This window comes from Mytilus galloprovincialis, chromosome 13, assembly GCF_965363235.1.
Source record: "Mytilus galloprovincialis chromosome 13, xbMytGall1.hap1.1, whole genome shotgun sequence".
NCBI lineage: Eukaryota > Metazoa > Mollusca > Bivalvia > Mytilida > Mytilidae > Mytilus > Mytilus galloprovincialis.
This window is the reverse complement of record NC_134850.1, coordinates 19,632,331-19,776,509: the sequence shown is the minus strand read 5'-3', so window position 1 is coordinate 19,776,509 and position 144,179 is coordinate 19,632,331. Positions and strand designations below refer to the sequence as shown.

General features: G+C 31.9%; 2 protein-coding genes across 6 annotated transcripts; one reads left to right on the top strand and one right to left on the bottom strand.

The window, feature by feature from the left end:
• Positions 1-71,363: 71,363 nt before the first annotated feature.
• LOC143057633 (uncharacterized) lies at positions 71,364-125,313 on the bottom strand. 5 transcript variants are annotated; one of them, XM_076230980.1, is made up of 5 exons: positions 125,211-125,313; positions 77,930-78,023; positions 75,070-75,263; positions 73,368-73,478; positions 71,364-72,371 (listed from the first exon to the last, which is right to left on the bottom strand). In XM_076230980.1, exons 2-5 carry the CDS (start codon positions 78,000-78,002, stop codon positions 71,721-71,723), a joined length of 1,029 nt encoding a protein of 342 aa, XP_076087095.1. In that variant the 5' UTR covers positions 78,003-78,023; positions 125,211-125,313; the 3' UTR covers positions 71,364-71,720. The 5 variants fall into 5 exon arrangements, with proteins under 5 accessions (XP_076087095.1, XP_076087097.1, XP_076087096.1 ...); XM_076230982.1 differs by having other exon boundaries at positions 125,256-125,304; XM_076230981.1 differs by lacking the exon at positions 125,211-125,313 and adding an exon at positions 101,609-101,654.
• A 7,637-nt stretch (positions 125,314-132,950) lies between these two features.
• Positions 132,951-135,573, top strand: LOC143056607 (uncharacterized). The gene is made up of 3 exons (XM_076229721.1): positions 132,951-133,004; positions 133,479-135,045; positions 135,428-135,573. Exons 2-3 carry the CDS (start codon positions 133,625-133,627, stop codon positions 135,432-135,434), a joined length of 1,428 nt encoding a protein of 475 aa, XP_076085836.1. The 5' UTR covers positions 132,951-133,004; positions 133,479-133,624; the 3' UTR covers positions 135,435-135,573.
• The last annotated feature ends 8,606 nt before the right edge of the window (positions 135,574-144,179 follow it).

Sequence of the window (144,179 nt, the reverse complement as noted above, 5' to 3'; positions counted from 1 at the left end):
TTAGCTTCATAAGACTCGGTATCACGAGTTAAACAAGTCTCACTTGCTCTTTTTGTGACAAATTTGTCATTAATTGGAAATTGTAATAAGTCAGTAAAATGATTCGAAGTCTGTTCTTCCGCAGCAGGTGTTGATGTTTCAAACCTGACTAAAGATCTCGGTCTGGCTCCTAAACCGCCTCCATTTACACTACTACTTTTTTTTTCATAAATCGGGGAGTTTGTTCCGGAACGCCTGACTGAAACTATCCCCGAATCACTATGTCTAAACAATGTTCGGAAATTGATCTGTCTTTAACATGGCGATATTTTTCTAATTCGGCAGTTAAAATATCTATTTCCTGACTTAACTGTTCCTCAGTTAAACTTATGTCAGGATCATATAAAACACTATCTTTCCTATGTGAATTCATGATAAAATACAATTTATATGTACAAAATACGCTTGAGAAATGCTAGACAAATCCCACCGCTAAGCCACCATTTGGGCGGGGACGTTTAGATATTTTTATTCTCTGGTTCATACTAGTTTCCTGGGATTTGAAAAGCAATTCAAAAGTTCCAAAATCAATAAAAAGTTTACACTATCACTATCATTATGAAACAAATACTATACTACATAAAACGAATTTCAACACCTTTCAACCTAACCCGAACCTGTTGAATTAAAACTATTTAACCCCCTTTCAGTCCGATACTGTTTAAACCAACTGTTTGAAACTATAGTGTGCAACCTAAATGTATGGAACTGGTTTGAAACCTAAATGTATGAAACTGGTCTGAAACATAAATGTATTGAACGGGTCTGAATCCTAAATGTATGAAACTGGTCAGACGGTTTTGAACTAAATGTTTGGGACTGGTCTGAAACCTAAATGTTTGAAACTGGTCAGACGGTTTGGAACTATTGTCTGAAACGTAAATGTTTTGAACTGGTCTGAAACCTAAATGTTTCGAACTGGTCTGAAACCTAAATGTTTGGAACTGGTCTGAAACCAAAATGTTTAGAACTAGTCTGAAACCTAAATGTTTGGAACTTGTCTGAAACCTAAATGTTTGGAACTGGTCTGAATCCTAAATGTATGGAACGGGTCTGAAACCTAAATGTATAAAACGGTGCTAAACATTAATGTATCAAACGGGCTGAAACCTAAATGTATAAAACGGGGCTGAACCGAAATGTATCAAACGGGCTGAAACCTGAATGTATAAAAAGGAGCTGAACCGAAATGTATCAATCGGGCTGAAACCTGAATGTATAGCAACTATTCAAACTATTGTAAACTTTCGACGTATAAAACTTTATTAAAATATATTTATAAAACTTGTTGCAACAGGGTAAGGTAAGGTTTGGTTTAACAGCAAACACTCACTGCAATAGTGAGAGATGTGGAACGCAAAACCTTAGTACTAACCCTTTTTATACAACTTCTACGGAACCGAAACAATCTATCTTCTCAGCAGGTTTCAAACACTCCACTTTGTTTGACTAATCCTGCTACTCGTCTTTAAATATTAACGGTCCTACCTTTCTATTCTTCTTTTTACAACATCTCCGATAAGAATGACAACTTGAACTGAATAGCTACCCACTATTTATACTTCGAACGCGGAACTCGAAGAGAGCACCCTAGCAACAATTGAACAGGTAAAACATCTGATAGCAACCAAGGATAAAGGGGTGATTTTAGATACAGTTTTCAACGATTAAAAGATTAAACGGGAAACTCATAGAGATATCGGAAAATATATAACTGTAGAAATATTATAACCTTCTTAAACTGTAAATTCGTAACAGCTTGATTGAAATAATCACTACATCTCAATTATCTAAGGTGAATACTACAAAGACTTCTCCTGGTTACAAGATAACGTGTTATTAGTCTTAAAGATACTAATTTGAGCTAAGTACATTTGCCTGTAGGGGAAATCTGTCGTCAACATTTTGAATAATTCCAAGAAAAGATCCCGAGGTAAGAATTTCAACAAAAGGATTTATTGACTGTTTGATAAACGCCGAATATTATATTATGCAGATGCAACGTTCAATAAGTAAGATACAATGTTCTACAAATCAGGAAGGTGTGTGGTATTTTTTTGTAACGACCAAAAGTCTTTCATTGTATCTTTTATTTAAGATAATGTTGAAAAGTGTTCTCAAAATTACATTTCTTGTATTGAATACTAGTACACCAGTCATTCAAAGTATAAAACCACTAATTGCCAAAACCTAACAAAATAAAACCGGAATTTTTCTTGCTATACCAAGCTTTTATCTAAAAATAAAACATTTCAACATAACAACAATATAAAACAAGAAGATGTGGTATGGTTGCCAACGAGACAACTCTCCACAAGAGACCAAATAATACAGAAATTAACAACTATAGGTCACCGTATAGCCTTCAACAATGATCAAAACCCATACCAAATAATGTCTGATGTTAAAGTTGGACACCGGAAAAGGACATATGACTCTATAGTGGAATTTGAAAAAGACTAAATCAACATGTCACGTTTTCTTTTTGTTGAGACGTTGAGAGTGTTGACAATACCAGAAATAGGTTGAACAACTTGTGAAGATTTGATATCAACTCTCGTTATTTAATCTAAATAATGAAGATAAACTCGCCGAATATTCGTTTGTCGTTATATTGAAATTAAATAACACGAGTTAATATCAAACGATATCAGATTCTCATTCGTTATGATGAAACATATAAACGTCTCATTATGTCTTCAAGATAACAATTATAGCAGGTTTCAACAAACCACGTTCACCTTACATATGTGAGGGAAAATAACCAAAAAAATAAAACAACATTAATAGGCAAATCATTTTATCAACAATGCAATTGTTCAGTCGTAAATCACGAAACTATTCATTCGACACATTGAAATGTTCTTCTAGTCAAATATGTTTTCATTTTTGTTAAACTTAAAAACTATAACACTTTGTATGAGCTGTATACAGTAGAGACCTAACGCTTACTTGTGAAATTGATTCATTGCTTAAGTTTTGCTTACATGAATACTCGGCACGAAACTGTTGAAGGACTCAGTAAAATTCGTACATTGCGATTTTCTCAGACTTGTACAAAACAGGATATTTTTCAGACATTGACCTAATAAAATATATTTATGGAAATCATATCTAGATATTGAATGCCTGTCCTCTTTATTAACCAGACAATACGTAAAGTATCAAGAAACGTGTTTCACACTCCTTATAATGTTGAAAAGATGTTACTGTATCTGATGGTTGTTTTTTTTTTATTTCGAGTCTCTCGCTAAACAATGGGTAGCGTGTTTAAAATAACAACAACAGTTTAATTATCTGAGGTGAATAACACGAAGAATAATTCTCACGGCGATAGTTGAAATAAAAACGTCGTATATCTATGATCGTCTATAAAATACATATTCATAGAGTTTCATTAGATTAAACATTCTTTTGAGTGGTTTTGGAAACAAGTTATTGCAACTTATATTAATCCCTTTCCACTTTGTTGGTGCGCGTATTGCCTTGTACAGCATTAGCCTGCTATTTTTCGAAATCTACAAGGGTGTCCTTTACGTGCAAGAGATATGGCTCTCCCTTAACACGGATCAACCATTTATCGTCCCCTTCCGATGGACTATGATCGTTTCCTGAAGACCATACTAGCAAATGGTGTCAAGGGAGAGCCGAAAATTCTGTCCCTGAAATTTTCTCCCCGGAGCGGGGATCGAACCAGGAACCTTTGTGTTAGTAGTCCGATACACTAACCACTACACCACGACTCTCTAGAGTTTCATTGTCCATGATTATACAACAAATCTCGTTAACAATACTTATAACTATATGCATATTGATTTGTAGTTTAAGTCGTCGAATATGAATGTACAGTTTTGGTTTCGTACTGCTCATACGAAGGGTTTCATTGTTGGGCACTTAGTAGTCTTTTTCTATTGTTTTTTTCACTAGCGTTATAAGTAAAAATATCCCCTTTGTATCCCTTTTAAGCTCACCTGGCCCAAGTGCCAAGTGAGCTTTTCTCATCAATTGGCGTCCGTCGTCGTCCGTCGTCGTCCGTTAATTTTTACAAAAATCTTTTCCTCTGAAACAACTGGGCCAAATTTAATAAAACTTGGCCACAATGAACATTGGAGTATCTAGTTTAAAAAATATGTCCGATCAACCGGCAAACCAACTAAAATAGCCACCATGGCTACAAATAGAACATGGGGGAAACATGTATATTTTTGCTGATATCTCTGAAACCAAAGTATTTAGAGCAAATCTGACAGGTATAAATTGTTTGTAAGGTCAGGAGCTATCTGCCCTTACATTTTCAGACAGTCGGACAACCCGTTGTTGAATCGGTAATTTTAATGAAATTTTGCAGTTTAACACTGAAACTACTGGGAAAAATTTAACCAAATTTGGTCACAATGATAACTAGGGTATATTATTTTAAAAATGTGTCCAATGACTCCTCCTGCGAACCGACATTGTGGACATGGATTAAAATAGAACAAAGGAGTAAAATGCATTTTGGCTTATATCTCTGAAACTTAAGCATTAAGAGCAAATTTGACACCGGTAAAAATGTTCATCAGGTTAAGATATATCTGTCTTAATATTTGAAAACGAATCAGACATGCCTTTGTTTGGTACATGTAGCTGCCCCTAAATCAGTATTTTAATGAAGTTTTACAGTTTTTAGTTGTTATCTCGAATATTATTACGGATAGAGGTAAACTGTAAACGGCAATAATGTTCAGCAAAAAAAAAAAAGAATCTACAAATAATTTAATATGACCAAAATGGTCAACTGACCCCATAAGGAGTTGTTGCCATTTGAAGTCAAATTTAACAATTTTTCGTAAATTTTTGTAAACTTTTACAAAATAGTTCTTCTTAAACAACTGAGACAATTTAACCAAACTGGACCAAACTCAGCATTAGGGTATTTAGTTTACAAAATGTGTCTGATTAATTTGCCGACAACATTAATCAATTAATTAATCAACCAACATGGCAGACATGGCTAAAAATAGAACAAAGGGGAAACATGCAGTTTTTGACTTATATCTCTGAAATTAAAGCAAAAGTATAACGGTTCATTATTTCATGCATCAATTGTAAATAAAAATATGCAAGTGAGCGACACAGGCTCCTTGGAGCCTCTCGTTTTATTTTATTGTCTGTATAATGTCTCTGGTATAAGCGGCCAAGTTAACAAACAAATAATCTTGCAAATACACATGTATTGTGTTGCAATATTTTAGTACATGTATTATTACTTGTGCTTAAATATTTTTGTAGAACCCATATCCATGTTTTAACTAGTTTAAATGAAACAAATTCGGACGTCGCCAATAAATCATCATATTTGTTTTGAAATAATCATTCATATCTTTCGTGACTTTATTTGCAATAGGCTATGCAACATGTGTAATGACCTGGCTCATGATTGTAAAAACACAAGCCGTAAATTACAAAACGGTATGAAATGTGACAATTGGTAAATACAAAAACCTTGGTTGTGTTTTTATCATTCACTTTTAAGAAAATAAATCGTTCATAAGTCTATTCATCTGCCGTTTATTGCCTATTACAAATATTTTAAATCAAGTAAAAAGTCAAGTTCAAATTGGTTCAAGAATCTTAGTTAGGAGAGATCTAAGACACATTGTAATCAATTTGACTGGTAAGACATTATTCCCATTCGCAAATGACAACAACTCATTGTCGCTTAGCCTGGAATATCATTGAACGCTGTATAACAGTAGGGTTCCATTTCCCGTCTTGTAAACATAATATAAGAGTTAAATAACTTCAAAGATATTAACCTGATTCGTTACTTGGAAATATTTTCTTGATTGCGTACGACAACTTTAAATAAAGATCTTTGTTTCTATAATAATGATATGTTGGCGTTTCTTTGATATTTTTAGTTATTACACGACAGCTTAATATCACGTTTATTGTTAATTTTTCTGTGTAGGCATATAGCTATTGGAAGGAAAAGATTTAGCATAACAATTATCTATATATTATTCAGAAGACTATAAACATCAAAGATATAAAGTAAAACTTACAAAATTTAAAATGGATGAGAGCATGGGATTGTATAACATTAACACAAGGGTTATTTTTCTGATTGTTGGATTATTTTTATATGTGATTGGTGTCGGTGGGAATTCACTCATTATTTGGACTTTATTTCGAATAAAGCGTTTGAGAATCGTCCAGAATGTGTTTGTAGTTATGCTTGCTGGTGTCGATCTTCTAATCATCGGCTACCTTCTTCCTCAAGCCATGCTATCATTAATTTTAAACCAGGAACCATTTTCAAAGGGATTTTGTATCTTCAATGCAATTTTTGGTCACTTGTTGTTTACTTCATGTTTACAGCTGATCATGTGTATTGCTATCTGCAGATATGTAAGAATATGTCACTCAGCCATGTTTGATCGAATTTATACACACCGAAACGCTTTAGTCATATGTGGAATTTGCTTTGGATATTGGCTTCTGTCAGTTTTTCCTACTTTCGCTTTGACGAATCCGTTTATTTTCGAAGAACAAATGCATTTGTGTATATTTAATCGCTTTGAAAATAAAATATATACGTTTATGTATATCGTATTTTGTTTACTTTTACCCGTTTCTGTTGCATCGTTTTGTTATTTAAACATTTACATCTATGTACGTACAGCAAGACTTAAACTATATAGAAAATGGAATAATGGCCTGGCAAGACAACGAGTGATGCATGAATTAACGGTAACTAGAACTCAGTTTGCAATCTTTGTTGCATATTTGATATTTTATGTCCCTTTCGGAATATCAACCATTATAGACTCGAGATCAAACAATTTTTCCTGGATAAACACCATGGGAATATATATGGGATTTGCAAATAGTTGTATAAACAGTCTGCTATACGGTGTCATGAATAGTAATATAAGGAAAGCATACTCCGAGGCAATACCTTGTATTCACCATCGTAAACAGATTCAAGTGTGTGCAACGCCATTAAATTTGTCTATAAATGGTCACATTTCCAGTTTGCAGACATCGTATGTATAAACTTGACATTTGACAATCTGTTGTAGAGTTGTCACTAACTCAGACGTACTTATAAATATAATTATTTTCTGTGACTGTATCTTGCATTAATTTGTAGAATCCTTTACTATAGATAATTGAGCTGATCTGTAACAATAACATCTCCATGCCTTATATATCATGTACTGTAGTACGACGCTAGATTAAAACTGACGAGGAAAGGTAACACACGGCCACCGAAAGCTTTATTTTTGTGAAGCCCAGGTGGTCGTGTGGTCTAGCGGGACGGCTACAGTGCAGGCGATTTGGTGTCACGATATCTCAGTAGCATGGGTTCGAATCCCGGCGAGGGAAGAACAAAAAATTTGCGAAAGCAAATTTACAGATCGAACATTGTTGGGTTGATGTTTAGACGAGTTGTATAAACTTGACATTTGTATATTTATGTGCCTTGATTGCTTTGTGTTATATCAATACATATTAAAATTTATCATTCCATATCTTGATAGTCTCTATATTTCAACTGCTGTTGATCAACCTATTCTAATATTGTTTTATTGTGTAGTGCTGTGTTTGATGGGAATCTGAAGGAAAAAACATAATTGGTTTCATCATATGAACAATAGTGACAAAGTTTTGATCACGAATTTCAAAGATTCTTTTCAATTTTATCTATATGGCACTCATTCAAGGGGTGAATAATCATGCAACGTTTCATTACACAAATCTAAGGGGTTGACAAATTAAATAGAGAGTGTAAGTGATTGCTTTGTGCATACTCAAAGGGTTGACTAAGTTGAAGTAATTTTTGACCAGAACTTTCACTGAGCATTTTTCCGTCTTGTACGCGACACATCTACTAGTAGTGCTGAAAATCATTCAAAGTTGCATAATTTAAATTCAAGAGGTGTGAACGCAAAAAAAAAAAAAAATCGGAAAATGCGTTGAAAAATAAATAGACTCATCATATATACCAGAATTGTAATTTTATATTTACGCCAGACGCGTGTTTCGACTTGAAAAGTGACGCGAGAATTAAAAAATGGCCAGATACAGTATGAAGTTGAAGAGAATTGTGGACCAAAAATTCCTACAAGTTTTGCCAAATATCAATATCGAAGATTTGAAAATGATGTTGATTCATTCCGTATTCTTAAAAATGAAGTTAACAAGAGAGCCTCTTCAGGCAACAATCAGTTAAGATTATAGATAACTATCGCCTACATTTTGATTAATAAAAGTTGGTTAACAAGTGTCTTATAATATATACCTGGATTAAAATTTGGATTTACGCCAGACACACTTTTCATCTAAAAAAGACTCATCAGTGACGCTCGAATAATAAAAGGTTTAAAAAAAAAGTTTTTTTAAAGTACGACGTTGAAGAGCATTTAACACCAATAACTTCTCAATATTTTGCCAAATATAGGAGCATGTAAGTATCAAGTACACTGTTGTTCTTCCTATCAAAGTTGTATCAGGATTCATAGTACCAGTAATATGTAATGAGAACACGATTATTGTTTGTTTTTCTACTAAGACGTTAGTAGACAAACATGTTTGATTTACATTAAAGATGAAAGAAGCAATTACAAAATGATAGAATATTACCCTTTTTTAAAGCTAGGTTCACACTGCCGATCAGATCAACTCGATTAAAACCGACCAAGACAGATTACGTGATCGGGTGACTGGTCTGACACACTCGACAAAAATGTTCGGGGTTGTCTATCTTACTCGTCATCGATCTGACTTTCCACCTGATAATTTTTGACATGTCAAAAACATTCGAGTAAGGATCGAGAAGCCAGTCTCTCGAAAATGATTCGGGAATTCCTCGAGTAGCGGTTGGATTGATCGGGAAAAGGTCGTGTAGAGACCGAGTTTGATCGGAATACAAATATTTTACCGATCAGTACTCCATCATATCGACCTGTGCTCGACTAATATCTGATAATATCCCTTAAACGCCAACCAGTTTGGTCTATGGTACAGATTAACTCGATACATGTCCGATCGTTTCCAGATCACTGCAACTTTTATTATTTTTTATCACAGGCCAACTCGACAAATACCCGATCATACGTGACCACTCTTCGATCTTTACTCGGTCATGTACGAGAACACATGACTGCTATACGATTCTCTAAAAAGTAAAATCACAAAAATACTGAACTCTGAGGAAACTTCAATCGTATAGTCCCTCAATCAATGGAAAAATCAAATGACAAAACATATCAAACGAATGGACAACAACCACCGGTAGTAAGGTCGCCATATCGAGGGGCGTTTCGTACAGTGATTTTGTCATAGTTTGGTTAAGTTAGACATGGTTGTGTTAAGAGTTTTTATTGACAATCAATGACAAAATATAAACATTCGGATTTTGCACTAAAGGAACCTCTGAATATAAATTCAAGCTGGTAAGTATCTTTGTTTATTGCTAATATGTTAGTACATTAAAGTTTTCATCATATAGTTATGATTTGACACAGACTAATGCTTGCGTATGTCAAAATTTATAAGTTGTTGTTCGTTTCTAATGCATAAAGTACAGGTATTTCTCTACTGTCTGTTACATCCCAAATTTCGTTATGGTTTAAATCTGCCATCAATTATTCTTTAAAAAAACTACATTTGCACACAATTTAAGATTACAGAAAATTCAGTGTCATGGTTTGGTTCATTGGTGTCATGGTTTAGTTTATGTTCGACGTGGTTCAGTTATGTAATCCCTGTCGCAAATGATGGAAGTGTTACGATCAAAATAAACAGACATTATGTACAACTATTAAAATACTGTCAAACAATATTTTCGCTGATACTTTTTTTCGTGTTAAACACTATTTTGAGTCAATATAGTGTCGCTATTTTCTTATGTTGTTGTTTTGTTCCCAGACGAGTAGATCTGAGTTTTACATATTAACGATGATCTTCTACTCGAAAAAATACACCGCTCGAGAAAATAAGTCGTCTACAGTAAAGCTCAGATATTATCATTATAATTATCATAATTATAGAACAAGCACGTATAAAGAAAGGAGCGGATCCAGCCATTTTAAAAAGGGGGTTCCTAACCAAGGACAAAAAAGGGGGCAACTACATATCCCCATTCAAATGCATTGATCGGAACCCCCTCCCTGGAACCGAGACTAAAAGATATCACTAGAGTAATATATTAATGAATTTCAAATATAGCAATTTCTTTAAAAGTTGTGGTATTCAGAATACACTATGACAAAAGAAAGCACATATTAATATACAATTAGTAAATACAGTATGATTTCCAACGAGACAACTATCCACCCTAGACCATATGACGGAAATATGTAGGTCACTGTTCGGCATTCAACAGTTAACAAAACTCATACCGCTTAGCAAGTGATTAAAGGCTCCGACAAAATTAAAGATAAAGCATTCCAAAAACTTACAGCCTGACGTATGTTCAAAACAATCAGCAAAAAATAAATATGATATACAGGAAAACAACGACAGCCAGTGCATCACAGACTGTAGACTTGTAACGATGTCATACAGAATACTACGTGGTTTAAATGTTTTCGGACTCCCAACCAGCCCCTTGTCTTCATATGGGCATACAAGTTCCAGCACAACAAACTATAAAAAAATAGTTGAAAAGGATTTGACTGATCAGATCGATACCAAGCAAAGTAATAAAATAAAAAAAAAAAACACAAAAGAAAGAACTGATCTGTGAGTATATTCCAAGCGAAAAACAAATAATGAAAAAAACATAAATCTAAGACAAAAAGTTTCTTTCCTTTATTTCAGAATGGAATACTGCTACCAATATACATCTTATTGTCTGCGATTTCTCGCATTGTCGGGTCAGAAATGAGGCTGTACACAGTTTAAAATGTACTTGTACTAAGCACAACAGTACGTACGGGTGTATCATTGAATTTTTCAATTATGTTTTTTCAATCACATTTAATAATGTACATTTGTTCATACTAAATACTTAAAAGACAGAGCTTTTTCTGATATTATCGGAACTTTCTGGCATACAAGAAAAAATGTTTAACGAGTTAAGTGGTACTGCATTATACACTTATACAATATAAAAAAAAACATAATCATTTTTATTCGTTCGTAAAAATAGACATTATGGACCTATTTCTAATTCGAACTTGTGATCCTCTATACATTTAAATTCCACACTTTGAAATTAATTTCATATTAATTCTAACTTACAGTTTACCAAATAAATAAGTTTAAACTAATGTCCAGGTTAACATTTTGTTCCGTGAATGTTTGAAGACTGTCTGGTGTCCTCTCGATGTCGTTTGTTTAATTTTATAGTTGAGTTATTCTATCATGGACGGTATCATTTTTTAGGAGGGCTTCTCTGCAAGGGATAATTATCGTGAGAAATGATTAATGACGCCTACGTAGAGTTGCAAAACGTAAGTTAGATATTAAAAAAATAATCTTTCGGTACTAATTTTCAAATCAGTCCAAAAACATTGCTGATATCAACCTATGATTTAATTTTCATAAAATTCGGGTATGAATTGTACATATAAATGAGCTTAAAATGCAGTTATCCATATTATTGTATAGCAATATAATATTTCCCACAGAAAGTAACCAAAAGTTAGCGTGCAATAAATTCTAATATTGCACTAGTGCAATAAATCTTCAAAATTGATGACGTCATCAACGACAAAATCTTAGTTTAAACCAATTTTTACTTTTAAATATTATATTGCTATACAATAAAAGGGTTATTGCATGAATATTGGGGAATATTGTCCCTCGTAGAACATATATTGCACTCGCAAACTCGTGCAATATAAAATTCTACTCGGAACAATATTCCCCAATATTCATGCAATAACCCTATATTATTATATTTCTAAGGGACACAACTCTTTTAAAATTATTTGATCGGCACTAATTTTTGAATTCGTCCAAGACATTGCTAATATAAACCTTTGATGTAAGTTTCATTAAATTCTGGCAAAAATTGTACATTTGAGAGTGCTAACAATGCAACTTTTAATATAACTAATGTTTTCAAGGAGCATAACTCTTTTAACAATAAATGATCGGCACTGATTTTCGAACTAGCCAAAATTTTCTAAAAAACTAGGATATAAGTTTCATAGAAAATCTGGCAAGAATTGTAAACGTGAGAACGTACGGACGGACGCCCGATATTTCCATTGACACCGCAATGTGTTACACGGGGTACAAAAATATATATATAAATGTACGATTTGCTGTTAACGCCCACCAAATTTGGTCAAATGGCTATTTTTCCTCTTTAGTCAATTAGTTAATTGTGTTACTTTAATTTTTCACAATCGCCTTCAGACAAACTATCAATATTAAGGTGCCACAAATATATATTAATTTCGATCTAAACCATGACAAATGTAACCACAGCCATGACGAATTTCTAGACTCTTAACTGATCTATGACAATCTTTTAACCAAACCATTCCAATTTGGATATCTTGGTTATCCTGCGTTAATTTCTTGTAAACAACATTTTCAATTTAGATAGTTTGACTTACTATATAGATTCAAACATTTAATTTGCTTTTTATTTGCTCATTTGAAACGAACTGAGGCAATCGTCTTGGGAAGTAACATATTTTATCCATGACCAACTTAACCAAATTATGACAAAATCACTATACTAAACGATCCTCGATATGACGATCTTATTACCCTTGAACAACTGTCATATTCCTGACTTGGTACAGGCATTTTAAAATGTAGAAAATGGTGGACTGAACCTGGTTTTATAGCGCTTAACCTCTTATTTATATGACAGTCGCATCAAATTCTGTTATATATACAACGATGTGTGAACAAAACAGACATAAGTAAAAATATGGGTACAGTAGTCATCACTGTGTGACAATCTCAAAACAAACAATCATTTACAATACGACGGGTGCCACGTGTGGAGTAGGATCTGATTACCCTTCCGAAGCACATGAGATCACCCCTAGTTTTTGGTGGGTTCGTGTTGCTTATTCTTTAGTTTTCTATGTTGTGTCATGCGTTCTATTGTTTGTCTGTTTGTCTTTTCATTTTTAGCCAGGCGTTGTCAGATTATTTTCGATTTATGAGTTTGACTGTCCCTCTGGAATCTTTCGTCCCTCTTTTACAAAAAAGCACAAAAGCATCTATCAAATTAAAAAACACATTCATTGCTTCGCGTGTCTGACGTCACAAAGAAAGAAATTTTGTCGTTCCATGTTTATTCAAAACAATTATAATTTCACATTGGGAATGGTGGCCATGGTATACAGGGTTAAAAAATCAAAGTTTATTTAAGAATTCATTTCAAAAATAAATCGTGATTTAAAATTGTCCAGTTCTTTCAAATTTTTAAAAATCCACATATGGTTCATACCATTCCGCGAGTAAAATAATTTAGTCGTTTGTCGTTCAAAGTATTTAAAATAATTTTATAAAAACAACAAAAACAGTACGGATTGTTTGTGTTATTAAAATTTGCTGTTACAAAATGTTAGAAATTATTGTGAATTAAGGAATGTATCTCCCGCATGCAAAGATATGATTCCTTTCACGGATTTGGCAATACTTTTGGGACTTTTTTGATTATAGCTCTTCATCTTTTATATAAGCTTTGGATTTCAAATATATTGGCCACGAGCATCACTGAAGAGACATGTATTGTCGAAATGCGCATCTGGTGCAGGAAAATTATTACCGTTAATGTTATAATGACATATAATAGAAAAATAACATAATGAAGGGGTTGTGCAGATCTGATAAACTCTCATTACTACGCTTCCGCAAAAATATATTGTCACTGTTTATTCTTTACTGAACACAAGATTAACTTAAAACCATTTCCTCCATGTACAGTACTTGTGTGTACTTTTGCAGGAAAGGTTAAAATTCTAAAAGACAGGCAAACTAACAATCAAAGGCAGGTCGAAAACAAACCGACACAGCCATAACGAAAAACAAAAACCGACGAGAAGACCAATAGCACTCAACATAACACAACATAGAAAACTAAGCAACACAGAACCCAACAAAATCTGGGATCATCTCAGGTGCTCCGGAAGGGAAATAGATCCTTCATTTCGACCATGGAAGATTTTTCAAACATGAAAGTAATTGTGCAATGAAATGACTAATTTAGCCTCCAAGATTATTTTTCATCCGTTTTAAGGTCTATTTTCAGTTAGATTGTCCGTATTTTTCCTAGGTCAGAAATTATTGTAGTATAAAAAATAGGAGATGTAGTATAATTTCCAATTCTTTACAAAACACCAAAAATGGCACAGAAATTAAAAACTATACGGTACGGCCAAATGTTTACTGACTCTTTTTTTCGCACGAACTTTGTACGCAAATTGTCCACACAGTTGTTGGCGTTTCATCAGCAATTTCCTCACCTAAATTTCTCTGCGACGGTAACTGTTGACGCCTTCTTGTTTGTCTTCTGTGCTCTCTTCGTGCTCAGTGACCTGACTCTCTAGAGCTCTAGCCACCTTACCCACTAATCCAACTGCTTTATTTCCATGTAGATATCTTAAATGTATGATATTTCTCAGACCTTCTGTGAACTGCTTAATCAAATCAAATAAATGGAGAATGTATCCATAGGACACATATATAATGCCATCGCTTGCATATAACGTTATATATGGTCATTACTCAAGAACGGTAAATCTGGCACCACCCAAAATTGCACTTGATCTGTGTTCTTTGGTAACATTTGATTGAGGCAAAATTAAGTTAGAGAACGGAAACTAATTGTTGGGACAATCGTACGGACAGATAAGGGTAAATGTAATTGCTTCCATCGCTGCGGCGAGGTTTAAAAAAATTCAGACTTTTTCTAATACTGAAATTGTACATACCCGACCAATTCTCGACTATTCCTGCGACCCCTTTACGAACAGGTCGATCTGGTCTGATCTCGAGTGTAGTTATTTTGGTCTATCTAGTCGAGTAAAGATCGTGTAGAGATCGTGAACTAGTCGGAATATACAAACATGTTTTCACTTAATGGTTGGAAAACAGTCGGGATTGAGTCTTAAAGTCATGTACAGTCGAACAACGGTCAGGTAGAAGTTTTAAACAAGCCCGGTAACATATTTGGTTACTCTTGGTCATGAAAATTTGAGCATTCGGGCTCATCCAGTTGATCTGATCTGCAGTGTGAACCTAACATTATCAAGGATGCAGAATGCTTTACATTTTTGTATAAATTCAGGCAGTAAAATTTAAATCCCAAATAAGGTTTCATAAATCAATTGGTGGTTCTAACAAAGGTATTGAGAAGTATACAGGCTAGCATAAGTAGATTATGCATTCATTGACTTTAAACAATCTTGATAATAGACTGATGCATGCTTACTTATACAACCAACTTGGTACCAACGTTACAGAATGAACATCTTCCATTACGCAGACAGATGTCATTTACAGACTGTACCTGAAAATAATTAAACCAGGTTGCAATAAAGTTTGTTTAAGAACATTAATAACATAAGAGGTATCAATTTAACTGCACCATATGCGCATATCCACAACTCATGTTTATGTACTGATTATCGAAGCCAATATCTTTAAAATTTGAGAAAAAAATGTAAAAATGACGAAACTGATAAAACTAAAAAAAACCTTCATTTTAAAATTTGGACAATGAATCAGAGTTTAACCTGAGGACGACAAATTCCTATATCGCAATATAGTTTTCTTTAAAATAGATCAATTGAATCTTCCTTCGTAATGAAAACTTTGTTAGGCTTCCCAGTTGTAGTATGGAACCTTGGTTTCAAACAGCAAACAAACCTAATGCACTCACAAAGTTATTTCTGTTCGTCCCGACTAAAAATCAGTTTAATATGAAGTAGTATGTACATGTACATTCTATACGGAACTAAGTATATATATATAAATATTGTTACACGCAAATGCCTTTCACAATTCATAGAATTAGTAAACAATCATCTCAGTTAAAAATCATTTCTTAAACTTGATTTAAAAGTCCCTACACTATATGCTACCTAACCTTCACACCAATAAAATAGTTCGACCTCGTTTAGTTTTGGCTTCTAGATAATCTGTCTGTGCTAAAGCATCAGATAATAATGGAATGTATAATTATTTCATCTTAACTTATTTTCTCACTCATTGCAAGAACATAACCCTGTACAAGATAAAAAGATATAATAGATTGATTCTTTTCTAGACATCTACTTAGTAAAATGTCAGGATAATCTCATTTAAGGACAAGTTAAATTAGTCTGTATCATTTAAGCGACAGGAAGTAAATCTATCTGGGAAAGACGAATCTTATTATATTCTAAGAACCTAATATTAAATATAATCAGACTATATAGATATTTGACCATAAAAATAGTTCTGTGAATAAATAATATATTAACGTTGGTGTTCATAAAGAAACAACTGTCTTTGAGTTCATACAATGTACCAGAAGGAACTGTGCTTCGGTCATGAGCAGTTAAAATTCCAACAAAAACCGATTTATAATCCTATGATATCATTACACCCGCGACTATAAATTTTAGTAGTTTCTTTTTAAATACAAATTGATAAGAAAGGTCTATTATTTTTTCATTCAAGCGTCACTAATAAGTGTTTTGTAGACGAAATGCACGTCTGGCGCAAATATAAAATTTTAATCCTGGTATCTATGATGAGTTTATTAACAAGCACTTGGTCGATGCCACTGCGGATATAATTTTTACTCCCTGAGGCTATCAGCAGCCCAGTAGTCAACACACTAAGTTTTTTCTACCTCGGGAATAGATGACCGTAGCTGTATTTGGCAAAACATTTATGAAATGCTGGTCCTCAATGCTCTTCAACTTTGAACTAAAATTCGCCTTTTTTATTTTTTTCATTCGAGCGTCACTGATGAGTCTTTTGAAACGCGCGTCCGGCGCAAATATAAAATTGTAATCCTGGTATTTATGATGAGTTTATTTACATTCAATACATCGTTCCTTGTCGCTTAATCATTACTTCTAATGCAATTAGTTTGTAACGATCATGTTCAGTGGACGAGATAGTCACATTTTGAGCCTCAAAATCTTCTTTTTGCATATATTGAAACCATTCTGAAGCGTAAGAAAAGTAATAATACGTTAAGTTTTCATGTTTAACATCCAGAGTATACATATGATGTCACATTGTTTAGATGCTAAAGACGATGTAACAGTTGCTTCTATAAAAGACTCATTAGTGACGCTCAGATAAAAAAAATAACAGGACAAACAAGTATAAATTTGAAGAGTTGAAGAAGAAAGTTCCAATATGTTTGGTATATCGTTCTAAGTGAGAATTTAAGGTAAAATTGCAAAATTACTGAAATCCGAGGAAAATTCAAATCGGAAGGTTTCTACTCAAATGACAAAATCAAAGATCAATCATTTCAAACAACTTTCATGTTCATGATTTGGTACAGGCATTTTCGTAAGTCGAAAATTGTGAATTAAACCTGGTTGTACCGGTAGCGTAACCTCCGACTTGTATGCCAGTCGCATAACTTTCCATTATATTGACAACGATGTGTGAACAAAACAAACAAACATACAATGTAAATGATAACGTTCAATGTCAAATATGAAGGGTACATCAGTCAACATTGTGTTATCTTAACCACTATAAAACAGACAAATGAATTAACAAATATTTACCATAGCACATTAATGCGGGGTTCACACATTGCCGATTATTGCTCCCGTTTGAGATCAGACAGCGATACGACACGAAAAGTGAAAAAGTCGGATTAGTATCCTCAATTATCTGGAATGTCCTATTATTGTCCGAACGCAGTCGTTTTAGTTCGTAACAGATTCCTACTGGTCGGGAATGGTCCGAATAGTTCGGCAAACCACCCCGACAGTTAGGTGCGTTCCGTAACATTCGGGGAAACTCAGCCGATTTTTTCTAGTCGGATTACAATCGTGCCTATGTCGTGACAGATTCTGCTGTATCGGATCGAATTCCTAACAATGTTCTGTGTATTCGGGACGGTGTCCTGTGGAACGGGAATGATCTGGAGAAGTCCCGACAATAACAGAATACAATACGACTGAGATCAGACAAAGCCGTTTGCAATGCGATAGAGCGGACCGTGATAGGATTACGTTCCGACAGTACCTGATCATCCCGATTATGCCGACAGTTTTCGAACGGATAACTTCCGTCAGCGTCGGTTCACTGTCTTGTCACTATCTGATCTCTGTCGGATTACATTCGGTAGAATCGGGACGCAGTCGTGACAGACTCGGTCGAATTTTACCTGGCGAAAGATACAAATCGAATTTCCATCCACGATTCACAGGATCTTGATCAGACTTTTGACAAATTTTAATCGGGAATGGTCCTGTCAAGGACGGCAGTAAAAATCGTGAATGTGTGACCCCAGCTTAACACAATGCCCGGATGTATAGAGCCACGTCATTTGTAACAAAGAAAATAAAACTGACAACGCCATGGCGTAAAAATTAAAAGACAAACAGACAAACAATAGCACAAAAGACACAACATAGAAAACTAAAGACTGAGCAGCACGAATCCCACTAAAAACTGGGGGTGATCTCAGGTGCTCCGGAAGGGTAACGTTATTTCGTCCTCTTTTCCTCACATGTGACCTACCGAATTAGGCCAGTTGTCCGATTGTGTACTTTTTGAGCTACAGGACGAAAAATAAATGTAGAGCTGGATCATCTTTTTCTTTTGTAGAACCAGTAAACACCCAATCTCGGTTGTATTGGAAATACGTATTACTCTGTCATTGATCTATATGGTGTTTATGTTCTATCCGGCAATTGCCTACGCGACTTATAACACCTGCAGGACTTGCATGATCCTATGCTCTTTCGACAAATGACGATCCGATCGATTTTTGATATATTTAGCTCCGCTATATGCTTTTGTTTTAAATACCACATAAGGCTTTCCTTGTGCGAACGTGAGATTTCAATCTACCTTTTTAAAATATTGTCATCGTAACCATGCAGAAAGACTGCATTGTATCTCGTATAGTTACGCAATTGATGTGTAATAAATGTACATTCAATACTCTTAAATTCCAAATATGCAAATTATAAAGGGGGCTTGCAATTTTATCTTTTTCATTTCAGACGTATCATTCTTACAAGTAACAGATTTAAATTTGGGTATCAATTTCACTCATTAGACCTATTAATAAAATTTGAAAAAATGTGATATGATTGCAAATGCGACAACTATCCACGAAATGAGATTGATGTAAGGAATTTTAAACAACCACACGTCATTCAACAACAGTATTCTTGAAAATCGTTATCGAAACAATTATTTAATTCATATTATACTTTTTGACTCTGTGTTAGCAGTTGTATGCTGTATATTGGTTATTTCTACTGCAGCACACTCAATCCTTTATCGCCCACAATTAGCATCCCGTGAGTGTAAATTTTTAAAATTGTTTTTGTAGGTGATCATACATGTAATGTTCTCGTCAGGTACATGATATACTCATCATAGAGTTGATCTAAAAATGCCTGTCCTGTTTTTAACTGTATTTTAGGTATTGTATCTTATTGGTGTATTTCGCATACTCAATCTTATTCATCATGATGGTGGTGATGAATCTACTAATAAGATTTGTATACGAGAGACACTTTGACATTTATTTAGTATTTCCTTCAATTTTCCAATTTTTTGTAAGGACAATTCAAGGCCAGTACTGATTTAATGATATATAAATATGACAGCGTACAAATTTGCCTGCGTGCTGTATCTTAATAAGGTTTAATGACTTTGATATCATTATTTAAAAAAAGTTTCTTATTTCGTTCATTGTTACATTGTATGTCAGTGATTTTGATTTGTGAAGCTTCTCTGCTCATTTAATTACTTTCGAGTTAATGACCTTTTGGTTTGAACTTTAATAATAACGTTACTCTCAAAAACTAGAAAATAGGCCCCTTTAACAATAATCATAAATATATCAAATCATTTGCAAATATCGTACTGTGCGCAATACTATTTTCATTTAATTAAAAATTATTTCATTTTCAATCACTATAGTAGAATAGTTACAAAATATATACATCTTCGGAAAATATAATTTATATTTCAATGAGCTTTAGAAACAAGCCGAAAAGCGATGCTCGTCGAGCTTTTCTCCTGTTTCGTAACAAATACAGAAACATTTTTTTTCATGGACAATGTACATATATCTTTGTTTAGATCCTGTAATTCACACCCAGCGCCTGCAGTTTGTTCATATTCACATATTTGTATCTGGTTTCCTAAAACAATCGACATAGTTTAAAGACGGACCGCTAGGATGACTCCAATATGACAGTTTAAAGGTCGACCGCTATGAGGAACCCAATATGAAGTATTACGTAAAATGCAATATGTATATTACCTTTTGCTATACATTTGGCCGGGGTATGGAGAAACAAGTAAATACAAAGCAAAAATTAAGTACGTACCTATTATTTGATGAAAAGTTGTAAGGATAAAAACATTTGACTTTTGAATATTCGTTCCATCTGATTTTAAACATATTTAGCAATACCTAGAACTTTCAGTGATTGTTCGATATAAGAAACTGTTATTTTGCAAAACAAATTAGCTAGATTAATTTATTTATTACATTTTTATGTCTGTGATGCAAACAAACCGACATCAGTTTAGTTAATAACATGTAAACATATTGGCCAACTTTTCAAGGACAACACCTTCTGCATTTCAGGAGTTGCATTTGATTTTCTCATCGGCATACCATGCAAATTGGAAAACAATTCTTTCTCTCGCATATTGGCCTTTTCTGCTGTCTGTTTGTGTTGGGATTTATCTATTTATTGTGGTCCTGAAACGTGGACGGTTTGAATCAAAGTGAACAAATCAACCTAGTGCCCAATACACAGACTAAATTTCGCAGGTAAAACTAATTGGCATGGAGAAATAAAATTAAAACTAATTTATATTTTGAACGGAAAATCTTTTTCTATTCTGTTAAATTTGGATTTTCCCTGATCTAATTCTATCTTTACGAACTGTGGAACAAGTTTGTGGAACTAGTTTGTACAACTAGTTTGATTAGTATCAGATTTTTAGTCTTTGGTTAGAACTGCACGGGCATTTCTTTGGCGGTATTACGGGTGGGATTCTATAGAAATATGTATGTCTGATACTTGTATAGTATGCATCGAGGTTCTCACAGTAACTTAGTACAACACGTTCTGCAAAGTATATTATTTCCATATTTTATAATAATTTAGCGTAGTATAGCCAGATGTTTGTAATGTTTAATTATTCTAAATAAATCCTGCATCGCACTGAAAATAACAGGTACTACAAGAACACCAAGACTAAATTTTGACCTGCCATGTAGATACATTAGAAACGTTTTAGATTGATACCAACTTTTGAGGGAAAGTTAAGAACGTAAAAAACAAGGTATATCGTTATAATAACCGACATAAATATAATTATTGAAAACCAACTTATTTTCGCAGATACATGAGATACTTTATTTACGTAATACTATTGTGTCTGTTTGTTTTGTTCACGCATCGGGGACAATATAACGGAATTTGATGTGACTGTCATACAAGTGAGAGGTTTAGCTAGCTATAAAACCAGGTTCAATCCACCATTTTCTACATTTGAAAATGCCTGTACCAAGTCAGGAATATGACAGTTCTTGTCCATTCGTTTTTGATGCGTTTTGTTATTTGATTTTGCCATGTGATTATGGATTTTCCGAATTGATTTTCCTCTGAGTTCAGTATTTTTGTGATTTTACTTTTTATTTCTCGTTTCACCATTTCTTGTTTCTCGTTTCACCATTTCTTGTCCACTTTGCGTCAATTTAAATTCGCGACTTGGTTATTTACTTGATGTAGTTTAAAAATGAAAAGATCAAAGCTTCACATTTTTGCGTCAATTTATATTTGTGTTATTTTTCTACTTGTGAAAGTCGCGAAAATAAACTGGTTTACAGTATCGTTTAAAACATAAAATTATGTCATTTTCTTATTACTACATTGGATACAAGACCACATATGCATTTGTGATGACAGCATCTTTTCTTTTTGAACTGTATTCTCTATTTTCTATTCAAATCAACTTTAATTTCTTTTCTATTTCGATTCTCCAAAGGGCTGACAAGCATTTTTGTATGATTCATACGACAGCATTTGTAGATTTTTTTAGCATTTCCCTATCAGTATAATCTGCTGACAGAGCAGTTGTCTATGTCTATCAATTTTAATTAACCATGTCATTTAGCATAGTTAATAAGAGCAACCAAGTACTGGCATGTCATGTTTTCCTGGATAATGATGGTCATGTGGTTTACATTCAAATTTAATGACCTTTAAAACCAAATACCTAGAATTCCAACTAACTCATCCTTTACAAGAAGCTGTTTTATTTTATATTTCGTTCTTTTTTTGTAAATCAAATTTTCAATATAGGTGCAATAGTCCTAAACAATAATTCTTGTTTTTGTATTGTACCATTTAAAAATAATTGTCTTTGAAAAGTAACAGAGACATGTGAAGATAAATAGTCTGAATTACCAACTCAAAGCTGAATCTAAATGCAGACCTTTCAAACAACATGACATAATAGAAAACATGACATGTCAGTACTTGATAGCTCTTATTGTTATGCTATAATTGGCATGATTAATTCAAATTGACTGACATAGGCAACTTCACTGTCAGCAGATTATACTGATAGGGAAATGGTAAAACAATCTACAAATGCTGTCTACGGAATCATAAAAAAGATGTTTGTCAGCACTTTGAAGAATATTGATAGAAAAAAAATTATTTGAAATTTAAATCTGAACTACAGTTAAATGCGATTCGATCATGTCTTTAAAATGAATATGTGGTATTGTATCCAATGCAGTAATAGACCTTTTCAACAACTCTTGACACCGACTAATGACACCTACTATATACAGGTAAAATGGAGGGGTCCTCTCAAAGATGAAAACCATCATGATTATCATCACGTTTACATATTCGATTTGGCGTTGTCTTGACTCTATAGCTACAGAAGATATTTCAAACCAAAACTTAAATAAATATATTTCTCTGTCTTATAATTTTCTTATTACATCTACTTACACGAAATTTCACGTTGAATTGATAAAAAAAATACTGCAATCATTCCGCAACATGATCAGCTTTCTATGCAATTTGATGATTATAGTTGTTTTCCATCAAAGATCATTTGTACCGCATGTCAATAACGATTAAATTGTTTCTTTAAAAGTTTTTCGAAATTGATGAAACATAATTACTGGACTATCCGTCCGTCCGTTACACACAAACAAATCGTCCGTTTCAAGAAAACAGCATACCTTGTCCCTTTGACGTAGGGTCCTTCCCCCGTTCCAAAAATGACCTTTGGGTTTCTTACAAGAAGCGGGAACTGCTTAGCATTAGAGTTAAATGGGGTCCATGTTGATCATAAATCGTTGGTTTTATATGTTACATTGTCGTTGCTATACTTCATTTTGTTGTCACCGGGTCAGAATTTGTTTCTGTATTTCCATTTTCCTGGACATAGCTTTGGTTTTGTAATTTTTTCTTTTTTTTCGTATTTTTTCCTTTTTTTTTATTTCTTCTCTGACCATACAAAAGGCTTTTTCTATCAAATTAGACAAAAACTCCAAACGACAGCTATAAGCTCAACCTCTAAAAAGATGTAATAATATTTAAAGCTCATCTTTTTCTTCACACTAAATTTAAAATCTATGTCAATTGGACTCTATCATTGTCTATTGGAAACCAATCAAATTAATTTCACACAATTCAATCAATAGTGATCATTACTATTATTTTCAATTTTTTTTTTTTTTTTCGGATACTAACCAAAGACTTATAATTTGATAATAATCAAATTAGTTGGAATAACTAGTTCCTCGAAATTGTTCCACAGTTCGTAAAGACAGAAATAGATAAGGGAAAATCCAAATTTAACGGAATAGAAATAGATTGTCCGTCTAAAATATAAATTATATTTAGTTTTATTTCCCCATGCTTATTAGTTTTACCCACGAAAATTAATTCTGTGCATTTTGCATAAGGTTGATTTGTTTATTTAGGTTCAAACAGTTCACGTTTCAAGACCAAAAATCAAGTGCAACTCTTGAAATTCAAAAGGTGTTGTCCTGGAAAAGTTGGTAAAACTGTAAAACGTAGAGGTTTAACATTTCACTTAATACCAAACTGATGTCGATGTGTTTGCATCTCAAACATAATAAATGCATTACTCTATTTAATGTTTTGTGCAAAAGCAATGTTTTTGATATTGGCCAATGAAAGAAAGTTCTAGGTATTGATGAAGATGTTTAAAGTTAAACGAAACGAATATTCAAAAGTCGAATGGATTTAATCTGCAATCAGACAACATTTCATCAAATAATAGATACAGACTTAATTTTTTGATTTGATTTTACTTGTATCTCTTTACCCCCGCTACCTGTATAGAAAGAGATAATATACATATTACATTTTGCGTAATATTTCATATTGGGGTCCTCATCGAGGTCCAACCTTTAACTATGTCGATTTCTTTGATAAATCAGAGACAATAATGTGAATACGAAGAAACTTTAAGCGCTAGGTGTGAATTAAAGGATCTAAACAAAACATATATGTACATAGTCCGTGAAATAAAAATGTTTTGCACTTGCTACGAAACGTGAGAAAAGCTCGGCGATCATCGTCTTGTTTCTAAAGCTTATTAACAGAAATATTCTATTTAACCACGATGTACATATTTTGTAACTATTCTACCTCTAGTGACTGGGATGAAAGTTATGTTTTTAATTAAATAACAAAATTATTGCACAAAAATGTACGATATTTACAAATAATTTGATAATTTACATGACTATTACTAAAGGGGCTTATGTTTTAGTAATGTAGGATACCGCTTGTTATAAAATTTAAAAGACGAGATCGAAATAAAAGATATATTTGGAATAATGATATTAAAGTCATTAAACCTTATTTAGATACAGCACGCTAGCAAATTTTATGTCTGAGATATTTCTATATCATTAAATCAGTACTGGCCCTGAATTTTTCTTACAAAAAATAGGAAAATTGAAGGAAATATAAAATAAACCATCATGATGAATAAGAATAAGTATGCGAAATACATCAATAAGATAAAATACCTAAAATACAGTTATACTATGATACATAAATGAAGTAAATAAAATATCTGTGTCCCCGTTATTTGTACAATAGTTGGCTGATTAAGATTTTTCAGTTAATTTCACGAATAATTTATGTGTCACAACTCAGTAGTAACAGATCTGCATATAAACGCATCAATATTGTCGTTTGATGTGTGATTTTAATGATTGTTTTCTATTCCCGATAATTGTGACATTTTGAGTATTCATTAGACTAGGGAGACAAGTTTACAATGACGACGCATTTGTTCTCGTTTATTTTGGATAGCATACGATACAAAAATATTTAAAAACTGGTTTGTGCTGATGTTTTGATAAATATATTCGTAGTTAAAATCAAGCCACAAATAAATATAAAAAGTAAATATACTTACTATTTTGTTCAGAAAAAAATGGTTTCATTCAATCGAAACAGCAAAATCTTGAATATCAAGATGTCTTTATAAATATTTGATCTCGAGGTTGAAATTGTCTTTTCAAAAACATTAAGTTTAAACATTTACTTTTCTCCTAGTTGTAAAAACTTGATTAATGATGCATGTTTATCAGAAAGTAATTATATGAGATAAGAAGATTCACAAATCGGAAGCAATAAGAAAAATGAATTTAGAGACATACTCTAAATAATGGCAACACGATCACTAAATACAGCACCTAACCATATCTATTTTCATGTTTGTCATATTTATGCGAATCCAACTACCTTTGAATTTACATTAATACCACCGGGAAAGTTTAACAGAAAGCCCAATGAAAAGTTTATATACAAAACATATTATCAGATTACGACGACGAAAACAACTAAATGTGTCATATGCAACATTTCAATAATAAACAAAATGGCTACTAAATGTCAACCACGCAATCGCCTAAAGTCTTGAACAAGTATGGAGACCAGAGAACAGAGACCGCCATAGATAATTCAAACACATTATAAATGGCCGAATCTCACTAAAATAAATGGTGGTAGCTTTTGAAGAGTTGCACAATTTCGAACAGTCATTTCAATATGTGGAGCGGTTGTATGTAATCTTTTTAACCCCACGTTTTTAATTCCCCATTTACTTTAGTAAATCTATACCCAACCGTGTACGTGAAGATCATTGTGGGAACTATTTTGAATGATCTTAATCGTCCGATTTAGAAATTTGGCGTTTATACAATTTTTTATAGACGGTTTTACCTTCTAGTAGAGTTCGCTTGCCCACATATATAACAGGGCAGAAGAAGTTGATCTTGTTTCGTGCTTAAAGTTTTTGAAACGAAATTATGATGCAGAATAACAAAAGATTTAATACTTTACAATATTTGAAAATTCTGCATCAATTTTGACGCATGTATGTTAAATTTTAGATAAGTCCTCAACCAGCTAGTCCATTTATATCATTTTTTTTTTATTTTAAAGCAACTATGTGCGCAGGATTAATTTATTTTTACAAAATTTGATTTGAAGAAAATACAAATACTTACATCAATACGAACGCAAGTGTGTATTAATATTCTCATAATGGTAGGAAAATAGATAAATAACTCCATTACAAAATCTATCCCAATTTTAAGACCTGTGACGTCACTTTTTGTAGCGTTGACACTTTCGTGTGACGCACTGTTCAAATTTTATTTTTGTGTACTGATGTTTTGTCATAAATTAATTGGAGGTGTTCCTTGTTTTTCTGTTGTTTTCATGTTGTAATGTAATGTACTATATCTCGATGAATAATTATAAGTTTTTAGCGTGGTCTTTAATATGAACAGAATGCTAAAACATTATAGCGATCCAATGTATTGTTGTTTTTGTTTTTGACTTTATGTAATTTGGATTTACATTTGAGAATGTAATAAATAAATAATGAAAAATGAGTGAACATAAATTTGAAAACTAATGCCCCTTTACAAGATGAACGTACATATTTTATGATTTTTTGTATGTTCTGTTAAAAAAAAATTCGAATGACCGAGTGAAGTTATTGAAATTAATAATATTTTTCCCGCTAGTCTTTGTGTAAGTGCAACACAAGTTATTTAGTGTTGTCTAAGAGCTGCTGTACTAAAGTACACGTCGCTAGATAATTAGATTTATTGATCACTATATTAACGATCTGTTTAAATGTCATGTTGTTTGAAAGGTCTGCATTTAGATTCAGCTTTGAGTTGGTAATTCAGACTATTTATCTTCACATGTCTCTGTTACTTTTCAAAGACAATTATTTTTAAATGGTACAATACAAAAACAAGAATTATTGTTTAGGACTATTGCACCTATATTGAAAATTTGATTTACAAAAAAAGAACGAAATATAAAATAAAACAGCTTCTTGTAAAGGATGAGTTAGTTGGAATTCTGGGTATTTGGTTTTAAAGGTCATTAAATTTGAATGTAAACCACGTGACCATTATATATCAAGGATAACATGACATGTCAGTACTTGATAGCTCTTATTGTTATGCTATAATTGGCATGATTAATTCAAATTGACTGACATAGGCAACTTCACTGTCAGCAGATTATACTGATAGGGAAATGGTAAAACAATCTACAAATGCTGTCTACGGAATCATAAAAAGATGTTTGTCAGCACTTTGAAGAATATTGATAGAAAAAAAATTATTTGAAATTTAAATCTGAACTACAGTTAAATGCGATTCGATCATGTCTTTAAAATGAATATGTGGTATTGTATCCAATGCAGTAATAGACCTTTTCAACAACTCTTGACACCGACTAATGACACCTACTATATACAGGTAAAATGGAGGGGTCCTCTCAAAGATGAAAACCATCATGATTATCATCACGTTTACATATTCGATTTGGCGTTGTCTTGACTCTATAGCTACAGAAGATATTTCAAACCAAAACTTAAATAAATATATTTCTCTGTCTTATAATTTTCTTATTACATCTACTTACACGAAATTTCACGTTGAATTGATTAAAAAAAATACTGCAATCATTCCGCAACATGATCAGCTTTCTATGCAATTTGATGATTATAGTTGTTTCCCATCAAAGATCATTTGTACCGCATGTCAATAACGATTAAATTGTTTCTTTAAAAGTTTTTCGAAATTGATGAAACATAATTACTGGACTATCCGTCCGTCCGTTACACACAAACAAATCGTCCGTTTCAAGAAAACAGCATACCTTGTCCCTTTGACGTAGGGTCCTTCCCCCGTTCCAAAAATGACCTTTGGGTTTCTTACAAGAAGCGGGAACTGCTTAGCATTAGAGTTAAATGGGGTCCATGTTGATCATAAATCGTTGGTTTTATATGTTACATTGTCGTTGCTATACTTCATTTTGTTGTCACCGGGTCAGAATTTGTTTCTGTATTTCCATTTTCCTGGACATAGCTTTGGTTTTGTAATTTTTTCTTTTTTTTCGTATTTTTTCCTTTTTTTTTTATTTCTTCTCTGACCATACAAAAGGCTTTTTCTATCAAATTAGACAAAAACTCCAAACGACAGCTATAAGCTCAACCTCTAAAAAGATGTAATAATATTTAAAGCTCATCTTTTTCTTCACACTAAATTTAAAATCTATGTCAATTGGACTCTATCATTGTCTATTGGAAACCAATCAAATTAATTTCACACAATTCAATCAATAGTGATCATTACTATTATTTTCAATTTTTTTTTTTTTTTTTTTTTTCGGATACTAACCAAAGACTTATAATTTGATAATAATCAAATTAGTTGGAATAACTAGTTCCTCGAAATTGTTCCACAGTTCGTAAAGACAGAAATAGATAAGGGAAAATCCAAATTTAACGGAATAGAAATAGATTGTCCGTCTAAAATATAAATTATATTTAGTTTTATTTCCCCATGCTTATTAGTTTTACCCACGAAAATTAATTCTGTGCATTTTGCATAAGGTTGATTTGTTTATTTAGGTTCAAACAGTTCACGTTTCAAGACCAAAAATCAAGTGCAACTCTTGAAATTCAAAAGGTGTTGTCCTGGAAAAGTTGGTAAAACTGTAAAACGTAGAGGTTTAATATTTCACTTAATACCAAACTGATGTCGATGTGTTTGCATCTCAAACATAATAAATGCATTACTCTATTTAATGTTTTGTGCAAAAACAATGTTTTTGATATTGGCCAATGAAAGAAAGTTCTAGGTATTGATGAAGATGTTTAAAGTTAAACGAAACGAATATTCAAAAGTCGAATGGATTTAATCTGCAATCAGACAACATTTCATCAAATAATAGATACAGACTTAATTTTTTGATTTGATTTTACTTGTATCTCTTTACCCCCGCTACCTGTATAGAAAGAGATAATATACATATTACATTTTGCGTAATATTTCATATTGGGGTCCTCATCGAGGTCCAACCTTTAACTATGTCGATTTCTTTGATAAATCAGAGACAATAATGTGAATACGAAGAAACTTTAAGCGCTAGGTGTGAATTAAAGGATCTAAACAAAACATATATGTACATAGTCCGTGAAATAAAAATGTTTTGCACTTGCTACGAAACGTGAGAAAAGCTCGGCGATCATCGTCTTGTTTCTAAAGCTTATTAACAGAAATATTCTATTTAACCACGATGTACATATTTTGTAACTATTCTACCTCTAGTGACTGGGATGAAAGTTATGTTTTTAATTAAATAACAAAATTATTGCACAAAAATGTACGATATTTACAAATAATTTGATAATTTACATGACTATTACTAAAGGGGCTTATGTTTTAGTAATGTAGGATACCGCTTGTTATAAAATTTAAAAGACGAGATCGAAATAAAAGATATATTTGGAATAATGATATTAAAGTCATTAAACCTTATTTAGATACAGCACGCTAGCAAATTTTATGTCCGAGATATTTCTATATCATTAAATCAGTACTGGCCCTGAATTTTTCTTACAAAAAATAGGAAAATTGAAGGAAATATAAAATAAACCATCATGATGAATAAGAATAAGTATGCGAAATACATCAATAAGATAAAATACCTAAAATACAGTTAAAAACAGGACAAGCATTTTTATATCAACTCTATGATAAGTATATTATGTATCTAACGAGAAAATTACATGTATGATCATCCATTTTGGCTACAAAACGATTTGGATAATTTACGCTGACGGTATACTTATTTCGGATGATAAAGGCTGAAGTGTGCAGCAGTAGAAATAACGAATGTACAGCATACAACTGCTAACACACAAGTCAAAAATGACAATATGAATTAAATAATTGTTTCAATAACGATTTGCAAGAATGCTGTTGTTGAATGACGTGTGGTTGTTTAAAATATCATACATCCATCTCATTTCGTGGATAGTTGTCGCATTTGCAATCATATCACATTTTCTCAAATTTTATTTATAGGTCTAATGAGTTAATTTGAAACCCAGATTTAAATCTTTTACTTGTAAATACATTGGATCGCTATAATGTTTTAGCATTCTGTTCATATTAAAGACCACGCTAAAAACTTATAATTATTCATCTATTTTCTTAACCATTATGAGAATATTAATACACACTTGCGTTAGTATTGATGTAAGTATTTGTATTTTCTTCAAATCAAATTTTGTAACAATCAATTAATCCTGCGCACATAGTTGCTTTGAAAACAATGATATAAATGGACTAGCTGATTGAGGACTTATCTAAAATTTAACATACATGCGTCAAAATTGATGCAGAATTTTCAAATATTGTAAAGTATTAAATCTTTTGTTATTCTGCATCATAATTTCGTTTCAAAAACTTTAAGCACGAAACAAGATCAACTTCTTCTGCCCTGTTATATATGTGGGCAAGCGAACTCTACTAGAATGTAAAACCGTCTATAAAAAATTGTATAAACGCCAAATTTCTAAATCGGACGATTAAGATCATTCAAAATAGTTCCCACAATGATCTTCACGTACACGGTTGGGTATAGATTTACTAAAGTAAATGGGGAATTAAAAACGTGGGGTTAAAAAGAGTACATACAACCGCTCCACATATTGAAATGACTGTTCGAAATTGTGCAACTCTTCAAAAGCTACCACCATTTATTTTAGTGAGATTCGGCCATTTATAATGTGTTTGAATTATCTATGGCGGTCTCTGTTCTCTGGTCTCCATACTTGTTCAAGACTTTAGGCGATTGCGTGGTTGACATTTAGTAGCCATTTTGTTTATTATTGAAATGTTGCATATGACACATTTAGTTGTTTTCGTCGTCGTAATCTGATAATATGTTTTGTATATAAACTTTTCATTGGGCTTTCTGTTAAACTTTCCCGGTGGTATTAATGTAAATTCAAAGGTAGTTGGATTCGCATAAATATGACAAACATGAAAATAGATATGGTTAGGTGCTGTATTTAGTGATCGTGTTGCCATTATTTAGAGTATGTCTCTAAATTCATTTTTCTTATTGCTTCCGATTTGTGAATCTTCTTATCTCATATAATTACTTTCTGATAAACATGCATCATTAATCAAGTTTTTACAACTAGGAGAAAAGTAAATGTTTAAACTTAATGTTTTTGAAAAGACAATTTCAACCTCGAGATCAAATATTTATAAAGACATCTTGATATTCAAGATTTTGCTGTTTCGATTGAATGAAACCATTTTTTTCTGAACAAAATAGTAAGTATATTTACTTTTTATATTTATTTGTGGCTTGATTTTAACTACGAATATATTTATCAAAACATCAGCACAAACCAGTTTTTAAATATTTTTGTATCGTATGCTATCCAAAATAAACGAGAACAAATGCGTCGTCATTGTAAACTTGTCTCCCTATGCTAATGAATACTCAAAATGTCACAATTATCGGGAATAGAAAACAATCATTAAAATCACACATCAAACGACAATATTGATGCGTTTATATGCAGATCTGTTACTACTGAGTTGTGACACATAAATTATTCGTGAAATTAACTGAAAAATCTTAATCAGCCAACTATTGTACAAATAACGGGGACACAGATATTTTATTTACTTCATTTATGCAAAAAAAAAAGTCTTCAGTTACCCCGCTTTCTTCTTGAGCAAGCGGTAATGTGAATATTTTTTTTGCGTAACAGTTCATATTGGGGTATTCTTCGCGGTCCACGTTTATACTAATATGTCGATTTCTTCGAAAAATTAGAGACAGTGATTCAGGGTTTGACAACTAAAGTTTCAAGTGTAGGGTGTTAATTTCCGGATAAAACTATATATGTACATTGTCGGAATATATAAAATTCATGTGAACTCATTTCGAAACCAAGGAAAACCTCAGGGAGCCTCGGTTTTAGTCCTGTGTCTAAAGTTTATACAAACAAATTTTATATTTGACAACAATCAACAATGTCATGTGTTGTTTAAATGGAGTCCAGTCATTCTTCATAGTACATGTAACTATGCATCACCCTGCATATCTTCAAAGTGATGCCACATTAATGTGGTACCTAATACTATGGGAGATAACTCCGTAAAATTAGGTAAACGTTTTAATCACATTGTATTGTTAAGGAAATATAAAGCTTCTCAATGATCCCAAATTAGTGTTTGTAAAACTGCTATATACCCTATGAAAAATTTCTGAGAAAGTGATTGGTGAAAGTTTTTTGGAATTTTTATATTTTTTTCAAAGGGTGAAAGTTAATATTTTGTCTAAATTTTATGAAAATTAAAAGAGCCTAATTAATATTAGTCAAGGTGTTTGGTAGCACCTTAGATAGCGACACCGTCAATTTGCATCACCATGTTATATGTTTTACTTTTTGGACCCTCTGTTCCATCTGTAGATATGTGTCGGTGTTCGATAAAATTAGAACATTGAGCCTTCTGTACAAGTTTTCTTCGTTTCGTATATTCTTAATGTGGTCCAATCTTTTTCGAAATATAAATTTAAGAAAATTATTCTATTCTTGTTTCCGTTGTATATAATCCTATCAGTTTCATCAAAGAAATAAATTCACAATACATTAATTTGCTTGCAATCAAAGGGATTTAATTGAAAATACAGCCCTGAAGCTATATCATAGAAATTGAACCATTATCATTTATTGTCGATGAAATATGACTTGTTCTCACGATGAAAACATTATGTCGTAAATGAAAAAACTCTCGTATCGTTTATAAAACACCATCTGCTTTGTTAAAGTAATGTTGCATCACACTGTTTAAATACATAGAATAAAAATAAATCTCTCGTTTTTGCTGAAAATCGTTTGCATCTGATGTATTTATATACAAAAGAGGAAACTAATTGAATCTCAATTCAAAGTATCTTGTTCAAGTCATCTCTGTTGAGGTCAATGGACAGTAAATGGTCTATGTTACAGAATATAGCAAAATTTACAATTGGCAAACAACTATTCCTCGTAGCATTATAAATGAGAATCGAAACAATACATATATCTATTTTCTATTCTGAAATATAACTTATTTTGTTCTTTCAAAGGGTGTGAACATTTGAATAGAATGCACGGCTTAAGGTGGTTCCTAACACTTTCCCTAAAATTAAATTGGCTCGTTTAATTTTCATAAAATTTTGACAAAGTATTTACTTTGATCCTTTGACAAAAATATAAAAATTAAAAAAAATTTGAACCAACCATTTTATCAGAAAAATTACACTGGTTATATAGCAGTTTGACAAACACTAATTTTGATAATTGAGAAGCTTTATATTTCGGATCTTAACAACACAACGTAATTAAAACGTTTAGCTGATTTTACAGAGTTATCTCCCTGTAGTGTTAGGTACCACCTTAAAACGTTTATTAATTGATCTTTAAATTATCAAATTTCCATTTTTAATACATAGATTTTTTTTTTAATAAACTAAATATGTGTTGGAACTAAGATTTTCGTTTTAATGAAATGAAATAATATGGTCACCGACTTTGTTTTGAATCAACCCTTACAATTTCTTATATACCTATATGGAGTTATTTTTTTTAGAACCATATGTCATTTGTTTTTAGAATCAACCCGGACGATACCATGTTTCAATGAAATATGCTGCAGGTCAGGTCATTATTTTCCTTGATAAAAATGCAATCTATAATTCACTTACGAATTATATTCGTCTGATAGCTTTTGTTGCCGATTTGGGAATTTATTTTTTAAAGTTCAATCGATGATAGGTGTAAAAGAAATCGTCATTGCCCTCATTTAAATTTTAGGAACAAATAACGTGAAGTTTTGTTAATTTTTCGCTACAAAACAGAAACATTATCATATATATGAAATAAATTTTAATGTAGACTTTCATAAAATAAAGCCAGATTTAACATATTCGTGTGTAAGATCTTGAAAATCTTAATAGTCACACTGAATAGGTTGATTGAGTTTTGATTGATTGCTTAACGTCCAGTGGAAAATATTTCATGCATGTTCAGGACTATACACACTGAACAGGAAATCATACTGTGACGTACATGTATTTATATTTGTCTTCGTGTCAGTTCTTAACTTTGTTAAATTAATATATACCTTTTACTCTATCAGATGATCAACTAATAAGATAACATTGAATAACATTAACGAAACTCAAAAAAGGTTTGGGTGCGTAGGGTATATAATTATATCCTAATTATCTGTTAATAAAATGTATTGCTAATCAAAAGAAAATCTTTCTGAATTTTTCTTTCCATTCAATTAAAATTGTTTAAAAAATAACAACTTTTCCTCGATAGAAATGATATTACAAATAGAAAAAAAAACATACCCCCTCCCTCTTTTCCATAAACTAAGTGGTACAATAAATTACTTACAATGTGTCTTGTATTTTTCATACACCTTTATCTGATGGTAACAATACATTTGTGTCTTATTTCATGCAGTTACAGTAATATTTTTATTGTGTATGGATAATAATTTTTTAAAGGTTTATATCTAGATCAATCTTTTATTTAGCATTCAAAATGAGCCGTAGGGCGTATTAAAACCTGAACACATTAGACAGGGATATCCCACTTTAGTGTTGTCTGTAAAATATGTTACTAAATTTTGCAAATCTACGGTCGGTCTTTCATTTGATCAATCCTGACACCCCTCGGTGTGTTCTACGACAAGAAAAACCTTAAAATATGCATCATCTATAACTTAACTTATTACCTTTCTTGCAAGAACATAACCCTGTACAAGATATAAAAAAGATATAATAGATTTATTCTTATCCAGACATCTACTTAGTAAAATGTCAAGATAATCTCATTTAAGGACAGGTTTATTAGTCAGTATAATATAAGCGACAGGAAGTAATTCTAACTGGGAAAGACAAATCGTATTATATTTTAAGAACCTAGTATTATATATATAATCTGACTATATAGCTATATAGATATTTGACCATAAAAAGAGTTCTATGAATGAATACTATGTTAACGTTGGTGTTCATAAAGAATCAGTCATTGAGTTCATACAATGTACCAGAAGAAACTACTTCGGTAATAATCAGTTAAATTTTCAACAAAAACCGATTTATAATCCTATGATATCATTACACACGCGACTGTAAATTTCAATGTTTTTTTTTAAACAAATTGATAAGAGAGCTTTATTATTTTTTCATTCAAGCGTTACTGATGAGTCTTTTGTAGACGAAACGCGCGTCTGGCGCAATTATAAAATTTTGATACTTGTATCTATAATAAGTTTATTTACAACCGCTGGGTCGATGCCACTGCTGGTGGAATTTTAACTCCCGAGGGTATTAGCAGCCGATTAGACAGCTCACTAGGCTTTCCTACCTCAGGAATAGACAACCGCAGCTGTATTTGGCAAAATTTTTAGAAATTGCTGGTCTTCAATCCTCTTCAATTTTGTACTATATTTCGCCTTTTTTAAAATCATCTGATGAGTCTTTTGTAGATGGAACGTGCGTCTGGCGCAAAGATATAATTTTAATCCTGGTACTTATGATGAGTTTATTAACATTCAATACATCGTTCCCTGTCGCTTAATCATTAATTCTAATGCAATTAGTTTGTAACGATAATTTTTGCTGGACGTTGACAAATACTTCGAGGGGTTAGATTCCACGTTCTACCAGTCCATAACTAAGAAAACCACCATTTTTAATTCCAATTTTTGGGGCATGTAATTTCTCCAAAAAATAAACAAGTTCTATTTTGAGCCTCAAAATCTTCTGTTTTACTATATTGAAATCATTCTAAAAATACGTTTAGTATTCATGTTTAACATCCAGAGAATACATATGACGTCATATTGTTTAGATGCTAAAGACGATGCAACAGTTTCTTCTATATAAGACTTATTAGTGACGCTCAGATAAAAAAAATTAACAGGCCAAGCATGTATAAAGTTGAAGAGTTAAAGAAAAAAGTTCTAATATGTTTGGTATATCGTTCTAAGTGAAAATTAAAGGTAGAATCGCAAAAATACTGAAATCCGAGGAAAATTCAAAACGGAAAGTTCCTTATCAAATGAGTAAATCAAAGCTCAATCATTTCAAACATGAAAAACAACTTTCATGTTCATGACTTGGTACAGGCATTTTTGTAAGTAGAAAATTGTGAATAAAATCTGATTGTAAAGCTATCGTAACATCTTACTTGTATGACAGTCGCATAAATTTCCATTATATTGACAACGATGTGTGGTCGAAACAAACAAACATACAATGTAAATGGTAACAATGCCTAATATAAGGGTATATCAGTCAACATTGTGTTATTATCGTAAGCACTGTAAAACAGACAAATATGTTAACAAATATTTACCATAGCACATTAACATAATAACAGAATGTATAGAGCGACGTCATTTGTAACAAAGAAATACAAAAAGCATATAGATGAAGCATATTCCTTGTTAATAAATATTCCGTATCAACTTCACAAATAATACATTATAGTCTTGATGTATAGATTCTGCGTACTGACGTGGTTTATAATCTTAACTACGTGTTATTTGGGTCTTTTATTTGTCTTTGTTCAATTATTTATATTACTTTTACTGTTTGGTCTGTTTTGTGTGATATCCATTTTGCGTGAGTCGGTACTTATACATCCTGTCAATGTGTTTGTAATATCTTTCATTTTTGCTGGTGTGTTTTGTATATGCGACTTTTTGTGTTTCCTTGTTTCTTATAACTTGACTCTGTACTTTTAAAGATCCCGGCATTATGTTATTGTTCTATAATATGTCATTATGTTTTTTGTTTATTATAAATTTGATAATACTTTGAACGACAAACGACAAAATTATTTCATTTGCGTAGTAGTATTAACCATATATGGATTCTTAAAAATTCTAAAGAACTGCTGGATAATTTTTAATCTCAGTCTGTTTCTGTAATTAACAGTCTAACATAACTTTTGATTTTATAACCCTGCAAACCACCATCTCCATGTGAAATTATAATTGTCTTGTATAAATATTGAACGACAAAATTTCTTTTTTGTGACGTTTGTATTTCTGACGCCCAACACGCGAATCAAGGAATGTGTTTTTTAATTTGTTAGATGCTTTTTGTGTTTTTTTGTATATTTTTGTTTGTCTTGAGATTGTAACACACTGATGGCTGCTGTAACCATATTTTGACTATTTTACCGATTATATCTGTTTTGTTCACGCATCGTTGTAAAAATAACGGAATTTAATGCGACTGTCATCAAAGTGAGAGGTTAAGCACTATAAATCCAGGTTCAATCCACCATTTTCTACATTTGAAAATGCCTGTACCAAGTCAGGAATATGACAGTTGTTGTCCATTCGTTTTTTGTGTGTTTTTGATGTGTTTTGTCATTTGATTTTGCCATGTGATTAGGGACTTTCCGATTGAATTTCCTCGGAGTTCAGTATTTTTGTGTTTTTAGTTTTTAGTAAAAATGAAAGATAAGAACAAAAAACACAAACACGGGGAGTACAGAGCCACGTCATATATCACATGTGTATAAAAAGGATAAACGATAGATACTTGATTGGTATTGAAAAAGAAGGACGAACTATACCAGAGGAACAGTCAAACAAACAGATTGAAAATAAACTGACAACGCCATAAGGTGGTGATTTCAGGTGGTCTGGAATGGTAAGCAGATATTGCTCCACATATGGCACCCGTTGGGTTGCTCCTATCAAGTGGCATACATTTATGCCTATTCTAGATACGGCACATTTTGTGTAAGTTCCAATTAGTGAAGTTGAAATCGTCCCTTCAAAAACGAAACGGTCACCATCACGTTGATCGTTACATGTATAGAATATCTGTTTCACAGATGATCAGATTTATGTTCTTTTTGTCATTAAAAGAGGGGCGAAAGATACGAGAGGGACAGTCAAACTCATAAATCAAAAATAAGCTGACAAAACCATGGCTTAAAAATTAAAATAAATACAGACAAACAATAGTACAAAAGACGCAACATAGAAAACTAAAGACTAATCAGCACGAACCCCAACAAAAACTGGGGTAGATCTGATGTGCTCCGGAAGGGTAACGTTATCTCTTTCTCTTTTCCTCAAATGTGACCTACCGAATAAGACCAGTCTCCGAGTGTGTACTTATTTGAGCTACAGGACGAAATATAAATGTAGAGCAGGATCTTCTTAATCTACCGTAGAACCTGTGAACACCCCCTCTCGGTAGTTTTGGAAATTCTTGTTACTATGTCATTGATCTTTATGTTGTAGATGTTCTAATTCGCCAATTACGTACGCGATATTCAAGACTAATTACACCCGTAGGACTTGCATGATCCTATGCACTTTCGACAATTGAAGATCCGATTGATTTCTCGATATATGTAGCTCCGCTATATGCTTTTGCTTTAAATACCACATAAGATTTCCTTGTGCGAACGTGGGGTTTCAATCTACCTTTTTAAATTATTGTCATCGTAACCATGCAGAAAGATGCATTGTATCTCGTATACGCAATTGATGTGCATTACATGCAATACTCTTTAATTCCAAATATGCAAATTATAAAGGGGGCTCGCAATTTTATCTTTGTCACTTCAGACTTTTCTTTCTTACAAGTAAAAGATTTAAATCTGGGTTTCAAATTAATTCATTAGACCTATTAATAAAATTTGAGAAAATGTGATATGATTGCAAATGCGACAACTATCCACGAAATGAGATGTATGTATGATATTTTAAACAACCACACGTCATTCAACAACAGCATTCTTGAAAATCGTTATTGGAACAATTATTTAATTCATATTGTCATTTTTGACTTGTGTGTTAGCAGTTGTATGCTGTACATTCGTTATTTCTACTGCTGCACACTTCAGCCTTTATCATCCGAAATAAGTATACCGTCAGCGTAAATTATCCAAATCGTTTTGTAGCCAAAATGGATGATCATGCATGTAATTTTCTCGTCAGATACATAATATACTTATCATAGAGTTGATATAAAAATGCTTGTCCTGTTTTTAACTGTATTTTAGGTATTTTATCTTATTGATGTATTTCGCATACTTATTCTTATTCATCATGATGGTTTATTTTGTATTTCCTTCAATTTTCCTATTTTTTGTAAGAAAAATTCAGGGCCAGTACTGATTTAATGATATAGAAATATCTCAGACATAAAATTTGCTAGCGTGCTGTATCTAAATAAGGTTTAATGACTTTAATATCATTATTCCAAATATATCTTTTATTTCGTGTAATCATTGCTTTTGATTTGTATCGCTTCTTATCTCATATAATTACTTTCTTAAAACACGAATCAACGATCTCGTCTTTTAAATTTCATAACAAGCGGTATCCTACATTACTAAAACATAAGCCCCTTTAGTAATAGTCATGTAAATTATTAAATTATTTGCAAATATCGTACATTTTTGTGCAATAATTTTTTTATTTAATTAAAAACATAACTTTCATCCCAGTCACTAGAGGTAGAATAGTTACAAAATATGTACATCGTGGTTAAATAGAATATTTCTTTTAATAAGCTTTAGAAACAAGACGATGATCGCCGAGCTTTTCTCACGTTTCGTAGCAAGTGCAAAACATTTTTATTTCACGGACTATATACATATATGTTTTGTTTAGATCCTTTAATTCACACGTAGCGCTTAAAGTTTCTTCGTATTCACATTATTGTCTCTGATTTATCAAAGAAATCGACATAGTTAAAGGGTGGACCTCAATGAGGACCCCAATATGATGTATTAGGCAAAATGTAATATGTATATTATCTCTTGCTATACAGGTAGCGGGGGTAAAGAGATACAAGTAAAATCAAATCAAAACATTAAGTCTGTATATTATTTGGTGAAAAGTTGTCTGATTGCAGATTAAATCCATTCGACTTTCGAATATTCGTTTCGTTTAACTTTAAACATCTTCATCAATACCTAGAACTTTCTTTCATTGGCCAATATCAAAAACATTGTTTTTGCACAATACATTAAATAGAGTAATGCATTTATTATGTTTGAGATGCAAACACATCGACATCAGTTTGGTATTAAGTGAAATGTAAAACCTCTACGTTTTACAGTTTCACCAACTTTTCCAGGACAACACCTTTTGAATTTCAAGAGTTGCAGTTGATTTCCTCATTGACATACCATAAATTGGAAACTTTAACAGTTTCTTTTTTTTCGCAAATTGACCTTCTCTGCTGTATGTTTGTGTTTGGCCTTATCTATTTTTTTTTTGTCTTGAAACGTGTACTGGTTGAACCTAAATAAACAAATCAACCTTATGCAAAATGCACAGAATTAATTTTCGTGGGTAAAACTAATAAGCATGGGGAAATAAAACTAAATATAATTTATATTTTAGACGGACAATCTATTTTTATTCCGTTAAATTTGGATTTTCCATTATCTATTTCTGTCTTTACGAACTGTGGAACAATTTTGAAGAACTAGTTATTCCAACTAATTTGATTATTATCAAATTATAAGTCTTTGGTTAGTATCCGAAAAAAAAAAATTGAAAATAATAGTAATGATCACTATTGATTGAATTGTGTGAAATTAATTTGATTGGTTTCCAATAGACAATGATAGAGTCCAATTGACATAAATTTTAAATTTAGTGTGAAGAAAAAGATGAGCTTTAAATATTATTACATTTTTTAGAGGTTGAGCTGATAGCTGTCGTTTGGAGTTTTTGTCTAATTTGATAGAAAAAGCCTTTTGTATGGTCAGAGAAGAAATTAAAAAAAAAAGAAAAAATACGAACAAAAGAAAAAATTACAAAACCAAAGCTATGTCCAAGAAATACAGAAACAAATTCTGACCCGGTGACAACAAAATGAAGTATAGCAACGACAGTGTAACATATAAAACCAACGATATATGATCATCATGGACCCCATTTAACTCTAATGCTAAGCAGTTCCCGCTTCTTGTAAGAAACCCAAAGGTCATTTTTGGAACGGGGGAAGGACCCTACGTCAAAGGGACAAGGTATGCTGTTTTCTGGAAACGGACGATTTGTTTGTGTGTAACGGACGGACGGATAGTCCAGTAATTATGTTTCATCAATTTCGAAAAACTTTTAAAGAAACAATTTAATCGTTATTGACATGCGGTACAAATGATCTTTGATGGAAAACAACTATAATCATCAAATTGCATAGACAGCTGATCATGTTGCGGAATGATTGCAGTATTTTTTTTATCAATTCAACGTGAAATTTCGTGTAAGTAGATGTAATAAGAAAATTATTAGACAGAGAAATATATTTATTTAATTTTTGGTTTGAAATATCTTCTGTAGCTATAGAGTCAAGACAACGCCAATTTGAATATGTAAACGTGATGATAATCATGATGGTTTTCATCTTTGAGAGGACCCCTCCATTTTACCTGTCAATAGTAGGTGTCATTAGTCGGTGTAGAGAGTTGTTGAAAAGGTCTATTACAGCATTGGATACAGTACCACATATTCATTTTAATGACATGATCGAATCGCATTTAACTGTAGTTCAGATTTAAATTTCAAATATTTTTTTTTCTATCAATATTCTTCAAAGTGCTGACAAACATCTTTTTATGAATCCGTAGACAGCATTTGTAGATTGTTTTACCATTTCCCTATCAGTATAATCTGCTGACAGTGAAGTTGCCTATGTCAGTCAATTTGAATTAACCATACCAATTATAGCATAACAATAAGAGCTATCAAGTACTGACATGTCATGTTATCCTTGATATATATAATGGTCACGTGGTTTACATTCAAATTTAATGACCTTTAAAACCCAATACCTAGAATTCCAACTAACTCATCCTTTACAAGAAGCTGTTTTTTATATTTAGTTCTTTTTTTGTAAATCAAATTTTCAATATAGGTGCAATAGTCCTGAACAATAATTCTTGTTTTTGTATTGTACCATTTAAAAATTATTGTCTTTGAAAAATAACAGAGACATGTGAAGATAAACAGTCTGAATTACCAACTCAAACTGAATCTAACTGCAGACCTTTCAAACAACATGACATTTAAACAGATCGTAAACATAGTGATCAATAAATCTAATTATTTAGCCGCGTGCGCCTTAGTACAACAGCTCTTAGACAACACTAAATAACTTGTGTTGCACTTACACAAAGACTAGGGGGAAACTTATTACTTTAATAACTTTATTCGATCGGATTTTTTCGAACAGAACATTCAAAAACATCATGAAATATGTACCTGCATCTTGGAAAGGAACAAAAGGGCATTAGGTTTCAAATTTATGGTCACTCATTTTTCATAATTTATTGATTACATTCTCAAACGTAAATCTAAATTACATGAAGTCCAAAACAGAAACAACAATACATTGGATCGCTATAATGTTTTAGCATGCTGTTCATATTATAGACCACGCTAAAAACTTATAATTATTCATCGAGATATGGTACATTACATTACAACATGAAAACAACAGAAAAACAAGGGACACCTCCCATTAATTTATGACAATACATCAGTACACAAAAATAGAATTTTGAACTGTGCGTCACACGAAAGTGTCAACGCCACAAAAAATGACGTCACAGGTCTAAAAAATTGGGATTAAGTTTGTAATGGGGTTATTTATCTATTTTCTTACCATTATGAGAATATTAATACGCACTTGCGTTAGTATTGATGTAAGTATTTGTATTTTCTTCAAATCAAATTTTGTAACAATAAATTAATCCTGCGCACATAGTTGCTTTGAAAACAATGATATAAATGGACTAGCTGATTGAGGACTTATTTAAAATTTAACATATATGCGTCAAAATTGATGCAGAATTTTCAAATATTGTAAAATATTCAATTTTTGTTATTCTACATTGTAATTTCGTTTCAAAAACTCTAAGCACGAAACAAGATCAAGTTCTTCTGCACTGTTATATCTCTACTAGGAAGTAAAACCATCTATAAAATATTGTAAAAACGCAGAATGTCTACATCGGCAGATTAAGAGCTTTCAAAATAATTCCCACAATGATCTTCACGTACTTGGTTGGAAATAGATTCACTTGTATATATTTCCCAGTTAATTCTTTTTACATGACGGTCTTCATTATACATAAAATTAAGAATGGACAAGGGGTATTAAAAAGAGTACATATCACCGCTCCACATATTGAAACGACTGTTAAAAAATATACAAATGTTCAAAAGTTACTACCATTTATTTGTTTTAAATACCACATAAGGCTTTCCTTGTGCGAACGTGGGATTTCAATCTACCTTTTTAAATTATTGTCATCGTAACCATACAGAAATATGCTTTGTATCTCGTATACGCAATTGATGTGTATTACATTCAATACTCTTAAATTCCAAATATGCAAATTATAAAGGGGGCTCGCAATTTTATCTTTGTCACTTCAGACTTTTCTTTCTTAGAAGTAAAAGATTTAAATCTGGGTTTCAAATTAACTCATTAGACCTATTCATAAAATTTGAGAAAATGTGATATGATTGCAAATGCGACAACTATCCACGAAATGAGATGGATGTATGATATTTTAAACAACCACACGTCATTCAACAACAGCATTCTTGAAAATCGTTATTGGAACAATTATTTAATTCATATTGTCATTTTTGACTTGTGTGTAAGCAGTTGTATGCTGTACATTCGTTATTTCTACTGCAGTACACTTAAGCCTTTATCATCCGAAATAAGTATACCGTCAGCGTAAATTATCCAAATCGTTTTGTAGCGAAAATGGATGATCATACATGTAATTTTCTCGTCAGATACATAATATACTTATCATAGAGTTGATCTAAAAATGCTTGTCCTGTTTTTAACTGTATTTTAGGTATTTTATATTATTGATGTATTTCGAATACTTATTCTTATTCATCATGATGGTGGTGATGAATCTAATAATAAGATTTGTTTACGAGAGACACTTTGACATTTATTTAGTATTTCCTTCAATTTTCCATTTTTTTGTAAGAAAATTCAAGGCCAGTACTGATTTAATGATATAGAAATATCTCAGACATAAAATGTGCTTGCGTGCTGTATCTAAATAAGGTTTAATGACTTTGATATCATTTTCCAAATATATCTTTTATTTCGTGTAATCAATGCTTTTGATTTGTGTCGCTTCTTATCTCATCTAATTACTTTCTTAAAAACACGAGTCAACGATCTCGTCTTTTAAATTTTATAACAAGCGGTATCCTACATTACTAAAACATAAGCCCCTTTAGTAATAGTCATGTAAGTTATCAAATTATTTGCAAATATCGTATATTTTTGTGAAATACTTTTTTTATTTAATTAAAAACATAACTTTCATCCCAGTCACTAGAGGTAGAATAGTTACAAAATATGTACATCGTGGTTAAATAGAATATTTCTTTTAATAAGCTTTAGAAACAAGACGATGATCTCCGACCTTTTCTCACGTTTCGTAGCAAGTGCAGAACATTTTTATTTCACGGACTATGTACATATATGTTTTGTTTAGATCCTTTAATTCACACCTAGCGCTTAAAGTTTCTTCGTATTCACATCATTGTCTCTGATTTATCAAAGAAATCGACATAGTTAAAGGGTGGACCTCGATGAGGACCCCAATATGAAGTATTACGCAAAATGTAATATGTATATTATCTCTTGCTATACAGGTAGCGAGGGTAAAGAGATACAAGTAAAATCAAATCAAAAAATTAAGTCTGTAAATATTATTTGATGAAAAGTTGTCTGATTGCAGATTAAATCCATTCGACTTTTGAATATTCGTTTCGTTTAACTTTAAACATCTTCATCAATACCTAGAACTTTCTTTCATTGGCCAATATCAAAAACATTGTTTTTGCACAAAACATTAAATAGAGTAATGCATTTATTATGTTTGAGATGCAAACACATCGACATCAGTTTGGTATTAAGTGAAATGTTAAACCTCTACGTTTTACAGTTTTACCAACTTTTCCAGGACAACACCTTTTGAATTTCAAGAGTTGCACTTGATTTTTGGTCTTGAAACGTGAACTGTTTGAACCTAAATAAACAAATCAACCTTATGCAAAATGCACAGAATTAATTTTCGTGGGTAAAACTAATAAGCATGGGGAAATAAAACTAAATATAATTTATATTTTAGACGGACAATCTATTTCTATTCCGTTAAATTTGGATTTTCCATTATCTATTTCTGTCTTTACGAACTGTGGAACAATTTTGAAGAACTAGTTATTCCAACTAATTTGATTATTATCAAATTATAAGTCTTTGGTTAGTATCCGAAAAAAAAAATTGAAAATAATAGTAATGATCACTATTGATTGAATTGTGTGAAATTAATTTGATTGGTTTCCAATAGACAATGATAGAGTCCAATTGACATAGATTTTAAATTTAGTGTGAAGAAAAAGATGAGCTTTAAATATTATTACATTTTTTAGAGGTTGAGCTTATAGCTGTCGTTTGGAGTTTTTGTCTAATTTGATAGAAAAAGCCTTTTGTATGGTCAGAGAAGAAATTAAAAAAAAAGAAAAAATACGAAAAAAAGAAAAAATTGCAAAATCAAAGCTATGTCCAAGAAATACAGAAACAAATTCTGACCCGGTGACAACAAAATGAAGTATAGCAACGACAGTGTAACATATAAAACCAACGATATATGATCATCATGGACCCCATTTAACTCTAATGCTAAGCAGTTCCCGCTTCTTGTAAGAAACCCAAAGGTCATTTTTGGAACGGGGGAAGGACCCTACGTCAAAGGGACAAGGTATGCTGTTTTCTGGAAACGGACGATTTGTTTGTGTGTAACGGACGGACGGATAGTCCAGTAATTATGTTTCATCAATTTCGAAAAACTTTTAAAGAAACAATTTAATCGTTATTGACATGCGGTACAAATGATCTTTGATGGAAAACAACTATAATCATCAAATTGCATAGAAAGCTGATCATGTTGCGGAATGATTGCAGTATTTTTTTTTATCAATTCAACGTGAAATTTCGTGTAAGTAGATGTAATAAGAAAATTATAAGACAGAGAAATATATTTATTTAATTTTTGGTTTGAAATATCTTCTGTAGCTATAGAGTCAAGACAACGCCAAATCGAATATGTAAACGTGATGATAATCATGATGGTTTTCATCTTTGAGAGGACCCCTCCATTTTACCTGTCAATAGTAGGTGTCATTAGTCGGTGTCGAGAGTTGTTGAAAAGGTCTATTACAGCATTGGATACAATACCACATATTCATTTTAATGACATGATCGAATCGCATTTAACTGTAGTTCAGATTTAAATTTCAAATAATTTTTTTTTCTATCAATATTCTTCAAAGTGCTGACAAACATCTTTTTATGATTCCGTAGACAGCATTTGTAGATTGTTTTACCATTTCCCTATCAGTATAATCTGCTGACAGTGAAGTTGCCTATGTCAGTCAATTTGAATTAACCATGCCAATTATAGCATAAAAATAAGAGCTATCAAGTACTGACATGTCATGTTATCCTTGATATATATAATGGTCACGTGGTTTACATTCAAATTTAATGACCTTTAAAACCCAATACCTAGAATTCCAACTAACTCATCCTTTACAAGAAGCTGTTTTTTATATTTAGTTCTTTTTTTGTAAATCAAATTTTCAAAATAGGTGCAATAGTCCTAAACAATAATTATTGTTTTTGTATTGTACCATTGAAAAATAATTGTCTTTGAAAAATAAATGAGACATGTGAAGATAAATAGTCTGAATTACCAACTCAAAAACTGAATCTAACTGCAGACCTTTCGAACAACATGACATTTAAACATATTGTAAATATAGTGATCAATAAATCTAATTATCTAGCTACGTGCACTTTAGTACAGCAGCTCTTAGACAACACTAAATAACTTGTGTTGCACTTACACAAAGACTAGCGGGAAAAATATTATTAATTTCAATAACTTCACTCGGTCATTCGAATTTTTTTTTAACAGAACATACAAAAACATCATAAAATATGTACGTTCATCTTGTAAAGGGGCATTAGTTTTCAAATTTATGTTCACTCATTTTTCATAATTTATTTATTACATTCTCAAAGTCCAAAACAAAAACAACAATACATTGGATCGCTATAATGTTTTGCATTCTGTTCATGTTATAGTCCACGCTAAAAACTTATAATTATTCATCGAGATATGATACATTACATTTAAACATGAAAACAACAGAAAAACAAGGAACACCTCCCATTCACTTATGACAATACATCAATTCATTTAAATAAAATGTTTAACTGTGCGTCATACGAAAGTGTCAACGCCACAAATAGTGACGTCACAGATCTTAAAAATTGGGATTAAGTTTGTGATAGGGTTATTTATCTATTTTCTGACCATTATGAAAATATTAATACACACTTGCGTTAGTATTGATGTAAGTATTTGTATTTTCTTCAAATCAAATTTTGTAAAAATAAATTAATCCTGCGCACATAGTTGCTTTAAAATAAAAAATCATATAAATGGACTAGCAGATTGAGGACTTATCTAAAATTTAACATACATGCGTCAAAATTGATGCAGAATTTCCAAATATTGTAAAATAATTCAATTTTTATTGTTTTGCATTGTAAATTCGTTTCAAAATCTTTAAGCACGAACCAACATCAAGATATCTGTACTATTATATATGTGGGAGAGCTAACTCTACTTGGAAGTAAAACCTTTTTAATTTTAGTTTCTTGTGTTCAATTCGGAGTTTAGTATGACGTCCATTATCACTGTACTAGTATACATATTTTTAGGGGCCAGCTGAAGGACACCTACGGGCGCGGAAATTCTCGCTACATTGAAGACCCACTGGTGGCCTTCGGCTGTTGTCTGCTCTATGGTCGGGTTGTTATCGCTTTGACACATTCCCCATTTCCTTTCTCCATTTTAAGATTGTAAAAATGCAGAATTTCTACATCAGCAGATTAAGAGCTTTCAAATTAATTTCCACAGTGATCTTGACGTACATGGTTGGATATATATTCACTTGTATGTATTTCCCTGTTAATTGTTATTACATTACGGTCTTCATTATAAATGTTTGTTCTTTCAGATGTCAACATACAACGTGGGATTGAAAAGAGTACATACAACCGCTCCACATAATGAAATGACTGTTAAAAATTATGCAACTCATCAAAAGTTACTACCATTTTATTTCAGTGAGATTCGGCCATGTATAATGTTTATGGCTTATCTGTGGCTGTCTCTGTTCTCTTATCTTCATACTTGTTCAAGATTTTAGACGATTTAGTGCTTTGAAATTCCGTTTTGAATTTACCTCAGAGATCAGTATTTTTCTGATTTTACTTTTTATAGTAGCCATTTGTTTATTGTTGAAAAGTTTGAGTTGCCCTGGCCTAAATATGTCTTTTTATTTTAACTGTGTTTTAGGTTTTATATCTTATTGCATATGACACATTTAGTTGTACTCTGATAATACGTTTTGTATATAAATAGTTATCAAAGGTACCAGGCTTATAATTGTATGTGCCAGACGCGCGTTTCGTCTACACAAGACTCATCAGTGACGCTCATATCGAAATAGTCAATAAGCCAAAACAAGTTTAAAGTTGAAGAGCATTGAGACCCAACAATTAAAAAGTTGTGCCAATTACGGCTAAGGTAATCTATTTTGGGATAAGAAGATTCTTAGTTTTTCGAATAATTCATACTTTTGAAAACAGTAAATTTATAAAAATGACCATTTTATCGATTAACTTCCCCTATGGTTTTAATACAAATTCAAAGGTAGTATAGATATGACTGTTTGTAAGATAAAGAACTATGACAAACATAAAAATAAATATGCTTGGGTGCTGTATTTAGTGATCTTGTTGTCATTTGTCATTATTCAAAGTATGTCACGTTATTCATTTTTCTTATTGCTTTTTATTTGTTAATCTTCTTATCTCATTAAATTACTTTCTTACAAACACGAATCATTAATCGTTGACAAACTTCACAACTAGGACAAAAGTGAATGTTTACACTTAATGTTTTTGAAAAGACAATTTCAGCCTAGATCAAATATTTACAAAGTTTCAAGTTTCGATAGAATAAAACCATTTATATTCTTAGCCAAAAAATAAAAAAAATACTGTTGTATTTGTTTGTGGCTTGATTTGAATTACGAAATACATTTATCAAAACATTACAAAACAACGGGACCAAATGCGTCGTCATCCTAAACTTTTCTCCCTATGCTAATGCAAAATCAAAATGTCACAAATATTGGAAATAGAACATAATAATTAAAATCACATATCAAACGACTATATCGATGTGTGTATCTGCAGATCTGTCACTACTGAGTTGTGACACATAAATTATTCGTGAAATTAACTTTAAACGTTGTTATCATGCAATCAGCCAACTATTGTACAAATAACGGGTACATAACATGTTTTTTTCTTTATTTTTGCAATTACCCCGCTTCTCTATTGAGCAAGCGGTAATGTGAATACTTCTTTTTGCGTAACCGTTCATTAAGGGGTTCTCTTCGCGGTGCGCGTTTATACTAATATGTTGATTTCTTCGATATATTAGAGACAGTAATTTAAATCTTAACAACTAAAGTTTCAACTGTTGGGTTTACATTTTAAAATATATAAAATTCATCTGTATCCGCTTCGAAACAGGAAAAACCTCTGCAAGTCTCGATTTTCGTCCTGTTTCTAAAGCTTATAGAAATAAATTTTAAATTTGACAACAATGTTCATATGTTATATAAAAAGATTTCAATCGTTCTTCCTAGTGACTATGTATCACCCTGCTTATCTTCAAAGTGATGCCACATTAAGGTGGTACTTAACACTACAGGAAATTAACTCTGTAGAATTAGTTAAATATTTTAATCACAGTGTATTGTAAAGGAAATACAAAGCTTCTCAATGATCAAAATTAGTGTTTGTCCAACTGTTACATATCCAATGAAATGAACTGTGTTGTTCAAAGTTTTTGATTTTTTTTATATTTTTGTCAAACATCTCAAAGGGTCAAAGTTAATATTTTGTCAAAATTTTATGAAAACTAAACGAGCCAAATTAATATTAGGCAAGGTGTTTGGTAGCATCTTAAATAGCGACTCCGACAATTTGCACCACCATGTTATATATTTTACTTTTTAACCCTTTAGTTCCTCCTGTAGATATCTGTAATTGTTCGATAAATATAAGAACTATGAGCCTTCAGTATAACATGTATAAGTTTTCCTCGTCTTGTATATTCTTTATGTGTTCCCATCGTTTTCGAAATATAAATCTTAGAAATCATTCTATTCTTGTTTCCTTTGTATCTAATCATTTCAGTGTCATCAAAGAAATAAATTAAAAATACATCAATTTGCTTGACAACATTTAACTGATTTAATTGAGAATACAGCCCTGTAGCTATATCATAGAAACTGTCGTTTATTGTTGATGAATTATGACTTGTTCTCACGATGAAAACATCATGTCAAATTGAAAAAATATTCTCTAGGATTCTTTATAAAACACCATCTGCTTTGTTAAAATAATGTTGCATCACACTGTTTAAATACATACAATAAATTTAAAGTAATTCTCTCGTTTTTGGTGCGCATCAATTGCATCTGCTGTATTTATATACAAAAGAGAAAACTAAGTGAGTCTCCATTTTAATTCTCTTGTTCAAGTAATCTCTGTTGAGGTCAATGAACAGTAAATGGGATATGTCAAAGATTATAGAAAAATAATTCAAACAACTTTTCCTCGTAGATTTATATCTGAGAATCGAACATATGCATTTATCTATTTTCTACTCTGAAATATAACTTATTTTATTCTTTCAAAATATGTGAACATTTGAATAGAATGCACGGCTAAAAACGTTTTTATCTTAATATTTTTTAATTTCCATTTTTCTAATACATCAATTTGTTTTAAAAAACCATATGTTGTTGGAACAAATATTTTCGTTTTAATGGTATAAAATATTTATATGGTCACCGACTAATAAAATTGAGAACGGAAATGGGGAATGTGCCAAATAGACAACAACCCGACCATAGAAAAAAAAAAAAACAACAACAGAAGGTCACCAACAGGTCTTCAATGTAGCGAGAATGTAAGTTTCGTAATCAACCTTTACAATTTGATAAAAATTTAAACATATTTATTTATAGTGGATTGGGAAACAAGTTTTTGAAACTTATTTTAATCCCTTTCCACTTTTCGGGTGCGAGTGCTGCCTTGTAGCGGCATTAGCTCTTTAACGAAATATACAAGAGTGTCTTTAACGTGCAAGAGATATGGCTATCTCGTACAAAAATGTAACACGGGTCAGCCATTTATCGTCCCCTTCCGACGGACTATCAAAACCATACTCGCAAATGGTGTTTTCTAGATTTTGTTTACTCAAAAATATATTAACCTCGAAATAGCGATTTTAAGTGCAATCCTCTTATGTTGTTTTAAAAATGGCTTTGACATCGCGGCTGAACTGATATAAAAAAAAAACATGTATAACGAGTTTCTTTTATTTTTGTTATAATTGAAATTTTTCAACAAATTATATAATGCATGCATATCTTTTACGCTAAGTTCTGTGTTGACGTGTTTTTTTTTATATTTGTTTTACGAATTAATAACGTATCATTTTTCACAACAGATACATGAGATAGTACCGTACAGCAGGTTATTTGAATTCGCAGGTGTACAATTTCGCGATTTTCATTGAATAAGGTTTACGAAATATTTTGGCGGCTATTATTTTGTCGGATACAAAACTTTTATCAATACCTTTGCATGTGCACTATAAAATTGGCGGGATTCATTTTTGCGATTATGATCGATCCCCGAAAAAGAGCAAACATTAATAACCCGCTATACGGTATTGTATTTAGTGATTGTTAATGGCAACCTAATCACCTTTCGATTGTGTCTCTGAAATTGACCGGATAGTGAAACAATCATCACAAAGCACGTGGAGTAACTGAAAATAGTAGATTGGTAGAGTCCTAACATGTTTTATACATCTTTTCATGCTTTCTCATTTGTAACTTGTAATATAATTTTTCTTAAACAGTTATTAAATGATGTGTTGCATTATTTTGTTCTAGAATAATATGTGTTACTTTACTGTCAAACTATAGTGTGATGTGTAGGTAGCTATATAACAATATAACAAGGTTTAACCCTAATGTTTTCCAAATAAGAAAATGAGTGTACTATGTCAGGACTATGACAGTTGTTTTCCATCCGTCTAATGTTTTTGACCTTTTGATTATGGCATTTTCGATTAGGTATTTCCGGTTTGAATTTTACTCAGATTTTGGTATTTTTGTTTATTTACATTTTGTTACTATTTATCTTCTAGGGCACGTTTGTTAACATTCTGTTTCTCATTTTTCAAAGTTTCTCTTATTACCTATTCTGACATTATACTATGACATCTTTTAAACTGTGTTTTATTGTGCGAATTGCTGTGTGTTTGTTTTATCTTCTTTGGCTAGAAGTATAAGGAGAGGATAAAGGTCTCATTAAACATTTTTAACCCTGTCGCATTTTTGCGCCTGTCCCAAATCAAGAGCCTCTAGCCTTTGTTAGTCTTGTATGGTTTATTATTTAGTTCTTTTATATGTTATTGGGCTTAGAAGGACATATAATCTTGCAAATTTTTTTTTTTAATTTTTTATTTTGCATAATTATTAATCTCTATGGCTGCGCCGCTCTAAGACTTTTTTGCAATTGTATGCAATTGTTTTCTGCTTTCTGCTTTTCAAAATATTCATTTTAGATTCTGTCTTATATATTATCAGCTATTAACCAGGTCAGGATATTCGTTTCATAAATCTTTCTCACCATATACAAATTTCCGGTTTATAAAAATGACTCAAAATAAAAGTAATTAGAGCCTATATAGCTCAAGATCATCAAATATCATTTTGTATATAAGGTCGTCGACAGAAATTCTCTAGAAAGGTAAAATAAGACACGAATGTGTATTTTAACGAGAACAGCAATGAAGGGCATAAGTACTAAGCTAATTAAAAAAACAGGTTTTATCCACTGTTTTTTTACAATAATGCCTGTACCAAGTCAGGAATATGACAGTTGTTATCCATTCGTTTAATGTGTTTGAGCTTTAGATTCTGCATTTGTTAAGGGACTTTCCGTATTGAATTTTCCTTGGCGTTCGGTATATTTGTGATTTTACTTTTCATAATATACATGATAACAAAAATTAGCAATATTAGTGATATTTTCAATTGAACCAGACGGTCTTTAATAATAAGCTTAACTGCTTTAAGAATTTGATAAACTATATTTAATAAGATGGTTAAAATCTTGTCTGGCATGTACTAGTATACAGGTTGCACTTTTTAAATACAGCTGTTTCTCAAACCACGCCTCTTTTGGGGAGATTTATAATATTCATAGATATGTTAATTTGTTAATGTAATGGTTCCCATATATGATCTCTGTGTTTCATCTCATAGAAACATCACTTGGGAATGTAACCAGTATAGAAAAACATGGTAGCGCCTAAATTCTAATTCTTAAGAAGTCCAAAATGGAGATAAAGGCAGTATAGAATTTTAGCATAAGTTTAAACTCTTAGAAGTTCAGGGCAAATAAGTGTTGAAAATATGCCGCATATATATATTTTGACCTTTAAGTAAAATAGTAGTGCAGAAACTTTCCGTTCTGGGATTTTATTTTTCACGAAACTTCACAGCAAATTAATTAAAAGTGTCACAATTTTAGCCACAAAGGGAGTTCCTATGGAAAATTGCATTGCCTATATTTACAGAATTGCAACCTACCAAAGACATTATGTTTGCATTTGTTTTTTCGTGCCAATTGTCTTCTACTTTGTCACTCAAAAACATATTTAATCCGAAATCATGGAAATTTTGCGGATTTTAAAGTGCATTCCTTTTAATAATATTATAGAAAATTGACCTTGAAATCGCACAGTCATGACAGTGTGGGTCTTTTTTTTTTACTGAAATTGAGATATTATTTTTTTTTTTTTTTCAAATATATTTTTGCTTTTGACTTTTTCTGCTTCTGTCATTGGAAAAACAGTAAACACTTCAATCTACATTTGTAACACAAACTCTTATTTCAACAAACATTAATAGAAAAAAATGGAAAATAAACAGTAGTATACCGCTGTTCGAAATTCATAAATCGATTGAGAAAAAAAAAAAACAAATCCGGATTACAAACTAAAACTGAAAAAAACACATCAAAATATTCATGATTACATATAATATATTGTCAGTTTCAGTTAATTTTTTTATATGATTTAAAAGTTCTTTTAACATTATCATTATCTATACAATCATACTACAGATATATTTACTATACTAGGAACATGAAACACATTCATTACCTTTTGTAAAAACTGTGTTCCTGTTAGTTCCTGAAAATGGGAATAGCACGTTGTTAAACATCTAAAATACACATTTTCTTTGATATGCTTCATTAAGGTGTCAAACTGCGTCGAATTTGGGGGAAAATGATAAGAAAGTACATTATTTTCCTTTTTTCGTCAGTTTTTTCTAGTTTTAGAAGAGGAATTGTCTTTTTCAAATATTTTTTTATATTTTACAGAATGAGTTAGTTACTAAATCATAGAAGTATTTTATATATTTTCTGGCTAATTATAAAAATTGTAATAATTTCATTCATGATGTTTACGATGTATATATTTATAAGTAAAGAATTTAGTGAAATATATATAACAAAACATACAAGGCATGGAAAATATTTTTTGGAGCATGCATATTAATGTTTTCTACAATTATATTTTCAATAAACTTGTTTACCGGTATAATAGTATGCATACATTGTAAGATAAAGTTAGATTGATATTAAAGCTAAACTATTTAAATATGATGAAAACATAAGTTCTACCTAAACAAGAAAATGAAAAAAAAGAAAAAAAGAAGTTTCTTTTCGAAGATAATTTGAAATATTGTGTTATCTAAACGAATATTATTTTTTATAATCAAGTCAATATGAAATATATTTTGATTTTGTTTCTTTCTGATTTTTAGCATGTTTAATTGCTAAGTAGGTTTTAATCGTCAGTTTTCTATTGTCTTGATTGTCAATCTGCATCTCAATGACCAACTGGTTCATGGAATCTTGTCATTATCAGATAAGTGTGAAAACCATTACAACGCAGATAGAACCTATGAAGTCAGGGTTGAGCTTCATCTATGTGTATTACATCTTTGGTATGACAAATAGTTTCTATTTTAACGTGATAATATGGAAACGCCAATACGTATACGTTCTTATTACATTTTGTTTTTTTACAACATATCTTCACCGATTTAAAACTTTGTCTTCGTAACCTTTCCGACTTCATACCCAAAAATAACAATTGGACTTTCCTTTATAGCACTTTTATAGTAGTGGTCAGTGTAGAAATACGTCAGTAGTTCTTTATAATTCCCACACCTCTAACCTCTACCCAATTTGATCATGTATAAATAGAAATGCTTCAAGCACTTTTAATATATGTCATTGATGATCTAGTAAATTGACGTTTTTAATTACGAATAGTGAAGCAATATAAAAGAGTGTCAATGAACTATTAAGCTGATTCTGTCCTGATGAACAATCTTCGAAACATATTTGATAAATAACTTGAAGATATCGTTATCTGAAAATAACATTTAGAATTTTGACAGCTACCTTTTGTCATTTGGTCTTTTCTGTACGAGAGACATAGGACTAAGGTACATGTATGAGATAAAGTTTTCTATTTTGACGTTATTATATGACAACGCCAATTTGTTTTACGTTCCTATAACATCTAGCAACATATCTTCAATTTCACCAATTAAAAACTTTGCCTTCGTAACTTTTTCGTCTTCATATTCAAATATCCAATAACAATAATTCTACTTTTCTCAACAGTACAAATGACTAGTGTAAAAATACGTCAGTAGATCTTTATAATTCCCAAGTTTGTAACCCCAAACCAATTTAGATCATGTATAAAAAGAAGTGCTTCAAGCACCTCTAATATAAATCATTGATGAAGTTTTTAATTATGAATAGTGAAGTGATAGAAAGTAGAGTCAATGAACTTTTAAGCTGTCCTGATCATATCTTTTAGAAAGTTTTTTTTTATGAATAGCTTGATTATATCTTTATCTGGAAATGCTATTTAGACTTTTCACATTTTCAGTCCATAGACACAAACTATTGACAATTTTGCAGCCATGATATATAGTTAGTAAGACTCCACACCTGAGGTTTTTGTATGCAAACGTTGGATACGATGTATGTGTTAGTCTAATAAACAAGAATAGAACCCATCTGTCGTCCAAATGATCATATTTCTTATTATTAAGGTTACACTACATGTACAGTGGAGATAACTTCTAGCCTCTCATTAGAACTGTCAAAATAATCTGTCACAGAACTGTTCTAACCTGTCCTAGAACAGTTCTACGTAGAACAGTTCTACCTAGAACAGTTTCTACCCTAACCTAGAACAGTTCTACCCTAGAACTGTTCTAAGTAGAACTGTCAGAATTAGTTCTAGGTAGAACTGACTAAAACTGTTCAAGGTAGAACTGTCCAAATCAGTTCTAACCGTAGAACTGTCGGCAGAACTGACTAAATCAGTCAGGACAGTAGAACAGTTCGAAATGACGCCACTGCAGTAAGGGTACTTTAGAATTTAGAAGAACAAAATCACTTCCAATTACTTTGCTATATAATAGCAGATTTTCTATATTTTTTACTGATCAAACGTTACATTTACAAATATCGAAGTGGATAGAAGGTTATCCAACTCATCGGAGAAATATTTTTTAAGATTGTATATGAAACATCATTGCTTACGTTTCTTCGTTGCCCGTTTTTATCAGTCTCTTCCTAAATATAACTCTGCATTTAATTCATGGAATTTTAATCGTAATTTACCTTGTTTGCCTTGGATTTACATTCATGATTTAAAATTCTGTTTTGACAAAATTAATGTTCAAACGAAAATTGTACAGTGGATGAATTATGGGATATTAATGAAAAAAGTGTTGTATAACGTAAATAAAATTATATAAATTTGTACCATCTCGTCAATTTAACCAGACTTATCCATAACGATTATAAATGATATCTGGGAGTCTGGAACGTCAGAAAAATATACTCGATCAGAACATGAATGAAACATTTGCCCCTGGACGTTCGGCTACAGACAAAATCATGCATTTGTCTTTGCTTTCTTCAAATTATATTAACAGTATACTATTCCAAGACAAGAAGAGAACTTCCCATACATGTACTTTTTATTTTAAGATAAAGTATATGAATCAGTCATGTGAGTGTTAAATGTCGTTAAATGGTTTTGTTTAAAAAACAAAAAACATCACAAACTACTGAAGTATAAAGTCACTATAGTGACGGTCATTATTATGGATACAGAGAGGAAATAACGGCGCGCTAAATTTTTAGATATGGTATAAATACACCTTATCGCTATGTGTCCGCCATTACTGGATATCAAACAGGTTCCCGTAAAATTTTGACGTCATTAAACAAAATATCTGATGCCACAATGGAAAAGTTATTGTTGTATGCTTCAAAAGTTCAAGCGACCGGGTCAGCCGGGATTAGCGATAAGGTGTATTGTGTTCCATAGTTGGTGTCATTTTTATCATACGATCCGTCCTGACATAGAAATATTATTGGTTTACAATGAGGCTATATATATTTACATGATAAAGTGAAAATATGTTCAGTTTTGGTTGATGCAGTCAAATAATTTTGTTAAAACGACTCAGTCTGATATATCGAAACTACTGAAATTTGTTTAAAATTCAATATTTTGAATAAAAAGAGGACTTGCTGGTACTCTAAATTGATGTGGAAATTTTTTCGTAGCCAATGTGTTCCAATATTGCTTTCATTTGAATTATACAATCCATCGTGATTATAACTATAAGTGATTTACTATGCGGCTATACATATATCGAGATTAATATAATAACGTGTAAATATGGTCAGTTTTGGTTGATGCTGTCAAATATGGTCAGTTTTGGTTGATGCGGATAAATAATTTTGTTATATGAGTCAGTCTGATATATGAAAACTATACTGAAATTAGTTTACTATTCAAGATTTTGATTAAAAAGAGGACATGCTGGCACTATAAATTGATGCGAGCATAATTTTGTTTTCCAATATTGCTATCATTTATATTAAACAATCCATCCTGATATAAAAATATAAGTGATTTACTTTGCGGCTATTAAGATTTACACCATGTACATAATAAAGTGCAAATATGGTCAGTTTTGGTTGATGCGGACAAATAATTTTGTTATACCAGTCAGTCTGAGGTATGAAAACTACTGATATTTGTTTATTACATGTATGCAATATTTTGAATAAAAAGAGAACATGCTGGCACTCTTAATTGATGCAAACGAAATTAGGTAGCATTGTGTTCCTATATTTCTATCATTTGTATTATCATGATTATTCACTCAATCCTTAGAAATATTACAGATTTACTATGCCACTATAAGAGTTACATAAAAAGAACAAATATGGTCAGTTTTGGTTGATAGGTTAAATATGGTCCGTTTTATGAAAACTACTGATATTTGTTTCTGATGCAATATTTTGAATAAAACATAGGAAATGCTGGCACTCTCAATTGATGCGAAAAAAAAAAAAAATTGTGGTCCTTGATTTCCAATATTGCAGTTATTTATATACTACAGTCTCTCTTGACCTAAAATTTTAACTGAATTACTGTGCAGCTATATAGATTTACATAAACAAAAGCAAATATGGTAAGTTTGGGTTGATGCAGTCAAAAGATTTTATTATTTACACGACTCAGTCTGAAGTATGAAAACTACTGATATTTGTTTATGATTCAATATTTTGAATAAAAAGAGGACATGCTCATAGGCGGATCCAGGGGAGTCAAGGGGTTGGAAACCCCACTTTTTTTGGACGATCAATGCATTTGAATGGGAGCATATAGTTGGAACCCCCCTTTTTTAAATGGCTGGATCCGCCCCTGCATGCTGGCACTATAAATTGATTCGAACAAAATTGTTTTCCAATATTGCTGTAACTTGTATGTTACAGTCCCTCTTGACCTAAAACTATAACTGAAGTACTGTGCAGCTATATAGATTTGGAGAAAGAAAGAGCAAATAATGAATAATGTCAGTTTAGATTGATGCGGTCAAAAGATTTTTGTTAAACAGGTCCGTCCGAGGTATGAAAACTACTCGTAAACAGATATCACATTTGTTGATTGTGAAACAAGTTATTACATTTGGTTAATGAGGTCAGATAATTTTGTTATGTGATAACGAGCCATCCGGACTCCCGGAATGACAAATGTAAAACAATTCAAATAATAATGTCCCCCCCTCCCCTAATACTAACGGTCTAATTTATGTACAAAAAATGAACGAGAAACAAATAATTTATTAACACATCAACAAAAGAAAATCACTGAATTACAGGCTCCTGACTTGGAACAGGCACATACATGAAGAATATGGCGGGGTTAAACATGTTCTCTTGCCGATTATAAATCTGAAAAAAAACCCGGCAAAATAGCAAAACTCTATATAATATTAATCGCTATTTTGCCGAAGCCTTTATTTTTAGACAAAGAGTTCTTAAAACTTATAAACCAATTCTAGCCGTAGAATTTATAAATCAATTTTAGCCGTTGAATTTATAAATCAATGCTAACCGTAGAATTTATAAATCAATTCTAGCCGTAGAATTTATAAATCAATTCTAGCCGTAGAATTTGAAATCAATTCTAACCGTAGAACTGTACTAGTAGTAGAACTGACCAAAGATTTGGTCAGTTCTAGCTAGAACTGTCTAAAACTGTTCTAGGGTAGAACTGTCAGGATCAGTTCTTGGTAGAACTGTCCAAATCAGTTCTAGGTAGAACTGACCAAATCAGTTCTAGCTAGAACTGACTAAAAGGTGCCATGCTGACAGTTCTACGTACTGTCCTAGAACAGTTTTCCTGACAGATTCTGACAGATTTTAATGAAAGGTTAAAATTGATCTCCACTGTATGTGTTTTAAAAATCTCGACATGTGAGTTGGAATGTCCCTGTAGTCTTTTTCGGTTCTCTTTTCGAGGAGACAAAACAATGTAAGGGAGCTACCATTTTATTTTCATGGTGAGCTAGGATGACAAATTGTGTCCTGTGTTTTTTCGTTTTAAGTTGTTATCTCTGTCCTGCATTTTTCTTTTTCACTGTATGGTGCATTTTTTACTCAAAACTCCTGTCCTGTCTTTATTTTAATTATCACCATAGACCCCTCCCCCTCAACATTCAAATCGTAGCTCCCTAACAAAATAGATATCGAACTCCAAGTAAAATTTAAAAGGGTAGTTCCGTAAAACAGTCCTAACCAAACGGATTCACCTGTTACAGACATTTTCCTTACATTGTGATGGGTAGAAACTGGTTTTACAGCTTGTTTAGCATCCAACTATATGACACGTGTTTATAGTTCTGTTATATATGAATAATTACATTAGATGTATGTTTCACTATAATACGTTATTCTGATTGGCTAACTGTCGATCACATGTTATTCCGTAATCAATTGCATTACTCAATAAAACTTTTCATTCATGATAGTACGAGGTCCCACAATAAAGTGCACAGGTGAATTAAATAAAAAATTGATTAAATTCGTGTTTTCATGATCCAAGCTAAAAAATGTAATTATAAGTATCGAATGCTTCTTTTTGTAACTTCATAGGGTTGTAAAAGCGTTGACCATGCGCACATTTTTAGAATGAAACGCTTCCGCGCTTCATACAAAATGTACTTCGCTCAACGCTTTTACACCCCAATGAAGTTACAAAAAGAAGCATTCAATTCTTAAATAAACCCAATTTGAGCAACATAAAGAGACAGTCGTGGTTAACGTGACAATAATGTGGATCCAACAGTTAAAATTGTCTAAAACTTGCATAATACATGTGTAACATCATTAGGATAAATTATAAAAACAAACAAAAAACGATCTTCCCTAAATTGTTTTAATTACAAACGCTCTTCTGATAAGGTACGTAATTAAGTAACATTCAAACCCAAAGACACAAACCTGCAAACCTACAAACCAAAGGTTTCGATAAGAGGAAATAAGTAGACAAAGTTTGGATACTTGATTGGGAGTAGGATTTTTTTTATCAGCTATTCATGTTCATCTATGAAACTGCTCTGGTCAAGAAAAAAAATCTTCTCGTTTTAACGTAAGAATGTCCATTCAATTTTACATAAACCAAACTTTGTCGTAACCTATTCGTCTTTTTTCCAATTATATTTATTACAAATTTTATTTATTACACTATTAGTTATTACTTTATGATATGGTAAAACAAATCATCCCAAAAAATCGATTCGGTGAGGCCCCAGATGACTTTTAAAATGTTTATATCATTGAAAAAGCTCCAAATTATCTCCCTTTGGTTCAAAAATGCCATTTTTTGGCATTAAATTTGAAATATCTTTTTTAACTTTGACATTTACATTGTATATTGCAAACAGACTTTTCATTTTTAGCCATGGCGTTGTCAGTTTTTTTTTTTTTCGATTTATGAGTTTGACTGTCGCTATGGTATCTTTCGTCCCTCTTTTATATATAGGGACTACGCCTATACATCATATATACTTTTTAGCTAACTTAGGACACAATATCTGCTCAATCAAATAAGGCAAATAAGGGGCAAACGAAGTCTGACATTCATATGAGTCTTGTATTTTTGTTCTATTGATTCAAATGGTTATAAGGGATAGAAAGTACATGCGTAATCTTGATATTTAATTTATAGTGCAATCAAAGTAAATAACGAGTAATTGTGATGTATAGCCTATTTTATTTAATTGTAAAGATGAAACAATAAGCAGTTTTATCATGGAAGGAAAAAGCATTATACTAAATTAAATCTGAATACATTATTTAAGTTTGAATATTAATTCTGTAAAACTATGACCATCACGTTTAAAAGCTGTTGATGAAATTGTTAAGATATCATTTCTCGGTTTTACAAGACAAAGTGTATCAAACTATGTGGTTGAGGTCGCCGTTTCAGAATCTAATGCATCCTGGGTAATATTTTCAAAAGTGTACACCAAAACGTCGTGATTGGTTAAAAATGTCAAAACAATGTAAATTCAACCAATGACGTGACGTTATTTTTATTTTGGGGTACGAACAATGAAATTACCCATGATTCTTTAGATTCTTAAGCGGCCGATTGATGACCAATATAATTTTGAGCAATTTGTTGTTAGTCGGTTATTTAATCATAGACATATCTAACAATTGAGGTTATCGAGTAAGATAACATGAAGTGTAAATGTTAGTAAACAATGTAGAAAAAATATTTTTAATCTAAAACCAATTTGCTTTAAATAGGTGTAAAATGGATACTTGCGGTTTAAATTATAACCCTTCTGCTTGACCTTTTAAAGGTCATATGTTTTCCAACCTATCGCAAATTACCTTTTTTGTTTTATAATGAACCAATATGAATTTATTGCAAAATCAACAACGTTAACGTCCGATTGACTTTCACTTTGACCACAGTTTCAAGGTCATATATATATGTCATGGATCTCAAATCATAAGACACTAGGTCATTGACATGTATGGTTGTGGAGTTTTACTTATTTCAATTAAATAAGGATAGAAAAGTCTTCTATGTGGTCACCGAAACAACAAATGTGTAGAATTGTTCCATGTCGTATACAATTATTTGACAAAAGCCACTAATTATTAATTGTCAGGGATTCTTTGGAATTAAGCTGACAAGCTTTCTCAAATTAAGAACATGCTCTTGACTTTGACCTTAATTTTCTTCCCATAAACCTTGTATGACTTAAGATCAAGACTTTAGGTCTCTATTACTTAAGGGATATAAATTGTTCACTCAATGTCAAATTTAAAAAGAATAATCACTCCAATTAGATGTCATTGGATCACTTAGGTTAAATATGACCGAATCATCCTTTAGATTTAACAAACTATTGAAATAGCTTACGGATACAGAGAAATAAAGACAACAATAAAAAGGAGGCGCCTGGAATCTTAGAAAAAGTAGAAAATAGTTCATGTACTCAGCGTCAATGGTGAACTCATAATCATCTACTGTACGATGTCATGGCCCAAAAAATCTTTCGATTTACCAAGTAAATTTTTTTTGTCAGATGGCATAGAAAAAGATTATAAAAAAAAAAACAAAAACAAGGGACTCTCCGCGAAAAAGGATAAAAATACATTCATTATTCTTAATACGAAGTGTGATAATTGACTATTTGTTGGTTGCTTAGCGTCGAGCAGTAAAGAGCGATGATACCCAAGGGACATTCATAATTCATACGTCAAGGACAAACCGATACTTTGACTGAGTGTAAATTCAGATGGCGGATGATGCACGTGAAGCAGACGACGCACACTCTGACAACAAATCCGGTATTGCTGATTTACGAGTTCATCCGACTTTATTTTATTATTATCATGGTTTGTATCTTCTTCATTATAATTAAAACATTGTTGTGACGTCATTGTATTGTTTTACCTGTTCTTTATTTCAGTGATTGGACTATCATTTACCTGTAAGAAACCATTATGTTACCTTCAACTGTCCAATATTTTTAAGAATAGCCCTCTTCTTTCTTAAAAATATTGGACAACTAAAGGAAGCATAACTGATTATTACAGGTAAATGATAGTTCAATCACTGAAATAAAAAAAACTATTAATTACCCTAATTGTTTTCATCATGTAAAGAAAAATACAACCAAAGAACAAATGACAATTAAAAAAAAAAACATTTATTAATTTTTAGTCAAAATCCAATACAATAATTTTGTCACCCATCAAATCGGTTTCTTGAGGAAAAAAATCACTTTCAAATAGATTTTTAGCACTACCAATACTTATATTACAGTAATTTTTCTCATGTTTCGGGGTTTTCCCATTTCACACTAATTCAATAAGTTGATTATACTCGTTGTTAGTCTTGTTTTTGTTGCCGGTCTTGTTTTTGTTTCCTTTATGAATTTCTTTTTTTTGTTTTAAAAGATTTATCCTCGTCCATCTTTAGGTAATCAAAATTGACCTCTGGTGTTGCTCTTATTCTTCATAACATCATTTCCAACTACAATTAAAATGAAAAAAGCAATAAAGTAACACCTCTAAAATTTGATAGATCATGCCGAAATAAAAGGGCCATGGTCAACCTAAACCTTATCCTGTGTACAAGGTGCGAATCTAGAACTTCCTTCATGAACTAGGGGACTATAATACTTTTTGGAATTTTCAGGTTTCAGCGTTGATTTACAAGTTTTTTTTTTTTAAAGTATTACTTAAATATGAATATTATGCAACACTTCGCTTATGAACGACGATGAAAATGGGAGGCAGAATAAAGGAAGACATTACCGCATTTATTTTTAACAAACCAACCGTGTGTCCGATTCGCACTTTGGTCGCAGTGATCGTTTTATAAGTTTTTTTTTTTCAAAAGAAAATCGAGACAATATTACGTTTCGATAACTCAATACACAAATAAACAAAAAATGAGCGACACGACCTGCCGAAAAAAAATAAAAAACGAAAAGAAACAAGAAACTAATAGGAGAGGACTACATTTTGAATATAATATATATAAAACGTGTCCTTATTAGCTGCTTTGACTATATCCTCTCTGTAATCCACACTGATATAATGTATCTGGATAGATTCTGAATACACATTTGGTTTTAATCCAAAGTTTGAAACAACACACTCACTTATAACGACATCTCTTTCTTCGTTTTTGCATAAAGAATATACTTTAATCACTTTATCCATTTTGAAATACAAAATACATGTAAAGGTATTCACGGAAACTATGAGAGATAACTATGAATAGTCCTTGCGAACGCAAAAATCATGCATGATTCGCATACCAGTGTCTTATTCTTCATGTAGCAATACATGTTGTTTACCTTTAGCTGTACTTTCTTTTTGTTTATTTTTTTTTTAAGTTGAGCTATTGTTTATAGGGGCCAACATGTAGGATATAGTTTAATGTATAGAAGTTCATTCACAAAACAATTTTCATGCTTGATGAAATTAAATCTTTGCTTGCGTTTTTCTTTTGTTTCACTTTTTCGACTTGTTAAACAATGTTTCAAGTAAGATATAAGCCTCTAACAGTCCATTCTGTAAAATATTGAACAGAATGGACTGTTATCGGCTTATATCACTTACATAATCGAGATTTCAACTCCAATGCAATTTTCTTTTAAATAATATATATCTGTAGTAATGTAGAGTCTCTAATGTCGACCGGTTGTCTTTTAAAGCTCAATAACCGAAATTAAATTCATGAGATTCTACGATTGTATTTCTCCTTAAAAAGAATAGTCGATGTTATTATAAGTAAAAATTACTCTTGATCTGCTGACCCTGCCGGATCACCTGAGATCACCTCCTGTTTTTGTGGTGTTCGTGTTGCTTACTCTTAAGTGTATTGTGTTGCGTCTTGTGTACTATTATTTGTCTGTTTGTCTTTTTTTTTTTAGCCTTGGCGTTGTCAGTTTATTTTCTATCTATGAGTTTGAATGTCCCTCTGGTATCTTTCTACCCTCTTGCATATGTTCCTTCATTTATAAGATGATGATGTACCATGACAATGAATGCTACCGAACTGACAGAGATAAAATAAATGACCTATAATTATTTTCACAATCTGGAAATTGTATCATAGTTTGTCATAGAAAAGTTCCTGGTAATGTGATCTATAGAGATATGATTCCCTATACATGCTTTAAACTTAGTGCTACAGCTTAGTCTTGATTAGACGTTTTCGAATCCATTCTCACAGAACAGCTATGCTTTCACATTTTATCATAGATTTAAGGAAGAAGAAAAACTTATAGATTAAACAATCTATAACAGTTCAACTGAGTTAAATATCTTTCTTAATACAATTTGTGTTAACGCAATTATCATTAATAATTATGTGAAATTTGCATGTCTGGGTGTAAAAAATACAAAGAGGTATATTGAACAAGCGGTGAGTTTCCTTCAATAATTGAAGGATCTACAGTAACACCGAAATCTTAAACATTTGAAGGATCTACAGTAACACCGAAATCTTAAACAATTGAAGGATCTACAGTAACACCGAAATCTTCAGTCACAATCGTTTTTCAAAGCTTTTTTTATACAAAATGTAAAAAATAAACTTGTCATGAGACAATCTTACTGTGTGAAGAACCTTACTGATTCCGACAACTAATAAGTTAAACATATTCATTTATATGCAATGGTATAGGGGAGGGTTGAGATCTCACAAACATGTTTCACCCCGCCGCATTTTTGCGCCTGTCCCAAGTCAGGAGCCTCTGGCCTTTGTTAGTCTTGTATTATTTTAATTTTAGTTTCTTGTGTACAATTTGGAAATTAGTATGGCGTTCATTATCACTGAACTAGTATATATTTGTTTAGGGGCCAGCTGAAGGACGCCTCCGGGTGCGGGAATTTCTCTCTACATCGAAGACCTGTTGGTGACCTTCTGCTGTTGTTTTTTTCTATGGTCGGGTTGTTGTCTCTTTGGCACATTCCCCATTTCCATTCTCAATTTTATATTGAATTGGGAAACAAGTTATTGCAACCTATATTAATCCATTTCGCGGGTGCGAATGTTGCCTTGTAGCGGCATTAGCTATATAGCATGCTCTTTTTCGAAATGAACAAGGGTATCTTTTGCGTGACTCTCTCTTTACACGGGTCAGCCATTTATCGCCCCCCCCCCCCCTTTCCGATGGACTATTATCGTTTCTTAAAGACATTACTCGCAAATGTTGTCAATCGAGAGCCGAAAATTCAGTCCCTGAATTCAGACAACAAATACACTGAAGGTAATATCATCCTAGTGCTGGTCTTCTTGCTCATCTATCATTCGTGGATTTGTTATTTCAGCAGTCGTTATTCCAATGGCTACTTATTGTGCACCACTACTGACCGACTTGATTTACTCCTTTGAAGCAGAATTCATATGGAACATTCTCATATTTTTCAGTGAGTTTTGTTTGTTCACAAAGCGGCATGTCCAGTATAGATGTATCTGTGTTTCCGTGCAATAAAGCCATTCCGTTTACAAGACGTGAATTTGCTGTAGGAATCGATACAATTCGATCAGGTAATTTTTTTTTCTCAATTCAATCTTATGTCAGCTTATTACCAATATTCATGTCTGAAATTGAACTCATTTTTACATGTGCAAGAGCAGGGAACTCTTTTGCTAACTCTTAGCAGAATTAGTAATTGATTAAATCGATTCCTTACAAAACAAACAAACCGTCAGTGAAATCGTTTATCAACTGATTAAATGAAAAAAAAAGAACTGGCTTATATAAAATAACAGCACAAATTAAAACTGAAACTATAATGTTTAAATTCTCTTTTACCAAAAAAATCGTATTCATTACCAGCACGAGTTGTCTATCTTCGGTTATCACATCATTAACAGTAATATTAAAAGTTTGTTATGTATATAAAATACGTTTGCTTTTCACTTGACTATTTTTGCACCGAACCGACTTTTGCTATGGACATTCACAATGCTAAACACAACATTAAGTGTATTCTTATACTAACTGACTGTCAATTTCTAAAATTAATCTGAAAATGTTCATCATTTGTAATATTTTAACATGTATTTCATGCATCGAGGTATTAAAAATTAGAAGTATTTAGTTAGACTCTTCAGAAATATCTTAAAGTTCAAATCTGTGTGATCAGACGATTTTAAGAGTGGGAAATAATATGGCATTATTTGTTTAATCCATAAGGTATATATGACATGTAAATAGCCATAGAATCCATGTGAAGTGAGTTTTTCTATAGATATAGGAAGATGTGGTATGAGTGTCAATGAGACAACTCTCCATCCATATAACAATTTATAAAAGTAAACCATTAGTCAACTTAGAATTTCGAAAGATCACAAATATATTAGTCTTGTGTTTCGTTTTGTCTATGTATTTGCCATAACCAAAATTGGTTTTTGTTTGTTTTGCAAATAAAGAATTATATTATCGTGTGATCTCGGATTAGCAATCCCAGTCAGTCAAACATGACTGGCACGGTGATTATTTATAACTATGTACTAAAGGACAACTTAGCATATACGCAGGAATTTAAAATACAAATGTATGCTAAAAAAGGGGTGAATGATACCAAAGGGACAGTCAAACTCATAGATCCAAAATAAACTGACATTACCATGGTTAAAACAGAAAAAGACAAACAGATAAAGAATAGTACACAAGACACAACATTGAAAACTAAATTTAAGACTAAGCAACACGAACCCCACCAAAAACTGGGGGTAATCTCATATAAAATATTTTGCCACAATACACCCTTTTTTCTTTTCATAAAAGACTTCAATAGCTCAAATATTTCAAAAAGTAGCTCAATGACCTATCAATATTTTAAGCTTATTTTTTCCTTAACTAATGCTCTTTCGACTTATAGTATCAATTTTAATTGCATTATAGCTGGGTCGAACTGTTTCAGTGGACTCGACTGACGAAAAGGCAGAACTGTTTCAGTGGACTGGACTGACGAAAAAGGCAAAAAAAAAAAACCTACTAAAAAGTATTGTCATATACATCAAGGTTAATGGAAGGGAATACAAGCTGGTTTCAGTATATTTTTTTTTAACAATTTATGATATGCAGGCGTGTGGCATGACTCCAATGAATAACACTTTTAAATAAAGAAACTAAATTATATTAAGTTAAGATTGGGAACTTGAACAATTTAATTAGATATCAAAACTCCATGCCAGCGCCAACACTTTAGAGAATTGGAACGATTTGTATACCAAGCTAGATTATTTTAAATGATTTTGGAATAAACATATTAAAAATTAAATATTTGACCTTGAATATCACAGGTTAAGATTTTCCATGGAGCATGAAATATCGTCTTAAAATGGTGTTCACTTGTGGCAAATATGTAATGTAATGAAATAGGTCGGACAAGGTTGTGAGAAAAGTACAAGAATACAAAGAAACACTACTAAAACGTAAAAGAATGTCCCATTCGGCAATCCTCGGTAGAATCCGCTACTCTCCTTGAGGGTACGGAATCGGCCGAGTTGAGACGAATGAAGAATGGCGTAGAGATAATATTTTATTATTTTCATAAACATTGTAGTCCCAAAATTACGTCATCGTAATGAACAGTCGTGTAACATTTGTCACTGGACCTACAGCCAAACAACAGTCGACCACCCATTAAGGTATAAAGTTCATTCCATTTGATTTTTAAGAGGGAAAGGGGAGGGTGTATGTGTTAGAAAGAAATTGAAAAAAAATGCAGGATGAGCAACTTGGCTGAAAAAAAAGCAGGATAAACTAATAAAAAAAGGCAGGACCGATTAAAGAGATAAATAAAAAGACAGGACAGTGGTAACAACTTAAAAATGAAGGACACACTTGTTCATCCTAGCCCCTTCCACCTAAAAATCATATGGTAGCTTCCTAAAGAGGTTCGTGTAGTTTGCTAAAGTTGTGTTCTGGATCCGAAGCGACACTGGTGTAAAAATCACTGAATATATATGTGTTGCGAATTTAATTTCCGTGCAAAATATTATTAGTCGCTTACATATATATAATATATACATGTAAGCATCGGAACTTGTCTTACAGTAGTGGCATACATGTACATATTTCTACCATATCAATAGGTTTTGAATAGTCAAATAATATAGAAGAACTTGCAAAAAACAGTACCAAACAAATTCACTGGAGGGTTGTCTCATTGCCAATCATACCACAACTTCTTATTTATATATATATATATAAACTATATAAACAACAAACCATACAGTGATAAATTTGAATGTAACTTTTTAAACATCTAAAAGTCACACAATGAAAACAAACAATGAAAAATGGAGATTATATACACGTGCCTTATAGTAAAACTTAGTCACTCAAGTATTACCCTAAGTATATAAAAATATTTATTTTTGTTTGTGTGTGAAATGTGAACCATCATACGACTTTGAATTAAGCTAGCAGTTTCTAAAAAGAAAATTGAACAGCTGATCAGGTACAAAAAAAAATAATTGACACATACTTTTGGCTACATGTACATGTATGTATATTTTTTTTTCTAAGGAGGTATTTGAGTTTGTAGAGAATTCTCTATCTGCGTTGTACGACTTTCTTAAACGCAAGTGCCATATATTCAGATTAAATATTTTTATTATATCGGCTGAGAATTAGTGAGCAAACATTTAAACTATTGATGCCTCGAACGACAAGTATCTGGGTGTTTTCAGTGCGTGTTTAGATTGTGTGTATGCTGTCTCAATATTCTAAGTAAAAGAGAAGCTAAAGATACCAGAGGATCATTCAAACTCATAGATTGAAAATAATCGGACAAAGCCATGGCTTAAAAAGAAAAGGTCAGACAAACTATAGTACAAAAAAATACAACATAGAAAAATAGACTAGGAAACACGATCCTCACCAAAAACCGGGGATGATGTCAGGTACTGCAGAAGGGTATGGAGATCCTGCTCCACATTTGGCACCTGTCTAAGTATTGAAGTTAAACACACAATAAAATAGAATTCTTTATTCATTAAAATTTTACTAACAACAACAATATGATAAATTACAAAATATCACGTAAAAATTATATATTCCTGAATATACGTATACTGTACATGTTGTATAATCAGAACTAATGAACAGTGCATACTATTAACATGTGTTATAAGAGATCAATATCAGTACTACAGTGCGAAAACATGCGAATGCCTATATATTAGATATATATAGATACATATATACAATATAAACAAAACATGCCAAATATTTGTGAAATCTGTTTCAATGCATCGTTTATCATTAAAGCAAAGTTTCATCCTTACATTAAAAATTAGGGACTAATTGCAAAACACTTTATTCGCACTTATCACAAATGAGCTGATTCTTCAATGTGTTTAGGTTTTTTATCAGTATCAATTGTTTTCCTTTTCATTTCTATAGAGTAAACCTTGTCATTATGTCCATTCTTAAGAATTCCTTTCCCTCTACCATCACTTGATAGTCCAGAGTCAGAATCGTCGCTATGATGTTTCTTATTTAATTGAAGCATATTGTCCGCATCATCTAATTGTTCTACATGACTTGCAATTGCCATTAAATCATTTGACAATTCGTTTTTTTCTCGCTCAACTTCTTGTTCGAGACGATAACCATAATTGTCATAAAAATCACCTTCGGTCATTGCTCGGTTTTTCAGGCCAGGAACTGTTGAAGTCTGGCTTTCAACCATGTGCACTGCTAGATTCGATTGACTCCCCTTTTCTCGTGCCATTTCCCGGTCAAGCGCGGAAGGGTAGCTTCCGAACTTCCAAATAGGTTTGCCTTGTTTTACACGTCGCTTAGCCCGAACAACAAAAGGGATCAATAAAGCAAACACTACAATAAGACAGATTAAAACTCCAGCAAATACGGCTGCTGTTGTATTATAACCATAATTCTCCTCGGGTTTGTGTTTCGCAGCAAGAACAATAAACGGTACTGGATCCGAAACTAAATCATCAAGTCTAAACATTACAACCTAAATAAAAATACAAAGTTGAATAATTAATTTGTTTTCTTTTTTATCAGCTAATTCACAGTTACTTTTATATATAATATACATGTAGTAAAAAAAAAATAATAAACAAATGTCACAGGTTAAGAGAGGGTTAACTTAGGTTCCCGCAAAGATGTTTAACCCTGAAACAATCTGCATGTGTCTGTCCCAAGCCAAGAGACTGTAACTCATTGGTTATTGATCGTTGCTGTATATCATATTTATTTTTCGTTTATGGTGTTTTATATAAATCAGTCCGTTTGTTTCTCGTTGGAATTGTTTTCATTATTTGGCAGTATAAGTTTTGCTTATTTTTGAAGGCCGTTGTCTCATTGGTAATCATACGACATCTCCTTCTTTTGTAAAAATAAATAAATATCGACAACATGAATAGTTTCAAGGGAAGATTTTTTATGAGTCAGAAATTGTTTTCGAGCTAAACGCGAACATTTTTATTTAGTTATTCTACGCTCCCAAACAGATTGTACTTTTCAAAATGTAACCATATAAGCTACATATGTAGGTGTGGCAAAAATCTGGATTCGTATCTTTTTTTTTTCATCTGCTTGACCAGAATATTCTGTTCATCAGATTGGGGATCAGAATTCTTTTTAGGAAAAAAAAACATAACCCCTAGCTCCCTATAGCCCTCCCCTCTCCCTCAACCAGCCACCCACACACACTTGAAGTTTAATGGCCGTGGCCTTATCATGGATCAAAAATTACTAATACTAACAATTAGATATAGGAAGATGAGGTATGAGTGCCGATGAGACAACTCTCCATCCAAATAACAATTTATAAAAGTAAATCATTATAGGTTACGGTCAATTGGTTGAATTTGATTTTGTTTCCCACACACCGGTCTATCGGCAACTGTTTTCATTGTATAAATATATAAACTAAAAATGTAAACCTCGACATCGTCTTTATCTCATTGATAAACATTTTGTTCTTGGATACTTTTATAACACTTACATAAAACTCATAAACCTGCTTGTGGTCGAATGTGTCTGTGTTATTGACAATGATGAAACCATTTTCATCTACCCTGAAGGCATCTGTATTTTCTGCTACGTATTCTTCATCCTGCAAATGAAATTTCAGTGATTACATTAATTAAAGTTTACAACCAAAGAACTTCTTTTGTCAAAAAACACTGTCAAACATCTAAACATACTAGCCACACTGATCTGTGTCCACACTTGTTAGAAATTAAAATAAAATAAATTGCTAGCTTTTGGTTTGTTCAAAACATCAATGATCTTATTTTTTGTTCGATGATTTTAATTTTTTTATAAATAGTTTCAAAGCTACCAAAGCCTAATTTTCAAAAGTCTTCTTTTATCCATGGATGCTTGTTTTTTTTTCCATTTACCTCTGTAAATACCGTTAAGTACAATCTTTTAAAGTTTCATTTAAATATTTGGGGCTTTAAGTGGTAAGTTTTCCTTTATTTTTGTCAGTGTTGATATGGAACTGTATATAAACTCTCCAATGTTGTTTTAATAATTAGCGTTAGTGGTACCATTTCTATAATAGATTTCCGAAGCCCAAATCTTGGTGGCGTTCGTGTTGCTTTAGTTAATAAAAAAATAAAATAGAGTAAACAATTGAATAATTAAATGAATAAATAAATTGATGAATAAGTTAATAAATAAAAAAACAAAAGAATACAAAAATTATATTTTTTTTTTATATAAAACATAAAATAAAAAATATATAGATAAAAAATAAATAATAAATAAACACGGAGCCACCAAACGTAGGCACAGGAGGAAAGCTAGGCCAAGCAAACAGCAGTGAGCGGCAGCAACGTTGTCCTGGTACACCAGCAGCCAAGTAAAGAGCGGATTATTTTGATATGCCAAATTGTGTATGTTAATTAATTTGCCAAGTATTTTGTATACCCGAAATATGCCAAAATTTGTGTATGTGAGTTTTGCAAAAATAATAAGTAAGATTGCCCAACAAGATTGATAACAAATTAGAATCAACATAAGAAAAAATACATGCCCTGTAAAGTATCCTGATCGAACTATTACTTGTAGGTACATTGTATTTCACAACCTCTCCGTCTTTTAAAAACTAATGACAAAATAATCTCTTATTACCAATTATTGAATATGTTAAATAAAAAAAAAACATTTTAAGAAAAAGACTTACTATACAAACTGATAAATTATTGTTTATTAATTTGAAACATAAAAGTTAACCTACCCCTGTCAAATTTCGGGATCGAACTTTTACATATTGAATTTTTAAAAAATCATGTTAAAAAGAGGATTTAAATAAATTGATAAACATTAGGCTTGATGCTAGAGGCGTTGAATGAGGGTTGTGATCTCACTAAACATGTTTAACCCCGCCGCATTTTTGCATCTGTCCCAAGTCATGAGCTTCTGAAATTTGTTAGTCTTGTATGTTTTTTTTTTTAAATTTTAGTTCATTTATATGTTTTGGAGTTTAGTGTGACGTCCATTTTCACTGAACTAGTGCACGATTTTATTTAGGGACCAACTGAGAACTACCTCCGAGTGCGGGATTTTCTCGCTGCGTTGAAGATCCCTTGATGGCCTTCGGCTGCTGTCTGCTCTTTAATTTGGTCGGGTTGTTGTCTCTTTGATATATTCCCCATTTTCATTCTCAATTTTACATCTTATTAAAACACTAAACCTACCCCTGTAAAATTTCCGGATCGAACTATTACTTGTAGGTATTTTACAACCTCTCCGTCCTCTAAGAATTGATGACCTTCAACTGGTTTAACAAGAACTTTCGATCCCTCTTTTATTTCAGAATCAACATAGCCTTCAATTGCATTTCCTGCATTGTCCAGGTCAAATGGATAGTCAGGTTTGTGGAGCGTGTGATCTGAAAAAAGTATTTATATATCAAAATAAAACTCACTACTGTAACATTTCATATTTTTAAACGATATTGTTTATCCATTACCATGGAAACAGTTGATATATACAACTTCAGTTACATGTATATGAATTACTTATCAATTCATGTTTGCTATCATATATATATATATATATATATATATATATATATATATATATATATATATATATATATATATATATATATTAAAACATTAAAAGAAAAGATTTTTTTTTTCACTTTCCGGTCATAATAAGGCCAATACTTGATACATGTAGTCAACAACACTTCCTCTTTTAGTACTACTAAATGTATGAAAATTTTGTTGGTAGTTGATAGGAAATTTTTATTAACTTTTGGTAATACTAGGTAATATTTTAATGTGTTTTGTCAGATAACAGAAGCAAGACATCTAAAGTCATTTTAAGACCACAAGATTAATCCAAGTTAATTATTTTGTGTCGACTTCTTTTTTGTAAAATATTGTTTACTTATTGAGTATACAAACGTATAGAAAACGCATCAAAAAAAAAATCAACCAACCATTTATTCATTTTAAGTTCTTTTTTTTATATACTACACTTATATGGAGGAATATTGCCTCGAGCAATACTGCATTGCACGAACACGTAATATGACAAAATAATTTGAGGGGCAATGTTCCGCAAAATTTGTGCAATAAATTTTTCATAATATAGTATTTCTACAAACTTTTGTTGGTAACAACTCTAATGCGCAACGAAATATCAATTTAAGCCAGGATTTTAAACTCTGACTCGTTAGCTTCTGTGCAAATATCGTTTTACTCGAGACATGTCGAGTACGAACCAGACTTTACGGATTCCAGCCCTCTCCCCTTTTTGTTGAACAATTTGGTTGATTATATAGGAATCACTGGAGCATAACTGGACCGGCCCTTCTATAGAGTAGTCAGAGGCCCCCTTATGAAAAGTTCTGGATCCGCAACATTTCTATACTTTTTATGTATATTTATACAGGAAGACCATTAAATTATCGACAAATACTATATGTTCATTTTACTAAAAATTCTGCCTGTCATATTTGATTCTTTAATTAATTTTATTATAATCTAAGGTATATATTCTATAGATTTGCTTTAAAAAAGGGAATACTGTCAATGTACTACATGTATTATAGCTGTCAAAAATCAAATTAATAAAATACATGTAGTAATCGCCGATTACATCCGGGTTCGCAATGAAGGAAGAAAAATATGTTTACACATCATTATTTTCCACAAGTACAAATGCATGTTTGAGTACTATAATTATATAATAACACACCCTGCTATTCATATACTTTGAAAATCATGAAACTGTATCATTTCTTTACATTTTATCGCTATTATTAGGCACGAAATAATCCATCTACACAATTTAAATGTTTTCAAATTTCCATTAATTTTTCACTCTGAAAGTTAGAAATTTAAGGAAATACGACTTTTATAAAGTGTTATTTTCATTTTAGAGGCCCCTCATGGGGGGGTCCTAGTAATCACATAATCACCATTTTTTTTGCCAATATAATCACATAATCATTAAATATTTGCTTATCTTTAGTAATCAAATAATCATAAACTAAAAATACAGTCCTAGGTAATCAAATAATCATGAAATATTTGGCTTAATAATCAAATAATCATTAAAAAAACGGCCAAGTAATCACATAATCAAAAACCCCATGAGGGCCCTCAAGAGTAGCATTACCGAGATGCATATCTTTCGACGAAATAGTTTAAATCATGACGTAACATCATTCATAGTCTAGCCCAATCAGGACCAGCCTATCAAATTCTTTATAGTACACAGCCAATTTTGCATATGTACTATTTTTGTACTTAAAATCTGTAGTACTGAAAATTTACTTTTGATATTTTGTACTATTTCTTTACTTTAAAATTATTGTACTATTTACGTACCTGTATTTTACAGTACTCGATTTGTAACTAAAATTTTGGTACAGAAATAATACCAAAAGCGATCACAATATTCGATGTTTGAAAATCATAATTTTAAGAGATTTGAAATAGACATACTTTCAAAATGCTGAAAATGTAACGTTGTAACCAAAAATATGTAGTACTTAAATTTTCAAGTACAAACCAAGTACAGTAACTGTAAAATACAGGTACCTAAATATTACAATAATTTTAGAGTAACGAAATAGTACTGAATATGAAAAGTAGACTTCCAGTACTACAGATTTTTGGTACAGACATAGTACCTATGCAAAATTGGTTGTGTATAAACACATTATATTTTTTCTATAAAACAGCTCAACCCCTGGTCATTGACACAATATTAGTCTTCTTCTACGCAATTCGTTTCATTCTCTCTCTCTCCATCTTTTTCTGCGTTATTTACTTTATCTTTAACATTTTCATTTCACATACAGATCAAACAAGGAACATATATATATTGACTATATTTAGATATACTGTTCCTGGATCAAACTGAGACAAATAAAAAAAAAAAAACGACGTGGGAAATGCTAGCTCGAAAATAAATGGAAAATAAAATTTAAAACAAGAAATATAACGTTTGGTATAAAAATGTAGAATTATTTACATTAGTTCAAATACTGCTAAATTTATAATGTATCTATGTTTTACGTCAAATATTGAAACTTACCACAGGAACATTGAGATACCAACAAGACGACGAGAGAAAGACAGCAGAAATTCAATGTAGTTGGTCTGACCATTTCTATTACAGTTTAAACAGTCTAAAAAAGATTATATAAATTGTACACGTATGTTATACAGTTGATTTTATATATTTTTGAACAATGATGCTTATCTAAATAGAACAGTTGCTCTAATTTAGTCATCTTGTGTAAGCACAGACTTGCCAAGTATATATTTATAGCACAATGAATATATATTTATATCACAATGCATTTAACAGACACGTGAAGTTTACTGTTCGAAAGTCAACGGACATAAAATTTATACGAAGATCAAACATTTTAACACGAGTTAATGAGTCTTTTCACTGATTAAAAGACAAATCAGGAAATAAACGTTGGCATTTAAATAGCAAGTTGTCGACTAGACATGTGATATGTAAGTTATAAATTCATTATAGGTTAATGTGAGTCTATAAATATTGTTAAAAATAGGTATGGTAGAATGCTCAAGATTTAATTGTAATTTATAACAAATGTACTTAAGTTAAACCAGGTTATGACTTAGAAAAAGCTTTATTTGATTTTAAAAGCAGTCATCAACGAGACTGGGTACATTCCCTGTTTTACCTTTTGGACTTCCAATTACCAGGACTGCATCATAAAAGGTAACGTTTTGATTCATTGATTGTTGCTTTCTGAACATCCAGTAGCAATTATTTCATACACATTCAGAAAAGGATGAGAACACATTAAAAACAATATACAGTAGAAAGGTTCCACAATGACGACCGGGAAATTTGAACTATCACAAGGTATGGGATATGGGACATTTTATCTTTGTAAAAGGTCACCGTAGGACCCCAATGGGTTGTTGCAAGGGATGTTTGACGTAGAAAGAGCGTGTTACTCTCGCGCTCTATAGCAGGCATTGGATTTAACGACCCCATTCCTACTAGACGTGGCTGCGTATTTATACATCCCACAAGGTCACACGGACGTCCCACATTAGCAAACATTTGGCTGCATTATTATTAACAAATAATGTTGTTTCAACTATAAAAAAAAAAAATGATTGTAATATTAGAAATAAGGCACATTCGCCATCACTGGAATCTTTTTTACCAGCAACGCTTTATTTTTTATTATGATCTAGAGTTGCTTCATTGTGGTGTAGTTTTTAAAATTTGTATTTTCAAGTATGCATGATAGTTTCAATCGAGTCCTAAATATTAGCAGCACAAAAAAACAAATTGACGCTATATAGCCATTTTGTGCTGATGCAGAGCAAAGCAAACACCAATTATTAATTTATATCAATCGCAATGTTGATAAATAAAAGTAAGGAACTGTAGTATTATTGCAAATAAGACATATATCCACCACCCGCGGCCTAAAGACGAGGATGTATATGGTATGAGGAACTGTATGGCCTTTAACATGTAGTTTTACATATTTTTTGGTAAATCTATACATCTAAATGGTTTGACATTAGACATCCTGACAATTAAAACCTTTAACATGACATAATTGGAAACTATCACAACATACGAAACAAATTACAGACAACCGACTCCTAGTTTGAAAAAAAAATGGACCTACAAACAGCATTACATAGACATTGCGTTGTTCATTTTTGTGCAGGCAGATAAAGAGGTTGGGTAAGACCTACTTCATGTGCGTACAACACCTCCGTTTTTTTCTCAATATCGATTGCATATGTACATGTTTACCAAACACACAACAAAAACCTGCACATGCCAGTGCAAAAAGGAATACAGAATGATCAAAGTTTACATAAGCTTTTCTCTCTTTTATTATGCCTATATCGAAGTTTTGCAAACTAGAAAAAAATGCATTTTAATAGGCAACATTCAATTGTTTAAATTTTCGACGATAATTATAAGCAAGCATAAGTATCCAGAACAAACGAAAAAAATAGAGACATACGTTTTTATAACGAGTACTCTAAACAAGCACACAGTTACATTTATATACAACAAACATGCTATACGATTTTGAAGAAGGCTTATGTGAAGAATGTTAAAAAAGCAAAGTATATACCCAAATAATTCTCAATGTTTACACACATTGTATCTTGTTTTAATATGATAATTTTAATAATTATGCAATACTAAACATGCTTGTTTATAAATTCTAAACTTATATTTCATAAATGTGCATTGTATTGTTATGACTATGTTATTATTTTTTTTAAATACATATTGATTCAACGAACACACTTTGAGTTTTGACAATATATGGGTCATTTTCAAAAAAATGTTGAATTTTCAGTACACCCGGCATGCTATTTTTTTTTTATTTCTAATAGAAATTTCAGTTGTAATGGTTTAAATGAAAGCTTGTCGGATTTGTGATTCAGAACATTAATAATAACATACCTTACATCTATTTTGATTGGATTAAACTGCATTTAAGCCGATTTTGGGGGTATTTGTGTGTGTGCAGTGTCAGAAAAACTCATTTCAAATGATTTTTTTCCGATTTTCTGATCGCCTTGATATCTGCAAAAGGGACTTTTTCAGAACGTTAATTATTACTCTAACGAAAAATCGTAGCTTCTTTATCATTGTATGTAACATATTATCTTCAAACTAAATTCAATCGGCGTACGGGAGGTTCATGTCCATCCTGTTACCGCTACTTAAATCAGCCGTTAAATTATTCTCCCTTTGAATATTGATCCAGTCAGTGTTGATTTCAAAAGTGCAAAGTAAGAAATTTCAAGACATTTAGTAAAAAAAATAAAATGTACTTTTTTCATGTCTATGCTGTTACCAACAATTTTAATTAATTACACCAACAGTATGCTTGTGAAAAGAGCAATAACGTGTTAGAAACCAAATTCACAATAGAACACCATAATCACTTCACCAAAGGGAGTAGTTATTTCACAAAAGCAACCAAAAACGAAGAAATTTGTCTATCCTGTTACGTCTATCCTGTTACTATGGTTGATATGGTTACAATAACAGCATAGACAATTGTAGACAAAAACGTCGTTAATTTTCTTATCTTAACATATAGGTGCAACACGAATGAAATATTTCGTTGTCTGAACTCATGTTAAGGTTATAACGTCTTAAGGTGGTACCTAACACTACAGGAGATAACTCTGTAAAATCAGCCAAACGTTTTAATAACGTTGTGTTGTAAAGGGAAATTCAATATTAAGCTTCTCAATGATCAAAATTGGTGTTTGTCAATCTGCTATATAACCAGTGTAATTTTTAAAGGGTCAAAGTAAATACTTTGTCAAAATTTTATGAAAATTAAACGAGCCAAATTAATTTTAGTGAAAGTGTTGGGTACCACATTAATCTTCCCAATTAAGCATTTGCAGGTGCAATACTGATATCGGTAACAGGATAGACAATAAGGTAACAGGATAGACTTTTATATAGTGATATATCAGAAACGTACGTTCCTGTAACCAATGAAATAAAGAGAAAAGTAAACTAACTTATGAGGGATTTAATTGATGTTTGGGTTTATTTGAAAGGGTGAAAAAATGCCGAACAATATAAATTGCTATCTTAGACTTGCATTACTGATGGTAATTTTTACAACCTCTGAAAACCAATTTTTAGAGGCATTTTTCAGTACAACCTGGAAAATTGGCAAATAATCTATTATTTTACAAAATGAATATATATAGAAGTTTATTTTCTTGAAAACCATCTAATTGGCTACGTAAAACAAGCTTAACATTTTATATCTAAACCTTTTCTTAATAACCCAAAATTTCTTTTGAAAATGGTAACAGGATAGACAAAAAATTGTACCACCGAACAAAAAATGTTTCAAGATATTCTTTTATGACATCATTAAGATTGCATCTTTTAATATGTTGTTCTTAAAGTACTGTTTGTTTTGATTTGCTTATGTAGAGAGTTGTTTGAATAAGTAACTTTTAATATTTTTTTCAATTTCAAAATTCGATTTTTTTTTAAAATGACCCATATAAGACAGGCAAAAAAGATATTACAAGATAACTTACCAATTATGTTTTCTATAAATTCTTATATTCCTCGGAACGATAATAATAAATTCCAGACGCAGTTAATTATTTGTTTCTTTTTTCTATCATTTGCCTTTAGTACATTCTATAAGTTTTATTTTCTATGGAGATGTATAACACGAGGTAGGAAATGTTTGAGAACCAAGACTGAATCATACACAGTTCAGACGTGTCCTCCGGGTGTTATACTCTTGTCAATTATATAAATTAGAAACTACCGGAAACAACCCGTAACAACCCGGAACATACAGCACTAAATGTACATGAATCGTATCGAACCTTTAAATGCTTTTATATCAAGTTACGGTAGAAGGTTGATTTTTATTGAGAAACGGGGGATGAGTTGACAAACCTATCTCTCAAGTTTGTCCTACGTATGTTTGTGTATGTTAATCTCATTCATTTACATCTACGCATTTCCTAAGTTATTTTACTTAATTTAGGAAGATTATATTTAAAGTAAATTTGATTATAAGATATTGCAGTATCAGTATAGCTCATACGATACTCCATCATGGTACCTTTCTTTGTTGTGTCCTAAATCTAGGAACAGTATGTTTAACATATATGTTTCCTGCCGAAATATAGGACAAATAGGAATGATTGGGGTCAGTGAAAAAAATATATGAATGAAGTTTTTTATCCTACTTTGAACTTTTGATGTCATTCCTTAGCCATGGCGTTGTCAGTTTATTTTCGATCTATGAGTTTGACTGTCCCTCTGGTATCTTTTGCCCCTCTTTTATACCTAGGTTAATTTGTTCATCAAAATCAAACAACCATTATAATAACATGGGAATCTCAATCTAATAAAAATTAACACTATAATATCTTAACTATTGAAATTCAAAAATATAAAGTTGAAGTAAATACTTAAAAAAAATGTTTTACTTTTATTATTTGAATGCACGCTATAAGAGTCTTTTTGTGTGTGCAAATATTCGGAGTATATTCTTTTTCACGGCAATTAAATACGAATATTGTTTTATTGAATGGCTATAAACATGCCTATGGCATACTGCAGTTCTCCTCGGGCACCCCAGCTTTCTCCAACCAAGTCAAAGTGGCATTTAACATCAACACTTAAATAAGTAATTAATATATAAACATGCAGCAAGTATAAAGCAGATTGCAAGTACGGTTTAGATCGGAAATTTCTTCATAAATTTTAAAAGCAAAAAATTAGACACTTAAGACATTTATTTTCAGACCCATGGTCTTAAGTGTCTTTTCGGTTCATTTTTGTTTGTATATTTTCCAAAAAATCTAAACACTATGGTAAGTTTACTCTCATTTAATACTTTTCTACTTTAAAAATATAATTAATAAATATAACTATATCTTATTAATATTTTCGTACATTCTCGTAACGCTATTCAGAATGTTTGCAAAACTTATTATTTGCAAAGAAAAATGATGAAATAAATATAAGTAAATAAATTTAAAAACAAAATCGAATAAGATTAATAACTTACATGTATGTACAATTCTATACAATAATATTGAAAAGGAGATGATATATTTTATATTTTAATGCGGTTTTATATTGAGTATGAAATCAGCTGGGCGTGAAATGTCAATTTTGTAGAAAATCCAATAATAAAGCAGAGAACACTATTAAGCTTCGTGTTTTTTCATTGTTTACTAGATGCTTTGAGTACCTTCCGTATATTGTTCAAGGAGAATCTTAGATTAAGGTAGTAATTAGAGTAAATGAAAAATGCCGACTTATTTTTCCGTTCGTTTCCGTAACATGTCCCACACAAATCGGAAAAACATACCACAAATCAGCGATTATTTGTCAATAAGTGTAAAATGTGTTGGGATGTCGCGTTAACATGACGCCTAGGGGTTAATGTAACATTAAATTTGTAATAGTAATACTTTTATTGTTAGTATATTAGTACAATGATAAGGAGGAAGGAACTTGTTCAACGTTTATGAATGAATTCGTAAATATTTATTTGTACTAAAGTAACTAGTTGTATCAGACTGAGTACCTATACAAATGTATATAAATAAAAAAAATACTATTACTTAAGTGATATTGTTAATATATTAGTACAATCAAGGAGGTCATATAAGATACACGCATTACCTCCTTGGAACAATGATTAGAAGGAAGGAACTTGTTTAACGTTTATGAATGAAATAGTAAGATATTTACTTGTACTATAGTAATATCAGTAAACATGAATGTAACTAGAAATATCATTATATAGTACAGTACATTGCATTTAATTTGATAATCTTTCTAACAGGATATTGTTATGTCATACAGGATACTTTTCTTTACACTTTCTAAATGAACATGCGTTTAAATCAAATATAAATAAATTAAACTAAAATAAATGTATAAACATGACTAAATCGACCAAAATACTTTTAATTTAACAATCACGATACAATATGCTTTTTAAGAAGAGTCTACCACCACTTCCGGTGCATTTTCGTATTTTATTTTTCGACTAATGAATTTGAATGTCCTTTTAGTATTGTCATTCGTCTCTATTTTCTTATATCTATAGTCTTTTATTATTACTAAAAGTATCACTATATTTGGTAGGAAGGCCTGAGATGTTTTTCATGAATGAAATTATAAGTATTTACTTTTGCTCATAACATTAATACTAAAGAAGCTATAAATATCATTAATAATCGCATGTATTTAACTAAATTATCTAACAGGATATTGTTAACTCATACAATATACCTTTCTTAACATTTTACATGTACATGCATTTAATCAATGAATAAATGAAACTTAGGGAGCTACCATTTGATTTTTATGGGGGGGGGGGGGGGGGGGGCTAGGATGAAATTTGAAAAAAATAGGCAGGACAGGAGTTTTGAGTAAAAAAAAAAAGGCAGGATGAGACACTTGCAAAAAAAAAAAAAAAATCAGGACGACAATTTAGGTAAAAAAAAGTCAGAATAAACTAAAAAAAAAAAAAAAAGGCAGGACCGAACAGAGTGAAAAATAAAAAGGCAGGACAGAGATTACAGCTAAAAAAAAAATGCAGGACAAAATTTTTCATCCTAGCCCCCCATAAAAATCAAATGGTAGCTCCCTTATGTATGAAAAATGACTACAACGCCTATAAAACACTCTTTAATTTAACCGTAACACGTTACAAGGTGCATGTGGAGCAGGATCTGACACCCCTTCCGGGAGCATCTGAGATCATCCCCGTGTTAGGAGGTTCGTGCTTCTTACAGAGCAATCTACGTTGTATTTTGTGTATATACTTTTTTTTGACTTTTGGTCATTTTTACAATTTTTTTTATTGATTGATTGATTGATTGTTGTTTCCTTAACGTTCAGTGGCAAATATTTCATGCATGTTCAGGAGGAGAGCAAGTAAACAAAAATACAATAGGTAGGCCTTGTAATAATAGAGGCCATCCGGGATGATGGTCAGGGAAACTTTGACTGCCACTCAAAAATGAGGATATACTGGATAGTGACGGAAAGTTTGCCTTGCAACAGACCACATGGGGACACCTCAGAGAGTTGTTGCAAGGGTTCTTAACTTGCAAAGTGCTTGACATTCTCTTTACACGAGGCACGACTATTTTTTTTTTAATTTTTCATGTCATTGTTATCTTGTTTTTGACTAATGAGTTTGAGTATCGTCCGTCTCTATTTCCTTGTATTGAAATTTTTCACTTACCCTTCCGGAGCACCTGAGATACCCCTAGTTTTTGGTGGGGTTCGTGTTGTTTATTCTTTAGTTTTCTATGTTGTGTCATATTGTTTGTCTGTTTGTCTTTTCGTTTTTAGCCATGGCGTTTATTTTCGATTCATGAGTTTGACTGTCCCTTTGGTATCTTTCGTCCCTTTTTTATTATTACTTAAAGTATCACTATGTTGGTAGGAAGGCTTGAAATTTTTGTTCATGCATACAATTATAAGTAATTTTTTGTACTCATAATATTAATACTAAAGGACCTATACATATCATTAGTAATCGCATGTATTTAATTAAATCATCTAACAGGATACTTATCTTTACTCTTTGTGTGTACACGAATTTTTATAACAAAATACTATAATAATTACATAATCTAACAGTAACGCCCAAAATATTAATTGGTCTGAACATAAAAGGCAATACTTTTCTTTTCCAAATAGCATGCATTGGCGGAGTCAGAAATTTTCATAAGTGGGGACCCACTGACTGGCTAAGAGGGTGCCCATTCTGGTCATGCTTCAGTTATTCCCTATATAATCAACTAAATTTTTCCAAGAAAAAGGGTGTGTGGGCCCCTTGCCCTCCTAAATCCGCATCTGGAGTGCAAATTATTCAGACACAAGTTTTACTTCTTAAAGAGTACAATACAAATACGACGACTTTGACATAGATATGTATTGTATTAGACCGTTGCTTTTCCCGTTTGAATGGTTTTACACTAGTAATTTTGGGACCCTTTATAGCTTGTTGTTCGGTGTGAGCCAAGCTCCGTGTTGAAGGCCCTACATTGACCTATAATGGTTTACTTTTTTTAAATTGTTATTTGGTTGGAGAGTTGTCTCATTAGCACTCACACCACATCTTCCTATATCTATTTGATTTAGATCCTGAATTGCTGTCACAAAGACACGTATCCTAAGAATATCATTGTTTAATGTTCTACAATTGTTACAAGAATTTGAAATTAATGTTCTTATCTTCTCTTTGGCGTCTCTCCGTCCTAACAAACATAAGAAGGTTTGAATAATAACTAGGACGAATATACATACACCACTCGTTCGCTTGAATATATAAATAGAATGTACATAGTGTAAATCGAAAAAAATGGTGTGGTTTCTTAATTAAATATGTACTTTATGATTAGGGTATTTGCTTATTTAAAAATCCACCCTTACCTCTAGTCACATTGTCATTGGAATGTACAAGTTTAAATGTCAACAAACCTGTCCTACCTTTTAAAAAGTTTCATCTACGAATTTACGAGTACATGTGTATTGAACTTAAAGAGGCAGGTGTGTTATGATAGCCAGCGAGACAATTCTCTCCCATTGATTAAATGACATAGAAGTTAGGGAGCTACCATTTGATTTTATGGGGGGGGGGGGGGGGGGGGGGGGGGCAGGACAGGAATTTTGAGTAAAAAAAAAAGGCAGGATGAGACACTTGCAAAAAAAAAAGTCAGGATGACAATTTAGGTTTCAGGAAAAACTAAAAAAAAAAAGAAGGACCGAATAGAGTGAAAAATAAAAAGGCAGGACAGAGATTACAACTTAAAAAAATGCAGGACAAATTTTTTCATCCTAGCCCCCCCCCCCCCCCCCCCCCCCCTAAAAATCAAATGGTAGCTCCCTTAACACTATACGCAACCGTACGACATTCGACAATGAGCAAACACCATAGTAAGCTACATTCAAAAAAAAGGTCCCGAAGTGACAAATGTAAAACAATTCAAACGAGAAAACCATGGTCCTGATTTATTGCAATGCAGCAATTGTATATACTTTATGCCTTTTCGAATTAAATATTTATTTCTTTTACCCTTAACAGTAAACGTGGCCATACATTAATCATAGTGTCATAGTTATTGCCGCCGTTACTAAAACAAGCACAGAAGAATAATTATTTAGTTACAGTTTTTGTCTTGAATATTAAGCAGATTTGTTCTAGATAAAGTCGTGTAATAAATTAAAGATCCCATTGAAACAGAAATACTGCCTCGGTCCCGATTCTGAACAGGCAATTTCAAAACTTTCCGTTTGAGTGACAACCACTTGAATTCGAAATGCTATTAACATTATTAGGTAGAATGGTTCAAGTCATTTCCCTGGAGATGTTGTTGTGGTTAATAATGGTAATGCACTCGTGTCTTACATAGTGTGATCACTGGATTTCAAATGTTTAATTCTAAAGTCATAGTCGCTACAATTGCCATTCATGCGTTTATGAAATAACTGTAGAATCGACTATATATACATTATGGGGGTTATGGTTGGAGAAATTATAGTGACCTATAATAATTATTGCTTCTTACCACTTCATTTTAGCTTGTGTGAATAGTTATCTCATTTGTAATTAAACCGTATCTCTTCATTCTTTTATAAAAGTTTTTTAAAGTTATATATAGAAACAAGAAAATATGGAATAAATGCCAACTAGTCAACTCTACATCAAAAACCACAATAAGTAGAGAGTAACCATTATAGGTCAAAGTATGGCCTTCGATATGGAACATTGAATGACGCCAAACAGCAAGTTATAAAGGTCCTTAAATAACTAGTGTAAAACAATTCAACAGAAAAAAAACCAACGCATTTAAAAGGTAGGTTACAGTGTTGCTGCTATATTCATGAGTTTATCATTCAGCAGTTTTGTAAAAAAAAAAACAACGTTTGTTTCCACATATAATTTGGCTCTGAGTCTGGTTTGAATGAGAATTAAGGGAGTGATAGCCCTGTCAGACTATGACTGAATAAAATTGAGAATTGAAATGAGGCACGTTTCAAAGAGACATCAAACCGAACTAAGAGCAGAAAACAGCCAAAGGCCACCAATGGGTCGTCGACACAATGAGAAAAACCGGCACCCGGAGTCGGGCTTTTAGCTGATCCCTATGCAAAAATGTGTACTAGTTCAGTGAAAATAAACATAATCAAGGTCTTCTAAACTTTTTTCATTTAGCAGAGACCATTTTCTACAGCCAAAAGGTTTAAAGATAGGTAAGGTGGGTGACTAGTGGAGCATTTTTTACATAATCTATGATGTTAAACGTCCAAGGTCCTAATTATTTTAAATAATAAACTGTGGCAGATTATCAAGCGTTTGGTGGTAGGTCAGGACACATGCAGCTGATTTTATCAATGGTATGCCTCGCCTACAATAGTATTGAATATTAACATGTTCAATGTATGTGTGCCGTCTATTCTCTATAGTTAAGACTACATTTTGGGTTCGAGGTGTATAGTTAACTGCTAAGTTGTGTTCACGTCATCTTGAATCTTAGTGCACAAATTCATGTTTTAAAATCAATACAAATTTGTATACATATATCGTTGTTGCATAATCGGGTTTAAGCTGTGGTTAAAGATGGTTATTTTTTTGTTAAAGTTACTAGTATCTTACTTAGAATTTATGATTCAGTGCATATACTACACGAGCGACGACTTTGTATTTCTCTTAAATTCAAACCACATTTGACCCACCAGATCACTATCATGTTATACATGGTAAGCATCCTTGAAGATTACCAGAGCTAAAATTATCTTCCTGTTTCAATATTAAAACTTCAAACTCAAGAACATAGGACTACTGCTTAAGAAAGCACTTTAATTTTAAACATTAATTTGCATATTTAATAAAAAGTTTACCATGCAACTAAGAGATGAATTATGCGTGCATGCAAACAGTACTAGCAGTTAAAGGAAATGATTTTATTTGAAATCAACAAAACACTCTGTGGTAAACCAAAAATATTTAAATTAATACCAATAACATTTTTTTTATGATGTTCTAAATAGGAAACCTGCACTTTACATAATACATTGTAATATGACTGGCTTGTTTATTATACTTTATTTACTCAATATCTACGCCGGTATCCTAGGAAGCTTTATTATCATATACATAAAGAATAACTTTATTAATGGAAAAAAAAGATTTAGGTTCTACTATAATCTTGCTTTTTGAGAAATTAACAGACGAACATTTTTTTTAACTAACACTTTACTTAGATTTTACTTAATCTTTGTTTGATTATAAACTTTACGAAGACAAAGACTACCTTTACATTTCATATTTGGAACTGCGATTATTAACAGTTATTATATCAGTTCCCTTAATTCCGTTAAAACATATAATGTACTTATTTCTTCCATTTTGAAAAAAAATATATAACGTTTTCAGAAACTACATATTAAATTCCGACATTTTACCATTTTATCACTAAAATGTGCGCTTGTGCTCGTAACATCTGATTTTTATCACGTGGTGGAATTTCTCTTAGATGTTACAAACTTTATTATTGTTTATTCTGAAAATATTTTAAGGCAGCATACATTTTATCACTAGAAAAGATAAAATATATTAAAGTTTTACTACTCATTTTTCTGCAGGAGATATTATATTAGTTACATGGTATGTTAGTGACCTAATACGATTTATATGGGGTTTAAATTCCATATGGGATGAGACCGAAGCTCGAATCCCAATATGGAATTTACTGACTCCATATATATATCGTATTAGGTCACTAGCACACCGTGTAACGAATTTATCTTACCGACTATCTTCACATGTGGTAAATAGACTAGCGGTCTATCAAATTGATTTTATAGACTTTCATTCGTCTATACAAAAAACAAATGCTAATTATAACACGTGTTAGCTTTAAATTTGTTTTATGAATATATTTTAATCGTTTATTATCAGTTTCTTCGTCTGTTTAAACCGTTCAGATGCATTTTTGTTTTGAAAGGGAAGTAAATCCTTTCTAACCTCATATGGTTGCTTACCCTATATGGTAACTAACCATGTATTTTTTAGGACACCCTATATGAAATATATATTGCCACCACGTGTAGTCGATAACCAATCATATCCTTATAAAACTAAAGAAGGTAAGATAAATTAATCCCCGATATACTGCTATATTGTAAGAAGTTCCAAATTATGTTTTCACTCTAGATGATTTCACTTTAACTTCTCTCTATAATGAATTATAACCCTTGCACTAAGTATGAATCAAATATTTGAGCCAATTTCAAGCTACTTTTGAACTCGTACTTTTTTTTACTTTACAAAAATCGAGAACACCCGTCTACTTTCGTTTTTTATATATTTCTCATGCAATTCATGTCATAAAATTTTTGTCTTAATTATAGTTAAAGATTCCTTTCTCTTTTGCCTATATTTTGAACAGATAGGACACTTAGGAGGACCTTGGTGGGGTATTCAGTTAAGAAAAAAATAGAAAAAAAAATTAAAAAAAAATTTAATGGGTTCTGAAATATAAAGAATAGAGAGTATGGGTCGTAATAAATCTTTGAAAATAAGGTCTACAAAATTCAAAAAAAGTAACGAAATGAAAGACACCTCATAAATAAATCATTATTTGAGGTTATTTTTTTTTGATAAATCTCTCGAAATATAATTCAAGATAATCGAAGGTGATACACACACTATCTAATTGAAGTACATGTACAAGTTGCTTTCTTTAAAAAAAGAAATGCAATCGTAAACCCAAAAATGCATGTTTGGTATTAAATATTCGATATTTTTTTAAGAAAAGAGTTGGTTTCTAGCAATAACAAATTAATGATTTTTGTGCTTATAAAAAAGAAATGCAATACGTGAAACTTAATAGCTGTTTTTATTGGAATTTGAGATACACAACAGCCTGTGTTTGATTTTGCTTTTTCCACCTACCCACCCGTGACCACTCTAGCCATAATCTCTTTTTTTTTGTAAAAATATTGATTACAAAGGCTTATCTGCTTTTTTCAAGTGATTGTGCTTTTTAAAAGAAACTACATGCCCACTCCTATGGGTGGGCAGAGTGGACAAGGTAGAATTTTTGCCCACCCGGTTCCCACTCCTTTGGTGGGCCGGTAGACAAAGCAGAATCCACCTGAGCTGTAGTGTATGTTCATAGTTATTTGAACAAGGAAAATTCACAATTATGAAAATTGTAAGGTGTTCCTTTTATATTTGAACATATTCTTTCATTTACTTTTAAAAAGTGTCTTTTACATGGTACAGTTACATTAATGTTTTATGGTATGTATGTAAGATTTTTTAAAACAGGTATATTCTTAAGCACATGTTTTAGTCAGAAGCATGTTGTTTGAATTGTTATAACAGTGTTAGGAAGAGAAGTGACACACCAAATGAGGTCTTCTCGTTTAATAGTATAGATATATAATATCAATAAACACGAACGTCAAGTATTTACGGATGGACATTTTATTTATCGAATTAATCTATTTTTAAATTCTAACATTCCACTATGTGAATATATTACTATACAAAATATAAGAAGAGACTTCTAAATCCATACTAACAGTATAAAATAATCAACATTATGGTTGAAATTGAATTTAGTTGTGATTATTGTAAATTATTTTTACGGTTGTTGTGAGCTGCAAGGATTTAAAATCATGCTTTATGAATTGAAAACACAAGTATTTTTATTCACGACTGTTTATAATTTAATTATATAACAAATTGATCTTACTTTTCGTTTTATGGATATATTACAATACACAAAAATAAATAATAATTACTCATAAAACCTAAATACTAAAATGGTATGAAATATTTAACGAAGAAGTATAATGATTATTGTTTATACACATTTTTTTTTGTAGGATGCAAGAATTTATTTAGATTTAACATTTATGTTTCCTTTACAAATGAATATTTAAAAAATACCAAAGCAGAGTATCTTGTCATATGAAATATTTATTTCTTAATAGCAACTCTGAAAATATTCTGATTTCAATCATTGTTAGTTTCTTCAGAAACATAAAAACAGTATATATTTTGTATATATTTCTTTGATTTCGATTGTATTATTTACTTTTGATAAGAATATTATCTTTCTGTTTTCCGATCTAAATATTAATATGTTAACCAGAATGTTCTCTCCCGTAAGTCTATGATGAAATACACAGTAATTCCGTGGTTAAATCTTCAAACATAATTAGTTTAAGTGTTATCGAGACAACAGACAATACCACGTTATAATTGACCCAGATACACACAGTGTACAGTAGTCGTTTTAAAACAAATATAATTGCGTCGTCAAGGGCCATCAAGGGACCATATCATATCTAAAAATAGACATTTGATACCTTATCGCTGACCCTATTAAGTCTACCGAAATTGCATGCATGATTAATTTCAAGATTTATGATCGTAATTAAACCGGTAATTTTAGGGTGCAATTGTTTTTAACTAAAGTTTTGAAAACGTTTTGAGGCGTTTGTTGTTATTTTCTAACTGCTACAGTTCTAGTAGAAACATCGTTTAATAATTCTTTTCTGACCCTATTTGAACTTTCAATAATTCATGCTCATGTTGTTGAAAAACATACTTTTTATCAACGTAGAAAAAAATTAATCGTTTAAACAGGTTGAAGTTAGAAACAAATTAATGTTTGCATGTATTGTATTAACAAACGGAAAACGACAAAACATTTGCATAGTCAAGTGTATTTTTTTTAAATATATTTTAGTTGTAGGTTTCCGTTTTATTTTATTTTTTCATATTCAATATCTATTTAATTACATTTTTGATAACCAAATTTTTTTTATTAAAGTTGCAATATTTAATCACAAAAAATAACTGTAATTTAATCATATGCAAGAAAGACTTTCCTTTAATTTCAGTATAAAAAATAAATAGCTTGCTTTTTACATCATGTACATCTTCCCTAAACTTAAAATCTAAAATGAAATGCTACTAATACTTTTTTTAAAGATTTTATTTTTAATTATTCTCGTCTGAGACTACTATAACACATATATGTGTTATAGTAGTCTCAGTTCTCGTTCAGAATATAAATCGCATTGTTTACATGAAATCTTATCTCATATCTAAACACATCTGGTTTCAACTTTGACTCTAATTAAAATACACGCATGTAGGTTAATATTAGCAGCTTGTAATCGTGTGCAAGGAAATATTATATCATAATAAATTTCAGTTAAGATGCTAATGCTTATTCAACAGATTAGTAAGCTATTGCGCATGTATTTGAAAGGTGGTCATAGAAAGAACAGAAGTGTTCCGAATAACATCCGGTGTTCCGAAAGACTACAGATATCGTCCAATATATACTGCGTAAACCCTCAGGGGTTTACGCAATAAGCAATAAACGTAAAGTTGTATAATTCTCAGCTTTTAATTATATAAACATCACGATATAAGATTTAGGAGACGGTTTTATATTATCTTATCGTGTAAAAATATTTATGCATTTTTAGAAGTATTTATTGTACCCTTTTAAATATTGAACGGATGTAAATACATGGGTTAAATAAACTTGTAAATTATTATACCTCTATCCGTCCAATAAATAATTCCAAAAAAGGAAAAATAAAAAACTAACTATTATCCATTCTGACATATAGTACATTTTGATATATATTCGTGTAGAGTAATACGCTAAGATGTTAAAGTTTTAACCTGAATTTACTTAGTAGGAGGTATAATTTCTACTAGTGTTTTTGAGTTTTTTACCTATTGACATCTATATTATATAATGACTAATATTAACAAATCACCATACAAAATCAATCATTTTATCATAAATGTGTACACTTTTGTTGTTGAAAGTCAATAGTAAGATCGTTGCACTTTTATTAATGCATGTTTAAAAATGAACAAATATTTCAATTTCACCGAAAAAAACAATCTAACATTTTTTTTATGGTTTCGATGATGACTGTTGTCCAATTAAGATCAATCGCGTGATATATTAAAGACTATTAAAGAAAACGAGACCAAATTGACGTATTATCTATTTCAGTGTCAAAAGTCAATGATAAGTGCTCTGCACTTTAAAAAAATACGTAATTATTAGAAAATGAATCAACATGTTTCGAGAACAACAATAATATGTTCTGATGGTTTGGATGATTTTGTCCGCTCGTGAGAGATTAATTAAAGACTAATTACAAGGAGACCAAATTTGGCTATGACATGTACAGGTGCACATGTATCCCTAGTTATATATATATACATGTATATAAGCAAAGTATAAAAAAAAACATCATGATGAAGAAATATTTACATGAAAGTAACGCGTACAGGGGATGACGAAAATAATTCGTCACTCACAAGTGCTTGTTATATATTTTATCATATTGAAAATGTAAACTTTATATCTCTAAAAGCCACGTCAGTTTATATGTACATAATGTATATAATAAAAAGAAAATGTGGTTTGATTGGCCTACTATTTTACTATCACATGTCCTAATACAGAAAAGTATTGCAAAAACAGGGCGAATTTGACATTTGATTTTTACATTGCAAAATCAATGTACAATGTTTAGATAAAAAGAACGTACATCATTTTCTCCTAGATTCCCAAGAATTCAACCTCGACTGGTCTTTCAAAAGGTCAAGTGAATTGGTATACTTACACTATTTTATTATAAACAATGAGATTTCTTAATCGTTTTAGATAAACGGCCGGTCAGTTTTCAAAAACTTATATTTAAGTTTGTTTGTTTTCGAATTTTCCAACACTCTGTGACAGTTAAAATGGCTAATGTTATACAAAAAAATAAAAAAATTCTGAAAAGGCAACTCATGACATTTTGTTATTATGCATAATGATACAACTTATCCTAACTATTTAACACGAGTTGCTGTCTTGGTTGAGGTTAGGTTTCTTCAAGATATTAGGACATTAGGCTTTATTTGAAATAAAGAGAGCAGCCCGTTAACAAAAACAAACAATTTAAATATTTTTCACTACAAATTGTACCTCGCAATTATTATATCATTACATTTAATTTGAATTCTTATCAAGTAAAAAGATGAGATTTTTTTGATGTAAGAACGGCTTATAAATGTATTATACTAACACCGTGTGTATAGTGAATAGTTGCATAACAATTTTGTTTTAAACATGTATGTTATGAACTTTGAACGAATGCAGCCGGTAGTTTTTTAACTTCAATACGGAAAACGAAACAAAAACCTACTCAAAACATGACAGTGTAACAAAGCACAGGCAAATTCAGGATTCGTAGCTGCATTAAAGTCACATCTTGTTCATCATCCTGTCAATAAAAATCGTGAATGGGTGACCCCATGCAGCTTTACGTCTTTGAGTTATAACAGCTAGAAAAACTCCCGTTGAAATATAACCCGGAAGATTTGGACAACTTTGAAAAATACAAGTCTACTTCAGACAATATAGTTTTTTGTGCTACAGTGAAATTTGTAAATCAACCTATCTAACCTTTTACTTTTCTGTGAGGTAAATAAATTCAGTCTATAACTGCTAAAATGTATAGTTTTTGTGCTACAGTGAAATTTGTAAATCAACCTATCTGACCTTTTACCTTTCTGTAAGATAAATTAATTCAGTCTATAACTGCTAAAATGTATGTTTATCGTATTAGAAACCACCATCATATGTTGATAACAAGTCAATTCATTGGACTTGTATTCTTTTCAAAAAAATACTTTTATATATATACTTTTCAATGCTATTTTGTGTTCAGTTTACGGTCTATTATTATTGCTGTTTTCACGTCAATGTCACAGTTAGGCCATCAACCTGGAGCAAAAAAAAAACAAACTCTCGACTCATTGTAAAATAGACTATAATAAACTACATCAGTTACGCTTTCCGTAACAGCAATTAGGAAAAATGGCAAATGATCTTTCTTTTTTTATTTCTGATATTGTGTCTTGTGTAAGAGAGCGGCGGTAGACTTCATTCGGTTTGGATAAACCGACAACACCTTATAAAAAAAGTTTACTAAGAACAAAAACAACATACAAAAGAGAACGATGTGGTACGTTTGTCAATTAAAAAATCTCCGACAGAGACCAAATTCCGTTGAAGTTCACAAAATACTACACGGAAGACTTAAGACTGATCTAACGTATCCACCAAAAACTGGCGGTGATCTAAGATCTATGTTACCCACATTTCTATCTTAAGCAGTGAAAAATAGTATTGATATCTTATTTGTTGAAGGCGATCAAGCTAATTTCTACATCCATAACGGTAGTTATTAGTAAAAATCAAAACACATTTAAAAAAAAGCAAATCACAACATAGCAAACATAACAAAACAAAACAAAACAAAACAAGACAAAACATCCACAAAAGTCAATAAATAAATTAATTCAAACCATTAATTATATTGAAATGAATATATGTTTTATATATGTATAACTTGATGTATCATGGTATCAATACGCATATAAAGGGATATCTGCTACCACATTAATTCCACGGATATAACAGAAACGTTAAAAAAAACTGTATATTTCATTATTGATGTTTGTTTTACTGCCATGATATGTATAAGACAAAAGGTACTATAAATTGCATTGAAAAAAATAATTCGGTATTCAATACTAGTATATAACTTACCAGATTCTGAAGGGAAAATGAAATTATATTGTTGTTAAAACGTACTTTAAAATTAAGTCTGTTACCCAAGTTGATAAACAAGACTCATCAAATCAAATATGTAAGTCAATACATAGATAACAATTATATTTATTTACTTTTATAGATAGCCATAATGTAAGGCTACCAAATTGATTAAACCTTTTTCATGGAGATATAGGCATGTTGATTTGAAAGTTATTATATACTGCCTTTCACCATGCCTTGAAAAATTGGCGAACCATTTAAACTGATGCCAACCAGCTTAAAAATGTGGAAGCGATATTGAAACTTTTCGCACGACTTTTAAACGGGCGCGCATGACCTTTCGCATGCGCACATGAATGCACAAAACTATCGCAAATGAGTCTATTCGTTTTGATATAGAACCGCAGGATTGAGATCCATATCAAAATAATGAGTGACATGAAACTGAATGTTGCAGTTTATTGAAAATTTGGTGGTAGTCAGAACACATGCAACTGATTGTTCCTATGGTACACATATGTATCGCCTACGATGGTAGGGAATATTATGCTTCCGGTCTGTGTTCCCGTTTTTTTTATACTGAAGGTGGCATTTTGGTTTGAGGTGTATAGTTAACCATGAAGTGGTGAGCACATCAACTTAAATTGTAGTGCACATGTTTTAAATGTATGCCATAAACGAATTTACATATAGATTTCGTGGTTGTATAATCGGGTTAAGCTGTGGTTAGAGATTGTTCAGTTTTTGTTAAAGGTACATGGATTCTACCACGAGTTTATGATTTATTTCATACATTCACCAAATGAGCAACCATTTTATGTTTCTCTTATAAGAAGATTCAAACCACATTTGACCCAACTGATCACTATATTATCCACGGTAAGCATTATCCTTGAAGATTACCAGAGCAGTTCTTCCTGTTTAAACATTTAAACTTCAATTCGAAGAACATATGACTACTGATTATAAAAGCACTTCAATTTAACACACTAATTTGCATAGTTAATACAAAGTTTGCGATACAACTTAGAGATGAATAATGCACTTAAAGTCCACTTAGATTTTATTTAATTCTAATTTTGTTAGATTTAAACTTTATGAAGTTTGAGACAGACTTTGTATTTAATTTTTGGAACTTGTGCATTTGTTCGTATATATTTCCCTTTCCTATCAGAGGTTTCATAAAAACAGTTTTATTAACAGTGCTATTGTTAATTTTTACATCATTCTTTATTTGTCTTTATGAATATTACTTTTACTGTTTAGTCTGGTTTTGGTGATATCCATTAAACTTGACTCTGTACTTATGTATCCCTCATTGGGTTATTGTTTTTCGTTTTCGCTAATGTGCTTTGTCTGTATGGCTTTTTTGTGTTTCTTTTGCCTATATTTTTAACATACGGGACACGTAGGAGGGCCTTTGTGGAGTATTAAGTATAGAAAAAAAAAATGGGACAAAAAAGAGAATAAAAGGTTCTGTAATATAGAGATTAGAGAGTATACAGGGTCGTAATAAATCTAAAAAAAAAGTATGGTCTTCAAAATAAAAAAAAGTAACGAAATGAAGAGCCACTAATGCAGACCCTCTTAGATAGTAATTTTTTGAGGTTATTTGTTCATATAAATATCTCGAAATATCATACACGTTAAACGAAGGTGATATACACACTCTATCTAACTAAAGTACAAATAATAAACGTAAAGTTGTATAATTCCCACCTTTTAAACACATAAACATCACGATGTAAGATTTAGGTGTGTTTTTATCTGACGGTGTTAAATTATCTAATCGTGTAAAACATTTATGCAGTCATTTAGATGTATTTATAAAGTTACAACGGATGTAAACACATGGATTACATAAGTGAAATAAATTAATAAAGGTGGAATATCCGCGGGGATTGGATCTCATATTGGTTGTAAGAATGCGATTATTTAGATGCAACAGCAAAAACAATTAAACAAAAAAAAAACAAAAAAAATCTTAAAAATTATATCACTATCTCAATGTATCTATCCAATAAATAATTTCAAACGTATATTGAAAATTGAAAAGAAAGTATTAGTCATTCTGCCGTACAGTGTAGTACGCTAAGATTTTAAACCTGCGTTTACTTAGTAGGAGGTATAATTTCTACCAATTTTTTTTTCGAGTGTTTCACCAATTGACATTTACATTATATATTGATTTATTTAAGGAATTACTGTACTATTTTTTCTGTCTATGAAGAAATAACATAAAAAATTTGGTGCACACCGAATAACGCGCGTAGCGCGTTATTTTACAGTGTTCACCACATTATTTATGTTATTTCGAATAGACAGAAAAAGTATTACTGTCATTTTTTATAATTTAATTCTAAATTCCAATTTAAACAGTAGAAAACCATGAAAAAACATTGATGACGTCACGGTCACATGACTAAATTATGTCTATGGGCTAATAACAAAATAACGTCAGCCACTCAAAATACGCTTTACATCCAAAACTAAATTATTCACATATCAATATACATAATAAATCATGTTGGATTCGAGCGTCACTGATGAGTCTTTTGTAGACGAAACGCGCGTCTGGCGTATATACAAAATTTAGTCCTGATATCTATGATGAGTTTTTAACAAGTTTTGTAAAATCTCAACAGTCCCCCTTATACCTCTACTCAATGTAGAATAAACAAACGCATACGAATACGCTTATACCCATCTGTTTTTTCAATGATTAATTTTGTAGGCTGTGTGTAAAAAGGCATGTATTGGAAGACGCATAGTGTTTATTTTATATATATTTGTTTATTCTAGTCATTATTTTCGTCGGTTGTGTTTGTTTTCCCGTGATGTGAACATGTATATGATAATATTTGACAATTTAATTTTGTTAAAATATAAATCAGAATACTTGATAAAAATAAAACTTCACAGCATCACCCCATCCCCCTTTTCGCCTGTGAGAAAGTTATTTCTATTGGCAATAGTTTGATAAAATCATAAAATCCTGCGAGAAATTACCATACATTAGTTTTCTAAAAAAACCTTTTTTTTATGAAATATATACTAGACAAGAAATATATGTGACGAATACTTTTGGCCGTGCACTGTATTAAAGAACGTACGTGTTAGGTATTATAAGATGTCCAGTCTATTTGCGAGTTTCCATTAAACGCCACTTCAGTTCATGTGTACATAATATATTTAAAAAGAAGATGTGGTTTGATGGGCCTACTTACTATCGCATGTCCTAATAAAGAAAACTTAATTCGAAATCAGGGCGAATTTGACATTTGATTTTTATATTGCAAAATCAATGTACGGTGTTAAGAAGATAAAAAGACTGTTCACAGTTTTTTCCTAGATTCCCAAGAATTCAACCTTGACTGGTCTTTCAAAAGGTCAAGTAAATTGGTATACTTAACACTATTCTATTATAAACAATGAGATGTCTTAATCGTTTTAGATAAACGACCGACTAGTTTTCAAAACAACTTGTTTATATTGCGGTCGACCTTTTGTCTGTTGATGATTTAGTATTTTTTTTATTAAAATAAACGAGAGATATGGGCTAAAGCGACGGTTTTTTATTCTAAAAAGATATTCTGATCCTCAATTTGATGGGGAACAAATATCCCGGTTAAGCAGATGCCAAAAAGAGTCCAGATTTTCCCTATGCAATATAGTGTTAAGTATTGAGAAAAAAATAGATCGATAGCGTTGAAACTATTGATCGCAAAAACACAGAGACAAAACACTGGAAATTAAATGTTTTCTCCCTAAAGGTCTGTGAGGGTTATAACGAGACATTTTTGGTAACGAAAAATGGCACGGTTTACTGTCATATATGTCCGCGTGCATATTAGTCTATCTGTAATATTGAAGAAACTGTGAAACGAAAATGGAAAACAACACGCCTAATTATTTATTGATAAAGTGATTATGATTTTTTAAATGCGATAATAGATCGAGTTACCTTACAGATCAGCCATTTAACTTCCAAAAAAGGAGGGGGGAGGGGAGGTTATATGTTTGTGTCTGAGTCATATTTTGTGTTGTTGCACAAAGTGGGAACATTTTGTTTTAGTTTACCGACGCTGTCAATCAACTCTGTTTGTTCAAAATTTAACATTTTAAGGTTTGGGGAAAATCTGCATTAAGAATATTTTTAACGTCATCTGCTTGAAACACAAGATTGTTTTTTTTATTTTTTTGTTTTTTTATCAATTTATTTTTAGGAAAAAAATCAACATTCTGTCTCCCAACCCCCTTGAAGTTAAATGTTTGTTCCCTAACAGTCATTGACATGAGACTCATTTTATATATTCGAATAAAAAAAATCTATTACAAGTTAAGTGACCTTGCCAAAAATTGCATTAGAGATGTAAGATTTAAGAAACTAAAATATAACTGCTAAATGTTAGTAACTATAGCTGTATGAGCAGTGTCAAAAAGGCTGACAAAATAAACGGACGTGACGAGAAACTCATTTCGTACATGTATTGGTACAAATGTACGTACATTGGGTGAAATAGTAGTCGTAATTCCTTACCTTACTTTAAAGTTTGCGTCGCCTTTGCTTGTTTATTGAATACAAGTCAAAAACAGTGTTTTTATACTTACATTATAAGTGTTACATGAGGTTATCATTTAGAGGAAAATGTCAACAAATCTAGCTTGGTTTTTCAAAAATGTAAAGTTTATTGATGCTTATGAGTCGGCCAGGGATAACCAAACTGTAAAACAGTTATTCATATACAAGTAAAAAGGGGAAAGTAAGTAAATTGAAAAAAAAAAATGGTGCATGTTGAAAGAAATTATATTATAAAATATTTTAAAGACATTTGCGTTATCTTCTGAGATTATACTACAATGTTTGGATCATTATAAGTAAGTTTGTGGTATGATTGGAAATGACACAATTATATATAAAAAAATGAATCAAATGACGTGGATAAAACTCACTATTTTGCACTAGGTAAAAATCATATCTTATGCTGAATGTCGAATGTTTATCATTGCTGTATCCAATCCAAAACAAAATAGAGCCCCTCTCCCCAAAATATGACGATATACATTGACTGCTGGACTAGGTTTGGTCAAGGAGTCTAGTATGTAGATTTTGTTTGATTAACATATAATCAAGGTTAGTGGAAATGATATGTAAAATTTCACAAAAAGATCCATTTTTAAATAATAAAAAAATAGTACAGGACTTTAACAAAGACGACGAAGGTGGTTGGAGCTTTAAATTCCCTATTTGCGTAATTTCATATTACAATAGCATAGGGCAAATTTCTCCGATATTTGTTTCACTGACAGGTTAAAACTCTAAACGTTGTCACATCCTATTAGAAATTGATTATAAGAGAAGCTCTAATACTGTAATTTTTACAAAAGTATAGGAAGGAAAAGCAAAAAGCAAATCAATATTCACAGCAAAAACTAGTAAAATAAAGATACAACGTAACATCAGGAACATGAGAATAAGAAAACAAGGAGCGGAAACAATAACGAACCATTTACCCCGAAAACACTAAAACTATATGCATTTGCGTCAATTGCCTGCACCAGCGAGTTTGCTGCTATGAATGCATGACTGTGGGTTTGTTCGCTAGTATTCTTATATCATCCGAATCAGATGAGTCCATCTTCTAATTTGCAGAGGTTTTCGTTATCATATTCTTGAATACTGAAAACATTGAAAATTGGCCTGTACATGTACTCCGTTGTTTTATTAATCTTTTTCCTGGAATTTACGTATTATCCATTATAGCAAATATCTGTCATAGATTTGGAGAAAACAAAAACCTGCCATGGATTAATAATTTGTTTGGCATTTTTATCACATTCACTATCGATAATGAATTTGCATAGATCTAGGAAACACCATAAATGTGAGTCTTACTACGTCAGGGATTTATTAAATTCAAACCGTCTAGCTTGATAATACCTTGACCCATCTTTTAGACCTTATTCTAGATTATGTAGTTAGATATTGCATTTAAAACTCAACCTAGTAATATATTTTTGAATCGTTCTTGGCTTACATTACATCCGAAAAGGCATTATGTACTCCGTCATAATTTCAAGTACATAACACATTTAAAGGGACATTAGTTGTCAGTTCGACATGTTCAGATGTTTGACTTAAATTCTCTTATTTGATTTATAACATACTAAAACGTATATCTAAATTACTAATCAAATTGCTTAAAAGTAACAATTAGCAATGCATGGACTCTTTATAGATCGTTATGCTATATCCACGTCTCGATTATTCAACATCAAGATGACCTCCGTAAAATCCCAATGGCCACATGACTTAATGTAGACAAGAATATAAACATATATACACACCCACAAGCCAAAACTTTATTTTAGGTCTCCTTTCATTATGTCATAAATTAAAAAAATATGCTTATCACTGTTCCGCGTATATAAAATGATTAGTTTTTGACAAATTCATTCAACATAATAGCATTTCCCAGTGTTGTTTCAATTTTAATGGTGTCATTGTTTTCATTTGCTTAACTGAACACGCAAAACACATGCGTAACCAATCTCCAGCTAAGGGTCAAACGAAAGGTCGCATACATACGGATTCAAATGTAAAAAACTATTTATAAAGTGGGTCAATAATATGATAAATGTTATCTTAACTTAATTGCACTTGGAAATATGAACGAAATCTTATAGATTCAGTATATAAACAGTAGAACAAGAGTCACATTATACAATAAGCTTTATCAATAATAAAAAAAAAAAAAACAATATTGTATAGTCAGCTTTAAAAGGCCCCGACAAACCAAAGAAAAAGTGCTTATATATCGAGCATAAAATTTCAATTTACCTGTTAATATATCTGTGGTTTTTGTTTTGTTTTCATAAATATAAAAAAGAAGATGTTGTATGATTGCCAATGAGACAACTGTCCACAAGAGACCAAAATGACACAGACATTAACAACTACAGGTCACCATACGGCCTTCAACAATGAGCAAAGTCCATACCACATAGTCAGCTATAAAAGGCCCCAATATGACAATGTAAAATAATTCAAACGAGAAAACTAACGGCCTTATTTGTATATAAAAAAACCAAAAAACAAATGAACGAAAAACAAATATGTAACTCATAAACAAACGACAACCACGATTTACAGGCTCCTGACTTGAGACAGGCACACACATAAATAATGTGGCGAGGTTAAACATGTTAGCGGGATCCCATCCACATAACCTGGGACAGTGGTATAACAGTACAACATAAGAACGAACTATAAAAATCAGTTGAAAATGGCTTAACTCATCAGATGGACAACAATACAAATGGACGTGGCCGGGTACTTTTTCATCCCGACAACAAAAAGACACTAGGAACAGATCTGAGAGTACTCGCAGTTATCTAAAAGCTATTTCAAGGCCACTGACTACTATTGAAAACATCATGCATCTAAGATTTAACTATCAATCCGTACACATCCAACATCCAATGGATTTAGTGTAAAGACGTCATAAACAGTCAGAGAAAAAACATGACCTTGTGCCATGCCAAAATACAGGTATCGACAGATTGTAGATCGATGAATGTGTATATGCAAAAAACATACTAGTAATATTTAGTTTGCTTTTAATTTACCGATGACAAAATCAATATTTATACCAATAAAACAATATTCAATGATCTTAATACAGTGTTAAGTTGGTAACCTTTTAGGATAAGTTTATTGAAAGGATAAAACACATCTCTTTTTGTATATAGTGTTGATACTTTTAGACGCGGTGTTTATTATTAACTGATTTTAGAAAGGTTAATATTAACATACAGACGATTTACGTATTTTAACTTTATTGATTCCATATGTGAACTTGTATCAGTACTCGGGGTTTAACATACTTTTTGTCTTAACGTGATTATATTTTATTTGTTTTCGTAGATCCATTTTTGTTTATTCTAGAGAATCTGAAGCTTAATGTGCTCCCTATACATTTGATCTCAAGTAATCATGATGGTGGTTATCCAAGAAACACGTATCTTTTACACCGGAATATGTATATTACATATTGTCGATACTTCGGCTACGAGGTTCCAATACCTAGAATTGTGGAATACTGTGAACTGTAATTGAGTGGAGGGAGAAAGGTTGAGGTTTTCGCTGTGTAATCAAGTCGTGGTGAAAAGTTGGTAATCATGGGCGTATGACATTTCCACCGATTATGAAAAAAATAGACCTTTCATTTCTGCCGATTTTTAAAATATAAAATATTTCATTTTGCGCCGATTTCATTCTTACATTTATCACTAATGCATCAGATTGCGAATCGGCGTATCGATTCATTTTCAAAATTATTTCAGTTCATTTTAGATATGAGAAAGAACATGGCCCAACATATATGAATTATATGAAAATACTGGAATCTAAATGTCTTTTTATAACCCGGAAGATTTGGATAACTATGAATACATCAACTTCGACAATATGTTTTAAGAGCTATAAAAAACAATTTGTCAATTCGTCTATCTAACTTCTTGTATGTCTGTGTCATTATTTATTTTATTGCTACATGTAAAATGCATGTTTGTAGTGTTGGAAACGACCATAACGATAACAAGTTAATCCGTCGAACATAAATCCTTTTTTATATAAGCCAGAAGATGGACAGCTTTGAACAAATATTTATCAACGTACTAAGACAATATAGTGTATGTGCTATAGTGAATATTTGTAGACCCGTCTATCTAATCTTTTACATTTCTAAGTACGTTTGTCGTATTGGAAACCACATTGACGATACTACGTTAATCCGTTGGATATAACTTCTTTTTCTATAGATACTGTTTTTATAATATACTTTTGAATGTTATTTATAATTAGTAGGCAGTTTATGTTTTAAAACTGTTACTGTAAGGACCTTGCTATTCAAGTTTAAAGTAATTGCCATTCTTTCCGATATTCTATCTGGAAAAACTACCTTTTGTATACACAATGTACACCAGAAGATGGACAGCTTCAAAAATTTTATAAATCAACTTTAGACAATATAGTTTATGTGCTATAGTGAGCATTTGTAAACCCATCTATCTAATCTTTTACATTTCTATGTATGTTTGTCGTATTGGAAACCACCCTTGACTTTAATCCGTTTGACATGAATCCTTTTCTGTAGATATTTTTTATATACTTTTAAATGTTATTTAGTAGACAGTGTATGTTTTAAAACTGTTAATGCCAGGACCTTGTTATTCAAGTTTAAAGTAATTGGCATTCTTTTAGATATTTATGTAACACAGAAGTTGGACAGCTTCAAAAAATTATAAATCAACTTAAGACAATATACCGTATTTGCTATGGTGACAATTTGTTAACCCGTCTATCTAATCTTTTTCATTTCTTTTACAAGTTTGATTGTCGTAATGGAAACCACCTAGACGATTACAAGTTAATTCGTTTGGCATAAATCCTGTGCCTTTCTATAGATACTTGTTTATGTACTTTAGAATCGTATTTAATAGTCAATTTATGTTTTAAAACTGTTACTGCCAGGACCTTACTATTCAAGTTTAAAGTAATTGGCGTTCTTTTAGATATTCTATCTGAAAAAAACTACCGTTATTCTTTTGAAAAAAATATTAATCAACTTAAGCTACTAGTAGATATATATATATATATATATATATATATTGACAATATAGTTTATGTGCTATAGTGACAATTTGTAGATTTGTCTGTATAACATTTAACATTTCTTCGTGATTACTTGTATTGTTAAACTGTATGTTAGTCGTATGAAACCGCCTTGAAAATTACGAGTTAATCTGTTGGACACTTCGGATCCTTTTCTTGATATGCTGTTTCGTATACTTCTGAATCACAATTATTTTGTAATCAGTTCAGGATTTTAAGTTTTGAACTAACCGGACCTAGCTAATAAAGTTAAGGGTTTTGGTATTCCGTTTCTGAGATGAATTGTTGTAGCCGGTAAGAAAGTTTCCAGTTATATATGATTTACGACTCTTAATGACACACACAAAAAAAAACAAAAATTCGTTCATTCTACATTGTATATTAATTATCTTCAACTTCTATGTACAGTACGTGCGTACTTTTTTGATAACATGGATATAGGTGGCACTGTTCGAGAAAGATAGGTAAAATATCTTTGGACGATTTGATATCAAAATAGACTATAAACTTCAACAAAGCTGTCCGTATCACATTAATTAATACAAGGGTAATGATTTTCAAAGTCAGTATTGACAACAAGAAAGTTAGCAAATCTGAAAATTGTTGGCATAACTATGCGTATATATTAACTCGCAACTAGGAAAACAAATGCTCTTTCTCTTTTATTTCTGATCTAGACTTGCGCAAGAGAACCGACACATATATCGTTGGGTATTCAAACTCATAAGTTTGTATAAACCGACGACGCCATAACAAGAGTTGACGAAAACAAAACCAAGATAAGAATATAAAAATAAGAAAATTGGTATGATTGTCAGAAGAATGGAGCTCCATATTAAAATAATGAGTGTCATGTAACTTAATGTGACAGTTTATCAAAGGTTTGGTGGTAGGTCAGGTCACATGCAACTAATTTTCATGGTACACGTATGTCTCGCCTACGATAGTAGGGAATATTATGTTTCTGGTCTGTGTGCCGGTCTTTTTTCTCTGTATTAAACTTGAATGTTTGGGTTTGATTAACCATGAATTGGTGATCACATTAATTTTAATTGTAGTGCATATGTTTTAAATGTATGCCATAAACGAAGTTGTATACAGATTTTGTGGTTGCATAATCAGGTTTTAAGCTGTGATTAAAGATTGCTGAGGTTTTGTTAAAACATGAGAGTATTGTATAATATTTCCATGGTTCGAATTCATGATTCACTGCATATACTTCATGAGTAACGATCGACTTTGTATTTCTTTTATAAAGTTCAAACCACATTTGACCCAACTGATCATTGTGTTATTCATGGTAACCATTATCCTTGAAGATTACCAAAGCAGAAATGTTCTTCCTGTTTAAATATTAAGACTTCAATTCGAATAAAATCTGACTACTGCTAATGAAAGCACTTAAACTTTAACATGTTTAAACACCAATTTGCATATTTAATACAAAGTTTACCATCCAACTTTGAGATGCATAATGCGTGCATGCAAACAGTACTAGTAGTTAAAGGAAACAATATTATTTAAAATAAACAAAACACTCTGTCGTAAACCAAAAATATTTAAATTAATAGCAAGAAAGTATTTTTATAATGTTCTTAATAGGAAACCTGCACTTTACTTAATATGATTGGCTTGGTTATATTTTATTTACTCAATATTTACGCCCATATCCTTGGTAGTTTTATCAGCATATGCATGTATCATTATTACGTGTTAATGACAAAAAACAAGTTATAGGTTCTACTAAAATCTTGCTTTTTAAGTAATGGACTGACGAGCATGTTTTTCACTTAAACTTGACTTAGAATTTATTTAATTTTAATTTTGTTAGATTAAAACTTACGAAGTTGAAGACTGGCTTTATATTTCAGTTTTGGAATTCCTTTGGATTCGTTCTCGTCTATTTCCCGCTCCTAAACATTGTTATTAACAGTGCTATAATTATTAATTTTTACATCATTCCTTTATTTGTCTTTATGAATATTACTTTTACTGTTTAGTCTGGTTTTGGTGATATCCATATAGACGTGACTATGTACTTATTTATCCCCCATTGTGTTATTGTCTTTCATTTACGCTAATGTGATTTGTATATATGCCTTTTTGTGTTTCTTTTGCCTATATTTTTAACATACAGGACATGTAAGAGGGCCTTTATGGGGTATTTAGTAAAGAAAAAAATGAACAAAAAAGAAAATAAAAGGTTCTATAATATAGAGATCAGAGAGTATAAAGGGTCGTAATAAATCTAAAAAAAAAAGGATGGTCTTCAAAATAACAAAAGTAATGAAATGAAGAGCTCCTAATCCAAAACCTCTTATATAGTACATTAAGGTTATTTTTTTATAAGTATTTCGAAACAAGATAAAACGAAAGTGATATATACACACTATCTTACTAAAGTACAAGCAATCAACGTAAATTGTATTATTCCTACCTTTTAAACATAAACATCACGATGTAAGATTTAGGTGTGGTTTTTTTTTCTGACGGTGATAAATTAACTAATCGTGTAAAAACATTCATGCATTCATTTAGAAGTATTTATTGTACCCTTTTTATGTAAACACATGGGTTAAATAATGTTTTGATTGCACCTTTTTAAAGTTACACCGAATGTAAACACATGGGTTAAATTAAAAAATAATAATAATAAAAGTAAAATTTCCCGCGGTGATTAGAATTACTATCGGTTGTACTGTCAACGTATATCTGTTCCTAATAATATTTGTTCTTGAAGGAAACAATATTATAATAATATTTGTTCTGCGGAAATTATTTCATGGAATATTTTTTCCTACTGTATTATAATTGTTCCACTAATATTAGGAATTTATCTTATATGTTGATGAGTATAACAAATGTTCCTATTATGCTGAAGTTTAGTTAACACCTGATTGATTATTATATAAATCAAAACAGATTTTCAGTACATCTGGAATTATTCAGATGCTAGTGCAAAAACAATATAAAAAAAATTATACCATGTTGTTCAATTAATATTCATCGCGTGATACATTAAAGACTATTAGTCTAGAGAGACAAACTTATCCTATTAATGTACCCATTTCAGTGTCAAAAGTCAATGCTAAAAGTGTTGCACTTAAAAAGAAAATACATAATTATTAAGAAATGACTCAATTTGTTTCTCGAACAACAATATTTTATTTTTGGTAGTTTGGAAGATGTGTTATCCGCATGAAAGTTTAAAGACTAACTAAAAGGAGACAAAATTTAGCTATGACCTGTACATGTAGATGTATCCCTGTTTATATATAAACAAAGTATAAACACATCATAATAGAATATTTACATAAAAGTAACACGCACAGCGTATGACAAAAAAAAAATCGTCTCTCAAAATTGTTTGTTATAAACGGGGAATGTAACAAAGCAACAATAACGCTGAAAAACGGCCGAATGCCATGAATCAGTCTTCAATATAGCTAGAACATCCTGCACCTGGAGGCGGGCTACAGCTGGCAACTTAACAAAATGTGTACTAGTTTAGCAAAAATAGACCTCGCTCTAAATTTGAAAACATATAACATGTATAACGCTTCACAACAACCTAAAAAAGGCAAATAATTCCCCTCAAAAAGCATGCAAAAATGCTGCCTCCATGTTGGTATCAAGTTGATAAAATACAACAAAAATGACCCAACTGTATATTTATGAAACGTAAAAGAAACAAATACAAATGTATGTGACGAATACTTTTGGCAGTGCACTGTACTAAAAAACGTACGTGTAAGGTATTATAAGATGTCCAGTCTACTTATACAAGTTAGCTCAAAACGCATCTTCAGTTCATTTGTACATTATATATATGAAGAGCATTTCATTGGCCTACTTACTATCTCATGCCCTAACATGCCTAATACAGAAAAGTATTTCGAAATCAGGGCGAATTTGATATTTGATTTCTATATTGCAAAATCAATGTACGGTGTTTAGATAAAAAGAACGTACAATATTTTCTCCTAGATTCCCAAGTATTCCTCCTTGAATAGTCTTTCAAAAGGTCAAGTGAATTGCTATACTTAACTATCTTTTATTATAAACAATGATATTTCTTAATCATTTTAGATAAACGACCGTTTGTTTTGAAAAACTTCTACTTCAGTTTGTTTGTTTTCGAATTTTCTTACATTTTGTGACAGCTAACATTGCTAATGATAGATTAAAAAAAGTAACAAGACTATTATATATGTATAGGGGTACAACTTATCCTAACCATTTTATAAGAGTTGCTGTCTTGGTTGTGGTTTGATTTATCCAAGCGATTAGAACATAATAGATATAGGAAGATGTGGTGTGAGTGCCAATGAGACAACTCTCCACCCAAATAACTATTTAAAAAAAGTGAACCATTATAGGTCAATGTACGGCCTTCAACACGGAGCCTTGGCTCACACCGAACAACAAGCTATAAAGGGCCCCACAATTACTAGTATAAAACCATTTAAACGGGAAAACCAACGGTCTAATCTATATTAAAAAAAAAACGAGAAACGAGAAACACGTATAAATCACATATTAAACAAACAATAACTACTGTACATCAGATTCCTGACTTAGGACAGGTGCAAACATTTGCAGCGGGATTACACGTTTCAATGGTACCAAACATTCTCCCTTTTTCTGAAACAATAGCATAACATCACAACATAGAAAAACACACGATAAAATATGAATTGGCAGGCTTAACTCAATCAAAAAACGTAAATGTATAAGCATTTATTTAAAATATAGCAAACTACATTAACAAATCATGTTCATATCACTTCAAAATGTAGCTCGCAGTTATAATATTATTACATTTAATTTCCAATCAAGCAAGTTGGTTGGTGTCAGATTATTTTTTTTTGGCGAAAAGCGGGATTAATTTTTGTTTTAGCTTTTTCGACGGTATCAGTAATTTTCTCAATCATATTCAACATTTTCAGGTATAGGAAAATCTTGTCCACAATATTATTTTTTCCATCAAATTGTGGATCAGAGTATTTTTTATGGAAAACATACCCGCTCTCCGGCCCCTTAGAGTTAAATGGTCGTTCCCCATCAGTCATTAACATGGTGACTCATTTTATTTTTCAAAAAAGAAAACCTTCTCATAAAAGTTTTACCAAAATTTAAAGAAATTAAAGTATTGCTAAATGTTTGTAGCTAACGAATGTGCGAACAGAGTAGAAACAGGCGGCCAAATAAACGGACGTGACGAGAAACTCATTTCATACATGTATTGGTACAAATGAAAGTAAATTTGGTGAAATAGTAGACATAATGAATGCCCTTACCTTACTTTTAAGTTTGCATCGCTATTGATTGTTTATTGAATAGAAGTCAAAAAAGTGTTCTTTAACTTACTTTATAAGTAAAACATGGGGTTATCATTAAGAGGAAAATGTCAACAACACTTGCTTGGTTTAAAAAAAAAAATGTACCGTTTGTTGATGCACATGCATCCGTCAGGGGTAACCAAACTGTAAAATAATTATTAATCATACAAGTAAAAAGGTAAAAGTCGTTTATGTAAATCTAAAAAAAAAATTGCTCATGCTGAAATAAATTAAATAAAGATTGTATTAGTTGTCTTTGGGGTTTTATACTACAATGCTTGCATAATAACAAGTAAGTTAATGGTATGATTGCAAATGACACAATTTCAAATAAAGAATCTAATGGTACCAAATTTAGAATTTTTTGAAATACTAAGGCTTTTTCTACCTCAGACATAGATTACCTTAGCTGTATTTGGCAAAACTTTTAGGAATTTTGGTTCTCAATGCTCTTCAACTTCGTACTTTATTTTGGCTTTTTTAACTTTTTTGGATTCGAGCGTCACTGATGAGTCTTTTGAAGACGAAACGCGCGTATGGCGTATATACTACATTTAGTCCTGGTATCTATGATGAGTTAATTTATGACATGCATTTCATACCGGTATACTATTTCTAGCATTATTAGCAGAATGTTCATCACTGCTGCATCCAGTCTTTAGAAAAAAACAAAAAATAGCATTCCCCTCCCATTTTCATGACTGTTGTTATTCATTTAATTAAAACATAATCAAGGTAACATGTAGGCAAAACGTTGTTGAAATGGTATATCTATTTAAGTTTTCTAATTTATGGCGGATTCCTAGTTTCCAAAAGCTATGACAGATTTTCTGCAAAAGAAGGTCCAGTCATCAAATATCTGACCAATGATTTCAATGATGCCATCAACAAGTCGAAGTGTCGAAAAGGTTGTGAACAAGCTGCTTTAAATTATGTAAAAGCTTGTATAAGAAAAACTAATCATAGAACAACTACTAGGAAGCATACTTATAAACATTTGTGAAATAAACAAATGCTTTAGGGGTGAAATGATAGGCACCGGAATAATAAGCATTTCTTACTATGTGCATGGTACATGATAAGCCCTCCAATAAAATAAGTCCCTAAACAACCTGAAAAGCAGTTGGAATTTTCTACCGAATATTTATTTGAGCATCAATAAAAAAATGAAATGATAACGATTTAAGTTTAAGTCCTGTAATGAAGAATGACTTGTTTGAAACACGTGGCTTTTACTGACCAGCACAGATATACATTCGACATATATATACACGCAAAGAAAGATTATTTGATACAAAAGAACAGGTAGTGTCAATAATATACTTGTAGCTGACAAAATCCGATTGGTTATGTAAAAATAGTCCTATCACCAAAGGAGTTATAAAAAAATAACAAGAAAACAGAATAGCAAAATGAAAATAGCAAAAAGCAAACTAATTTGCACAGTAAAATCTCGTAAATTCAAGAGACACGGTAAGACCAGGAACATGAGAATAAGAAAACAAAGGGTGGAAACAAATATGAAAGATTAATCCTCGAATCGTATGCGTTTGCGAAAAATACAGGCACCACAATTTTGCTATTACGAGTGCATGACTGGTTTTTTTCGCTAGTATATTCTTATATCATCCGGATCAGATGAGTTTGTCTTCTGATTTGCAGGGGTTTGCGTTTCCGTATACTCGAATACTTAAAGCACTGAAAATTGGCCTTTACTTGTTCTTGTTTTTTAAAGAAACCATTGTATTTATTTTTAATTCTGGAAATTACATTATATCCGGAATATTAAAATCTGTTATAGATTTAGAGAAAACAAAACAAAAATGCCATAGATTACTAAGGGACGACATCAAAAGATCAATGTAATATAAAAAAACTTAATTCAAATAGTTTGGGGTAGGGAAGGGGGTGAACTGCAGCAAGATTTGGTTATCCGACATTGATTGTTACATATATCCATATGGGTCAATCAATTTTTCCCAAATTAAGTTAAGAGGGGGGTGGGGGTCAGTGAAAAAACTATGTGAATTAAGTTTTTTATCCTTCATTGAACTTTTGATGTCGTCCCTTATTTGTTTTGTCGTTTGTTTTGAGGTCACATTCACTATCGATGAGGAGTTTGCATAGATCTGCAACACACCATAAATGTGAGTCCAACCCATATACGTCAGGGATATACTAAATTCATACCTGATAGTACCTTGACCCGTCTTTTCAACCTAGTTATATATTTCATCATTCTTGGCCTACTTTTCCCTTGAAAAGGCATTGTGTACTCTATTATAGTTTCAAGCACATTAAAAAGACATTAGCTGTCAATTCGACAAGTTCACATATTTTGACTTTTAATTCTACTATTTGATTTATAACTTACTAAGCAATGACATTTAAGATTATTTATCATAACTTAACCTTAGTGACTGCAAATAGAACAATATTATGTCATAATTCCGCTATTAACAGTACTAATATTTGGAACCAAAATAAAATCCTATATTGTTGTCTTTTCTCTCAATCACAAGTATATTGCCCGGTTAAAACAGAGACGGCATGCAAAACCTCAAGATTATTATTTGATAAAGTGATCAATGGTATGATATATTTAATCTTACTTATTAAAAGGCAATTCATTACTAGAAATTTAAATCTGAATCATCAGAAGGTGGAAAAACTCAATTGTACTCGGAATAAATTCTGTATATTAAAATTATATTTGAAGGTCATATTATAACCTTAACCATTAGCAAAACCAAGATTGTATAGTCAGCTTTAAAAGGTTTGCACATGACAATAATTATGCTTATCAAGATCACATCTCAATTTACCTGTTAACATATATATATATCTGGGCTGTTTTGGTGTTCATAAAACATACCTTGTTTGTAAAGTGTCGATACTTTAACCGTTATGTTCATTATAAATTGATTTTAAAAAGTCTAGTATAAACATACAGGCGGTTTACGTATTTTAGCTTTATTAATTCCATTATGTGAATTAGTATCAGATTGAGTACTCGGGGTAAACAATGATCAGAAGATTGAGCTATGGCATCAGTTTATGCACATAAAATTGAGAATGGAAATGGGGAATGTGCCAAAGAGACAACAACCCGACCACAGAAAAAAACAACAGCAGAAGGCCACCAACATGTCTTCAATGTAGCGAGAAATTCCCGCACCCGGAGGCGTCCTTCAGCTGGCCCTAAACAAATATATACTAGTTCAGTGATAATGAACGCCATACTAATTTCCAAATTGTACACAAGAAACTTAAATTAAAATAATACAAGACTAACAAAGGCCAGAGGCTCCTGACTTGGGACAGGCGCAAAAATGCGGCGGGGTTAAACATGTTTGTGAGATCTCAACCCTCCCCCTATACCTCTATATATAATGGTAGAACTATGTCTACTATTCAGTCCAAGGTCAAAGTTTTGTGTGTTACTTATTCGGTTTTTTTTTTTTTTTTTTTTTATTGGATCATTTTTTTTTTTATCGATGTTTGAGAAAATGTAATGTAATATGTATCCCTCTGCATATTTTATCCTAAGTAATTTTGATGAAGGTTATCCTAGACGCACGCATCATTTGCATGGATGTTTTGCGATACTTTGGTTATGAGGTCACTTTACATGGCATTATTAACAGTATTTAAGTGTGAGTTTTTCGCTGTAACTATACAGCATCTCCTTACTTTCATATAATTGTAACAAAATTGTGAAACTTTTTAATGTACGGGCTATTGCTTAGAGCCTCGAACTCGACATTAACGACGCATTAATTAATCTTTCCAATAACAAACAAAAAAAAAACAGCTCTGTCAATCAAAGAGAAAATAACGTCAAATCATAGACCACTCTCGAGTTCATCCGTCACCGGGGAAAACTCGTCAATTATACACGCCTTTATGACGTTATTTACCAGATATAGGGAGTCGCCTGTATCCTTTTTTTTGTATGATTCATTGAATTTTCATTGTTTAGTTTTGGTTTATTTAATCAAACATATTTATTTATAGTGGATTTGGAAACTATTTATTACAACTTATATTAATCCCATTCAACTTTGCTAATACGAGTGCTGCCTTGTACCTGCATAAGCCTACTCTTTTTTCGAAATCTACAGGGCTGTCTTTTACGTGCAAGAAATAGTGCGCCCTGCTATCCCGGGTCAGTCATTTATCGGCCTCTTCCGACGTTTTCTCAAGACCATACTCGCAAATGATGTCAAGGGAGAGCCGAACATTCAATCCCTGAAATTTTCTTCCCATAGCAGGGATCGAACCAGGAACCTCTATGTTTGAAGACCGATGCGCTAGCTATACACCACGGTTCTTCGGGTTAAGTTTTGGTGGATGCTGTCGAAAGTGCATGCGCATGTATTACCCAGCTAAATGCATTAGATTGTGAACCGGTGAATCGCTATTATTTAAGTTTATATTTGATATGAGATAGAAGCTGACCCAAAATATATAAATTGTATGAAAATGCTGATTAGAGGCAAAATTTCTTTTTTGGTTAGAATTTTGCTCATAGTTGTTTTTTCCGAAATACATAAGGCCAATTTTGGACAATCTGGTGTAATCATGATATGTTTTTTTTAACCAGGAAGAATTGGACAACTTTGAATAAAAAAAAAAAAATCGACTTCAGTTATAAGAGCTTTTAAAACAATTTGTCAAGCCGTCTATCTCATCTTTTGTATTTCTGTGTGATTATTTAATTTTATTGCTACATGCAGAATGCGTATTTGTAGAATTTAAAAGCACCTTAACGATAGCAAGTTAATCCGTTGGGCATAAATCCTTTTCTATATATACTGTTTTTATATTTTAAATCTTATTCAGTAGTCAGTTTATATCTTACAAGTCTGTTACTGCCAGGACCTTGCTACTTAAGTTGAAAGTAATTGGTTTTTCTTTGAGACATTTTATCAAAAAAAACTACCGTTTTTATATAACCCAAAAGTTGGACAGCTTTGAAAAATGTATAAATCTACTTAAGACAATATAGTTTATATGCTGAAGTCACAATTTGTTAAGGGGGCTCCTGGGTATAAATCAATTTTTTTTCTAATATAGGATTTCGCTATATCTTTTTATAAATAAACTTTATCATATACTTAAGTGCCAGTCTGCCTAAGAATCAGGCAGTGGTGAAAACATGACAAAAAAAACCCCACCCAATTTGACATTGATTTTAGTTCATAATATGTAGTTATGCACAAAAATAACATTCATTTCTGTTTTCTGCTCTGGTAATAGAAGATACAATTTGGTTGAAATGCACTAGAAATTAACGAATAAGGGGAGATAACTCTGTAATTTGCTATCATTCTAACCAATTTTCTAACCAAGTTATTTGATATTACCCGACACACACAAACGAAAGACTAATACTTTTTAACTCAGGATGATGGTTAGTATTAAATAGCATGATTAACTCGGTGGGTTTTTTCTTATCATGTTTTAATTTTTACCTAAATTGCCTGATTCTTACAAAGACTGGCACTTAAAAGAAAAATGAAATAAAAAAATGGAGTCACCGTTCATTTAAGCTCACAATCTGCCTCCGGAAGAAGCATACACTTTTGTTACTGTCCTTTTTTTCTGTTGAACTAATAGGAGAAATAGAGGTAATATCGTAATAAAAAAATAACCTAATTACAGAAATCGCTTTAATTTTACAATTATTCAGTGTATGAACAGCTTATTTGAAAACAATAATAAAAAATATAGGTCACCGTTGAGTTAAAAAAGATATTTCAAATTTAATGCCAAAAAATGGCATTTTTGCACCAAAGGGAGATAATTTGGAGCTTTTTCAATGATATAAACATTTTAAAAGTTATCTAGGGCCAAACCAAATCGATTTTTTTGGGTTGATTTTTGTACCATATCATAAAGAAAAAATAAAGGTTTAATTTTCTGCTGAAATTTTTGTACCCACGAGCCACCTTAACACGTTTATTTAATCTTTTATATTTCTACATTGTATGTTTGTTTGTCGTATTTGGAAATCACCTTAAAGTTTACGATAACAAGTTCTTCCGTTTGGCATAAATCCGTACATTTCTTGAGATACTTTTTTTATATTTTAATTTGTTATGCAGTTTATGTTATAAGTCTCTCACTGCAAAGACCTTTATATTCAACTTAAAGTAATTGGTTTTCTTTGAGATATTATATCTGGAAAAAACTTTAGACAGTATAGTTTATGTGCTATAGAGACAATTAGTAAACTCCTCTATCTGATCTTCTATGTATGTTTGTCTTATTTGAAACCAACAAACCAACTTGACAATAACATGTTAATCCGTTTTACCAAAATTCTTTTCTATAGATACTTTTTTATATACTTTTGTACGTTATTAAGTCTATGTTTTAGGTCTGGTACTGTCAGCATCTAGCTACTTAAGTTTAAATGTATTGGTATTCCTTCAGCTAGAAAAAAAACCCCGTTTATATAATTATGTAACCCGGAAGATGTGGACAACATCGAATTGAATTCAGACAGTACATTTAGATTCTTTATACTTTAGTGACAGTTTGTAGATTTGTGAATCTAACCTTTAACATTTCTATTCGATTAATCAATTTTATTGTTTAACTGTATTTTAGTCGTTTTGAACCGCCTTGATAACAAGTTTATTCGTTGGACACTGCGGATCATTTTCTTTATATGCAACTTCGTATACCTTTGAATCAAGATTATTTTGTAGTCAGTTAAGGTTTTAAGTTTTGTACTAACCGGACCTTGCTGATTAAGTTAAGAGTACTAGTATTTCGTCTCTGAGATTGAATTGTTGTAGCCGGTAAGATAATTCCCGGTCATACGTGATTTGCGACTCTTAGTGCCAAAACAAACAAAATCGTGCAGTTTTCGTTGCAATATTGTATATTTATTATCTTCAATTTCTATGTACATGTATAGTAACATGAATATACATGTAGGTGCAATTGTTTGAGAATAATAGGTTGAATATCTTTAGACACTTTGATATCAAAATAGATTACAAACTTCATCAGCAAAAGCTTTCCGTATCACATTAATGCAAGGGAAATGGTCTATGAAGTCAATTTAGAAAACAGGAAAGTGTACAAATCTGCAAATTGTATTCAAAAATTTAAATTCTGCGTAGTTATCGACTATTAAATAGAAAAACAATGGCAAATGTTCTTTCTCTTTTTTTAGATCTTGTGTAAGAGCGCGGACACATATCGTTTGGTATTCAAACTCACAAGTTTAGATAAACCGACAACGCCGAAGCACAAAAAAAGTCGACGTCAAAAAATAATTAAAAAGTAAGAGATGTTACATATTTTTCAATTAGTGGGAGATATTATGGACATAATTGTGCAAATCGTGATACAAGCATGAAATTTGGTATAAAGGTTAACTAAATGATACTTATAAAAAATCCGCTGCTGGCCAGAAAAAATAATCATTTTTTCAAGATGGCCACCACACATTTTGAAAATGGCGTCATAACAAATTAGCCAATATTTGTTAATCCTTTGAAAGGTGTGTTATATGTAAAATCCATTGTTAGATTTGATAAAAAGAAAATGACATTTCATAAATAACGACTAGACAATACATTAATGTAACTTAAGGTGACTTCCGGTTTCAAAATGTCGGCTAACGAGTCAAAAATTTCGATTTTTTTTACTTTCAAGCAATTTTACAAGGGGTTTTAATCCTTGAAAGATGTGTTATGTATAATTCAATGTAAGATATGATAAAACGTTAAAAACAGCTCCTTAGTACGACAAAACAACACATAACTGAAGAAAAATAGTGGTTTCCAGGTCCAAATTAGATGCAAATACGTAAAAAATATTTTAATAATTTTCATCAACTTAACAAGTAATAACACAAGCATGAAATACAAGCATGAAATTTGGTATACAGGTGGACTAAACGATAATTAAAATAAATCAGGTGCTGGCCATCAAAAATTTCCATTTTTTCAAGATGGCCACCGATCATTTTGCAAATGGCGTCATATCCAGTTGTAAATCTTTGAAAGTTGTGTTATAGGTATAATCCAATGTAAGGTTTTATTTAGCGTAAATTACAGTTCCTAAAGTACGGAAAAACAACACATACATGACAAAAAAGAGTGATTTCCGGTTTCAAAATGGCGGCAAAATTTTTGAAAATGTATTTTTTTATAATTTTCATCAACTTAACAAGTGATATCACATTCTTTGTTAAGATTAAATGCCTAGTTTTGTTAGAAAGACAGGTTCGTTATCTTAAAATTATCGGACAGTAGCCAATAACAAAACTCGTACAAGGAAGGACAGAACGGTAGCATTTACAGTCACCAACACAACTGGATTTTTCGCCTCCTCATTTCAAAAGTTCCCGACAGGAGGATGCAACTTTAACGGTAGCCGAAGAAGTCCTCGATTTTTTTCTTTCATCCAACCCCAGTGTTCATGAATTGGTACATAAATCAGGCTGAGCTCAAACTTATCCTCCTTGATACGCTGCTCTTTGGATGTGCTCCGAAAAAAACCCTCTTGTAGGCGGAACTACATCACAATGCCGCTGCTTCCTGGGTAAAAATTTACATCGTGCCTCGTTAACAGCAAATAGTGATGTTGTTCTGTCATACATGATGCAAACAAATGCTTCTTTTATGTCCTTGTATGTGTCTTTATACTTCAGCAAAGAAATATGTACGTCCCTTACATGTTGAAATACTTCCTATGTCATCAAAACTGACCTATTCCCTTAGTGTCACATGCACTGAATGTATGAATGAAAAGAAGAGTAGCTACACGAGGACCAAACGCATTTGATATATCACGTACAGGAAGCCATCAAAAGTCTTCATTCCTGCCAAAACCTATTCACAGTTTGTTCCACCATATTTTTGGAGTGCTGCAATTCTTAATACTACTACATCTGTGTCGGTGCTACCTTAAATTACCATCCTACAACAATTTTCATAATCAGGCCGAACATGGACAAACATTCGTATATCTGCTTCTCCATGCTTACAAGGGGTAGCTGGAAAGTATCCTTATTAGTCTCTACAGAAGCATTTCTGTCGGCAAGACACTTGAAAAATTTCGTTTCGTTGTCATCTTCATAGAGAAAATTACTCCAGAACCCAACTTTTGTCTTCTCACATCTAGCCTTTCAATGATTCATTTAGTAAATCTAACACAATATCTACTCTTGAATACTTATCGATGCAAGATTTTATTTAAGGCCGTATAACACAATTGCAAAATCATCCAATATTGATTCCCTACAAGGTGGCCTGGAATTAACCATTGCTGCTCTATCAACGATAAATGCGTCAGAATTTGGATCTGCAAATTACAAAATGTTTCAAGTTTATCCATTTGCACCGATTTAATACCACTGTTTAAAATGACATCCGAAGACAAAAACGAAGGAGCAGTTTGTCTTTATGGATTAAGAAATATTCCAATCAATTTGTCCACTGCGACAAAAAATAAAAGTCTAGAAAAGATATCTAAGAGCTCTAGCTTTGTTATTTACAAAAACGTTTACAGTTTTATTTTACCGACATAATAGGAGTTGTTCTTTTTAATCTGGTTAAAAGAAACCGGTTCTCCTTCGTTTTGTATTTGCTTCAAACGATCTTCAAATTATTTGCCTTTGATCTTTTTAAAGAAACCCTTGTGTGTTCATTAAGTCGTTCATCTATTATAGAATGCCTCAAACCACTAGATCTTGCAAATTTATCTGATAGTCTACTGACTTCTGGTCTAGCTACCATCAATACGTTTTAATGAGGTCTTCGGTTAAACCTATGACAACAAATCGCCCTTTACAATTGCATTATTCTGTTTTAGTCTGATCAATTGTGTTATAAGAAAAATATTTTCTGGTCTTACGTACAGTAAAATGATCATTTTCAAAATCAATTGCCACCTGTGGGTGACTTAAGAGAAGGGAAGCCATATCTCGGAGAAGGTCGGTCGCGATCGAGAATATGTTACACGATCAAGACCTAAATGAATACAGTATCATGCTTTATATGGACTGTTTGTACAAAATCTGACTCATGAAATAAGCATACTACCAAATTCACAGTAGTTCTTATTTTATAATTGAACGCCAGGAATTGAACTGTGGTAGAGATGACTATATTTTCTTACGCCAGTCTATCAAATCATTGAACGTCACAGAGTCATGACATGATTATAATTTCTGTGTTTAGCTTTCTTAAGCCGATATATACCTTTCAAGCTAAAACACATAGAGTTATCTGATGCGCGTGTCTAGTCCTAGGTACATTTGAACATACATACAAGAATATGCCGTTCTAGGTATTGCAATAATGGTTTTAGTGAGGACACATGATACATGTGTCCATCTACCTTCACGTAATATATCACCCAGAATTTTATAACAAGTCATTTCAATGTGAAATCCACCTTACATGACGATAAACTTATCTTCTCTGTACAAATCAGGCAATTCCCACTGAATATCCATTACCAAAAGTGGCTGATCTGCCGTTACTAATGATGTTTTTCTCGTTTTAACCACATTTTCCGTCTTATCCATCAAATACCTGATCATTGCAACTGAATTGGCTTGTTTTTAAACAGTGGCATCATAGATTTTACACTTACTTGCTTTTTAGAGTAATGAGATGAACTACGATTTGTACCAGTTTGCCCTGGTAGTGCATACAAATCACTCATTATGTCTATAAATAGTTTGCGCATGCGCAAAATTGTTAAATCATGTGTGTCATAACCTTGAAAAATGTTATCAAACCAAATCATAATATCATTGAAAATCCCAAATCACTTATTTTATAGTAAATAGTTAAAATATTTTTTAATGAATTTTGTTACATTTTCGCGCATGCGCAAACCCTGTTTGTGTCAAATACTCATGTCTAGTGAATTTTTCACATGTAAAGAAGGTAGCTACCAAACCTGACAGCTGTTTTTCACTAAAAGAAGGTAAACGAAAAGTTTTCCAGAAAAAATCAGTATTTTCAAACTGAAAAAAACAGCCATTTTAGAAAACGGCGGTGGCCATCTTGAAAAACTGATTTTTTTTAATGGCCAGCAGTTGTTTCTTTAAAAGTATATAATAATGATGCTTTGTGGTAATTTTCATGCTTGTATCATCATTTGCACAATTCCCTCGATTTTGCCTGCTAATATCTTCCACTAAATGAATCAACTCTCCACTAGCAAGACCTAAATGAATACAGTATCATGCTTTATATGGACTGTTTGTACAAAATCTGACTCATGAAATAAGCATACTACCAAATTCACAGTAGTTCTTATTTTATAATTGAACGCCAGGAATTGAACGATCGAGAATATGTTACACGATCAAGACCTAAATGAATACAGTATCATGCTTTATATGGACTGTTTGTACAAAATCTGACTCATGAAATAAGCATACTACCAAATTCACAGTAGTTCTTATTTTATAATTGAACGCCAGGAATTGAACTGTGGTAGAGATGACTATATTTTCTTACGCCAGTCTATCAAATCATTGAACGTCACAGAGTCATGACATGATTATAATTTCTGTGTTTAGCTTTCTTAAGCCGATATATACCTTTCAAGCTAAAACACATAGAGTTATCTGATGCGCGTGTCTAGTCCTAGGTACATTTGAACATACATACAAGAATATGCCGTTCTAGGTATTGCAATAATGGTTTTAGTGAGGACACATGATACATGTGTCCATCTACCTTCACGTAATATATCACCCAGAATTTTATAACAAGTCATTTCAATGTGAAATCCACCTTACATGACGATAAACTTATCTTCTCTGTACAAATCAGGCAATTCCCACTGAATATCCATTACCAAAAGTGGCTGATCTGCCGTTACTAATGATGTTTTTCTCGTTTTAACCACATTTTCCGTCTTATCCATCAAATACCTGATCATTGCAACTGAATTGGCTTGTTTTTAAACAGTGGCATCATAGATTTTACACTTACTTGCTTTTTAGAGTAATGAGATGAACTACGATTTGTACCAGTTTGCCCTGGTAGTGCATACAAATCACTCATTATGTCTATAAATAGTTTGCGCATGCGCAAAATTGTTAAATCATGTGTGTCATAACCTTGAAAAATGTTATCAAACCAAATCATAATATCATTGAAAATCCCAAATCACTTATTTTATAGTAAATAGTTAAAATATTTTTTAATGAATTTTGTTACATTTTCGCGCATGCGCAAACCCTGTTTGTGTCAAATACTCATGTCTAGTGAATTTTTCACATGTAAAGAAGGTAGCTACCAAACCTGACAGCTGTTTTTCACTAAAAGAAGGTAAACGAAAAGTTTTCCAGAAAAAATCAGTATTTTCAAACTGAAAAAAACAGCCATTTTAGAAAACGGCGGTGGCCATCTTGAAAAACTGATTTTTTTTAATGGCCAGCAGTTGTTTCTTTAAAAGTATATAATAATGATGCTTTGTGGTAATTTTCATGCTTGTATCATCATTTGCACAATTCCCTCGATTTTGCCTGCTAATATCTTCCACTAAATGAATCAACTCTCCACTAGCGAGATGTCGTAGAAATAAACAATTTCACAAAATACTAAACAAAAGTCAGAACGAAACTTACCAAAAAATGGTGTTGATTTCGAGTACTCCCGGGTTAATACTCTTAGTTCCAGCTTTAGCTAGCAGTGACAAAAATCATTGTTTCAATGAGATCATTAAAATGTTCTGCTGAAAACGGGCAAGGTCATTTCGACTATTTTACACTCGAAACGTAACATTAACCAAAACAAAACAAATTAAATCAAAACAACACAAATCAAATTTAAACAAAACAGAAAATAAAACTTCCAGAATAAGCAATAAATGAATAAATACAAAACATATATTATATTGATGTGATTATATGTTATATATTTTATTATATAACTGTATGTATCTCGGTATTAATACATGTACGCAGATGTATTGATATCTACTACAGCATTAATTTCACGGATTTTACAAAAACGTTAACAAATATATATTTTCTAATTGATATTAGTTCTTCCATAATATTTATACGACAAAAAGTAATACACAAATAGCCTTAAAAATTCATATTCGATATTCAGTATAAAACTTACCAAATCCTACAGGGAAAATAAAATCAAATTGTTGTCAAAACGTACCTTAAAATTAAGTCCGTTACCCTAGCCGAACTGATAAAAGGGTGTCATCAAATCAAATATGTAAGTCAATATGCAGATAACAATTATATTTATTTACTTTAATAGATAGTCATAATGTCAGGCTACCAAATTGATTAATAACATTTCATGGCGATACAGGCATGTTGATTTCAAGTCATTACATACTGCCTTTTACTATGCCTTAGACCATGCTTTTCACTTATGCAGCGTATAATGATTAAAATTCCGATGTGGTTGTCTGGAAAATGTACGGAGCCCCATTAGTGCCATTAAAAATATTTTTGCTTGCGGTCGATTTAAACTAATGCCAATCAGTTTAATTATTATATACTGCCTTTCACTATGCCTTGAACCATGTTTTTCACTAATGCAGCGTAAATCTCCGATGTGGTAGTCAGGAAAATGCACGGAACCCCTTCAGTGCAATGAAAAATTGGTGGATCATTCAAACTGATGCCAACCGGCTCAAAAACATGGACGCAATATTAAAACTCTGCACATTTCATTTTAAGATTATAGCGTAAAAGACAGGTACGACTTTGCAATTTGCTATCGCAAAGGAAAATATTCGTTTTGTATTAGCACTTAAGGCTGCAGATCCATACTAAAATAATGAGCGTCATGAAACGTAAAGTTTTTGCTTGCATTTACGTAACATATATTCAAAGGCAATTGATAAACATTGAAAATATTTGTTGCACATCTCCTCGCTCGAAATGTTTGTGCGAAATAATAATTAGTTAAATTATGTAAATTGTTATAAAGTTAACAAAACATGAACAGCTAACAACAGTCTAACAGCATCTTAACCTAAAGACGTTTAACCAAATTATAAAGATAAAATGAGATGTGAGCGCAAATTAAGGAAATTCCGATATTCAACAGACGCCACATAACAAATTTGTAAGAAACTATAGGTCACATTCGACCTTCTACAATGAGTCAAACCTATAATGTATAGTAAGCCATTTAATGCCACCCACACTACATAACAACATATAAATTATTTCAAAGTAAAAATCCCGAGGCCAGATTTATGTACGAAACAATAAACGGAAAGAAAATATAAAAGACATCCACCGACAACAAACGCAGAACTAATCTTCGGGGTATGGACAAGCACAGTAATGACGTGGTTTGGTCAAACATAGTTATGGTCACTAATAGTTCCGGTAAATATATAGTTATAGTGTAATATCAACACATTCATACGAAATAAAAAAAAAAGAGTTCAAAAGGGTTTGACCTAACATATCGACACGAAGAACTACAACAAATAGACGAAACACACAGCATCGATATAAAATTGCTCGAAACTATTTAAGTCAAGTAAAAATCTAATTTGAACAAATAAAAACACCATATTTTTTGCAATTTAAAATAGTAGCCACACGACTCAGTTACCATTCCAGGGATTTCAACATCACACATTTAGTAATATGCATATCTTATCTGTATAACCTATTTAAACAAAAATGAAGATGTGGTATGATTGTCAATGAAGCAACTCTCAACAAGAGATCAAATGACACAGACATTAACAACTATAGGTCACCGTACGGCTTTTAACAACGAGCAAAGCCCATTATGGTATGTTTGACCTGACTACCATAGTATCAATCACATAAAATACCATCATAGCTAACCAATCAAATGAAACTTGCGGGTTTTTTTTTAAATGATACAGTTATTTGAAGAATCGAATATCTGGGTTGCACTTAAAAGTCAAACCATTTGTGTATTCCAGTCCTGGCAATAGAAAATAGACTCCAAACTTTTAAAACAGACACATACATAGCGGGGATTTAGCATGTTTGCAAGCGCTCAACTGTCCCATAAACTAGGGCAGTGAATTTTGTTGTTATAGAATTGCATATCTTGATGTTTGAAGTAAATTCACGTCTCTTTTCTGTTATTGGTCATACGAATCAAGCGATTTAGATTATAATATTAAGACTTTTTTCATTTCGAATCAATGGTTCCAGCCACTAGCGCATTGTATTTCGCGAAAAATAAAATCTTTTGAAATATATTGGATTCAAAAAAACTCACAACAGAAACCTAAGATCAAACAGATACAGCAGAAAACTGCTAGAATTGTATATAGAACCAAACATACAACTGAGAGCAGCAAACCAGTGTTACATCAATTACAAAGAAGTCCACCAACTTGTACATTGTAGCTACAATACCAGTAAGGTGTATTCCAATACCAGCTACTGAAATAAGAAGTATCTGTAAAAGCAGGTACAGTTTGAAAATTCTCAATACCAACAGAATCAACATATACCAACATTCATTTTTGTCTAGTACAGTTTCCGTCTGAAACACTATGTCAGAATCGGTTGTGCACGCCCTACCACGGACGGCCTTCAAATTATCCCCCATTGGTACCAACCAATGAGAATCAACACCAATTGACAAGATCGAAATTTTGTATCGTGTACATGCATGTTATATTTTTATATCTATCTACAATAAAATTATAAGATTGATTGTGCACATCTTCCTATACTCACATGCATTCAAGATCTTCTTATTAGTAGATATTCCATATGGATTATAACGAGTAATGACGTTAAAATTAAAAGCATGTCATGTTCTTAATGACTGTCTGGTTTTAAATTACATTAGTCAAGTGTTTTGCTATCAGTATGCTAGCTTATTTTGAACATTTAATTTTAAATTTGAACTTCGATAACTTTGACACAAACCATGCAAAACACAACAAGTTAATGTTATTCTTCGGCAATTGCTAATTTATTTAGTCATAATCAAAAGTCCCACTTCCTTGTTGACAGGATACCGTAAAGAAGCATGAAGTCCAAGGTCATTTAAAAGGATGCCATAAAAAAGCATGAAGATCATTTCAAACAGGACTTAGAAAATATGATTAATTGGAAGGTATTTTTTAAAGGGAATAAAAAAGAAGTTCAATCAGTAGCATTATAACAGATACGAAAAATTGCAGTGTACATTTAATGTTAATTCGTATATATTTCATAATAACCTGATCATCATCTAAATGTTTTTGTCTGCCTAACGTCCAGTGGCAAATATTACATGTTGAAATGTTAATCAGTGTGGTAAATTTATACCATTTAGAATGAGACGATTACATGTATCACGGTTAATTTACTCTGCAAAATACAGAAACATAAAAAAAAAACAAAGGCAAATGCTCATCAATAACAATTTTGCTCTACATAATAGTGTCCAGCATGATGCTATCAAAAATTTCAGGCGAAATGATATCTGAAGTATCATTTGTCATACGACACGAAACATGTATTGTCCTTCCTTTATGAATACAAATTATGACATGGTCTGGCGAAACAAAAGGATACCATTTGTTTTATTACAATAAACATGTATACACAGTATATAGTATATAGTATGAATCTACACAACAAGAACAACAAACAACTTTTAGATAAGTTTAAATTCTTAATAATTTAATCTTTTCAATAATATATACTATAGACTGATAAACATGTTTCAAATCTTGTCGATATAGAGCGTACTAGGTGTCAAGCCAGGTAACAACACTCTTCAATCTATTTATAATACAGATCTACTTTTTCTTAATTTTCCTGAAGAAATATTCCCATGAAGGAAGAGACAACATTTTGAGTTTCGTCAAAAACGTTTTCAGTATAGTATGGGCCGGTTTGTATCCAAACATGATCTCCGTGTTTGACGTTTGTTAACACATTTCTTGTTGTTGCTAGGTGACCGACTGATCCTAAAGCCATAATTTGTCTTCCCTTAACAACATTATCTACCCTCAGCTCTGTGTGGGTATTTTTGCCACTGAACATCTTAACAGTCCAAGAAAACAGGTAAATTCCAGATCGAGGTGCGATAAAAATACCGTCTCCTGTATTGAAATTGTCCCCAACGTCAACACGTGTGACATCGAATTTGACGATTGAATTTTTGTTTAATGTTACATCATTTGATAATTCGATGTAGAAAAGAGGACGTTGGCTGTGTGGAACTGGATCTGAAAGAAAACATTATAAGAATAACAATGTTTTTTGACATACTTAGCAAGACAACTTTTAAACGAATAAAGAATTATTATAGTTAACCCAAATTCAAGCGAGACGCAGTTCTCCCAATCATTATAATTTTAAGAATGGATGTTTCTGTGTTTCTATACATCCCGCACAATCAAACGTTCAATCTTACTACATGAACTTGCACTTGCGAGTGCAAATAATATTCTACGAATGAAAATTTTCACCTTTTATTGTATAGCAAAGATAGAACTACTTTTATAAGACATTTACATTTAAAAATGTACGTTTACATATTTTTGTCACTGGTTGAGGCTAATTATATTTGCACTAGTGCAGTATTATAACTATTAACTAAAGGTAATTCCTTGATAATTGAGATTTTGCTCGAGGCGAAATCCAGGTTTGTTTTCTATGTCAAAGGGGCAACACAGCTTACTGTTATCCTCATAACCAGTTAGTAAGTATTTTATTGTACCACAAAATACTATTTCAAAAGAAATTCAAGCACATCATCTGAAGATGTCACGTATACATGCACGCAATACATAAAAAAAATCATTTTGTATCATGATATTTGTTTGTCTTTTCACTTTCTTTCTTTTTATCAGCCAAGCAGATATGAAATAATTAACAAATATGTCACACATTTTAACTTACTTAAAGGAAAGTTAATGAGAAGATCAGTGATATTTTCCATTTGTTTCTCAAAAACATTAATCCTCTTTTCCAGGGTATCTAATCGATTTTCCGCTGAGGTTCCATTAATAATTGATTTGGAAAATGCTCCTCGCAAAAATAAAATTCCCAAACAAATCGAAACCCAACATTGTACGGCCATTATTCCACCTCTTCTTACGTTTTACTTTGAGATACTGCGTAATTTTTTATAAATTATGTTAGCAATATTTTTTGTTTATTATATCTATAATGCTATCTGTCATTAGCAATTGTACCTGAATCTTTTCATGATACTGAAAAAAGAAAGTACATTTTTCTAGCTTATAATCTTCTTCTCTAACAAACATGCTACCATACCACATGCCAAATATTTTGTTGTTAGGTAAATTAATAATTTTTCGTTGTGTTAGGTAACAATAAACTAGAATAATTTTTGCACTCTTGACTTGGTACTTTTTACAAAACCTTGTTTTCTAATCTAATTTACGATCTACTGCAACTTTTTCAGTTAAAATATTTCAGTTTATAATAAAATCATGAACTATATTATTTACTATGCATATAAGAAGGGATCAGATTGTACTTTAAAAAAAATAATGTTAAATAACGGAAATATATCATTATTAATCACATATAAAATATCACGTGACGTCTGATTTTGAAAAATAAGGTCAAGTTACAATATGTCAGACTTCATAGATTTTTTTAAAGATTTTTTCATACAACTGCGGGCTGTTAAATTAGAACTACAAATCGAAAATCAATATTAATGTTTTAATTAACATGGGTTACTTTATTAAGTTCATACATTCACATAATTATTATGCATATTTGTATAAAAGTACGTTTTAAATAATTGATGAGCAACGTTTTTCAAATTTCCTCAAAATCACTGAAACCAACACATAGATGTTCTTCACAAGAAGTGCTTTGTTGCTACATATACATATATTTTGATTTGTTTTACCAATCTGTTACTTTTATGAAACTATTGCATACAGTTATTTTAGATGTACATATATGTCATTATACAAGTCATGTATGCCAGACTACATGCAATATCCCCCCCTAAAAAAACCAACAAAAAACAAAGAAAAACAACCTAACGCTTTATAAATTACATGTTTCCGAAGTTCTTTTTTTATTTACCTTCACAAGGAACGCCCAAAGCCGAATTTTTGTAAGCCAAAACATGATGTATAAGAGCAGAAACAGTCGAAAAGCTACATGTTCATGTACATGGTCGAAAAGGACCAGAAAATTATAGCAAAAATTCATTTTAGGTCAGCTTTTCAAATATACGAGAAGAATGAATCGATGCTAAGATCAAGCAACGAATGTCTATGATACTTCAACCTTAAGTTTTCAAGAGAAGAAGACGAAACTAAAAAGGGCAATCAAAGACCGTTAGTCGAAGAACAATAAACAAGACGACGAAAAACCACCAAATACTACACAGAATTCTTAAGATTGACCTACACGACCCCCACCAAAATATAACCCCGTGGGTTTGACTTAGGACCCCCATAAAGTGACAGTTATGTGTTATTTGTAATCATGTCTATAACTTGGCGTCATACGAATAGCCTATTTTCATATAACCGACAAAATAATAAAACAAACAGTAAATGCACAAATCGTCGGCCTGTTTTACTTCTATAAGTTGCTCTTTCGTACTTTATTTGGCCTTTTTCACTTTTTTGGATTCGAGTGTCACTGATGAGTCTTTTGTAGACGAAACGCGCGTCTGGCGTACAAATTTTAGTCCTGATATCTATGATGAGTTTATTTACTTGACCGCGAGTACTAGCGTTTCCAACTACATCTAGTAAGTATTTTTTAGTAAATTATATACGAGAATCAAAATTAAAATCGTTTTTTTTTTTCAAATAGTCTATTGCAGATCGGTGTATTATTTTTGTCTTAGCATATTGAAATTAAACGTTCTGGATGGAGCTAAACCTGAAAAGCGATTCGGAAACAGCTTATTCATTAAGTGTTTTTTTTTTTTTTTTTAGTTTTATTAATTTCTAGCACTTAGTCATTGCCGATTCTGATGGACTACTAGCTCATGAGGGTATAATCCGCTCAGCATTCAGTGCTTCGCTGCACTCAGCAGACTTTTCTTAAATACACCGTTGATAAAAGACTTATTTAGAAGACGCTCAAACTTGAACTCCTAGAGGAAGTACATTTTAAAAGTCGTAATACTTATATAAGAAAACCATTGTTGTCATAAGGCGTCTCAAACATTTTAGTAATTGTAAATCTTGACTTTCATTTTGATTTTTAGGTACGAGCGTTCCCGGCGTAGGTTAACCAGACAATTGATACGGATGCACTGAATTTGTATTTATAATGTTATCTTTATGTTCAATGTTTATAAACTCAGATTAAATATAATCATAACATATTTATTTTTATTTGTATCAATTTTATACTACATGTAGTACGTTGTTAGATAAAACGTTATTTATAAGACATTTTTCATTTGAATTTTGTTTTGTGTTTTGTTTTGGTTTGAAAAAATCTTGTGAGATCTCAACCCTCATCTATATACATTGTACCTCCAGCCAGTTAAAAAACAGAAGTCCAGGTCACTCTTTCTACCATATATATTTATACGTACTAGGCATATCTCGGTGAATTATGATTTTTTATTGTACTTCTCTGATTTTTCCATTAGTAAATTATATTTCAATTAATAAGATCAAAACATTAGCTGAATATAGCATGAAATGATTATTAATTACAATAAATATATCATCAAGTCGTCTGCGTTTGAAGTAAACATTAAATTGTATGTATATATTATTGATCTGCACAATCAGTGTTAAATCATTTTGATATAGTTCATATATTACACATACATCTTTTACGGACTGTCATTACCGAATATATTGGGTCATTTTAAAATCGTATATAAAGAATGCAATGTCAAATATTTGCACACCACCAATCACCATGGCTTGCTTGATACGATTACTGTCCGTTCTAATCATAGGGGTCGTTGTTGTAAACGCAAGTATGTATAGTTATTTAGTCATTTTTTGGGGGCCCTTTATAGCTTGCTGTTCGGTGTGAGAAAATTCTCCGGGTTGTAGACCGTACTTTGACCTATAATGGTTTTAAGCGGACAGATATTGAATATAGTTTTCCCTCTTTTATAATTTAGTTTAAAAGGGAAAAAGATATAAGTCAAATCAAAAAACTAAACTTCGCTTTTTTTCGTAACTTTTCTTTAATGAAGTCGTTTGTTTAGTTTTATTATAACAGAAGTAATTATTGTTGATTTCCATTTCATCAAAACTGTTGATGTGGCTAATTTTATATCACGAAGAAAGGATAGTACTGTTATGAATGGACTGATAAAGTAAAATATATGCACATACTTGTACCCCTTGTTTAACTTTTGTTTTAATGGTAGTAACACAAAACGATACTTTACGAGTTGATGCAAAAAACTATCCAGTAATTGATTAATTTATGTTATTTTTAGGTAGACCTTGCCAGTGCAGAAATAGATGTAAACATGATGAGCAAAAAGTAGCGCATTGTAGCAAAAAGAATGGCGGTGGAATTCTTTGTTGTCCCAGTCTATTTGGACCAGGAGCACTCACACGTTTATCTGGATACGATAAAAAGATGGTATTTCCATTTACAGCACGAAAGAACTATCGACGACTCAGTTTTGACGAGGTATATGGGAGTAACAATGGGGGCGGCGGCTATGGTGGTTATGGTAACAGTGGTGTGAGTTCTATCGGTTACGGATCAGGGTATGGTGGCGGTTCCGGCTACGGTTATGGATCAGGAAACGGTGGCGGTTCCGGCTACGGTTACGGATCAGGAAACGGTGGCGGTTCCGGTTACGGTTACGGATCAGGGAATGGTGGCGGTTCCGGTTACAGCGACAGTTCTACTTATAGCTATTTGAATAACGGAAACAGTGGTGGATACGGCCAGGGCAAGAATAGTGGTGGAAACGGTTATGCTAGTGACGGATACGGATATACAGGTGGAAATGGTGGGTATGGTGGTGATAGTTATGGCAACACAGACAATTATGGCGGAGTAAGCGTTAGCTATGGTAGCGGTTATTCTGGCGGTAAAGGAAGTAATGGCGGAGATAGTTATGGCTATGGTGGTTATACTAACGATGGAGTTAGCATGGGCTATGGTGGTGGTAACATTGGAGGTAAAGGAAGTAATTCCGGAAGCAGTTTTGTTGTCATTGGCGGTGGTAACAACAATGATGGTTATAATAACGGCGGAGTTAGCGTTAGCTATGGTGGTGGTTATTCTGGCAGGAAAGGAAGTAATGGCGGAGATAGTTATGGCTATGGTGGTTATAATAACGGCGGAGTAAGCGTTAGCTATGGTGGTGGTAATTCTGACGGTAAAGGAAGTAATGGCGGAGATAGTTATGGTTATGGGGGTTATGATAACGGCGCAGTTAGCGTTAGTTATGGTGGTAATTCTGGCAGAAAAGGAAGTGATGGCGGAGATAGTTATGGTTATGGTGGTTATACCAGCGGAGGAGTTAGCATGGGCTATGGTGGTGGTATTTCTAACAGCGGAGGTTATGGTGGAGATAGTTATGGGAACGGTGGTAATAACTATGGAGGTTATAATGGTGGCGACAGCTATGGTTATGGTGGTGGTAATAGTGGAAATAAAGGCAGTAATGCCGGAAGCAGTTATGTTGTCATTGGCGGAGGTAATAACTATGGAGATTATAATGGTGGCGACAGCTATGGTTATGGTGGTGGTAATAGTGGAAATAAAGGAAGTAATGCCGGAAGCAGTTATGTTGTCATTGGCGGCGGTGGTAACAACTATGGTTACAGTGGTAATAGTGGAATTAGCTACGAGGATTCAAAAAGAAGAGCAGGAGGAGGAGGAGGTAGAGGAGGAAAAGGAGGATTCATTGGTGGCGGTAGTCAACAGAACTATGGCTATGGATACCAAGAATCTTCTGGAGGTAAAGGAAGTGCTAGTTACAGCAGTCCTGTTTACATGATAACTAGACAATCACAGTCCGGAAGTTCTGGTGGAAAAGGAGGGTAAGTTATGGAGCTTTTATAATAGTTCTAAACGAAGGCCAACAGATGTACACATGTGCATTATGCATGTACAAACTATGGTTTATATACTAAATGAGTTAACATAGGTTTTTGAAAGTTGTTGCATTCTTAAATTTTAGAGTTATGTCTTTTTTTATATTGCAAATAGCATTAAAAGTCAAACTAAAGTAATGTACTGTTACTAATGTGTTAATTTTACTTCGAAAAGTACAGATTGATATCAAACGTAAATCTTAACTTATCAGCTAAATAATGCTTACAGTTCCTTTTATTTTGTAAAATTTAAAATAATAGTATAACCGAAAATGAAATATTTTTGAGATCTGACAATATTTTTATTTTGTTTTATTTTATTTTGCAGGTATTGAATAAATAGTGGTAGACTGACGAATGAATTGAGTGACGTTTTACACTGTTTTCTTTGTTTGTAATGGGACCAAATAAACCGCCGCATGGACCCAAGGTAGCTGCGGTACTCATTACAGAAACACACTGTTAGATCTTAAATTAAATATACTTAATGTTTTTGTTTGTTTTTATGGTTTGCAATTCAATTTTGTACAGCTTGGTCATTGCATAATATCGTCTTTTTCTGTTTATGAATTTGATCTATTCCATTGTCGTTGGATGCCTGTTAATTGACATTCAACCCGTTACCTCGGTATTTTATTTGTTCCTAATTCATCTCAAACCCTCTCGTGCGGGTGCACTCGACTCGAATCTGTATTGACTATGATTGTCAGTTTTCTAATCGAAGGTCGGTGGTTTTCTCCGGGCACTCCGGCTTCTTCACCAATACAAAATGGCCGCCATAAAAAAAAAGTCCAAATGTGGCGCTTAAAAGTGGCATTAGAACACCAATCAATCAGTTTTGGTGATGTAAATGAAATATATGTATTGCACGTTTCTATTACAAGAGGGAGGAAATATACCAGAGGGACAGTCAGACTCATAAATCGAAAATAAACTTACAACGCCATGGCTGAAAATAAAAAAGACAAACAGACAAACAATTATAGAACAAATGACACAACATAGAAAACTAAAGAATAAGCAACACGAACCCCACCAAAAACTAGGGTTGATCTCAGGTGCTCCGGAAGGGTAAGCAGATCTTGCTCCAAATGTGGCACCCGTCGTGTTGCTTATGTAAATAATAACAAATCCGGTAAACAGTCTAAATTAACTGTATTATTACACTGAATACACTGAACTTGTTTATCGATAAAATGATTAGATGCGATAAGGACACAGGTATAAAAAGACACCAATAATAACTTCATGGACAATAAAGATGATGAAGTATCATATATGACAGGTTAACAAAGTGAATCAATACCTATTAGACGCGAAAATAAGCCAGGTTCTCTTCCTTGCAACACAGAGGCGGATTTAGGGGGGGGGGGGGGCCCAGGGGGCCCGGGCCCCCCCTTTTTGGGAAAAAATTTGGTTGCTTATATAGGGAATCACTGAAGCGTGACTGGAGCGGGCCCCCTCTTAGGTCAGTCAGTGGGCCCCCACTTATGAAAATTTCTGGATCCGCCACTGCAACATACGGATATTTTAGATACCCTTCTGTCAGAGCCAAACATGCATATAAAAAAACCAGAATACCCGTTTGGTGTTTCTTTCTTTGTGGCTTATTGCGATTTATTCCACAAATAATCACTAACTTTAACACATTAACTTGTAAATATTACTGGGAAAACATCGGAATTATCTCTCTTTAGTCAGTAATTTTCAGTATTATGAATTGTACATTGATTTTGTTGTTTTATTGTCAAAAAGACATGCTAAGACACATATAAGACATGTGTGTCTTTCTTTGTTGTGGTGTTATACTATTGTTTCAGATAAGGGTGAAGGTTGGTACCTATTAATACGTTTAAAGCCGCTGCATTTGTTTGCATCTGTCCTAAGTCAGGAATCTGATGTTCAGTAGTTGTCGTTTGATGTGGTTCACAAGTGTTTCTCGTTTCTTTTTTTTATATATAGATTATACCGTTGGTTTTCCCATTTGAATGGTTTTAAACTAGTAATTTTTGGGATCCTTTATAGCTTCCTGTTCGGTTTGAGCCAAAGCTCCGTGCACGTGTTGAAGACCGTACTTTGACCAATAATGGTTTTCTTTTACAAATTGTGACTTGGATGGAGAGTTGTCTCCTTGGCTCCTTATTTTAACAGTCCTGGTAGCCTATTCGTTCAAATCACAAAAAGAAACTCAGAGTAAATTAAAGCAAGAACATTTTACAACACTGCTTTTTAAACCACAAGGAACAATGCTATGCAAGATCTTTCAAAATCTTAGGAACCACACGTTGATTAAATAAAATAAAATCAACAGGCCAGGAAAAAGAAAAGATACATTGGATGAATACAGTTTAGGAATACACAAATTCAACAAATGTTCACTGCACGTTTAAGAATACACAAATTCAACAAATGTTCACTGCACACAATCAACAGTGTCCAAACAACAAGAACCACAGCGGCAGATAAATATACCAATGAATCAACAGTAACGGGCTGTTTTCCCGGCAAGATACCCATATTGTTTTCAATTCTTATATATTATGAAAAAAACAACATTTTTGTGAGTTTGCATCTAGAGGAACTTCTTAAAATACAGAATACAAGTTTAAGATTTCTTATTTCTTATGAAGAAAGGATCTTAGGGTGAAAATAACACTACTTGCAATGTGTACAAAGGGAAGTAACTGTTACGTATTTATTCGTGTCTAATTGGATTGTAGCGAAAAGATTTGCACAGTATAACAAACCAGCGCTTCAAAAGAAATACATATATATATATAATGAAACGTCGCACGCTACTGGTGTTACTTTGGTGAAATCACGGACAAGACACATTCATCTTATTAATTTTTAAACATAAAAATTGACATTATAAAGAGTTGTATATCATTTTAAAGCTTTTAAAATCTTCTTTCAGATTATTGCAATTTTGTCTATGTAACAGACCATTTTCATTAATCAAAACTCAATAAAACCTTAATTTTGCTATATGATTTCCTTGTCCCGCGTTACACTTTTAGTTTTGTGAAATTCTGAATACCGTAAAAAACATATAATTTTTTTGACCAAACGATATAAAAGTTTGTCTAGAACAAGCAATTCATAATTGGGCGATGACGTAATGTCGATTTTTTTCTCTCGAAAAGACGGAAATATGAAAAAAAGGGATCAAGATGATACAAATTATGTGTCCCATGCACGAAACGTTGCCGTAATTTTTTTTAAATTGTCCCAAAAAATGGAATTCCAGAGCAATCCCCTTGTCGAAAGTAAACAAATCTTATACTAGTATTTTGTACAAAGATCACACTTTCGCCTCATGCAATAATCAGGATTTTTTAAAACAAATTCTTTTTATTCTAGTTGAATAGCAATGTCCGACATTTTGTCCCCTTCAAACCAAATTAAACGTAGGGTTACGTTTTCTGTTTTTTCATGATGTTTATTTAATACAGTGCCATTCGCTACACAAATTTTTTTTATAATGGATAAAAGTACAAAAAATTATCTCTATTTTGATATTAAATTCCCATAAATTAAAACTAATATACGAGATATCAGATAAAACTAAAATGTCCGATACAATGTCCCCACATACGATTTTGACGTTATTTAATAAAATATACAGAACGGAACGTCTAATTATCATTATTGCGGTTTTCACAGACGATTTGGAAAACGGCTATTATATTTTGTTGCTTAATAAGAAAACTTTAAAATCAAATATTTTAATGTTAAAGCTCTACCGATTCATAGAGGAGGTTAGGGAGAGAGATTTCCTCGCGGAACTGAAGTGTTTTCCGGACTATGATAGTTGGATCCGCTATGATACAAATTAATAGAAAAAAAACCAGCTATAATAATTGTTCCCGCTAATTCCCTTGCATATATTTGTGCAGAACTGCCATGCTAGATATGCCGTAGTCCTTTCGCCTTGACATTCTGGAGTGCAAAAATGAGTGCATTTGCAGTGCATAGTTTATCCATAAAAAAAGAAATCGATTGCCTTTATAATTAAAATGTATATAAAACAAATGGTTTCAATTCAAGTTACTTTTTTATTTTTAATTTGTTAATAAAACTATAGCTTAACATGTTTTATCTAAGAAAAAAAATCAATCCTTTCTAAGGAAAAAAAATCAATCCTTTAAATTTTATGGTAAAAAGAAACAACATGCATTCCAACGTTTTTATTTTGGCTTACGTCTTTGGGTGTGTAACGTTAGGTGACACCATTATCGTGCGACGTTTTCTTGGGCAAATAGGGGTTTATGGAATATACACCTGTATTGGAAATAAATTTCAAACCCTTCAAGCCGGTGTAAAAAAACAGCCCTGATTACAACAAGATAGCTAATAATATTATTCTTACTAATTATTGTGGTATGTTTATTATATACATGTTTGTATTATCCACAACAGACCAAATGACATAGAAGTTGGAAACGACGGGTTACCGTACGGCTTTCAACAATGAACCAAACCCATACGGCAGTTAGCTACAAAGGTCTGAAAATGACAAGTGTTTAACAATTCAAACGATAAAACTAATGGCCTTATTTATGCAAAATAATGAACGACACACAAATATGATATACAGCAACAAACGACAACCACTGAATTACGGGCTCTTGACTTGGGCCAGGCATATAATAAACGAACACCAACTATGATATACAACAACAAACGACAACCACTTAATTACCGGCTCTTGACCTGGGACAGGCATATCCTGAATGTGACGGAGTAAGTGTTACACTAGTTTGAGTAACATTAGGTTACTTATAGTATGCATTATATTGCAACACTGAAGATAATATAGAATTATGTTGATGCCATATGAAAAAAATCACGATGCATTCTAATAAAAATGGATTTTCTTCTTATTATATATTGGGTTTGAGAATTAAACATATTTTTTCAAGTGGTTATTAACGAACTAGTTTAAACAAATGCAAGCTAAAGATTTATGAGAATATTTGAGCTTTATCTAACAAGGAGTAAAAGAGAACAGCTACACACACGGCATACCCACCCTCGCTTCAGTATTTGAATGAACTTATTTGTCCTAGTATTAGAATCGAAATAATTCATGGAAGCCATAGATTTGTTCAGGATAAAATTCGAATATCACGGCCCAGGTCATGACTGTGTATATCCAACAAATCTATGGCTTCCATGAATTATTTCTTAAATTTCACGAAGAACAGTTCGAAATGATCTGATCCAAATTTCCTTATAAACTGTACTGCAAGGTCAGATCAAATCATGATAAAAACCGACACCAATGCGTCTAGCATATGTTCTGCACTTTCAATGGTACGGTTCAAATTCAATTTCCACATAATATAAACCTTATTTAGAAGATCAATGATAGACACTTATAATAGTGAACGTGTTGGTTTGTCTTATTTGTTAATTAAGTTGGAATAATGCTGTAACAACCACTTAACAATATGAGAAACTTGTTAAAAAGAATTTAGTAATTTCGTTTAATTCTAGCTATCTAACTCCATCTAAAAATAGTTTCAACAATAATTGTGCACTTTTATGTTGTTATAGTAGTAAGTATTGAGTATACCATTACAGTAAATCCTTACACGTATGCACTAACACTAACACTAATGTGGGTCTACTAGTGCATTGTGGTATAATATAGTATATTGTGGTATACATGTAATAGTATATTGTGTTGACGACGGCTGTTCTCCGACAATTACTAACGCCCATATACTACCAAACTCTATTGTGTCACGATGGCTTGACGGAATATTTAAATACTCAGTCTGGCCCAGTCAGTGTGAGAGCGTTAGAAGAGACACCCAATGTAAGGACAGCGCCACACTTTCTGCTCTAAAAATCCTTGCAATGGATGTTTATGTGATTTTAATTTTTACTATAAACAAGTAATTTGTCTATATTGTTATTTGATTTAGTAGTTTCGCAGACAAATGATCGCCTAAAGTACAAATAAACGATGCAGTTCACCATTAATTTCATTAACCTTCACCGATCTTATGTTGTAACGTATTTACCGTTTCGTTACTTTCTCATTTTCATACATTAACCTTTTCAAGACATCAGTTCGTAATCCAATAGTTTTACAAATACAACATGGTAAAAGTCATCTTCTACACTTTAAATATTTTCTATAACATGAACATATGAAAGTATTGAAGCATAAATTCATTAGAATTTTATAATTCCTCCTCAAGAATTTTATAATAATACCACGAGGTCAAATCATAAGACTGTTATGAATCATGCTATGCAGAAACAAAACTGATTACAAATTCACTTTTGACATTTTGTAGTTAGGTCAAATTTGATATCTTTTTGTAAAATATCAAGAGGCGAAATATATTAAAAGGACATATATGATGTTCAGTAATACACATATTCCCTATGATATGATCTTTCTAATTGTAATGGCAAATTAGTGTAATTTTGACTCCCAATTTTACATGCCACTGAACATAGAAAATTATAGTGCGATTGGGACAACCGTGTACTATGGACGCATTCTTGTATTTTTTATACATTAGACCGTTGGTTTTCCCGTTCGCATGGTTTTACACTAGTCATTTTGGGGCCCTTTATAGCTTAATGTTCGATGTGTGCTAACACTCCGTGTTGAAGATCGTATTGTGACCAAAAAAGCTTTTACATGTTCAAAGTGTGACTTGGATAGAGAGTTGTCTCATTTGCACTCATAACACATCTTCTTATATATCACAAATGATATCAATCTTTAAAATTGAAAACAAACTGACAACACCATATCAACAAGAAAAGAAAACCAACGCAAAGACTTTCAAAAGTCAATAAAACACAACATGGAACACAAAACTGTGCAACCCAAACCCAACTAAAACAATTAAATAATGAACAAATAATTACATAATAGAACGGGGGTGATCGTATATGACACCAAATTTTCCATAACGGTCAGTAAACTCGTAAAAGCATAAGTCAATTTTTAGAAGTGATGACTTCAACTTCTCCAATTTGAACCGTTGGTATAAAAGCTTCCTCGTAACTTAACACTTTAATGACAATAAAAGAAAACAAAACAGAATTTATTCTGAAAGCACTATGAAACTGTTTTTTAGTTTTAATTATTAACGTCATCTATATGCGGAAACCTCATGTTATGAATAGACGTTTACTGTAAAATTAGCCTTGTGGAATAATAACTGGTATTTACAGAAACTTAAAATCTGCCTATGTTAGGAGCAAGGGTTTCCAACGATAACAATGAGCATTCAAAAAATAACATTTTTTGAATATTCTTAAACTCTCCCCAAGTTAAGAATAGGGTTTGTTTCCGTTATCAGTTAGCGGAGGAATAACAACGAGTCTTTCAATAATCTAAATCTCTTTTCAAATGTAGAGTAAATGTTTTGTCGTAAAAGTGAACCTGCGGATTAATAACAGGACCTTCTACTTTATTTGGCCTTTTTTCAATATTAACATTTTTTCATAATTTATTCGAGCGTCACTGATGAGTCGTTTGTAGACGAAACGCGCGTCTAGCGCAAACATAAAAATTCAATCCAGATATCTATGATGCGTTTATATAGAAACTTAAACTCTTCGGAAGTAATGAGTTGTGTTTTAACCGTTGACATCAAAAATGCAGAATAATTAGAGATCTTGTGAGAAACTTACAATCTCCAAGGGATTTACCGATAACAAACATTCTTAACTCAAGCACATTTTTGTTAGTCGTGTCCGAAGTCAGAAGCCTATAGTTTGCCGGATGTTGATGGTTGCACTATGAAATACTATTAAATTTTTCGTTTAATGTTTTCAGCTACTTTTCCTTTTGATTTTTTTATGTGATCCCGGTGACTTTTCTTTAATGCTGTCATAATTCATCCACTTCCCTTTTCAACATTTGTGTGACCTACCAAATTATACTATTTACCGGATTTGTAATAACATGAGCGATACGACGGGTGCCAGATGTGGAGCAGGATCTACTTACCCTTCCAGAGCATCTAAGATCACTGCCAGTTTCTGGTAGGGTTCGTGTTGCTAAGTCTTTAGTTTTCTATGTTGTGTGTTTTGTACTATTATTTGTGTGTTTGTCTTTTTATTTTTAAGCCATGGCGTTGTCAGTTTATTTTCGATTTACTGTCCCTCTGATAACTTTCGCCCCCCCCTTTTTTTTTAACAAACTCTTGGTGTCGTACAAGGAACGTAATAACTGTCTTTGATAATCCTACTCGTCTGTCCCCATACAAAGTGTTTTAATACTGACACAAGTCTATTTTAAATACTAATTTGACAATAGAATGACAAACTAGTATTTAAAAGCGTAAATAGTGTGGCATTTAACTACAATAATGAGAGAATAAGATGTGGTATGATTACCAATGAGACATCTTTCCACAAGAGACCAAATGACACAGAAATAAACAACTTTAGGTCACTGTACAGCCATTAACGATGAGTCTAACCCATACCGCAAAGTCAAGAAAACTAATGACCAGATTTAGGTCAAAATAATGATCATAAAACAAATATGATATACAGCAACAAACGACAACCAGTGAATTACAGACTCAAGCCATGGGACAGCCACAAGCAGATAGTGAGGGGGTTTAACTTGATTGAAGGTGCACAAACCTTCCCCATAACATGCGACAGTGGTGTAACAGTAAAACATAAGAACAGACTTTAAAAATCACTTGAAAAGGGTTTAACACATCAGATAGAGTGGACGTAGCAGGGTACTTTTACATCCTCCAATAACAGGTCATTAAGTACAAATATGAGACTACTCGCAGTTACTGACAACTAGTTTAAAGCCAATAACAGCTAATAAAAAAAATCATGTGAATATGTTTATAAGAATAATATTTTGTTCGAATTTGATTTTCTGCGGTCATAAAACTTTCGAGTCATTTTTTTTTACTCGTACTCGAAAATCAACCAATCAAAATGTTGGATTTCATGCTTCGAGCATGATTTTTGTGCTCCAAGCACTGAGCACAGTTTTATGGCTTTAACCCCTGAGATCATAAGCAATAATAAACAATAATATACATAATTAATATATTGAAATATTTAAA

What these genes read in the sequence shown, in the direction of transcription:
- LOC143056607 (XM_076229721.1), top strand. Translation starts at nt 133,625, where the DNA reads ATGGTATTTCCATTTACAGCACGAAAGAACTATCGACGACTCAGTTTT.
- LOC143057633 (XM_076230980.1), bottom strand. Translation starts at nt 78,002, where the DNA reads ATGGTCAGACCAACTACATTGAATTTCTGCTGTCTTTCTCTCGTCGTC. An exon ending in GGTATCTCAATGTTCCTGTG is followed by an intron (nt 75,264 to 77,929) that starts GTAAGTTTCAAT and finishes TACTTTTTTCAG; the next exon opens with ATCACACGCTCCACAAACCT. An exon ending in AGCAGGTTTATGAGTTTTAT is followed by an intron (nt 72,372 to 73,367) that starts GTAAGTGTTATA and finishes ATTTTTATTTAG; the next exon opens with GTTGTAATGTTTAGACTTGA.